The sequence below is a fragment of the Crassostrea angulata genome, chromosome 9 (genome assembly GCF_025612915.1).
Source record: "Crassostrea angulata isolate pt1a10 chromosome 9, ASM2561291v2, whole genome shotgun sequence".
Lineage (NCBI taxonomy): Eukaryota > Metazoa > Mollusca > Bivalvia > Ostreida > Ostreidae > Magallana > Magallana angulata.
This window is the reverse complement of record NC_069119.1, coordinates 1,155,019-1,299,197: the sequence shown is the minus strand read 5'-3', so window position 1 is coordinate 1,299,197 and position 144,179 is coordinate 1,155,019. Positions and strand designations below refer to the sequence as shown.

Below are 144,179 nucleotides of genomic sequence, written 5' to 3'. Positions count from 1 at the left end.
TATATATTACATACTGTGTGTAGATATAATGTACACAAACTATTAATATTACGTCATTGTATGGTGTGTATCAGATGTAAACACGCTGTGTGTGGATAATTTAATGTATCACACATAAACTGACCATGTCTACAAGATGTAAACAGACTGTTTAACTGTATCTGTGTTAGGTTTTCATCAGTTAATCATTCCAGTTCTTTAATCTTTATTTGTTTATATATCATATGTTTGTATGTCAACAAATTGTTCTTTCTTATTGATATTACATGTCAATACAACAGACCATGTTTATATATTGTATGTAAATAAAATGTTTTATGTATCACATGTATATATCAAGTAATTCTATGTACATGTATATTACATAAAAACAAACTCCTTTTTCTATAGAATGTATATAAAGTGACTCTTTTACTGTGTCTATAATCCGTTTTGTTACATTATAATGAATAAACTGTATTTGTTACATGTGGTTATCAGCAAACTCTGTGTGACATGTTTTAATTACACATAATGGGTTAACAGACAGGTACATGTAGCACTCAGTTCTTTACCAACAATTGAGCGAGGCCACAAAGGGACTGAGACCCATTACATGTACTTATATAGAGGAATGATACCAGTATATTAACCCAGTCAGAATTCATATCCAATGAGACAATTGTTTTGACTTACCCTTAAACATTTAGAATTAGAGTAGATGTTTGATTTCCTGCTTATCTTGTTTCTTCTGTTCTAACTTCATACAATCATTGTGTGGAATATTCTGTCCCTTGGTGTTTTTATCTGGGTGATTTTTCTGAACTGATTAGAAGATTGTAACAAGAGGCCAATTGGCCTAACGGTCACCTGAGTAGCATATAACCCATACACAAACTTGTCGAGGAGTTTCATACATGTATATGCATTTAATTAATTAGGTTTCATTCTGGAGTAGAAAAATTATAAATTTGTAATGACGACCACCTCCCTGCCTAAAATCTTTCAAAAAGAACTATGAAACCTATAATTTTTGCAAAAAACTTAACGATCTGATTTACAAAATCATGTATTCAGTTTTTCATTTCAGGTGTGTGGGAGTAAAGAAGATAATAACACCTATACATCCATTTTGGCCCTGCCCTAGAGTCAAAACCCATACTCCAGGGGAAATGAAAATTTAAATTTCAGTAGAAGATTTCCTGGTAAACGTAATTATAAGTCAGTTTTTAATACAGATGTGTGAGAATAGAGAAGAAAATTTTCAAACATTTTATGCATTAACACTATTTTGCCATATTGCCCCCCCCCCCCACTTCATGTCCTGACCCCCTGACCCAGAGGCCATGCATTACAGAATTTAGGTAGAGGAGTTAGTGGACATCATAACCTTTTATTCAGTTTTTTGCCCACATGTGTCGGAGTAGAGGAACATTTGTTAGGATTTAAAACATGTTTACAATAAGGCCATATTGGCCCCACCCTAGAGCCTGCACCCCTAACAAAGGGGTCAAGAATTTTACAATTTTGGTAGAGGGCTTCATGGACATTATAATCTGCATTTAGTTTTTAACAAATATATATGGAAGTAGAGAAGAAGATTTTCTAAGATTTAATACATTTTACTATATGGCCATATTGGCCTAACCCTAGAGCCTGAACCCATGACCCAGGGGTCAAGAATTTCGCAATTTTAGTAGAGGGCTTCATGGACATCATAATCATGCATTTAGTTTTTAACAAATGTATATGGGAGTAGAGAAGAAGATTTTCTAAGATTTAATACAATTTTACTTTATGGCCATATTAGCCCCACTCTAGAGCCTGAACCCATGACCCAGGGGTCATGAATTTCGCAATTTTGGTAGAGGGCCTCATGGACATCATTATCTTGCATTTAGTTTTTAACAAATATATATGGGAGCAGAGAAGAAGATTTTCTAAGATTTAATACATTTTAACTACATGGCCATATTAGCCCCACACTAGAGCCTGAACCCATGACCCAGGGGTCATGAATTTCGCAATTTTAGTAGAGGGCTTCATGGACATCATTATCATGCGTTTAGATTTTAACAAATGTATATGGGAGTAGAGAAGGAGATTTTCTAAGATTTGATACAATTTTACTTTATGGCCATATTAGCCCCACTCTAGAGCCTGAACCCATGACCCAGGGGTCATGAATTTCGCAATTTTGGTAGAGGGCCTCATGGATATTATAATCTTGCATTTAGTTTTTAACAAATATATATGGGAGCAGAGAAGAAGATTTTCTAAGATTTAATACATTTTAACTATATGGCCATATTAGCCCCACCCTAGAGCCTGAACCCCTAACCCAGGGGTCATGAATTTCACAATTTTGGTAGAGGGCCTCATGGATATTATAATCTTGCATTTAGTTTTTAACAAATATATATGGGAGCAGAGAAGAAGATTTTCTAAGATTTAATACATTTTAACTACATGGCCATATTAGCCCCACCCTAGATCCTGAACCCATGACCCAGGGGTCATGAATTTCGCAATTTTAGTAGAGGGCTTCATTGACATCATTATCATGCGTTTAGTTTTTAACAAATGTATATGGGAGTAGAGAAGAAGATTTTCTAAGATTTAATACAATTTTACTTTATGGCCATATTAGCCCCACTCTAGAGCCTGAACCCATGACCCAGGGGTCATGAATTTCGCAATTTTGGTAGAGGGCCTCATGGATATTATAATCTTGCATTTAGTTTTTAACAAATATATATGGGAGCAGAGAAGAAGATTTTCTAAGATTTAATACATTTTAACTATATGGCCATATTAGCCCCACCCTAGAGCCTGAACGCCTAACCCAGGGGTCATGAATTTCACAATTGTGGTAGAGGGCCTCATGGACATTATAATCATGCATTTAGTTTTTAACAAATATATTGAAGTAGAGAAGAAGATTTTCTAAGATTTAATACATTTTTACTATATGGCAATATTAGCCCCACCCTAGAGCCTGAACCCCTGAACCAGAGGCCATGAATTTCACAATTTTGGTAGAAGGCTTCATGGATATCATAACAATGCCTTCAGTTTTTTCCTCACATGTAGAGAAAAATATTTTTGAAAATTTGGCTTTTTTTGCATATTTGGCCCCGCCCGTGGCACCCCAGGGGTGGAAGAGACAGGAATTTCACAATTTAGATTCTTCTTACCATAGAAATGCTTCACACCATAAATGGTAACGATTGGTCTGGTAGTTTTCAAGAAGAAATTAAAAATGTAAAATTGTAAACGCACGACGACGGACGAAGACCAATTGCAATAGGTCTCCTGAGTGACTCAGGTGACCTAAAAATGTATTTATACAATGAGTATATTGACATATATATACATGATACTGCTTATGAATGCTTGATGATAATTTTTTAAATAAAACTTTAAACAAAGAAATCAATGTATTGTTTATCAGCAACTAGCCTTTTAAATTTGACATCAACCACACGATGGCGTCAGAACTGTGGCGCCTGCAGGGTCAGCAATTGTCCCAATTGTCATGCTAACGTATAATTTTATTTAAAAGAGAGGGGGATTATATTATATAAAATAAAAGTACAAAGTGTGTACATATAAGTACCGGTACCAATTTGTCTTCGTTGAAGCGGCAATAATAACGCCTATCTCTGGTCAGTGGAGCAGTGAGGTATGAGGCCCTCTTTCTCTCTCCCTCTCAGCAAGTGCAGTAATGAGTGTGGGCTGACAGCGATATCTGAGATGGATTGACTGCTATTTGATGCATGTAACAAGTAAAATACATGTGAAATATGAAAAAAGTGCTTGTTTTAAGATACACAAGCTTTTAAAAAAGGCTGGATTTTACCTAAATTTCATGTAAAGATGCTGAAATGACTGATCATGAAATGTTAATATTTAAGATGCAAAATTATTAATTCTGGATTGAGTACATTAACAAGAATATATTCTAATGAATTAATTTGAATATAGAAAAAATGATGATTAAGCAAATAATTTACTTATATTTCCATTTCTCTAAACCCCTGCAATTTTTACGCTATATTTGAATCATGCAAACATTTGAGAAAGGGCATTCCTATGGCTTTAAACCAAATACTCTGCCTCACAACAAGGCTGCATTAAAGCAAGCTTTGTGAATTATACCTTGTGCATACAAAATTGTCTCCTGAAATGACGGAACTGGTCAACAATCCACCGTCAGCATCAGAGAGGAAGAAACAGTCTAGCGACTGGGGGCACCATTATCTTCTTGGTAGTGGGCACCTTAGAGTGAAACAAAACATCAGGAAAATCAAAAGTCAATTTTTGTAAACTGACTTCATTAATAAAAAAAATAATTTATGCCCAACTTTTGCAAAATTGAGACCATTTATTAACAACTACATTTAATTCACTACGTGTAATCTGGGATTATGAAACATATATTAAAATCCATGCACCTAACTTGTATCAAAATAATTGGAATAAAGCCAGTATGTATGTAAAATTTAAAAATTACATCATTATTAAAAAAAAAATCTACTAAATGTTCATCTATAAAAAAAACATCATCTCAAACGGTAAAAGGGAGGCAGCTTCAATTTTTAAGCAACATCCTATGCAAAGTGAACAATTCTTGCATACTGTAGAGCAGACTGAGAGAAAGCTTCCCACAGAGTACTTGAATTTTGCAAAACAGCTGAAATGTCTTTCGGAGTCATCAGGAACAGAGGCTGCACTGGATCGCTGACCTGCATGGTAAGGCGGAGGCTTCCGACAAGAATGGGACTCAAGAGTGCTGTGTGTACCTTCACATTCTACCATTACAACCCCTTCAAAGAAGTAGAAACAAATGCATATAATCTTTGCATACTGTTGAGCAGACCACAGGGACCTGAATCTTTATCAATCAGTCGCTTAATAAGTCATATATCGAAAAATTCTACCCCTACTATAAATAAATACACCGTTGTGTGAATATTATTACTTATTAGGTTAGTTACTGACTCACTACGGAAATATATTGGGTTGATCAATCTCATAGATGGCGAGGCGACTACTCCAAATACTTTAAGAACTTACGGCATGCGGTTTATGTATTAAATACTATGAAATGTCGAAATGAGGAAGCGAAGCGTCGACCAATGACGGCCATATTGCCTAATATTAATTAAGATAGAGAGAGTAGTGGTAGAATTTTTCGATATATGACTTATTAAGCGACTGATTGAAAAAAAATCAGGTGTCTGTGAGCAGACTGAGAGATAGCTTCCCATAGACTATTTGAATTTTGCAAAACAGCTGAAATGTCTTTCGGAGTAATTAGGAGCAGTGACTGTGACCTGCATGGAAAGACAGAAGCTTCCAACAAGAACGGGACTCAAGAGTGCTGTGTGTACCTTCACATTCGACCATTACAACCCCTTCAAAGGAGTAGAAACAGATGCAGATCATCTTTGCATACTAAGAAAAAATTATCACCAGCATCATCCAGACGCCTGGTCTCTGTATTACGAACCCGACTTGAAATGTACAACCCCCCCCCCTCCACTCGCAAGGTTGTCGGAACAGGGAAGGCGGTCCCTCACCATTAACCCCCTTATGTTATAGAGAGAATAATTCTATATAAGGTACATATCGTAGGATATTTTCATTTCAAGTCAAATCCGGTTCTCTCGATCCCCGCCCCACCTTATTTTCTATCAAATTCGCCGCCCCATGCAATATTAAATGCCTTCCGACGCCCCTAGAATGAGAATCCTATCATATGCGGGTTCAGATAATTTCCCAGGGCGGGGGGGGGGGGTTCTTTGTTTGGAAAAGGATCCTAGGCCTGGTTTCGTCGATATTTTACTTTGTGAATTTAATAAAGTTGAATTTTTCGGGGGGGGGGGGGGGCTTCGACTCTCATCTAGGTCTGCGCATGCCTATGACTACTAAAATTTACATTTATAAAGAATAATTAAAGTGATTCTAGACGTAGTTTGTTTATTGGTAAAGTTACAAAGGAAATATTTAATTTGGGGTGATTAAAAAAAAACAATTAAATGTCCCGAACATCAATGTTACACAGAGGAGGGTTGGGGTGTTCTGCATAGGTGATTAACTCGGTTGTAACTGAGTTTCATGAAAACAACACAGAACCTCTGTGGCAACGCATTTTGAAGATAAAAAATTAAGTCCGTTGAAAACCCTTTGGAAAAAATAATAATGAATAAGATTTACCGCCTTTGTTGACAACGGGGGGGGGGGGGGGGGGGGGTTAAAGATACACAGTTCATTTACCAGTACATCACTGAAATTGATTACGGGTGGATTAATATTTTTTAAGTTCCCTCATCATTTACATTGTATCTTTCTTTTCAAAATATGAAATATAAAGCAAGCTATACGCTTATAGCGTAAACGTTAAAGAACGGGAAAAGACCTAGGAATAAGATTTGCCGTAGAAAAGGTACAATGTTTTGAAAAACAGAAAACGAACTGCTCCTTACCCCCCCCCCCCCACCAAAAAAAGTTTCTCCCGTGGAATATATGAAGACCGTAATAGAATGTAACTACATTTGTATTAGAACTATTAAGTATTACAAAAAAACTATCGATATTTTATCAATGTAAAGTAGTCCCCTTCAATATACGGAGTTTATTTTACTGAGCAAAATGAAAAAAAAAACATAAACTTAAGCAGCATCGCTAAAACAAAAAGGTTTAATTTATATATAAATATTTACATCTCCCAAGTATTATTCCCTCTATTTCTTTAGGAAACTTATAGTTAATTCATAGCTCTATAGAAACAGCCAGACTGAAATCTTCACGCCCCATTTATCGATTGGTCGAAATCTACAGCGGCTGAAACTGACAAGAAAATGACAGGACAGATATCGACACGCCCTGTTCATCGATTGGTCCAAACCTATAGCGACCTAGGAAAAATCACGGACTGCACGAAACAATAATGACGATTTCAGACTCAAAGTCTCAACAATAATTTAGTGAATTTTACTTGCTTTTCCTAATCATTTCATTATGGTTATGAAGGTAGTGATCATTGCACAAAAAATTTACATAACCAGCAAACGCGGGTTATGTATTTTTTCTGCAATGTCACTACCTTCATATCTCGAATGAATCACCAAAGAAAGCATTTTATTGTTTTATAAAATTCACTAGTATTTTCTGCTCATATTCTTATGAAAATCGATTAAAGTTATTAGGACTTTTTAGGTTTGTTACTGATTTTCTATGGACATAGATGTATAAAAAATATAATGAAAAATAAATTCTTAAAATTTTGCTTTTATGACAATAGAGTTAGCTTTCTTGTTGCATAATTGTAAAAGAAGTTGTATAAAAATACGTATGAAATATATTTTCAAACTAAAAAGATAAAGAAATCAATGGAACTACTTATGTAAATTACATGTAATATGAAAAGTATAATTTATATAAGGAATAAGGAACCATTTTTAGCATGAGTATTATGAGGTGATAATTTCGGTCGGGGCTTGATCAAATCCAATAAGGACCGAAGGGCTTTATGATAGATTTGATCACGCCCCGATCGAAATTATCACCTCATAATATTCAAAGAATGATTCCTTATTACTTATATTAATTTAATTCTAAACCATCGTAAGATTAAATATTTAAATATAAATAAGCAAACCCCGCTGGCGCCTCAATTTGGCGACATTTGTATTATGGGTTACATAGTACAAAAGCGACACGTAGTGTTATCACAGACAAAGACACTGGAAAATGTAAATATAGTCATATAAACAAAAAGAACCCAGTAATGAAAATTGGTTCTTTCATAACACTTGACAATTTTTACAAATATAAATTGCAAATTTTCAATTAATTCGATGGTTTCAATTTTTTAGACCATGTCTTCATCCTTGTTTTAATTTTTGTTCTTAAAAATAATATTTTATACGGTTTCACTTTGAAATAACTTTCTCGGCCATATCTTGAATATACATTAAGTTTTGTATCTCAAGAATTTGGTATTGCTTAAGAATTTTTAAAAGCGTTTCACAGATAAGATAGTGCCTTTGATACGGCGGGCAATGCCGACACCGGCGCCATTTGTCGCGGTACTTCAAACCGATCGTTGGGGAAAGCCTTATCAAAGGAACCCCGACAAAATCCTTATAAAAACCGTATCGAAACAAAAAAAACCATATTATTCCCCAAAGAGTTGACAACAAAAGCAGAATGTCTTCCGCCAACGTGATGCAGTTAGCCAAGAGATTCAAATTCAGTTCAAAAACCATGTTCTGTACATGTACATACATTTCTGTACATACATGTACATTTATGTTAATCATGTGTTGAAACAAAAATATATTGCATCAGATAATATATATTTACATCCACCACGTACGATTTCATCGATTTTTTACGAAAACTGAGTGTAATTCATAGCTCTGTAGAAACTGACAGAACTAAAATCTACACGCCACGTTTATCAATCGGTTAAAACCTTCAGCAACTCAAGAAAACGAAATAATCATGATGATGTCAGACCCAAACTTTCTTTCAAGACGATTTGGCTCTTTCGCTTATCACACGTACTGTTGTACATTAACAATGATTTGGTTGATTTTTCTAAATCAATACGATCAATTAATTAATTTGTTGACAGAAATATGTAAATGAAAACAATAAAATGCTTTCTCTGATGATTCATGCGGGTTATGAAGGTAGCGATCATTACAAAAAAAACAACAACACAACCAGCGGTTTGTGTATTTTTTCTGCAATGTTGCCACCATCATATCACGCATGAATCACAAACAATAATGTTTAAATAATTATCACACACGGTCATGCTTTTACTTTGTGCTAGAATTACCTCAAAATGTGAATGTTTTGGTAGATGTAGATGTCAATGACAGTAAGAATTTTAGCGCGTCGTACGGGTCGGGGTAGAGATGTCGAACAAATATTTATATATTTATTATACTTTAATTTTAATTACTGAAATCTAATTGGTTTAGACGCAGTAAATAATCCAGTCTATTATCCTTATCGTTAGGAACACACTTGGCAACGGGTAACACTATACATTTACTGCATGATGGTAAGGGAAATATGAAGATTTATTCCCCCAAGAAAACCGTATATATGTATTGTTAAATGCGCGTAAACTATACGCGCACGGTTCGCCCTAGAATTCAAGTTATTCCTATAAGAAAGCAGAATTTTGTTTTAAGACATTTAGTCTAACAAAATAAATTATGTTTTGCGTGGCTTGACAATGGTTTTCTATGGGAGTCAATTTCAACTTACCCTCCCAAACAGGCACTATTTATGTAGTGCTGTATGTTCTATCTGATTAAGTTTACTCATAAATGAAATGCAATAACGATTGTGGTGCAATAGCTGTAAGCACTTTGATTATTACATGTATACATGTAATATAATTTATTAGGTTAACTTAATTACCCCCACCACTATTTTATGAACAATTTTAGTTTGGAAAAAGACATACATATTATGTTGATTTATAATTATTGGGTTTTTTTCTGTTCAATACATTTACAAATACATGATTATACCAACAGCAATAATTCGCAAACAATATATTTTTAAATCTTTAAATCTTAAAAAAACAGTTAGCTGGTTGTTGTGTGTCATTGAAGCCATTGTCTACGTTTAAGTATTTATAACGCCGCATTGTCAAAACATCAAATGCGTATTGTTTCTATTTGAAAGTGCCGAGAGAGAGAGAGAGAGAGAGAGAGAGAGAGAGAGAGAGAGAGAGAGAGAGAGAGAGAGAGAGAGATATTTTAGATGATAATCATAATTTATTTTGATAAAACCAAAAAATTGTGAGATACAAGTAACTTTCAACGTATGGGCCAACCATCACTTATCTAAACAAACAAGTTATTTCTTTAGCCAAACATTAAATTAACGTAAATGTTATTCGATCATATATATGTGTGTTATAAAAGCAATGCTGATTGTAATAGTCTAATTCGAATTCATAGAACTCATTTAAACATTTCGCCATAGCTCCAGAAACATGCATGAGAAAATTAACCATTATTCATATCTCTGAGACTGGGCAATTATACGTAAAACAGGGGCTTAACAAATTAGATTTGTTATGTTATTTAAGGCCAGTATCTGTATGTCCGTTCTGGTACATTTGAATAAATAAATCTTTAGCTAGCAACAAAATTTGACAAAAAAGACACTGAGTTATATGTAAGTGTCTTTTTTCAACTTAAAATAAGAATTTAGTTCCAAGAAGGATTGGAAATAAAAGCAATGTCCATATAGGTATTAACCCCCCCCCCCCCCCCCAAATACACACACACTCAGAATCAAATCGTCGTCATCTTAGTTATATACACCGTTTAATAACAGGATAGTAAGTTCTTACTCTTTATCATAAATCATTTATATAATCAGACAAAATTCGAGAGGGAGGATTCCTGAAACTTACATTTATACTTGGGATTTTTTGTCAACAGCTTAAAAATGGTATATCATGGCAATAACATGTATATTTACTTGTCTTTACTAAGTCTCAGAGTTATGTGTATAATGCAGAAAATATAAAAAATTTAAAACCATTTCGCTATGATATTCTAATAAATTCAAATATCATTTTGACTCGTGTATCAATAGATCATCCCCTGGACCTTAAGTAGGTTAGATGTAATTACCAAAACAAAAAGTTATTGCAATTTTATAACATTATGATTTCATATTACATTAGGTAACAATATCATTTAAATACTATGATCGAAGAAATATAAGGCTATCATACCTTTTCTTTTCTTTTAGAGACTGTTGTAAATAGTAATTGCAATTAAATCAAAAGATAATGACTAAATGATCAATTTATTATCTTTTTTGTAGCTTTGAAGAAATAATAATTCAAGAATACATGCATACAAATTGTTCCACGTACGTCTTTCCAATGCTTTTTCTGCAATAAAGTTAATAACAATGCCATCATTTCACCTGTTCTTTTTTACCAATCATAAAAAATAATCTCTCTATCACTGTCAATTAACATGGACAATCATTTCACTTTCTCTTAATCATTGACAGTTCATACATTTATGTCTCGTCTCTCCATCACTCACAGATATGGAACACATTTAAGGTAAAGAGAATGCGGACTTTCTCTTTGAATTGCCTCCTCTAATCACAGGCTTTCTGGCAGTAGAACTCGGCAGGTTCCAGCTTAGTAGCTAGGTTGGCCAGTAGATGGGCGTATTCAAGGTAAATGGCCTCCACCAGTGACACTGTAAACACACAATTAGAAATAGACCACACTATAGGCATGCTTTCTATGAAACTAACTATCAATAAACTATTAAAAGACAATTGCTATTATCTGGTCCCACATTCCCAAGGTCTAAAGATATCAACAGGTGCCCGGTCCTTTGTCAATCAGGCATAGCAGCTGAACTACATTGTACACGATGGTCACCTGTAGCACTAAAGGGTTTAGATCTTACTCTGACCGGCAGCAAGATCTACAAAAATTGTGAACATTCTTTTCAATAGCAAACTAAGACTTGTTACAATATCTATGTGTCAATAAAAAGAGAAAATGATGATTTTTTTTAGAAAGTAAAGAATAATGCAGCCATCAATTAAGTCTGTATTAGAGTGCATGTATATGGCACATAAAATAAAAGAAATGAAAAATGATATAAAGGGGATTTTGACACTAATTGCAATACACCTATGCATTTTGAGCCTCTCTCTATGTATTAGCATAAATGTTCAAGTCAGTAATTTTTTTGAGTATTTCAACAGAAAGAGGGCTGACAGACCCAGCTGATAACTAGTAATTATTATTGCAGATTGCAGAATGTTATTTGGGTTTTTTAAACTTTCATAAAACACCAAGAAGATGTATTCATGATGTTAATTGATAAATACTACTACCGGTTCATGTGTGGTAGATCGGGATTTCGTTTATATTTATTTTTATTGGTATTCCAATCCCAATGTGATTTTATTCTATTAATTTGGTAACGCCTACTTTATACGATAGCCAATAACTTTAATGACAGTTGTCTTTGTTCTCTTTTCCGTATATAAACCCATGTAAATCCTTTTTTGACGAGGGAGACAGCTGGTTTCGCTTTCTACTTTTCTCCTCAGTCCCCGTCTCGTCTGTCTTTTTGATGTCCCTGTTCAAGTTAGGTTTTAGAGTTGGGGGATTTTAAATACTTGATATAAACTTGTTTATTCTGATTTTGTTATAATAAATTTATAAAGGGTTGCTAATCTTGGTTTTCATTAACTTTGAGTTATTTTTTGTTATATCTGGTTTATCTGTATTGAGAGTGAAGTCGTTTTCACACCTTATTTATATTATTTAGAAAAGATAAATTCTTAATGTAGAGGTCAAATTCAGTCTCAAAACAAAACTAGAACTCTCCTAATGAGACTAACACCTCCGCAAGGCTAATTTCAAATGGGACAAATAATTGATTTGAATAAAAAAGGTTTGGAACACATACAAATAAAACAAAATTCTAAAATGTAAAAAAAATATTAGTTAACAAAAAAAAATTAAAATCAAAGTTGTCAGAATTTCACTGTAAATACATATGTATAACAGTAATGCATTTACAAATTTATGTATCTGATATTTTTTTTATTTAATTGTTTTAAAGAAAAAACCAACAAAATGACAATAACCCCTCCCTTTGCAGTATATGGAAATACCGGTAGCCAAGCAATGCTCTTCTGTTGATAAAACTATGAATATCTTTCTAATAAGAATCTTGACGGATGCAGATAGTTGTTTCAAATTTTCCTCACTTTCTCCTTTGGTAGAATGGAACTCCATATCAGAAAATTGATCCCATAGGACTATTATTTTCTTTGATGAGCTTGTTAAATTTAATAAACTCCGAAAACATTACCATAATTACCATACTTTATAAAGGTATGTAAGAAAGAAAATTTAATAAAATTAAAAAATTACAAACAATTTTAAAATTGCCAAACCACTACAATCATATCAGTAATTTTGAATTTCATTTAAATTAATGCCCTATAGGGTCACTTAAATTTACTTGACTAATAAATTTAAACAACTTCTAAAAATAGTTAACTTCTTTATAAATAATGATATTATTTATTTCCTTTTAATGATAGAAACGTTTGTTTTACATGAAACCGTTTTAAAATAGCCCCAAAACCATCGTCCGTTTTACAGATTATCAATTTTCCCTACACACACGCTCCATCTAAACCATGGCTCAGATAATGGCCCCCTTGGGACAAATGAATTCAGCCACACTTGTCTTTGATGTTCTTATTAGCTCCTCAGAATCTAACATTAACAACAATTTTGCATTGTCAGTTGATAGAATACTTATAAAAAATAAATTTAGTTAAGACATAAAGACAAAAAACCTCCATCTGGATGTATTTATATAAATATATTTTAGAGTGTCTTATTACTATTAATTAATTCATAAAATTTGTGATGATTACCACCCTTACTTTTCAACATCAGTGTACAATATATAGAATAAGGAAAATGAAAACTGTCATAAAATGATCAAGTCTTGTCTGATCTTAAAAAAAATTGCAGGTGCACATCTTCAGATGATAGTCAATATATGTACAAATTTTCAGACTGTTCAGTAGTAAAAAAAAATCTATGGGGGAGGGGGCAAAATTGCGTCTACAGACAGACAGACGGATGGACAGACAGACGGACAGAGTGAAACCAATATACCCCCTTAACCTCGTTTGCAGGGGTAAAAATAAACACAATATGAAGTCCTGATAAAAACCTATAAGGCACTGACCTGATACAAATGTATGAATTTACATTTTGTTTTTTGTGATCGGTTTCGGCCGAACACTGTTGTGTCCATATGAGGCATCCGGCAAATGTTTCCACGTGCGCGCACATTCCGCTTGCAAAAATAGTTCTTATAAAAACTTGAAGCTTTGGTTTAGTATTTTAAAAATAACATTTTACTCAGTTTTATTTCAATTCATTTACCTTAAGAGATACAAACATACATTAAATACAGTTCGACCTGGAATGCACATTTTGTCTCACGCGTACTTATTCATTCAGTAATGCAGCTGACCTCGATGAACTGACATCGATTATAAGAAGATGCTCCATGAACTGACCTCGATCTATTGATGTTGCCTAATAGTAGGTAGGAAGACGGCTTGATTTATAAACAAGGTTACGTTATAATGCGACCTCATGATGATGGCATTCAATGTTTTTCAGTCGCATTAAATTATTTTAATACAACTCTTTCTTTGTATATGTGTTAATGCTCTTTGAAGAGCCCTACTCTGAAGAAGAAGAAGAAGAAGAAGAAGAAGAAGAAGAAGAAGAAGAAGAAGAAGAAGAAGAAGAAGAAGAAGAAGAAGAAGAAGAAGAAGAAGAAAAAGAAGAAGAAGATACATTAATATTTGATAATTACGTTAAAAAAATAAAACTAGACAAGGAGTTTACGAACGGCCTTCCCCAAATTTATTTCAAATTTAATTTGTTGACGCTTTATAATGATGAAATTATGGTGTACAGAATCAAAATATTCTATATTTTGTAAAAATAAAGTACTATGGGCAGCGGAAAGGGCAGGGCAGAAAATACATTATTACAAAATCAATGGTGATTTAAATTCAACAATGCACATAATATCATCAATGACCATAACTGCCAAACCAACAGTCTTCTTTGCAAAATGAATATACCTATAATCAACCAAAGGTGTCCTAATACAAATCAAACGAACAAAAAGTAAAACCAACATACATAAGTGCAAAACGAACAGACATCAACATAAAACAAACGAAAGCACAAAAAAAAAACGCCAGGTGGCGTGTTCGGGAAGCAATATGCTCGGTCTCAAGTGAAGACTTATACAGACCATCTCGTACACAGGTCATTTCGTATGCAAAAAATCAACACGTAAACAAGGCAGAGAAGAAAGTGTTAATCTTTGACAAAGTAAATCATGTTTACACAAATGGCTCAAACATGTTGTTGTATATGCAATTGTATATTCCGATGATCTAATGACTGCTTTAAAATCCCTCATTAAAACATAGATATCTATACTACTATATGTATTTAAATTTTAAGTGTTAATTGATTAATTAATTTATTAATTAATTATCAGCAAAAATAAGTCTTTAAAATCTAAAATTTCAATCGGGATGATTTGAATTTTGTAATTGCCAAGAACTGAGCTTTTGCTTCACATAGAATCATATATATGAATAGAGCGGATCTACATGAAGTGTACGAGTTTTACAGAGGATGCTGTCCATCACTAAATTTAAAAAGAACATGAAGATTTTAAAAAACTTAACACAGGAAACTAGGAATATAGCTAAGTCAGCGGAGAACTGGTTTCTTTAAGTGCATGCACGCATTTATAAACTTTTTGCGGGTAAGATGTGCGATTTAATTAGCTAAATTCATAACTTGGAACTAAAAATGTGTGGTTTTTCTTTTTAAAACAAATAGTGAAATATACATTTTAAACTAGAAATCAATCTCTGCACACTGCATTCTTTTTCTAAAATAGTATTAACAGTGGCGTAGTCCCACCTATGGAAAGTGTTCGAATTAATTGATCGCGAAATACATAAAACTGTGTATGGATTATATTGACTATATCTTTACTGTATTGACTATTTGATTCAAAATAAAGTGAATATATTACATGATCCAATATCTACATGCATTAAAACAATACTTATTACGATGTCTTCACCAAATAAGTGTAGGAGATTTTAAATCAATATAAAGTAATTAATTTATCTTAAAGTATACTTTCCGTTTTGCAAAGGAACTTCTCACAATACATTAAACATTTTTAAGCCTTGTGTACGGATAAAATTTTGAAAAGGACTTGAATCTCAGTTTTGTATACGATTTGACTTTTTGTATACATGAACTATGTATGATATGGTCCGGGGACGACTTGGCTGGACACCGTGCATATTGTTTCTCCAACACGCCACCTGGCGTTCGTTTTTGTGCGTTCTCTTGTTTTATGTTGATGTCTGTTCGTTTTGCATTTATGTATGTTGGTTTTACTATTTGTTTGTTTGATTTGTATAAATACATCTTTAGTTGATTTTATGTATTTGTTGGTTTGGCATTTATGGTCATTGATGATATTATTTTGCATTGTTAAATTTAAATCACCATTTAATTTTTGCCCTTTCCGCTGCCCATACAGTACTTTTTAATTATTTTACATCAAACTGATCAAGTTGATTGCTTCTAGCTATCTATATATCATTCCTTTAAAAGAAATACTTGTTTACACTGATACGACTTACTCAAGCACTTAAAATGGTGTTACACATAAACATACCACACATATTGCATCTACTATAACATTCTTACCTGAGTCGACCTCTGCTATGTCTATAATCAGATCTTCTGATGCTGAGGCCAACATTTTACCATCATGGCTGAAGCTCAGAGTTATGACTGGCCTCTTTAATCTGAAATCGGCACACCAAATGTTCATGTCTCTGTTTTTTTCAGTAACTGCAATAAAACAGAAATATCATTCGACCAAAAATCAGAGATCCCTAATAAGTAGAGTTTATATGATAAAAAGATTGCAATTCTTATTTATTCTTCTTAAGAAACAGAGACCAAATTTCATTGCTTATATATGATTTCTTGGGCATGTTGAACAATGTCATATAAAATGCATAAACTACATACTAAACTTGACATCAGTGAATCTTTATTAAGCTTTAGAATTCAAACAGCTATAAATTTTCTAAATCTTATCATACATAAAAATATATACAGAGACATTTTGCTGGTAGTAGATCTGAAATAACATCATTTTTAAATGTACATGCAACAAAATGTACAGTACTTGTGAAGGGAATATTAAATGTAATATATTGTGCACAACTCTTACTACTTTGAGAAGGACCTAATACAGGCTAGCTCTGCTACGTCCCAAATATTGATCAAGGCGTCTGCACTACCGGTGGCATAGTACTTTCCCTTGGGGTCAAACTCGATACAGATACAGTTAGCAGGGAAAGCATTCAGGGTGTGCTGGAGTTTTAAATCTGTGTAGCTGTCAATGACAAGGTGTTCTATTTGCATACAGTTCAATGCATTTAAAATTACCAAATTGCTGCACAAGATATTGAGTAAAATAAATATGCACAATTAATATGAAAAACTTTGCGTTACATTGACCTTTAATAGCAATCAATTACCTAACCATTTGTTCACTAATGCTTCCTTACACTGCAATGTAACGTGCTCCATCTAATGATCTGTCTAAAAACTACCTCAGTATGTTTATGCTGCCTTGTCCAATCGTCAAGAAGAACAGGTCCCCGTCATTGTTCCAAGAGATCTCATTGACCTCAATCGGCCTTTGACCTGTGACTTCTGACATCAATAAATGTAATTAGGTCATCCTTGTTGCCCACAGCTATAGTGCTGCCATCAGGTGACCAGCAGATGTTTATGTTTTCCCCTTAAATATTGATTTACAGTTAATGTATAACAATAGTATCAAAAATCAATGGAATTTCACATACATTAATGTATTAACCATGTTAACGGCTGTTTTACATTAAAGTAAGTATTGACAATGTCTACAGCTCAATGATTCCTGGGTCATGGAATCAACCGTTGTTTTACCTTAAGTATTGACAGTGGCCACAGAACGATTGGTCTGGGCGTCCCAGATTCGTATTGTCTTGTCTCCACTAGCTGTCACCAACTGATCTTGATTCATTGGATGCCAACACAGCTGGTCAACACTGTCGCTATGTCCAAGTAATGTGCAATCTTTGACATAAAGAGTTTGTAGACAGACCCAAAAATAATTGTCAGACTAATCAATGTTTGAAAAAATATTAAGGTGGTATGGGTCATCTGTCGATATCATTGTGGATTAAAGTACATTATAATTAGAGTACTTTCACCGGTTTAGAATTTTCAAATTTTACAATATTAAGCCAAAAAAGAAGCTTTTGAAAATATTTGGGGAGGTTAAAAAATGTAACATCCCCAGCGGAATTCGAACTCATGACTTAAAGATTGGCAGTAAACCCTCTAACCCACTGAGGTGCGCTGTTAGGTTAAAATATTGAGAAAGAAATTACTTATATAATTACACTTTATTTTATTGTTTATTTCGATAAGCAATATGTCAAAACATGGAGGTGTCCTATACAACCTTGATTTTATTAATAAATATTTTAGACGCAGAAACAGATCTTTCAGTAATTTTTGGTTGTTTTCCAACATTAAATTTGAGCAAGATATCTACATAATTGACATCATGCTAAAACGACATAGCTTCAGAAATTACGTTTTCAAGGATGAAGATAAAAAGAAAGTATATTTGAAAATAAACTTGTACACGCATACTGTTATAAAATTAAATCATTTTTTTTTAATTTCTACCCAACGATATATTTCCCCTTAATTACCCTTTGTAGGTTCTCATTTTACTTTCACCATGTGATATCGATTTTCTGTTTTATATCGTAAGCAATAATTTATAGGGCGAGGTCTACATGCCAGGGAGAAAAAGTATCAACCTCATTTCCCAAAAATACGGTACATTGTACACAACTATCAATACCTGGATAGGGCACAGGGACATCGTATCCTCCCTACATTCTATGACATATCAATAAATAATTATTAATATATATGTCATAGAGTGTAGAGCGGATATAATGCCCCTGTGATTCAATTGTATAATTTAATTTCACAAAAAATCTGGGCTTTTTTTTATAATTAAACAATCATGATTTTATAAAATAAATGTTTAATAAGGGAAATGCAATTTTGTATAATGTATTAAAAAATGTTACCCATCTTTAAAATTGTTTTTGTTTTCACAAGCCATAACATCCAAGAAAATTTTAGAACTTGCGTCGATATAGTAAATATCAGTCAATAACTCTTTTCAATTGCTGTGAGAAAAATACATGTAATTATAATATTTTACACATTATTCACGATAGTTAAATGTTTGTCGAAAATTGTCCAAAAGTGAACATAATGAAATTAAAAACATTCCAATTTTTTGGAACTGATTTAAAGTAACGGTATATATCCTCCTTCAAATTAATATTTTCTGTGTGAATTTTTAACCAAAAGGTGTTCTATCCTTTACTATGATTTCAGTTTGATGGATAGAAAACATGAAGGATTCCAACAATACATTTTCTATTGCCTTTATTGAACTTTGACCCCATCCCACAGGCCCAAGTATTGGTCTGGGGATCAATGCAGGGATGTAAATGAGAGTGTTATTTTATTGTGTTCACTTAATTCGATTCATACAGTATTGCCTCGTACATGTACTATGTTTAAAAACTGATCATTTTTAATTCAACTTGTAATAATTTTTTATATTTTGCCAGAACTGAATTATGAAGGGTCACTGACCCCAGATTTAAAAGTGACAGAATTAGTTCATTATGAATATCAATCTGAGCTCAATCTCAATTAACCATAGGCACTACATATGTTTATATACATACATGTATGTCAAGCCAGCAATTTTTCACCGAAGATGGGTGGGTGCGTGGATGTGTTTCAAGTAATCTTGTTTGCCAATAGGAAGAAGAGATGGTGTTTCAAAGGCTATTTCCTGCAACTTTACCATGTAAATTTGGTATTTCAAGAACAAAGGGAGTGGGGGACGGGGCCGGGTTCTTGGACGTCCCTGACTTTCCTCCCTTTTTCTAGATCCTCTCGTAACATACATGTACCAAATTTTGTTTCATTGGACAAGAATTTTCAAAAGATGTTACAATTGTATGACAATGTAGTAAAGAACGCACAACTGATGGCAAACAATTAACCTGCCACACAGCTATGCATGAACAAGAATATAGCAACATATGTCTACTGAGTACTGAGTCACTCAGATGACCTCTAAATATTTTTACAATGACATCTGTGTTATATGCACAAATCAGATAGACCTATGTTTACTTATTTTACTTTTTTTAAATTTTGTATTGGAAAACTTTACTCAAATAATTGTGCAGTGATACTAAGGACAAATCTAGTAGTTTAGAAATAATCATAAGATTGCATGGATGTAATCTGTACTGAATTTTTTCTCTACATTTGTATGCTTCTGATGGGATTGGAACCCACTCTTCGTACCTAAAGGAATGTGTGCACCATTACACCACATCAGCTTTAACAGAGAAATTTTGATTGAATAAGAGGAAGTCTAGTCATAAAAAACAATATCTAATTCTATTTCTTTAAAACAAAAATTAGAATAGCCTACCTTTTTAAGCTGAATTGAATATGCTCAGCACACAGGCACCTGACGGTATAATTATTACGTATAGGTTTTATTTTTTTTATTATGAGAAAAATTAATAACGCCAGGTGCCTGTGGTTAGGCAGTGATAAAGAATGTTAGATCCGTTTAAACCTCAAAACTATGGGTGACCTCAATTCTGGTCCAACACATACACCTGTACATGTACATGTATACAAGTGTCATTGAATTCGATCACGTAATCTTGCACAGGTAGCAAACAACCAGGAAGAATAAACACAACCAGGATGAATTAACACCAGAATAAACACCTGACGCCCGCCATGTTAGATCGTGAAGATTTTTAGTTTTGTGTAAGGTTAGGTAAAGGAATAATCCACTTTCTTACTGTGTTTTCTTAATACAGGTAATCAAAAATGGTCAAGAAAAATTTAAAATATATATCATGCACATTGTCAAATAATGTCAATTTAATGCATGAAATGGAATCTCTGGATCCTACATATATAGAAATATTAATTAAATCAAGATGGTATATAAATGTATACATCATTAATAAAGACTGAATTTTACTTTCCAGGTCTACTTCCCCATATAGAATTATAATCATAATTGTTTCCTGACCATGGACCCCCTATACAGCCTCCAGGATCTTGTATGCTGCAGTATTTGTGAAACCTCTGAGACTTCCATGTACTGTAAAATTTGTCATGTACATCTGTGTAAAAACTGTGTAGAGAAACATTTCTCTGATTCCTCTAAAGTTCATAACGTAGTGTCACTTCAACAATATCTAACCTCTTTGAACATTCCTAAATGTAGAAAACACCCTACCAAACAATGTGAACTCCATTGTGAACAATGTGACATTCCTATTTGTGCAGAGTGTATATCATCTGGAAAACATTCAGGACATAAACAAGTCGACATTTTCCAAAGGTTTGAAAACAAAACAGAAACTTTACAAAGAGATTTGCAAGAATTAGAAAAATCAATTTATCCTAAATACAAAGAGATTGCATCCAACATCCCAGTGCAGAAATCTGATCTGAGTAAAAACTCCCAGAAATTGACAACAGCAATTGACAAACAAGTAGTTGTCTGGCACAGAGAAATAGACACCATTATCACAAACCTGAAATCTAACGTGGAGGAAATGGAATCCAAACACCTGGTCGTCCTGAAAAAACAGGAAGATGAAATCACACACACCATTTCTGAAATCACACAGACCATTGCTGATCTGAAGAAGTTACTGAACTCCAAAGATGTTAGCCGTGTCTCTGAGTACACATCCAGGAATGCTAAATTCAGAAGATTGCCTCCTAAACTCAAAGTGTCCTTACCAAACTTTAGGCCTCAGGAAATCCACACAGATCAGCTGATTAAACAGTTTGGTTCTCTGTCAGCATTATCTTTTACAACAGAGGAACAAGACTGCAGCATGCCGCCCCAGGGAGCCGAGTTCTCTCCCCCAGACCGGTCACTGATAGATGTACCCCAGGTCATCACAGCTATAGACACAGGGTATGATTATCTATACGGTGTGACGTGTCTAAATGATACAGAGATCTGGATGTGTGGTAGTAACAACATGATGAATCTCTACAACCTCCGGGGGGAACGAATGAAGTCCATCCAAACCAAGTCAGGGAACGATCCACCGGACATAGCAGTGACAAGGAGTGGGGATCTAGTTTATACTGATTACAAAGATAGAACTGTGAACATAGTGAAAAATACACAGATACAGACAGTGATCAGACTACAGGGGTGGAGACCTTGCGGTGTCTGTAGTACCTCCTCTGGTGACCTCCTGGTTGTCATGGACAGTGATGAAAAAGATGATAGTGAAGATGATGATAAACAAACAAAAGTTGTGTGTTACTCTGGCTCCACAGAGAAACACAGTATTCAGTACGATGACAAAGGACAACCTCTCTATTCATCTGGTTACATTAAATACATCAGTGAGAATAGGAACCTAGATATCTGTGTGTCAGACGATAGAGCCGGTGCAGTAGTGGTGGTCAATCAGGCCGGGAAACTCCGGTTTACCTACACTGGTCCTCCCTCTACTACTGAGGAATCATTCTATCCATACGGCATCACAACAGACAGCCAGGGTCAGATCCTGACAGCAGACTGTGACAGCCACCGTATCCACATCCTGGATCAGGACGGACAGTTCCTCCGCTACATTGACAACTGTCATTTACAGCGTCCATGGGGTTTATGTGTGGACACCAGAGACAACCTCCTTGTGGCTGAGTATGACACAGGTAAAGTGAAGAAAATCCAATATAACATGTAAATCAATTAACTGTATAAACTATATGTAAACAAAGCGTATAAGTATATATTACATACTGTGTGTAGATATAATGTAAACAAACTATACACATTACATGTCATCATATGGTGTGTATCAGATATAAACACGCTGTGTGTGGATAATTTAAAGTATCACACATACACTGACCGTGTCTACAAGATGTAAACAGAATGTCTAACTGTATTTGTGTTAAGTTTTCATGTCGTGAGTTAATCATTCCATTTCTTCAATCTTTATTTGTTTATATATCATATGTTTGTATGTAAACAAATTGTTCTTTAATATTGCATATCAAATCTCAAGGAAACAGACCATGTTTATATATTGTATGTAAACAATCTGTGTTTATGTATCACATCATGTCTATCAAGTGATTCTATGTACATGTACCGGTATATTACATATAAACAAACTCCTTTTTCTATTTATAGATGTATGTATAAAGTGACTGTTTTGACTCTGTCTATAATCTGTGTTTGTTACATTAGAATAAATGGACTGTATTTGTTACATATGGTTATCAGCAAACTCTGTGTGACATGTATTAATTACACATAATGTGTTAACAGCCAGGAAGCACTCAATTCTTTACCAGCAATGGAGCGAGGCCACAAAGGGACTGAGGCCCATTACTTATATATAGAAGTGATGCCAGTATATTAACCCAATCAGAATTCATATCCAACGAGACAGCTGTTTTGAGTTACCTATAAACCTTTTAGAATTAGAGTAAATGTTTGATTTCCTGCTAATCTTGTATATTTTGTTCTAACTTAATAGAATCCTTGTGTGGAATATTATGTCCCTTGGTGTTTTTATCTAGGAGTTTTTGCAGAACTGATTTAAAGTTGCTGAAAATGTATTTAGACAATGTGTATATTGACATAGATAAACATGATACTGCTTATGAATGCTGTATGAATATTTTATTTTAAATAAAACTTAAAACAAAGAAATCAATGTACTGTTCATCAGCAAATAGCCTTTTAAATTTGACATCAACCACACGATGGCGTCAGAACAGTGGTGCCTGCAGGGTCAGCAATTGTCCAATTGTCATGCTTACAAGTAATTTAATTTAAAAGAGGAATAGTAATTATATTAATTCAAATAAAAATACAAAGTTTGTACATATAAGTACCGGTACCAATTTTCTTCGTTGAAGCAGCAGTTATATTGCCTGCCTGTGGTCAGTGGAGCAGTGAGGTATGAGGTCCTCTCTCTCTCTCTCTCTCTCTCTCTCTCTCTCTCTCTCTCTCTCTCTCTCTCTCTCAGCGAGTGCAGTAATGAGTGTGGGCTGACAGCGATATCTAAGATAAATCGACTGCTATTTAATGACCGTAACAAGTAAAATACATGTGAAATATGAAAAAAAGTGCTTGTTTTAAGATACATAAGCTTTTAAAAAATACTGGATTTTACCCAAATTTCAGGTAGAGATGCTGAAATGACTGATCATGAAATGTCAATTTAAGATGCAAAATTATTAATTCTGGATTGAGTACATTTATTTAGCAAGAATGTATTCTAATGAATTAATTCGAATATGAAAAGATGATGATGAATAATAATTTACTAATATGTCCATATCTCTAAACCCCTGCAGTTGATATAATTGGGATATAATTTTTACGCTCTATTTGAATCATGTAAAAATTTAAAAAAGGGCATTCCTTTGGCTTTAAACCAAATACTCTGCAGCACAACAAGGCTGCATTAAAGCAAGCTTTGTGGGCTATATCTTGTGCATACAAAATCCTGTCTCCTGAAATGACAAAACTAGTCAACAATCCACCGTCAGCATCAGAGAAAAAGAAACAGTCTATCGACTGGGGACACCATTTTCTTCTTGGTAGGGGGCACCTTAAAGTGAAACAAAACATCAGGAAGACCAAAAGTCAATTTTTGTAAACTGACATTAATAAAAAAATAAATTTATGCTAAATTACTTTTGCAAAATTAAGAGCATTTATTAATAACTACATTGAATTCACTATGTGTAATCTGGGATTATGAAACATAGATTTTCAATTTTTTAGACCATAACTTCATCCTTGTTTTAAATTTTGTTCTTAAAAATAATAGTTTTAATGGTTTCACTTTGAAATAACTTTCTCGGCCATATCTTGGATATACATTAAGTTCTGTATCTCAAGAATGTGGCATTGCTTATAGTTTCACAGATAAGATAGCGCCTTTGATACGGCGCGCAATGCCGACACCGGCGCATTTGTCGCGGTACTTCAAACTGCTCGTTGGGGGAAGCCTTATCAAAGGAACCCCGACAAAATCCTTAAAAAAAACGTATTGACACAAAAAAGCCCATATTATTCCCCAAGGAGTTGACAACAACAGCAGAATGTCTTCCGCCAACGTGATGCAGTTAGCCAAGAGATTGGACCACTCCGAGATTTACTTTAAGAAAGCCTGCCTCCAGACTGTGATGCTCGACGAGAAACTTTCCTCCGCCAGCAGACGATACCGAATGACACACGCTTACGTTCGACGTTCTTTCCGGTACTCTCTACGTCTGCGCCTGGCGGCAATCGAGGGTCTACGCAACGTTTACTACGAATACGCCATGATCAAAGCTCAGGAGATGCAACAAGTCAGGCGTGACTCCGAAGAAGAGGAGGAAGAAGGACATGTCATGGTCCAATGATTTCACAGCTACCGTCCTATCAACATTTGCTATAAATAAGAAACGGCTCTTTTCAGAGCCACTAAAATTATTCGAAAAGAATGTATCTATTACACACTCTGAAGAAGGTAAAAGTGTACGCATTCACTAAAGATATGTGTAACAGCCACCTGACGTTATAAAACTTTTCTCCTAATAAATACCCCATATCTATAGCCTTTCCCAAGTTATTGCTTCCATCAATTTTGGATGATATTTAATAAAAATACACATACCTGTGAAAGAAGTACAGTTGAAATCAATGAAATGGAAAATATCCAAAATATCTTCATTGACAAATTATCCCTTTTCACTCATAAAATTTTACAGAAACGAAAACAATTTTTTTACGGAGATTTATAATTGGAAATGTTTACATCTTTTCTCCATTCGGAAGTACTCGGGACAGCTCGCACAATTTTTCAACGTTATCCTCCGGGCTTATTAATGACTGATACAATGCAAAATCCCCGTAGACTTTCTATTTTGGGATGTGTATTGAAACTTGAAGCGAAAGAGGGGGCGTTTCAAAACAGATAATCTGGACATTTTTCATATAAATGGATGAACATAGTTTGAGCACAAAGGTATTTATTATTATCGAAATATCAAGCAAAAAGTAGTGGAAGCAAAAACTCGGGACAGAGTATAATAATACAGCTGTTTATTATCAGATGTAGGGTTTTTTTATTAGGAGAAACGGCAGGTGCTTGCATGTTGTGTATCATAATTTAAAGAATTCGAAGATGGGTGAAGAAGGCTTGTAAAATGCCCATACGAGGCATACTAGTAGATAATGCAAAATTAAAATATCATCAAATCTGATACTAAAAAAAAAATAATTAAAAACAATGTATATTTAACGTAACATCGTTTTGTAACCCTTTAATATTTTAAATACTTGCAATAGGTTGCTTTAAATTGGCGTTTGCGTGTCAAAACCTCCAAATAGTGTCATTTTTATAACTTCAATGCCTTTTCTTTTATAGAGTGGGTCTACGCGTAAGCTTCATATTTTTGTCATAGAGTATATGCGGTTTAATAGAATTTCAACCAATTTTAATCAACAAAAATGTGGAGAGATGACCCACTATACTTTACTAATGTCATTTTGTAACCATACAATTGAACATTTTAGAAAATTAAATAATACAAGTCCGTAAATGTGTGGCTTACGTCTCATATAGCATTTAAACAACGCACTTTGTTTTGAATGAAATGGCTCAGTGGTTAGAGCTTTATAGAACTTGTTTTTTAGGCTGTGGGTTCGATACCACCAAAACTTAGGGTTTTATTATTTATTTTCTTATCGTTTTTTGAAATATTTCAAATTGAATATAGTTAGAAATTACCCTTTTGTAAACTTGTTTTATAACATATCACATATATTTAATTTATAAAATGTTAAATTTGAAATTGTATTTTACGATTAAACCAAATGGGCAGTTTTCTTTAAGGTTACATTTGCAGGCCCGAATGAAAAAATGAATTGTATTGATAAAAATAATATCAACGCATTTTCATTATATAACTACATGTATATAGTTATTAAGTTGCTAGAATTACAACAAAGGACCCCAAAATAAAAACTTGAAATGCAACGCATTAATGCCATTTGAAAAAAAAACCCCACAGCATTAAAATGTAAAGTTTATTAGAACCCAAACGGTGCTGAAAAAAAATATACAAATAGTTACCTTATGATAGTCTGTGTTATTGATGTTCTAATTCCAGCAGGTTTCAAATAAAAGTGGGTTTTTTTCATTGAAATGTATTTCAAATTAAGTTCAAACACCATGCACATACATACATACATACATACATACATACATACATACATACATACATACATACATACATACATACATACATACATACAGACCCTGAAACGTACTACTACACCACACGCTCGCTGCACGCTCGCTACACGCTCGCTAAACGGTTCACACGAAACGCTGAACGGTTTACACGAAACGCTGCACGCTTTGCCCGAAACGCTAAACGATTTACACGAAACGCTGAACGGTTTACACGAAACGATTCTCGCACGAAACGATTTGCTCGCTTTTCACACGCTTTGGACACGCTTTTATCATGATCGATTCGGGTCCTCTCGGATTTTTACCCTGACTCTGTTAGTAAGAATTAATTTTAAGAAAACACGACATAATAGAAATACTGATATTAGAAACATATATGTACATAAGTATTGAATTGATTAATTAAATTATTTTGGTACTTATTTTTAAAGCAAACATTATTTATTCACAGAACTAGCAAAAATATTACTTCTATAAATATATTTATTGCTCAAAAGAAATATCCATGATTCTTATTAGTCTCGTAAATAATAAAAATTCCAGAGAAAAAAGTTACCGTAACACAATATTCAATACCAAAAATAAAATCCGTATGATTACAAACTGAAATTGGTTTTTCAGTATTCGGCGGGATTTAATGATGACGATGTAAAAATACTAACTGTAAATAAACCTGTAATTATTTACATTAATTTTTTGGTTTTTCAGTATTCGGCGGGATTTGTTTTTTCGTCTCACATTAATATTTTTATTGGTTTCAGAGAATACGATGTAAAAATACTAACTGTAAATAAACCTGTAATTATTTACATTGATAATTTTGAAAGTTATGTAAAATAAAATTAGTCACATAATTTAGGAAAATGCTATAAAACAACCGACTAATTTTTTTTAAGGTCGAATCATTCGCGTAAATAAATGTTCCGTAGATAATATCACAGAAAAAAATCAATGGATTAAACAATAAAGAAAGTTGTTATTACTATTTTGGATTTCGGAAAGAACAAAAAATAAAATGATTTAGATTTTTGTCTCAATATTCGTATACATAACCTGCGCCCCGCATAACGGCGTACAATATATCTTTCATAATCTATTTGAATTAAGTACCATGCATATAGATTCCCTTAATAATTAATTGCATGTGTACATTTTAGGAAAATTTCAGTGTGTTAATTGCTTGTTGTTTTCCATTATCAGTGTTTAAATAATTAAAATCAAAACTTGTAGAAATATTTTAAATCGGGATTCAGAAGAATTTACTTCCCGCATTTAATAGAAATGAACAGTATATTTTCTTTCTATGTTTACATTTAATTTTGTTCAAATTAATGTTGAATAATCTATCATTGAAAGTGTGTGCATCATCAAATACTGATTCCGACTACCTTGAAGTCATTAAATTTCTATTGGCTATTGACAAAAAAAGGAGACGCGTGACCATCCAATGAAAACGAATACACAGAGTTTGATTGACAGGTTCAGCCAGGTGCAGGTCTTACCCGATGTCCGAGGTTATGTGTACTGGTTGTACACAGCCGAATAGTCTCAGTAACTAGTCTTCTTTCAATACGCGTACTTTTCTTTTGTTTGTTAAAAATTAAATCAATTTTGTAAAAAGATAAGTATATCATTTCTTATAGATTTTTTCACGAGAATATCTCAAAGGAGTTTTGCCAATCAGTTTAAAGTAATATTTAACACAAGCACTATTTTGAAACAATTAAATTGTCAGAGAGTTCCGAATGAAATCTGATGAACGTTTCACACGGTTCTCGCACGCTTTGCCCGAAACGATTTACACGCTTTGCCCGAAACGCTGCACGCTTTGCCCGAAACGCTAAACGGTTTACACGAAACGCTTCACGATTCACACGAAACGCTAAACGATTTACACGAAACGCTAAACGGTTTACACGAAACGTTTCTCGCACGAAAGTTGCACGCTTTTTTGGTGTAGTAGTACGTTTCAGGGTCTGTACATACATACATACATACATACATACATACATACATACATACATACATACATACATACATACATACATACATACATACATACATACATACATACATACATACATACATACATACATACATACATGTTTATTATTTACTATTATGTGTTACATACGCGTCGGAACCTTTTGCAAAGTTAAACCTAACCACAAGGCACATAGCATCGAGAATGGGTCAGCCCCGACATTTCCGAATTGAAATGAAAATAAGGAAATATTAAGAGTGATATTGACCCCCCCCCCTTTACGGATACGGAATTTTATGATTTTGCTAATATTAAGTTTTTGGTAGGTGTATAAGAATTTTTTTTGGAGTAATAGGTATAGTACGCTTAACCCCCCCCCCCCCCCCACCACCACACTCACCACTACCACCACCACCACGGATTAGGAATTTTATTAGGGAATCAGCCTTTATTTTTGGCTTGTCAAGATTTCTGATGATTAGTCAAGCCCCCCCCCCCCTTCAATTTTCTTCTGACGCCACTGTGTTACAACAAAACTATATTGCAATATATTTTTACAACCACCACGTATGATTCCCTATATTTCTTACAGAAATTGATTGTAATTCATAGCTCTGTAAAAACAGACAGGACTACACTTCCCGTTTATCGATCGATTGAAACCTTCAACGAAATAGTCATGATGATGTCCGACCCAAACTTCATTTCAAGAAGCCAGTAGATGCCAGTAGGAATTTTAGCTCGTCGTGCGGGGTTGGTAGGGGTGAACCATCTTTATCAAAAATATTTTTTTTTACATCAAGACATTCAGTATAATAAAATGAATAGTCCCTGTTTGGGAGAGTAACAGTTGAAATTGAAACGCCTAAAACCCATTGTCAACCTCCGCTTCGCGTGGCTTGACAATGGTTATTGAGGGGTGTCAATTACAACTGTTACCCTCCCAAAGAGGCACTATTTATATAGTGTTGCTTGTTCTATCTGATAAAGTTGACTCATAAATGTTATGAAATAACAATTGTCTTACAACAACTATAAGCACTAGGATTATTGTGATATACCGTAATTTATTAGGTGAACTTAATTAACCCCCCCCCCCCCACTATTGTATGAACAATATCACTTTGGAAATAGATATTACATGTATGTTAATTTATAATTATAGTTTTTTTATTCAGTTCAATACTTTTAGAAATACATGCACATGATTACAACTACCGCTATTATTTTGTAAACAATATTCCAAAATCTTTAATCATTAAATTCCTAAAACAACAGTTAGCTGCTTGTGGTGACAGTCATTGAAGCCACTGTCCAAGTTTAAGTATTTATAACGGCACATTGTCAAAACATCAGATGCGTATTATGGTTTCCATTTGAAAGTGCCGAACAAAGAGAGAGAGAGAGAAAGAGAGAGAGAGAGAGAGAGAGAGAGAGAGAGAGAGAGAGAGAGAGAGAGAGAGAGAGAGAGAGAGAGATTTTACAATCAATTTAAAGATATTAATTTTGATAAATTCTAGATGCTAATCAAAGTAACACGTACAAGTTTTTATTTTTTATTTTGATAAAACCAAGATATTGTGAGATACATGTAACTTTCAACGAATGTGCCAACTATCACTTAACTATACACAAGCAAGTTATTTCTATAGCCCAATTTTAAATGAACGGAACTGTTATTTGATCATATTTGTGTTATAAAAGCAATGCTCATTTTAATAGTTTAATTGGAATCCATAGAACTCATTAAAATCATTATCGCCATAGCTCTAGACACAGATTTACCATTATTCATTCCTCTGAGACTGAGCAAATGTACGTAAAACAAGGCCTTTCAAATTAGATTTGTTATTATTTTAAGGGCCAGTATTTGTTTCCCTGATGGTACGTTTGAATAATCTTTAGGCACTTTTACTTTTACTATACCCCCCCCCCCCACCCATTCAGAATCAAATGGTCGTCATCTTACTTTTACACCGTTTAATAAGAGAAAAATGAGTTTTAACTACTTATCATAAATCATTTATATATATAATCAGACAAAATTGAAAATTGGAGAGAGAGGATTCCTAAAACTTATACTCGGGATCATTTTTAACAGCTTAAAAATTGTATTTACTTAAAACTATTTTAGTGGAATTATTGGTGATGTAATTTGTGAATTAGGAAGAGGACATTAACCTGAAAAGACGGAGCCCACAAACAAAAACCGTTAACATTAATTTGAAAACATATAGGAGGAAGTAACGTCAGAAAAAACGGCATGCACTTAAATTTTTGGATGTTGTCGGTCCTGTAACACACCAAGCGGTGCAGACAAATTGAATATATAATGCGTGTTAGATTTTATTTAACGATCACGTTCCTTTTGTACATGTCACAATGTTCATGTAATTTTTAATATTTCAATTAATATTACAATAATAAATATTCTCAAAACACGTGATGGCGTTTAAATTTGTGCTCATGGCGCATGAATAGGCTATGTGTATTCACAAGAAATATTGAACGTTGCAGATTTTCAATTCAATCGTAAGGGAAACTATACATTCAATGTAAATATTACGTCATGTTAAAAGTCTTAGAATATTTCAAAACTCAACAGAATTGTCATACCCGCTTACATGCAGGTATCTGCTGTAATACACGACAGTCCTATAGTTTGTGTCCGCTGGCTGCCAACGCACTAAACACGTTATAAACACATAACAGACGCGGTAGAAACACCAAAGTAGTACCATAATTTATTTTAAAATAGATTCAAGTTACTTTTACATGTACATTTTGAAAAACATACGCACCCCCCCCCCCCATCTGGAAACAGAAATATTTACATATATTGAAGGATCGACACCCCCCTCCCCCTCTCGAATCAAGCGGTTTAACGCTAAATTGCAAAATTGGTGGGAAAACAAAATTTTTCACGTCATTTTTCAAAATTGTTGGCCTATAAATCAAAATGAAAATCATGAAAACATTTCACATGTATATCTGACAAAGGAAGCAAAGATCATCACACTGTAAATTGATGATGTTCATTTTATAAGGCCATTAAAGGCCCATATCAAATATAGGCCTTTAATGTTTTCAAACATTAATCTTGAAGACCGCATATGAAATTACTATACATTAAAGGGCGGATAACTCGAAGATTGACTGCACAAAAGTACAATGGTATAAGAACCCCTCAGTGTGCAGTGAACCTGTAGAAGGTCTAAGTATAATTCTTGGCCGAGGGTAGATCTGTATGGATAAATGTCACATTCAAATGAATTTGTTTCATTCTAATAATGGATTTTTTTTCTCAAAATTTCTCATAATTTTTACTTTTAAAATGTTCATTAATATTGAAAATGTACATTTTTAAAGTCTTAATTTCTTTTGTAAAAATAAATATCCGTTTTACTTGAATGTTGTTTCAAAAGAGTGTTTCTGCATGCTTTACAAAGAAACCAACAACTGTTAATGTATGAATAGAACATTTATTTTTATTTTTTTGATACCGGTAAATGAAAATGTTGAAATGATGGTTTTTTTTTTACAAAATACATAACAGTACAGTACATGTACTATATACATTTACATGAACATTCCACATGTTAAAATACATGAAACATAATGCAATACATATACATTGAAATAATGAACAATACCGATTTAATGCAGTAATAACAAACTCTATAAAAAACAACACAAGTGATTCAGAATGTAAATATTGGCACTTTTTTTAAATGTATTCTATAATATATAAGCACTTTTTGTGGAATTTCAGTTTTTCCTGTGTGTCTGCCGATGTCGGAGCATATTTCCGGATTGGGCAAAACATTTTCCACACTCTGGGCATGAGTATGGCTTCTCCCCACTGTGGGTCCGCTCATGCTTCATGCAGGTGGAGTAGTCCGCAAATGCACGGTACAGGTCCTGCACTTGTAAGGTTTCTCGCCTGTGTGAATTTGGAAGTGTGTGCGCAGAGTGGACTTCTGGGTAAAGGCCTTGCCACAGATGGAACATTTGTGAGGCCGGATGCCGGTTTGGGTAACCATGTGATAGTTCAAGTTGGTGTTTCCTCTGTAGGTCTTCCCGCACACAGGACACTGGTGTTTGGTGGGTTTAAACTTGACAGCAGACGACACAATGACAGCAGACAACACGTCCCTTGCCTCTAAAATGTCACAGGGTTTTGTACAACTATCCATGATGGACTCGTAGACACACAGATCGTCAAAGTTAGAACACTCGTTTTTCATGCTGGAATCCTCAAGAAACTTCTGTTTCAGTTGCTCCGTAGCACTGGAGTTGGGAGAAACGGAGCCACTGGAATTGATGGCGGCATTGTCACTGAGGCTGTGGTATACACTGTCAAATACCACATCCATGAAATCAGAAGCCAAGTTGTCGACGGTGATGCAGGGACATTGGAAGTTATTGAAGCTTGGTACAGGCTGTCTGAACGGTTGCTAGGTGATGACAATTATAGGTACTTTCATTCATAACGTTCCAGACTTCTGTTAATGAAGCAGATGATTTATATTATTATTATTATATCGTTTACGTACTTGTAATTCAAAAACCTTTTCGTGGATATGATATTCTCATGTATTCATATATTGGATTTGTCCTGATTTTTGACCACTTATAACATAACTCATAGATATAAAAAGTATACATTTGTTCTTCCATTAATTTTTAAATAAATTCTTTCATTGTATTTTGAAGGTAAGATGTATTGAATTAAAAGTTATTACAACTTAATAAAATCTAATATTATATAAATTTACAAATTATGCTATGATCAAGGACATTTAAGATATTTTTCAATTAGTGAATGATCCATTTGTAATTTGTACGGCAAATTGTATAAATCATAAATCAAAAATACATGCATATGAAATATATCACATGATAATACATGTACCACATCTTTTCAATGAGTTAACTGTAATAAAAGATAGTAGTAATGCCATCATTTTACCTGTTCATCTTTAACCGTTCGTTAGAAAATATTTTCTCTATTACTGTCAGTTAACAAGGACCATGATGTCACTATCTCTGCATCAATGACAGACATGGTACAATTTTTAGGTAAAGAGAATGACTTCCTCTTTGAATTGCCTCCCCTTATCGCCGGCTTTCTATCAGTAGAACTCGGCAGGTGCCCTCAGTCCTAGGTTGGCCAGTAGACGGGCGTATTCCAGGTAAACGGCCTCCACCAGTGACACTGTAAACACAAACAGATAGAAATAGACCACAGTGAAGGCATGCTTTCTATAAAACTACAGTAAGGAGAACTGTATTCATTCAACTTTCAATAAACTATCAGCAGAATATTGTTATATTTATCTATGTCTTCATCTCTCTCCCCCCCCCCCTCTCTCTCAAACTAAAAAAAGTGTCAAAGTATCAAATCTTCCAAGAGCAGATCAGGGTTCATTATAACAATAACTCAAAACAAGAGGCCCACGGGCCACATCGCTCACCTCAGCAACAATAGGCATGATAAAATCAGCTTATGGAATCATTATACAAAATATTTGGACAATATGGTATAATACATGTAGAAAAAAAAAATGTTTCCCTCTGGATATTCTTATATTTATAATCAAGTCCCTTTTCCAACAGGATTTTATAGTCATATCACAGTCAGCATTGCAGCTCTCAAAAAAACCCTTAACAATTGTTTATATACAGAATATAAACCTACATCAAACTCTGAACCCCTTGTGAGGCACAAGAATCGTCCAGGGGCCAAAGTTTAAACAATTTTAAAGAATCAGCAATATATAAAAATTCTTGCATGTAAGTTATAGCATATAAATTAATATTTCAGTTTTGTGAATAACTAAAATGTTTTCCTTTGTACAACTGAATCCCCAATGTGATGTGGCCCCACACTACTCCTAAAGATTGTGATTTTAAAAAAAATTAATATACACTATCTGAAGTTGCTTTCACTAAAGTAACAGCCTTTCTAGGCAAATGTTTTTGCTTTTTATTTTAAATCTAAAGATATTTTTCTCTATATTCCTATGTAAAAATTTGCCCCCCCCCCCCTTGTGACCCCATCCTACCCCTGGGAAACATGATTTGAATAAACTTGAAATCTCACTACCTGACGATGCTTCCAAACAAGTTTCAGCTTTCCTCCCCAAATTGGTCTTGAGAAGATGTGTTTTAAAGATTCACTCTATATATTCCTACGGTCATGATTTTCACAACTTTGAATCTACACTACCTGAGGATGCTTCTATACAAGTTTCAGCTTTCCTGGACTAATGGTTTTGAGAAGAAGAATATTTAAGATTTACTCTATGTATTCTTATGTAAAAATTTGACCCCCCATTGTGGCCCCATCCTAACCCCGAAGGTCATGATTTTTACAAACTTGACTTTACGCCAGCTGAGGATGCTTCCACATAAGTTTCAACTTTCCTTGCCAAATTGTTCTTGAGAAGAATATTTTTAAAGATTTACTCTATATACATGTATTCCTATGTAAAAAGTCGACCTCCCCAATGTGGCCCCCCCCTTTCCCTGAGGGTCATGCTTTTCACAACTGTAAATCTACACTACCTGAGGATGCTTCCACAAAAGTTTCAGATTTCCTGGCCTTATGGTTCATGAGAAGAAGATTTTTGAAAATTTCTCGAAAATTTTCAATGATTCCTAATTATCTCACTTTGCAAAAGGGTGTGATCCTTAATTTTCACAACTTTGAATCCCATTAGCCTAAGGATGCTTTGTGTCAAGTTTGGTTGAAATAGGCTCCATGGTTCTTGAGAAGATGTTGAAAATGTGAAAAGTTTACAGACAGACAGACGACAGACAAAATGTTAGCAGAATAGCTCACTTGAGCTTTTAGCTCAGGTGAGCTAAAAACTGACCGTTTTGTATTCATTAATGTTGCCTATTACAAACAAGAAATAAGACATCATGAGACCCATCTGAGTACAGTGTACACTAAATAATGTCTTTTCTATGACAGATATACCTTAGCCAGCTAGACGGCCTGGTCCCACATTCCGTAGGTCTGGAGATATCGACAGGCGTCCATTTCATTGTCAATCAGGCAGAGCAGCTGAACTACACTGTATATGATGGTCACCTGTGGCACTATGGGGTCTAGATCTTACTCTGACCGGCAGCAAGATCTACAAAAAATATGTACATTCTTTTCAATATCAAATTAAGACTTGATACAATATCTACGTATCAATAGAAAGAGAAAATTATGAGTTTTGTAGAAAGTAAAGAATAATGCATCCATCACTTATTGGACCGTATTGGAGTGTATATGGCACTTAAAGTAGTCCTAGTATCGCACTACGTCATAATACGGATTTTACCATATTGGTTCGACTTTTACACAGCATTTTTGATACCCGGTATTGATTTGGCTGTACATCGCTGTTGTAAACAATGGCAATAATAAGCAATTAGAACGGTAATATATGTATTCTATGAGAGATAGAAATGATTAATGTTGAAAAACTCTATTCTGTGAAAGTAAAATGAACAAGAGGCCCATGGGCCACATCGCTCACCTGAGGAACAATAGGTATGATAAAATCAGATTAATGGAGTCATAATACAAACTATCTGGACAATGTACGATAATACATGTAGATCCTGTATAAATAAAATCCATTTTTCCCCTGGATATTCTTATGTTTATAATCATTAGTCCCTTTTCTAACAGGATGATTATATAGTCATATCATATGTTGAGCATTGCAGTTCTCAAAAAGATCCTTAACAATTGTTTATATATGGGATATAAACGTACATCAAACTCTGAACGTACCTTCTTGAGAGGCCAAAGAATTGTCCTTGGGCCAAAGTCTTAACAATTATAAAGAATCATCTGGCTGATTAGTTTTTGAGAAGAAGATTTTTAAAGATTTACCATATATATTCCTTTGTTAATCTTTGACCCCCCATTGTGGCCCTACCCTACCCCCGGGGATCATGATTTTCACAACAATGAATCTACACTACCTGATGATGCTTCCACATAAGTTTCAGCTTACCTGGCTGATTAGTTTCTGAGAAGAAGATTTTTAAAGATTTACTCTATATATTCCTACGTAAAACTTCGACCTTCCATTGTGGCCCCACCCTACCCCCGGGGGTCATGATTTTCACAACAATGAATCTACACTACCTGATGATGCTTCCACACAAGTTTCAGCTTTCCTGGCTGATTAGTTTCTGAGAAGAAAATTTTTAAAGATTTACTTTATATACTCCTATGTTAAACTTCGACACCCCATTGTGGCCCCACCCTACCCCCAGGAATCATGATTTTCACAACTTTGTATCTACACTACCTGAGGATGCTTTCACACAAGTTTCAGCTTTCCTGGCTGATTAGTTTCTGAGAAGAAGATTTTTAAAGATTTACTCTATATATTCCTATGTAAAACTTCGACCCCCCATTGTGGCCCCACCCTACCCCCGGGGGTCATGAATTTCACAAATGAGAATCTACACTACCTGATGATGCTTCCACACAAGTTTCAGCTTTTATGGCTGATTAGTTTCTGAGAAAAAGATTTTTAAAGATTTACTCTATATATTCCTATGTATAACTTCAACCAACCAATAAGGCCCCAGCCTACCCTCGGGGGTTATGATTTTCACAACTATGAATCTACACTACCTGAGGATGCTTCCACACAAGTTTCAGCTTTCCTGGTCTAATGGTTCATGAGAAGAAGATTTTTAAAGATTTACTCTGTATATTCCTATGTAAAACTTTGACCCCCCCATTGTGGCCCCACCCTACCCCCGGGGGTCATGAATTTCACAAATTAGAATCTACACTACCTGAGAATGCTTCCACACAAGTTTCAGCTTTCCTGGTTTTATGGTTCATGAGAAGAAGATTTTTGAAAATGTCTCGAAAATTTTCATAAATTCCTAATTATCTCCCTTTGCAAAAGGGCGTGGTCCTTAATTTTCACAACTTTAAATCCCCTTAGGCTAAGGATGCTTTGTGCCAAGTTGGTTGAAATTGGCCCAGTGGTTCTTGAGAAGATGTTGAAAATGTGAAAAGTTTACAGACAGACGGAAAGACGGACGGACGGACGGACGGACAGACAGACAGACAGACAGACAGACGACAGACAAAATGTGATCAGAATAGCTCACTTGAGAAAAAGAAAAATTCGGGGGGGGGGGGGGTCTATAAGTATACCTGAGATTCTGGTTAATCAGAAACTTCGTTTTTAGCTCACCTGTGCTAAAAACGAAGTTTCTGATTAACCAGAATCTCAGGTATACTTATATCTTCTTTGTTTTGACCCCCCCCCCCCGAATTTTTCTTTTTCTTTTACTAAAACCGGTTTAAATTTAGAGACAGAAGCTATTTCGAATTTAATCAATCGTCAATTAATTAATGTTCAAATGATATCTAACATTGTTGACAGATCTAGGCAGAAAACTGTAGCAAAATGTGACTTTTACGGATTTTTTCGTCAGGATCTACTTGGTTTAGAGCTTATAGCGTGAAAAGTAATCCGTCAACATATAATTTATTTTACCATATCTTTTTTTCTAAGATGTCAATCTAGAGAATAAACACCATAAATTTAAGTTTGAGTCCATAAAATAGTAAAAAAAATACCAAACGTGATACTAGCATTGCATTTTTTGTATTCTATTTTGATACATCAGGTCTATAAAGCGTATTTACTTACAAAAATTTGGGCAAAATTATTGATGAGATATGGCTTAAATAAATATTTATACTCTATTTTATATGTTCAGTTCTAATTTTCCCAAAATTTTTAATTATTTTTATGAAAAACGGACGTCTGGCAAATTTCATAATTGTCAATAATTTTCGCAAGAGAGGTGATAACATACAAACTAGCATGTAAACATACATATTTTCTTTTGTATATGTATTGCTAGAATGTATATTTATCATTTAAAGCTAAGCCTTTAACGATTGAGCCCATTAAGTGCCGAGTATAGGACTACCTTAAAATATGAGAGACTCTAATTGCAATACATCTATGCATTTTGAGCCTCTCTCTATGTATAAGCATACATGTACAAGTCAGTAATTTGTATAAATATTTCAACAGAAGGAGTGCTTATAGATCCAACTAATGAGTAGTAATTAATATTGCAGATTGAAGAATGTTATTTGTTTTTTTCTAAACTGTCATAAAACATCAAGTACATGTATTCATGACATTAATTGATAAATACTGTTCCATGCATGGATTTACAATGTTTTGTTTTTTTACACTGATATGACTTGCTCAAGGATGTAAAATGTCATTGCATGTACATTGTGCATGCATGATAGTAGTATGCACTACCTTGTTATAAGCCAATATATATAGATATCTATTACAAATATAACTCAAGCTTTTAAAATTCTAATTAAATGAATAAAATTAATATAATTTCATTGGTGTGTTCATTTGTAAAGATACATGTATCAAAATCAGATATCATAATAAGATGGAAAAAATGTTTCATTATTTAAAACATTTACAGTACAAAAGCAGAATATATGCTATAGTTTTCATCCATCTATTAATGGTGTCTTATACAATAATATAACTGCCAGTAGCCATAAACCAGGTGCTTTGTTCATCACATGAAAATCACCATAAGTTCTGTTATGTAACTTTCTCTTCACTTTGGTTATTTTATGTCTCCTTTCCACCTTTATACACTTCTGAGCATGACATTTCTCACTTCAACTCTCATTGAGTGAAGTACCAAGTTAAAACATTCAAATGTTATCGCTGGGGAATCCAAACACTTTCATTATCCCTGCATCCCGATTTCTGTCGTTCGTTTCACGATCGTCGCAGGCGTAAACCAGTAGGGGGCGACTTGGATGCCAGGCGACTGTTAAAGTAGGGCCTCGCATGTTATTTCTGTGACTTTTTTACCTGTTAAAAATATAAGGAGTACCTGGTATATATTATACACTTTCAAACATAAAAGACAAACTTATGAACCAGTAATGAGCAATTTATTCCCAGATATCTAAAAATTACTTTAAAAGTAAAGAGATTACTGAGAATGAAAAATCTTTAGTTAAAAAAATCTAAAAGGTATACATTTTGTGTCGCATGTATATGCCAGTACTGCGGATTCATTAGAATTCATAATGGTTGAATATTTCATGGTATGCGCGAGTTACCCTTCCCAACGAAATAACATCCTCAGTGAAAACAAATTATGAAAGTGGAAGTTGTCAAACGTAACACTGAAAATCGACACATCCACAAAATTACATCCCCACGAATGAGCAAAAAAACCACAATCCATGAAAATTGGCCTCTGTGAATTTAAATGATTCCACGTAGTTGATCCAAAACTCTAATCCATACCAGAAGTCAGAAATACTTGGACTTAAGGGGGAAAAGGGTGTTGCAGTGTAAAATTGTTTGTCTATGAATTTTAATTGTTTTTTTAAACACATTTACATAAAGACGTCCACTACAACATATATCATTTTCATGACTATTTTTTACCTTGCAAAAGGAAGATATTTTAATAGGAATTATCCCCCTTTACTGGCATTATAATTTTTTTTAACAATTTGAAGTTTCTGCAATAATTTTTTTCATTTGATGGAGTTTATTTACAAATCATATTCATTAATTTTGAGAACGAAAACAAATTTCAAAATTGTTTACAACATTGGCTTTTTTTCATAGCAATATCATAATTTTATCAATATATTGCTAAAATCAGCCCTTCAATTTTGAAGTTTTTGATTCTATATTTGAACGAAATGTGATGACACCTAAAAAGTTGTCACTGAATTTTTTTTTAAAGATTCATAGATCAGCCTTAACATTTGCTTTATAACTTATAAAATTTTCAAGTTAACTTTCTTGGCATTAAAAAGAGATACTACAATAAGAATCACCCCCATCCCTTATTCTTGAATTATGACCTTTTGTACCAAATTCTGTTTGAAATCACCAAAAAAGTAATGCATTATTTAGATTTATTAATTATCATGAACAGAACATTATCAGAATAGATATCTGATTATATTAACCGCTAATTATTTTGTCCATTAACATTTCTAAAATTAAAAATTTTAATTTTCCATCAGCTCATGTTTTGACAAAGACTACTTTAGAGCCGTTTAGTACGGGAAAAAGATCTATCAAATCTTGTATGACCCCATAATGAATAAATGACATCATATCAATATACAATCTTATCAACTACGACATCATAATAGAGTTAGCATATCAAAGCATCATTGATATGATAGTCACGTGATACGTGTCCTGTTCCCCCTTAAAAAATCAAAAGGTCTCTTGGCCAAGTTGTTTGTGACCTTGTACTCGACTTTGCAAACACAAAAGCAAGTCCTTCATTATGGTTGATAAAAATATTGATATTTGATATGGTGTTCTCTCTCCACCTGACCAGTGTGTGTACTAACACCTGTTCTGTGTACCCTGCTCATTCCACCCAGGGTAAACACCTCACTACCCTGACTAGAACAAAGTGGGCACCCCCTACCTGTGATACCAGTCAACTAAGTGTATGTGTCGGGTTTCTAACCTTTTACCATTCATCATGCACCAGGTTTTGCCTTTACTAATATATTATCAATTCTGAATGAGGCTAATGCAACTGGATTACATATTCCATGCTTGGTACCCAACATAAACATAACATACATATAACATCTACAATGACATTCGTACCTGAGTCGACCTCTGCTATGTCTATAATCAGATCTTCTGATGCTGAGGCCAACATTTTACCGTCATGGCTGAAGCTCAGAGTTCTGACTGGCCACTCTAACCTGAAATCAACACATTAAAAGTCCATGTCTCTGTTTTTCAGTGAATGCAATAAAACAGAAAAATCATTTAACCAAAAAACAGAATTTCCTATTTATTAGAGTTTATAATATGATATAAAGATGGTTGACTTCTAATAAAATCTTCTAAAGAAACAGAGACCAAAATCTAATTGCTTATATCTTGGATTTCTTGGGCATATTAAACAATCTATACTACTATATTAAAATAATACACTCGAAATTTTGGTCTTTAATACCGAGAAATCGGAGGAGTGCTGTCTTTTGTTTTATATATTTTAAACATCATTGGTACTTGAAGATTACCAATTTGTTTTTATTTTTTCTCAATCAAGCTTCGCTAATTATTAATCAACGAAAATTCCGTTTAAAAATCCGGAAATCATCTGTATTTTTTGGATTTGACAATCTTGCGCATGCGCATTACATTCATGCTAATCACTGAAGGCTCTTTAGTTTATGTTTTCACAATATCCAATATCACATTTGCATGTATAAACTCAGAAACTTAATAACATATACCTGACAATTTCTAGAACATTTGTCTTACATTCTGCTCATTAAAGGAAATACGGGAGATAACTCTATCTCAGTGCATTCCATATGAAAAAATCCCGAGAGTTCCAAATGTCAGCATGGTGTGTAAATTCGAAGCGAGTAAAAACCGTAGGTGAAAAAGTGTTGAATTCTTTATTTATATGAATTAAAATTTTAGATAAAAGGAATTTGCAGTCTCAAAATAGTTTGTTATGAATAATTTAACTGTTATTTTCAATGCAGCTGCATTAATTTCCTCAAAAATTGTTTCGGAGGGATTCTGAAATTTGTTGTTACATTACGGGTAACAGTTATATGGGAGGCATTTTAACTGTGGCAAAGGCCTCGAGACACAGTTAGATTATTCTAACTAAACAGAGTGTAGTGAAATTAATAGCATTACTGTAGGCTTAAAGCTTGGTTATGTAAATGTCAACGAATGCGGAAACATATTAAACTTAATATCAGTAAACTTTATTAAGCTTTAGAATTGAAAAGGCTTTAAATTTTCAAAATATTTACAGTACACAAATATACAGAAACATTTTGGAGTTAGTAGATATCAAATAGCACCATTTTACAAGAAAAATAAAATTATCTAATAAGCTTAAGAGACCATGAGTGTACATCTGTAGTTTCTATGCAATGAAATGTACAGTACTTGAGTAGTGAATCTTAAATGTAATATATTGTGTACAACTATCAATACCTGGAGAGGGTCCTAATACAGGCTAGCTCTGCTACGTCCCAAATACTGACCAAGGCGTCCGCACTACCGGTGGCAAAGTACTTTCCTTTGAGGTCAAATTCGATACAGATACAGTTGGCAGGGTGAGCATTCAGGGTGTGCTGGAGTTTTAAATCTGGGTAGCTGTTGATAACAATGTGTTTTATTTGCATAAAATTCAATTTGTTCAAAATTACCAAAATGCTGTACTAGGTATTCAGTTAATAAAATATGCACAGTTATGAAAAACTTTGCATTTCATTGAGCTGTCGTATCCATTATTACCTAACCATTTGTTCATTAATGCTTCATTACACGGCAATGTGTAATACTTCATCTATCTATAAACTACATGTACCTCAGTATGTTTATGCTGCCTTGCCCACTCTTCAAGAAGAACAGGTCCCCGTCATTGTTCCACGAGATCTCATTGACCTCAAACTTAAACTGTTCCTCGGCCTTTGACCTGTGACTTCTGACATCAATAAATGTAAATAGATTGTCCTTGTTGCCCACAGCTATAGTGCTGCCAGCTGGTGACCAGCAGATGTTTATGTTTTCACCTTAAATATTGATTAATAGTTAATGTACAATAGAATCAAAAATGGAATTTCACATACATTTATTGAAGTGTCCAAAAATTCCGGTACATTTGTATTAACCATGTATACAGCTGTTTAATCTCAAAATAAGTATTGACAATGTCTATAGATCAATTATTCCTGGGTCATGGAATCAACCGTTGTTTTACCTTTAGTATTGACCGTGGACACATAACAATTGGTCCGGGCGTCCCAGATTCGTATTGTCTTGTCTCCACTAGCTGCTGTCACCAACTGATCCGTATTCTTTGGATGCCAACACAGCTGGTCAACACTGTCACTATGTCCACGAAATGTGCAATCTTTTATCTAAAGAGTTTGTAGACAGATTAAGGTGGTATGGGACACCTGTCGATATCAATGTGCAAGGTATCAATTCCTCCTTACCGATATACTCATATACTTACTTGCCTACTGTACATGCATGAACAATTAGCTTAAAGATGAATCGATATGACAGTAAAATATGGCTCTTGATAGCATATATTTAAATAATCTCTATAGTAAAAAAACAAATCAAATGTCAATGAGACAGGTATCACAGTCTATACTGAAATAGCTAGTACACGCATAACAGATGTTTAATCAACCTCTAAATTTATAATAGGTAAAACTATTGGAGAGCATTATGGGACGTAGACAAAACATTTTGTTTGATGAACTGTAGGTTTAGCTCGTTCTTATTCCTGAGCACACTGGTTCTTAGAGCTCCCTTCGCTCGCTATAAATCTAAGTAATAAGGAATTCCTTATTCATTATGTATATGAAATAATACCGTACCGGTTGATCTAAATGACGAAATCGCATCAGACATAATTATTAATTCATAAATATATGGGAACGGAAATTATCAAACAATATCACACATACAAAAATGGTAGTTGAATGGATGCAGAGGCGGTAATGTAAAGTTTAAAGCAGAAAAATTATGTGATAAAATTATCCCCACCTTCAGATCTGTGGTACTTCAATAACACCCCTAAATTTTCATAAAAGTACCGTTAAATATCAAGTGAAAGAAGTGCTATAATTGTTATCACAACACAATTAATACCTCTTGTTCTGAACCTATATAATAAGGCCATGGCTTCAAAGGCTTCAAAAAAAAAAAAACAAAGAAAACGAAAAAAAGTTATACTGTCGGTGTAACGAAGAATATTGATCTGGGTTGAAAATTGACCCGGGTGTCATTTTTCAACGTTAAATATTGACCCGGGGGGGGGGGGGGGTAATTCTTCAACGTTGAAAACTGAGACCAAAATCATGAAATTTATACCCTAGGTCATTTTTCAACGGTATGAGAAAGATTTTTCTAACTTCGGATGACCTCGACACGTTGAAAATTGATCCTGTCGAGAATTGACCCCAACCTCAGAGTTTTGATCTGAACAAGAACTTACTCTACACGGTTTAAATGTACAATTATGCACTTATTTGAAACTTTCAGTTTTTAAAAGTTTATACTGTCCGATATATATAAGGACGTCGCTAATTTCTTTTAGGTTGATATGTCCGATTTATCATTTAATTTTGAGACTGAAAATATGATATCCATTTATTATTACAATACTATGTCAATAAAGCTAAGAAGATGACCGTTTGCTTCTGAATGGAACAGGCGAGTTGCGCTAGAATACTTTTTGACATAGAATTGGTTTTCATTTCCTCGTGTGACAGAATTTAAAGTTTAAACTTGTCATAATCTCTGATAAATATATATAATTAATGTATTGCCCCTTATCGTTACTGTTCAGGCAATTCAACAGAGCTCTATTCGACAGGCACCTGACGTTGTATATTTTACTAATAATTTATATTTATAACCTCTATACTGTTTTATTGGGTAAAGGGTATATATATATATAATTTAAAAATAATAAATATCCAGAATAAAATCACAAATTGATCCTATTAACCGCAAACGTTTTCGCCATTCCTGGCTCTTCAGGCAGTTATGTACAAATGACTAATATGTAACGTAGTAACGTCAATAAGTAAAAGTTCATTGTGACGTCATAATAATGTTAAAGTAGCGGAAAGTTAGAGTCACAGAGCAAAAAGGCGCAAAAAATAATAATCGCAAATATTACAAATGATTCAATTATATCACATGCATATAATAAATTTTTCACTGAGTGCGATTAAGTTTTGGTTTAAATAATTTAATAAAGTGGTCTTCCTTGTGACCCACAATCCAAGGAACAGAAATATTCTAACAGACGCAAAACGACTTTACCCTATATTAGAACAGTCAGAAAATATGAAGAAATTATTACAATCCCAGGACCGACGACAAGCACCCAATCTTAAACACATATTGACCAAGGCCCGATTTACAATGCAGGAGGAAATTCCATCCGTGAAAAAATGCGGCGACCCGAGATGTGGTACATGTGCCTACATAGAAGAAGGACATACAATTCTACTTAAATCTGGGATGGAAATTGGACTGTAAATCGGAAAATGTTATTTATTGTGCTATTTGCCCAACATGCAAAGAATTCTATATTGGACAGACTGGGAAACTAAACGCGCGTGTTCGTGTCCACAAGCAACAGATTAAATACCCGAGTGTTCGTAATACTCCATGCTGTGAACATTTTGCTGAATGCGGCCAGGGAAAATTTACCCTATTCCCATTTTATAAACTTCCAAATGAAAATGAAATACTGCGCTTAGCCAAGGAAGACCACTTTATTAAATTATTTAAACCAAAACTTAATCGCACTCAGTGAAAAATTTATTATATGCATGTGATATAATTGAATCAGTTGTAATATTTGCGATTATTATTTTTTAGCGCCTTTTTGCTCTGTGACTCTAACTTTCCGCTACTTTAACGTTATTATGACGTCACAATGAACTTTTACTTATTGACGTTACTACGTTACATATTAGTCATTTGTACATAACTGCCTGAAGAGCCAGGAATGGCGAAAACGTTTGCGGTTAATAGGATCAATTTGTGATTTTATTCTGGATATTTATTATTTTTAAATTATTCAAAACTGTGCCGATTTATTTTTTGTTGTATTGGGAAATTATATATATATATATATATATATATATATATATATATATATATATATATATATATATATATATATATATATATATATATATATATATATATATATATATATAAAGACAAAAGAATATAATGTCATATACCTATGCTTAATTTTAAAAAAGTCAGAATATTTCCCTGACAAAATAATAAATGAATGGTTGTTATAGTTCTATCCTTTTTAATATAAACTGTATTATACATATATACAGAGCAATTACATATTTATACATGTTTTAATTTTTTTTACGCCTTAACAATAATTTTTCATAAACTTGTCAGATTAACTTTATTGAAGCACCATATAATTCTCTGCCTATGCAGAGTCATAGTGTTTCTTAAAAATGCAAACTATATCTATTATTTTGAGTTTTCAATTCCATTATTTACCTGTAAATTAGAAACATATTTTCTCAAAATTAAAAACATATACCCTCTACAGCAAAAATGTTATCAATTTAAAAATGTGGGTTTGCATGTAAATATATAATCGGAGGATGGTTGATCTAATTATACATGGAAAGGCACGCAAAAAATTGAATATATTAAGATTACACACAATTGATAGAAAAAAAAGTATTAAAAGTATAAAAGTATTCTACAAGATTATAAATGGTTTAGCACCACAATATACGTTAGATTGAATTCAATCATATTTTCTTAGGTCGAATGAGCGTTTTTACTATCTACATTTCAGGTCTACTCCCCTCCACAGTATTTTAATTATAATTGTTCCCTGACCATGGACCCCCTATACAGCCTCCAGGATCTTGTACGCTGCATCCTTTGTGAAACTTCTGAGACTTCCATGTACTGTAAAATTTGTCACATACATCTGTGTAAAGACTGTGTAGTGAAACATTTATCTGATTCCTCTAAAGTTCATATAGTGGTGCCACATAAACAATATCGAACAACTTTGAGCAATCCTAAATGTAGAAAACACCCCAAAAAACAATGTGAACTCCACTGTGAACAATGTGACATTCCTATATGTGCAAAGTGTATATCATCTGGAAAACATTCAGGCCATAAACAAGTCGACATTTTCCAAAGTTTTGAAAACAAAACAGAAATTTTAGAAAAAGATTTGCAAGAATTAGAAAAATCTATTTATCCTAAATACAAAAAGAGCGCATCTAACATCCCAGTGCAGAAAACTGATCTGAGTAAAAACTCCCAGATATTGACAATAGCAATTGACAAACAAGGAGAAGTCTGGCACAGAGAAATAGACACCATTATCACAAACCTGAAATCTAACGTGGAGGAAATGGAATTCAAACACCTGGTCGTCCTGAATAAACAGGAAGATGAAATCACACACGCTATTTCTGAAATCACACAGACCATAGCTGAGCTGAAGAAGTTACTGAACTCCAAAGATGTCAGCCTTGTCTCTGAGTACAAATCCAGGAACTCTGAATTCAGAAGATTGCCTCCTAAACTCAAAGTGTCCTTACCAAACTTTAGGCCCCCGAAAATCCACACAGATCAGCTGATTGAACAGTTTGGTTCTCTGTCAGCATTATCTTTTACAACAGAGGAACAAGACTACAGCATGCCGCCCCAGGGAGCCGAGTCCTCTCTTCAAGACCGGTCAATGATGGATGTACCCCAGGTCATCACAGCTATAGACACAGGGTATAAATATCTACACGGTGTGACGTGTCTGAATGATACAGCGATCTGGACGCGTGGTTATGATGACAAAATAAAACTCTGCAACCTGCAGGGAGAACGAGTGGAGTCCATCCAAACCAAGTCAGGGAACTATCCATCAGACATAGCAGTGACAAGAAGTGGGGATCTAGTTTATACTGATTACAAAGATAGAACTGTGAACATAGTAAAGAATACACAGATACAGACAGTGATCAGACTACGGGGGTGGAAATCTCGCGGTGTGTGTAGTACCTCGTCTGCTGACCTCCTGGTTGTCATGGACAGTGATGATGATAAACAAACAAAAGTTGTGTGTTACTCTGGCTCCACAGAGAAACAAAGTATTCAGTACGATGACAAAGGACAACCTCTCTATTCATCTGGTGAATACATCATTGAGAACAGGAACCTAGATATCTGTGTGTCAGACAGTGACGCCCATGCAGTAGTGGTGGTCAATCAGGACGGGAAACTCCGGTTTACCTACACTGGTCCTCCCTCTACTACCAAAGGATCATTTATTCCATTCGGCATCACGACAGACAGCCAGGGTCGGATCCTGACAGCAGACTATAACAACGACTGTATCCACATCCTGGATCAGGACGGACAGTTCCTCCGCTACATTGACAACTGTCATTTACAGCGTCCATGGGGTTTATGTGTGGACACCAGAGACAACCTCTTTGTGGCTGAGGCAAGAACAGGTACAGTGAAGAAAATCCAATATTACGTGTAAATCAATTAACTGTATATATTATATGTAAACCAAGCATATAAGTAAAAATTACATACTGTGTGTAAATAGTATGTAAACAAACCATACACATTCCATGTCATCATACGGTGTGTATCATATATAAAAACGAAGTGCGTGGATATTTTAATGTATCACACATGAACTAAACGTGTCTACAATATGTAAACAGACTGTTTAACTGTATCTGTGTTAGGTTTTCATGAGTTAATCATTCCATTTCTTCAATCTTTGTTTGTTTATATATAATACGTTTGTATGTACCGTAAACAAATTGTTCTTTCATATTGATATTACATCTCAAGGAAACAGACCATGTTTTTATATTGTATGTAAACAAACTGTGTTTATGTATCACATGTATATCATCAAGTGACTCTATGTACATGTATATTACATATAGACAAACTCCTTTTTCTATTTATAGATGTATATATAAAGTGACTGTTTTTACTGTGTCTATAATCTGTGTTTGTTACATTAGAATGAATGGACTGTATTTGTTACATGTGGTTATCAGCAAATACTGTGTGACAGGTATTAATTACACATAATGGGTTAACAGACAGGTAGCACTCAATTCTTTACCAGCAATGGAGCGAGGCCACAAAGGGACTGAGGCCCATTACTTTTATATATAGGAGTGATACCAGTATATTAACACAATCAGAATTCATATCCAATGAGACAATTGTTGTGACTTACCTTCAAACCTTTAGAATTAGAGTTGATGTTTGATTTCCTGCTAATCTTGTATCTTCTGTTCTAACTTAATAGAATCCTTTTAGGTGGAATATTTTGTCCCTTGGTGTTTTTATCTCAAAGATTTTGCAGAACTGCTTACAAGATTTCTAAAAATGTATTTAGACAATGAGTATATTGACATGTATAAACATGATACTGTTTATGAATGCTTTATGATTATTTTTTATTTCAATAAAACTTTACACAAAAAAATGCATTGTTCATCAGCAACTAGCCTTTTAAATTTGACATCAACCACATGATGGCGTCAGTACAGTGGCGTCTGCAGGGTCAGCAATTGTCATGCTACAAGTAATTTAATTTAAAAGAGGGAGAGGAATTATATTATATCAAATAAAAGTACAAAGTTTGTACATTGAAGCAGCAGTTATACTCCCTGTCTGTGGTCAGTGGAGCAGTGAGGTATGAGGCCCTCTTTCTCTCTCTCAGCGAGTGCAGTAATGAGTGTGGGCTGACAGCAATATCTGAGATGATTTGACTGCTATTTAATGACTGTAACAAGTAAAATACATGTGAAATATGAAACAAATGCTTGATTTAAGATAGATAAGCTTTAAAATAAAGCTGGATTTTACCCAAATTTCAGGTAGAGATGCTGAAATGACTGATCATGAAATGTCAATTTAAGATGCAAAATTATTAATTCTTGATTGAGTACATTGAGCAAAAATATATTCTAATGAATTAATTTCAATATGGAAAGATGATGATTAAACAAATTTTTTTATATACTTTCATTTCTGTAAATCCCTGCAGTTGATATATTAATTGGGATATAATTTTTACTCTCTATTTGAATCATGCAAAAATGTAGGAAAGGGCATTCCTATGGCTTTAAATCAAATACTCTGCTGCACAACAAGGCTTCATCAAAGCAAGCTTTATGAATTATACCTTGTGCATACAAAATCTTGTCTCCTGAAATTACGAAACTCAGGTAAACAATCCACCGTCAGCATCAGCAAGGAAGAAACAGTCTAGCCACGGGGGGGGGGGGGCACCATTATCTTCTTGGTAGGAGAACCTTAAATTGAAACAAAACATCAGGAAGACCAAAAGTCAATTTTTGTAAACAGACATTAATAAAAAATGAATAAATTTATGCTCAATTACTTTTGCAAAATTAAGAGCATTTATTAATAACTACTTTTAATTCACTATGTGTAATCTGGGATTATGAAACATATTAAAATCCATGCACTTAACTTGTATCAAATGAATTGGAATAATTTGTAAGCCAGTATGTATGTAAAATTTTAAAATTACATCATTATTAAAAAATCTACTAAACGTTAATCTAGTCAAAGGGAGGCAACTTCATCATTTAAACAACATGGATATTGTCATTCCTGTGCTAAGTGAACAGTTTTTACATACTGTACTGCAGTAGAGCAGACTGAGTGAGAGAAAGCTTCCCACAGACTATTTCAATAAATTGGGCAAAGCAGCTGAAATATATTTCGGAGTCATCAGGAGCAGAGGCTACACTGGATCGCTGACCTGCATGGAAAGGCAGAGGCTTCCAACAAGAACGGGACTCAAGAGTGCTGTATGTACCTTCACATTCGACCATTACAACCCCTTCAAGGAAGTAGAAACAATTGCAGATCATAATTGCATACTAAGAAAAAATTACCACCAGCATCATCCGGATGACTGGTCTCTGATTTACGAACCCGACTTGAAATGTACCCTCCCTTTTCCACTCGCAAGGTTGTCGGAAGAGGGAAGGCGGGGGGTGGGGGGGGGGCGAGGGCTTCGACTCTCATCTAGATCCGCGCATGCCAATGACTACTTAAATTTACATTTATATTTATAATGATTTTAGACGTAGTATGTTTTTGGTAATTTGTAGGTTTCAATGGAAATATTTAATTTTGGGTGATTAAAAAAAAACAAAAGTCCCGAACATCAATGTTTTACCGATTAGGGTTTGGGTGTTCTGCCCAGGTGATTAACTCGGTTATAACTGGGTTTGATGGGGGGGGGCGTTTAAAGATATACAGTTCAATTACCAGTACATCATTGAAATTGATTACGGGTGGATTATGATATATGTATAATATTATGAAAAATCAATTCTGAAAATTTTGCTTTTATGACAATAGAATAAACTTTCTTGTTGCATAACTGTAAAAGAAGTTGTTTTAAAATAGGTATGAAATATATTTTCAAACCAAAAACATATAGAAATCAATGGAGCTACTTATGTAAATTACATGTAGTATGAACATTTTAATTTATAGTCATATAAACAAAAAGAATCCAATTATAAAAGTTGGTTCTTTCATAACACTTGACAATTTTTACAAATATAAATTGCAAATTTTCAATTATTTCGATGGTTTCAATTATTAGACCATATCTTCATACTTGTTTTAATTTTTGTTCTAAAAAACTATTTTATATGGTTTCACTTTGAAATAACTTTCTCGACCATATCTTGATTATACATTAAGTTCTGTATCTCAAGAATATGGCATTACTTAATTTTTTTAAAAGGGTTTCACAGACAAGACAGCGCCTTTGATACAGCGCGCAATGCCGACACCGGCGCCATTTGTCGCGGTACTTCAGACCGCTCGTTGGGGGAAGCCTTATCAAAGGAACCCCGACAAAATCCTTATAAAAACCGTATCGACACATAAAAACCATATTATTCCCGAAAGAGTTGACAACAATAGCAGAATGTCTTCCGCCAACGTGATGCAGTCAGCCAAGAGATTGGACCACTCCGAGATTTACTTTAAGAAAGCCTGCCTCCAGATTGTGATGCTCAACGAGAAACTTTACACCGCCAGCAGACGATACCGAATGGCGCACGCTTCCGGTCAACGTTCTTTGCGGTACTCTCTATATGTATAACACAGGCACCTGACGTTATAAAAGTTTTCTCTTAATAAAAAATAAATACATCTATGTATCAAGTTAATTGCAATGAAATTCCAAGTAAGGACCTCAAATTAAAACTTGAAATACAACGAATTAATGTCATTTACTAGTAAAAAAAAACTACAGCATTAAAACGCAGTTAAAACCCAAACTGTGTTGAAAAAAATATACAAATAGTTACCTTATAATAGCCTGTGTTATCAATGTTCTAACTAACCAACAGGTTTTAAATTAAATGTTCGTTTTTTCATTGAAAAATATTTCAAATTCAGTTCAAAAACCATTTTCTGTACATGTACATGCATTTCTGTACATACATGTATATTTATGTTAATCATGTGTTAAAACAAAAATATATTGCATCAGATATTTACATCCACCACGTACGATTTCATCGATTTTTTACGAAAATTGAGTGTATAATTCATAGCTCTGTAGAAACCGACAGAACTGAAATCTACACGCCACGTTTATCAATCGGTTGAAACCTTCAGCAACTCAAGAACACGAAATAATCATGATGATGTCAGACCCAAACTTTCTTTCAAGACGATTGACTCTTTCGCTTATCACACGTACTGTTGTACATTAACAATGATTTGGTTGATTTTTCTAAATCAATACGATCAATTAATTAATTTGTTGACAGAAAAATGTAAATGAAAACAATAAAATGCTTTCTTTGATGATTCATGCGGGTTATGAAGGTAGCGATCATTACAAAAAAACAACAACACAACCAGTGGTTTGTGTATTTTTTCTGCAATGTTGCCACTATCAAATCACGCATGAATCACAAACAATATTGTTTAAATAATTATCACACACGGTCATGCTTTTACTTTGTGCTAGAATTACCTCAAAATGTGAATGTTTTGATAGATGTAGATGTCAATGACAGTAGGAATTTTAGCGCGTCGTACGGGGTGGGGTGGAGGTGTCGATAAATTATTTATATATTTATTATACTTTAATTTTAATTACTGAAATCTAATTGTTTTAGACGCAATAAATAATCCGGTCTATCATCCTTATCGTTAGCACCACACTTGGCAACGGGTAACACTATACATTTATTGCATGATGATAAGGGAAATATGAAGAGTTATTCCCCCAAGAAAATCGTATACATGTACTGTTAAATGCGCGTAAATAATGCGCGCACGGTTCGCCGTAGAATTCAAGTCATTCCTATAAGACATTTAGTCTAACAAAATAAATTATGTTTTGCGTGGCTTGAAATGGTTTTCTATAGGAGTCAATTTCATCTGATGATATAGTGCTGTATATTCTATCTGATTAAGTTTACTCATATATGTAATGCAATAACGATTGTGGTGCAATAGCTGTAAGGACTATGATTATTACATGTATACATGTAATATAATTTATTAGGTGAACTTAAATAACCCCCACCAATATTTTATGAACAATTTTACTTTGGAAAAAGACATACATAAATATGTTGATTTATAATTATTGTGTTTTCTTTTGTTTGATACATTTAGAAAAACATGATTATATCAACCGCAATATTTCGCAAACAATATCCTACAATCTTTAATCTTTAAATCTTAAAACAATAGTTAGCTGGTTGTAGTGACAGTCATTAAAGCCATTGTCTATGTTTAAGTATTTATAACGCCGCATTGTCAAAACATCAAATGCGTACTGTTTCTATTTGAAAGTGCCGAGCACAGAGAGAGAGAAAGAGAGAGAGAGAGATTTATTATACAATCAATTAAAAGTTATTAGTTTTGATAAATTTTAGATGATAATCAAAATAACACGTATAGATGTAAATTTATTATTTTGATAAAACCAAGAAATTGTGAGATACAAGTAACTTTCAACGTATTGGCCAACTATCACTTATCTAAACAAGCAAGTTATTTCTATAGCCCAATTTTAAATGAACGGAAATGTTATTCGATCATATGTGTGTTATAAAAGCAATGCTCATTTTGATAGTCTAATTCGAATTCGTGGAACTCATTAAAACATTTCGCCATAGCTCTAGAAACATGCATGAGAAAATTTACCATTATTCATATCTCTGAGACTGGGAAAATATACGTAAAACAGGGGCTTTTCAAATGAGATTTGTTTTGTTATTTAAGGCCAGTTTCTGTATGTCCGTTCTGGTACATTTGAATAAATAAATCTTTAGCTAGCAACAAAATTTTACAAAAAATACACTGAGTTATCTGTAAGTGTCTTTTGTCAACTTAAAATAAGAATGAGTTCCAAGAAGGAATGGAAATAATTGTTATGTCCATATAGGTATTAACCCCCCCCCCTCCCAATCAGAATCAAATGGTCGTCATCTTATTTGTATACAACGTTTGATAACAGGATGATGAGTTGTAACTTTTTATCATAAATCATTTATATAATTAGACAAAATTGATTAGAGAGGGAGGATTCCTGAAACATATACTCGGGATCTTTTTTCAACAGCTTGAAAATAGTATTTAATTGAAACTATTGTTGAGATAATTTGTGAACTAGGAAAAAGACATTAACCTGAAAAGACAGGCCCACAAAAAAGACCGTTAAATTAATTTGAAAACATATAGGAGTAGGAGCAAGTGAAATTTTAACAAGACCTTGGAATTTCAGTATGGCATAGCTATCTATTCCCTGCGTCATAACAAGTTAAAAGTGATGCAGTTTCAAGCAAAATATACATAGGAATATATATAGGAAGCAAAAAAAAGAAGAAGCGAAAACGATACTTTAATTACATGGTCACATAAAAGTGTGGAGGGGGGGGCAACTCCACGTTAATTCAATTTCCTGTATGTAAATTTAATAAAATTCTTTGCTGCGCAAAAAACAACACAAGAGTTTCAGCATGTATAAATCTTGGCACTTTCTTGAATGTATTCTATAATGTATACGCACTTTTTGTGGAATTTCAGATTTATCTGGAGTGTATGCTTGATAGCAGATGACACAATTGCAGCAGACGACACAGTCTTGGCCTCTTAAATGTCAAAGGGTTTTGAACAACACACAGACCATCGACGTACCGGTAAGAACACTCGTTTTCATGGAGGCATCCTCAAGAAACTTCTGTTGCAGTTGCTCCTAAAACTGGAGTTGGGAGAAACGGAGCCACTGGAATTGATAGAGGCATTGTCACTGAAGCCGTGGTATCCACTGTCAAACTCCTTATCCATGAAATCAGAAGCCAGGTAGTCAAGAGTAATTTAATCAGAAAGATTTAGTAATTTAGGCTTAATACAGTCAGTTTGAAATGTTGCTTTTGGCCTTCTTTGAACTTCTAAGCTACATCATGGCAATTACATGTATATTTACTTGTCTTTACTAAGTCTCAGAGTTATGTATATAAAGCACACAATATTCAAAATTCAAAACCATTTTGCAATAATATTCTAATAAATTCAAATATCATTTTGACTCGTGTATCAATAGATTATCCTCTGGACCTTACGTAGGTTAGATGTAATTACCAAACAAAAAGTTATTACAATTTTATAACATTATGATTTCATATTACATTAAGTAACAATATTATTTAAATATTATGATCGAAGAAATTTAAGGCAATCATACCTTTTCTTTTCTTTTAGAGACTGTTGTAAATAGTAATTGCAATTAAATCAAAAGATAATGACAAAATGATCAATTTATTATCTTTTTTGTAGCTTTGAAGAAATAATAATTCAAGAATACATGCATACAAATTGTTCCACGTACGTCTTTTCAATGTTTTCACTGCAATAAAAGTTAATAACAATGCCATCATTTCACCTGTTCTTTTTTAACCAATCATAAAAAATATTCTCTCCATCACTGTCAATTAACATGTACAATCATTTCATTTTCTCTTAATCATTGACAGTTCATACAATTATGTCTCGTTTCTCCATCACTCACAGATATGGAACACATTTAAGGTAAAGAGAATGCGGACTTCCTCTTTGAATTGCCTCTTATCACTGGCTCTCTGACAGTAGAACTCAGCAGGTTCTAGCTTAGTCCTAGGTTGGTCAATAGATGGGCGTATTCCAGGTAAATGGCCTCCACCAGTGACACTGTAAACACACAAATAGAAATAGACCCCAATGTAGGCATGCTTTCTATGAAACTAACTATCAATAAACTATTAAAAGACAATTGCTATTGTCGGTAAGCCCCTCTCTCTCTCTCTCTCTCTCACTCTCTCTCTCTCTCTCTCTCTCTCTCTCTCTCTTTCCATGACTGATATACCTTAGCAAACCTGACGGCCTGGTCTCACGTGCACATTACCTAGGTCTGGAGATATAAACAGGCGTCCGGTCCATTGTCAATCAGGCAGAGCAGCTGAACTACATTGTACCTGTATGGTCACCTGTGGCAAAAAGGGTCTAGATCTTACTCTGACCGACAGCAAGATCTACAAAAAATGTGTACATTCTTTTCAATATCAAACTTAGACTTGTTACAATATCTATGTATCAATAAAAAGGGAAAATGATGATTTTTTAAAAAAGTAAAAAATGAATCCATCAATTAAGACTGCATTAGAGTGTATATGGCACCTAAAATATGAGAAATGAAAAATGATATAAAGGGAATTTTGACTGTAATTGCAATATACCTATGCATTTTGAGCCTTTCTCTATGCGTTAGCATGCAGGTTCAAGTCAGGAATTTGTATGAATATTTCAACAGAATGAGGACTGATAGACCCAGCTGATAACTAGTAATTATTATTGCAGAATGTTATTTGGGTTTTTTAAACTTTCATAAAACACCAAGTACATGTATTCATGATGTTAATTGATAAATACTACTACCGGTACATGTATGGTAGATCGGGACTTTGTTTATTTTTATTATTATAAGCATTCCGTCCCCGATGCGATTTTATTCTATTACTTTGGTTACGCCAACTTTATACGATAACCAATAACTTTAATGACAGTTGTCTTTGTTCTATTTTCCGCAAAAAAAAACCTATGTAAGTCCTTATTTGACGAGAGAGACAGCTGGTTTCGCTAGCTACTTTTTTCCTGAGTCCCCGTCTCGTCTGTCTATTTGAAGTCCCTGTTATAGTTAGGTTTTAGAGTTGAGGGATTATAAATATATATATGATATAAACCTGTTTATTCTGATTTTATAATGATAAATTTATAAAGGGATGTAATCTTGGTTTTCATTTACGTTGAGTTTTGGTTTATTATATCTGGTCTATCTGTATTAAGGGTACACCTTATTTATAATTTAGTAAAGTTAAATTCATAATGTAGAGGTCAAATTCAGTCTCAAAACAAAAATAAACACAATGCAAACTACTGATAAAAACCTATACCGCACTGCCCTGCTACACATGTATGAATTTACAAATTGTTTTTACATTGATATGACCTACTCAAGCACGTAAAATGGCGTTACACATAAACATACCACACATATTACATCTACTATAATATTCGTACCTGAGTCGATCTCTGCTATGTTTATAATCAGATCTTCTGGTGCTGATGCCAACATTTTGCCGTCATGGCTAAAGCTCAGAGTTCTGACTGGCCACTCTAACCTGAAATCAACACATTAAAAGTCCATGTCTCTGTTTTTTCAGTGAATGCAATAAAACAGAAATATCATACAAAAAATCAGAGATCCCTAATAAGTAGAGTTTATATGATAAAAAGATGGTTGCAATTCTTTTAAATTCTTCTTACGAAACAGAGACCAAATTTCATTGCTTATATATGATTTCTTGGGCATGTTGAACAATGTCATATAAAATGCATAAACTACATATTAAACTTGACATCAGTGAATCTCTATTAAGCTTTGGAATTCAAAAACCTATATAAATTTTCTAAATCTTATCATACATAAATGTATATACAGAGACATTTTGCTGGTACATGTAGTAGATCTGAAATAACACCATTTTTAAAACAAGAAAAAAATTATCTGGTAAGTTTTTGAGCCATTATGAGTGTACATGTGTAGTTTCTATGCAACAAAATGAACAGTACTTGTGTAGTGAATCATACATGTGAATACATAGTCCACAACTTTTACTACCTGGAAAGGGTCCTAATACATGCTAGCTCTTTTACGTCCCAAATACTGACCAAGGCGTCTGCACTACCGGTGGCAAAGTACTTTCCCTTGGGGTCAAACTCGATACAGATGCAGCTAGCAGTGTGAACATTCAGGGTGTGCTGGAGTTTCAAATCTGGGTAGCTGTCAATGACAATGTGTTCTATTTGCATACAGTTAAATGCATTTAAAATTACCAAATTGCTGCACAAGATATTGAGTAAAATAAATATGCACAATTAATAGCGAGCGCAACTCGCCGGCGCGCAGCGCCGGCTAGCGAAGCGAGCTCTAAGAACCAGTGTGCGCGGGAAATGGAACGAGCTAAACCTACAGTTCATCAAACAAAATTTTTTGTCTACGTCCCATAATGCTCTCTAATGTTTTTACCCGTGGTGCTATGCCAAAAATGGCCGATTTTTAACTCGCAATTTACGGTGTCTTAAGGTTTGAAAACACGTTTAGAATACCGCATATGCTTTGGCGAGACTCAAGAGATTTGTTACTTGGTTCCATAACTTCGTATTGAGTCAATATATGTAGGCCTAAACAAAGACGAACAAAGTTATGAATGACGTTACAGTGCTCTCGCGCTATATTTCCCGCGATAAATTTAGAGGTGGATCAAACATCTGTAATGCGTGTCTTAGCTATATCAGTATAGACTGCGATACCTGTCTTATTGACATATGATTTGTTCTTTTTTTTAATATAGAGATTATTTAAATATATACTAGCAAGAGCCATACTTTAATGTCATATCGATTCATTTTTATTCTAATTGCGCATGCATGTATGATGTACAGTAGGCAGGTAAGTATATGAGTAGGGAGGAAAATTCAATAGGATATTTTGAACTAAATAAAAAGGAATAAAGAGAAAAAATAAACAGTTAAAAAATTTATGTAAATATTGCATATAGTCAAACCATTGAATTTAAAAGTGGGAAATTACACACCTACAAACAGGGACCAGGCTCTCTCTCTCTCTCTCTCTCTCTCTCTCTCTCTCTCTCTCTCTCTCTCTCTCTCTCTCTCTGGAGAGGGGTAGGGGGTTGCGCTGTATGTATCATGACCATTAAAATTAGTACTTTTGCCCCGTTTTACTTAGGCCTATAAAAAAAATTGTGTGTTTAGGGTAACACTGATGAAAAAATAAGGTTAGGTAGATAGGGATTTGTTTTTTATTATATTTTTTATGCATGAATCCTAAAAGTGTTTGTTTGTGTCATATTTAAAAATGGGTTTTTAATAGAAATAATATAAAAATCACAATCTGATAAAAACAGACATCTAAAAATGGTAGGATCGGGGCATTTTTGTAGGTTAGGTAGGGCTACCCTAAACACGCAACTTTTTTTTTAGGCCTTATTGTAGAGAAATAATCTCTCAAAAATTCTTTGACGTTCGTTGATGCAAGGTACATGTATGTGTAATTCTTGCTGCGCTCGCCAGAACGGTAGCACCGTAAAACATATTATGAAAAATTTTGCGTTACATTGAGCTGTAATAGCAATCAATTACCTAACCATTTGTTCACTAATGCTTCGTTATACTGCAATGTATCGTGCTCTATCTAATGATCTGTCTAAAAACCACCTCAGTATGTTTATGCTGCCTTGCCCACTCGTCAAGAAGAACAGGTCCCCGTCGTTGTTCCAAGAGATCTCATTGACCTCAATCTTAAACTTTTCCTTGGCCTTTGACCTGTGACTTCTGACATCAATAAAAGTAATTAGGTCATCCTTAATGCCCACAGCTATAGTGCTGCCATCTGGTGACCAGCAGATGTTTATGTTTTCACCTTAAATTTTGATTTATAGTTAATGTATAACAACAGTATCAAAAATGGAATTTCACAGATATTTATACCGAGCGCAGCGAGAAGCGGGCGAAGCCCGCCTCGCGAAGCGAGGATTAATGGTAACACGTATATATAAGAAAATCAGTGAAAAATGAAAGTTGAATCAGGGGTACTAAGGCCAAAACAATTTTCTTCCAGCCCTGGGCGCCGCCATATTGGCAGCCATTTTGTTTTTAAAAAGTTAGTTTGATCATTGATTGACTGGTACTTATCGTAGTTTATTGCCCCTAAACTCGATTAAATAAGTTCCAGTGTTTCAATAGAAGGTAATTTGAATTAAATGAAATTAAAAAGGAAACCAGATACATGTATGTTTCAATAGTGCTTCAATCAAGAAACACGACTTGTTCTATGTATGTCTTATCAATTATCAGATGGAAAATAAAAACATAAACGTCAAGGAACTGATCTTTTAGATTCTGAATAAAGTATTCAATTTTATTACATTGACATTCATATGAATTAAATTGATAAACAATGAAAGAAGAAATAAAAAAAATTCGGAATCACGTAACTCTCTTCGGCTATTTCCGAAGACAAAACTTGAACGTTTTACGTCTGAAATATGACGTCATAATGAGGACTGAGCACGCGACGTTTAGTTTAACTTTGACGAATGATTTGAGTAGGCAACCATACTGGCGGATCCTACTTTGTGCGTTTTATATAGATTTTATTATACAAATCAAACTACACTGTTTTAAATCTGCGCTCGGTCCAACGGTCACACCGTTTACATATTAGAAATGTCCAAAAGTCCCTGTACATTTGTATTAACCATGTTAAAAGCTGTTTTATCTCAAAGTAAGTATTGACAGTTTTTGCAGCTCAATTATTCCTGGATCACAGAATCAACCGTTGTTTTACCTTTAGTATTGTGCAATCTTTGACCTAAAGAGTTTGTAGACAAAAATAATTATCAGACTAATCAATGTTTGGAAAAATATTAAGGTGGTATGGGACACCTGTTGATATTAATGTGGATTTAAGTACAATATAATTCTAAATAAAATACTATCACCAGCTTAGAATTTTAAAATTTTACAATATTTAACCAAAAATAACTTTTAAAAATATTTGGAAATGTAGAAAATGTAAAATACTCATGACTCATGACTTAGAAATTTGTAGTAAACCCTCTAACCCACTGAGCTACGATGTTAGGTGACTATGTTGGGAAAGAAATTGCTTATTATATAATTATATATAATTACACTTCATTTTATTGTTTATTTCGATAAACAATACGTCACAACATGGAAGTGTCCCATACAACCTTAATTTAAATAGTTTAGACGCATAAACAGATCTTTCAGTTGTTTTTCAACATTAATTTTGAGCATGATATGTACATAATTGACATCATGCTAAATCAACCCAACACCATGCTAAAACGACATAGCTTCAGAAATTACATTTTCATGGATGAAGATAGAAAGGCAGTATATTTCTAAAATGGTTATATTTGAGTTTTTGTGACCTTACTATCTCAAAATTGACAACAAATATACAGTTGGTTTTTGGGTTATACTTTGCAACAAGCATGTCAAAGAAAAAAAAAACCAATCATTTAAAAAGAATAGGCCTACAGGTGTCACTGCAGTATTAAATTTTACTAAATATTCTTACCAAAATTGCCTAACTTTAGATACAGATTAATAATTTAAAAGAACTTCTGGGAAAAATCTTCTTGACATCTTTTTAAAGAACATTTCATTTACAATTTTCTAGCAAAATACTCACGTTCACCAAGCAAGGCGTGAAACTTTGTTTACCTCGAAGTTACACATGTGCTTGATAATCAAGCCCGGGACTTTTCACCCACCTCCGGAAACAACATGCATCAAAAATTCAAACTGGGATAGTTAAACCTCTTACACATTGTTTTTCATCTCATTAAAAAATCTGCTCCTGTCGCATGCGGAAATGCCCCAAATTCAAAGGAGAAATCCGGAATTATTTTGCCTCAGCCATGTTTTGAATTTTAGTTTAAGGTTGCACTACAGTCGTCTACAGATTAAATTTTACTACAGTATATAATTGCACAACTTAAAAATTAATTAAGATTAAAAATTCAAAACTTCTGGGAAAAAAATCATCTTGGCATCTTTTTAAAGCACATATAATACAAAATACACAGTGCATCCAGCAAGGCGTGAGATTGTTTACCTCAAAGTTACACATGTGCTAAAAAATCAAGCCCCTCCGGAAACAACACGCATCAAAAATTCAAATGACCTCGCATTATTACAAAACTGGGATAGTTAGACATCTTACACATTGTTTTTAATCTCATAAAAAATGAGCTCCTGTCAATTTGGGAATTGTTTTTTCCTCAGCCATGTTTTGAGTGAAATACTGTTATGACACCTATTAGGCCAAAAAAAAAAATGTTTGTTTCCGGTTTCCCGACCGACCCTTTTTTTTTATTCGCAGACCTTAACACTTTTATTCCAAATCCAGATTACCAACCGTAATTGGTTTAAACAATAAAGTCTTTACAAATCAGAGTTCAAAAAACACTTGTAACAATACAATAGTAAACACCACTTATCAAAGCGTTTTAAAGATTTCTAAGTGCAGATTGACACCATAGATGAAAGTTATCCTTGGTTATTTAAGCTAAATTATCAATGCAATAAAAAGTTTCATATGGCAGTGATGTGTTATAAATTAATATAAAGATGTACAAGAAAAAAACAGAGGCAATGTTTTTTTTTATTTCTGGGTGTGGAGACTGCAGACATCGTAAGTCTTTGAATAGGCCCAACAATCATTCACATTATGAATATGATTTTAAAATGCTGCAGTTCAATTGCAAATGAAATTTTTAAAATAAGTCTTAATCCATTAATCATGCATTCATTTTTGTTTATATATTCAAAAGATTTAATTCTAAGGCTCTCGTTTGATCAACCAGAATTTCCTCTGATTCTGAATTCAATACTTACAGTTACAATATTAATGTTTACTGTTATGTCAGTTGACCAGGAAAATATAACTTATATATAGTATATTTGTGGTAATGAGTCTATACTCTGTTAATTTATAGTGGCTGTCATATTTATATTTTCTATTTACATGAAAATGAAATCTTCGTATACATTTTAAATTAACCTTAGATTTAAGTAAGCTTTAATTCTGCAACAGTTGTCACTATCCACAATTGCTCCATCTGTAAAAAAAAATTTCTTATTTTATAGAAAATTCATGCTAGGAAAGGGGAAAACTGAAAAGCTCATTTTAAAAAAAAGCCGACCTTCCTATCCTATTTTGAAATTTGATGAAATAGGAAACACACATATTTTATTTTGGCCTTATGCTATAAATTTCTGTTTTACAGTGCAACATTCCAGCAGCCTACCATAGTCCAATCCACACTTTGCAAAAGTTGTTCCCCTTTGCGAGGTCAACCCAAAGGTCAAAAGGGAAAAACAACTTTTCCCTTCTTTATGCAACCAAATAATTAGGCGTCCTGTGAAGAAGTCTCTTGGAATTTAATTTATTCCTTCAATGTGTGGGTTGTCCTAACTTGGGGCAATCAAAATTCACAGAGGAAACCGATTTCTAAAGTCAAATGACGAAGTTATAACCCTCTAAACTACATAGGCTACTGTGAGAAATATATGGGTTTTTCCCCAAAGATGGCGGCCAAGGGACATAACTTTTGTAAAGTGTGGATTGGTCTATTCGGTCTCTGTCATTGTCTAGCTGGAAAACGCTGACAGTTTTGTCAAAGGAATCCGAGGCCAGGCGCCGTCCGTCACAGCTCCGCGCCACGGAGTGAACTTTGGAGTCGTGCGCTGTGCGCTCTCGTATTCTCTTGTTTTGCTGAAAATGTGTTCGCATGTTTTCAATGTAAATCGCCATCTTGAAATTGTGTAGAATAAAAACCTACCGAGTGGATTGAAAAGTTCCGGAAACTAGAGGCCTACGTGCCATATCGCTGACTTAACAATTTCTTATGAAAGTCTTGCTGAAGTCTCACTGTGCCTTAATTTCTTTATAATTACTGTGTTTCAGAATCTAAATTCTGTTCTCTACCATACCTAAAGTAATGTCATCAAGTTTGGAATTATTGAAAATTAATTTTAGCATTTCTGGGTTATTCTCTTTTGAGAAGTGGACAGGCTATGCTGTTTTTTGTTGCAAAGTTGACATTATAACCTTTTTTGGCTTCTCTAGATTCCTATTAAGTCTCGCCCCGCCCACCACCACCACTATCAATTTGTTTCATACGCGACTGAGGTATATTATATGATTTAATATGTTTACACCACTGACTTCTATGCTCTATGCAAGAGTTATCAGATGGACTTTTCTTATTTTTATTGTATTGAAAGTTTCTACTCAAATAATTGTACGGTGATAATTAGGACGCATCTGCTAGATTAGAAACATTCATAACCATGCAATCTTTACTGTATTTTTTTTATACTTTTAAACCATCACACATATACCATGCATTTGTATCAGTCTCTACATTTGTATGCTGCTGATGGGATTTGAACCCTCTCTTCATTCCCTAAGGAATGTGTGCACCATTACACAACACCAGCTTTTATAGAGAAATGTTTATTTAAGAAAAAGATCTCTAGTCATAAGAAACAAATTTTATTTCTTTAAAACTAAAAATAGCCAACATTTTAAAGCTGAATCAAATATGTTTAGCACACAGGCACCAGACGTTAAATATTATTCTCATAATAAAAATATAAACCATGTACCTAATAATTATAAAATAGTCAGATCTATTTAAACCTCCCAACAATGGGTGACCTGGTTTCTGGACCAACACATACACAAGCACAAATTACTACCTGGCATTAAATTCATTCACGTAATCTTGCGTGAAGTAGCAACCGACCAGGAAGAATAAACACCATAAGCCCACCATGTTAGATCATGAAGACCAGAAGTATACGAATGGGGTAACATTAGGTAAGTTTTATAATCCACAATTTAATTGTGTTTTCTTAATAGTCGAAAATCGTTTGGACAAATATTTTCTTATGTTTAAATTCATTCATTTTTGTAATCAGTCATAAAAAATATAAAAGAAATTATACGTGTACATGTATGACTCTACACAAATGTAAATTTTATCCATGAAATAGAATATATCTGAATCTTACTTTTAAGTACACATTAATCAAACCAAGATAATACATGTATGCATCATATATTTATACTGAATTTACTTTTCAGGTTTAGTTCCCCTATAGTTAGAAGGATTCCCTAACCATGGACCCCTGGAACAGTACCCAGGATGTTGTACGCTGCACCCTGTGTCAGGACTCTGTGGCCCCCATGTACTGTGAAGTTTGTCATACACATCTGTGTAAAGACTGTGTAGAGAAACATTTCTCTGGTTCCTCTATTGTTCATAAAGTGGTGCCACTTAAACAATATCTAACCACTTTAAGCAATCCTAAATGTAGAAAACACCCCACCAAACAATGTGAACTCCATTGTGAACAATGTGACATTCCTATTTGTGCAAAGTGTATTTCCTCTGGAAAACATTCAGGGCATAAACAAATTGACATTTTCAAAAGTTTTGAAATTAAAACAGAAATTTTACAAAGAGATTTGCAAGAATTAGAAAAATCCATTTATCCTAAATACAAAGCGATTGCATCTAACATCCCAGTGCAGAAAGCTAATCTGAGTAAAAACTCCCGGAAATTGACAACAACAATTGACAAACAAGGAGAAGTCTGGCACAGAGAAATAGACACCATTATCACAAACATGAATTCTAACGTGGAGGAAATGGAATCCAAACACCTGCCCATCCTAAATAAACAGGAAAATGAAATCGCATGCACCATTTCTGAAATCACACAGACCATTGCTGAGTTGAAGAAGTTACTGAACTCCAAAGATGTCTGCCTTGTCTCTGAGTACAAATCCAGGATTGCTGAATTTAGAAGAATGCCTCCTAAACTAAAAGTGTCCTTACCAAACTTTAGGCCTCAGGAAATCCACACAGATCAGCTGATTAAACAGTTTGGTTCTCTGTCAGCATTATCTTTTACAACAGAGGAACAAGACTACAGCATGCCGCCCCAGGGAGCCGAGTCCTCTCCCCCAAACCGGTCTCTGATGGATGTACCCCAGGTCATCACAGCTATAGACACAGGGTATGGATCTCTATACGGTGTGACGTGTCTGAATGATACAGAAGTATGGACGTGTGGTTGTTTTAACAACAAGATGAACCTCTACAACCTCCAGGGGGAACTACTGAAGTCCATCCAAACATGGTCAGGGAACATGCCACGGGACATAGCAGTGACAAGGAGTGGGGGTCTAGTTTTTACTGATTACAGAGTCAGAACTGTGAACATAGTAAAGAATACAAAGATACAGACAGTGATCACACTATGGAGGTGGACACCTCTTGGTGTCTGTAGTACCTCGTCTGGTGACCTCCTGATTGTCATGGACAATGATGATAAAGATGATAGTGATAGTGATGATGATGTACAAACAAAAGTTGTGCGTTACTCTGGCTCCACAGAGAAACAAAGTATTCAGTATGATGACAAAGGACAACCTCTCTATTCACCATGTGGAGATAAATACATCAGTGAGAACAGGAACCTAGATATCTGTGTGTCAGACAGTGGAGCCCGTGCAGTAGTGGTGGTCAATAAGGCCGGGAAAGTCCGGTTTACCTACACTGGTCCTCCCTCTACTACCAAGGGATCATTTAATCCACGTGGCATCACAACAGACAGCCAGGGTCGGATCCTGACAGCAGACAATTACAACCACTGTATCCACATCCTGGATCAGGACGGACAGTTCCTCCGCTACATTGACAACTCTGATTTACAGCTTCCATGGGGTCTATGTGTGGACACCAGAGACAACCTCTTTGTGGCTGAGAGAGACACAGGTAAAGTGAAGAAAATACAATATTTATACATGTAAATCAATGAACCGTTTAAATTTTATGTAAACAAAGCGTTTAAGTAGATATGCCATACTGTGTGTAGATATAATGTAAACAAACTATACACATTACATGTCATCATATGATGTGTATCAGATGTAAACACGCTGTGTGTGGATAATTTAATGTTTCACACATAAACAGACCGTGTCTACAAGATGTAAACATTCTGTCTAACTGTATCTGTGTTAGGTTGTCATGAGTTAATCATTCCATTTCTTCAATCTTTATTTGTTTATATATCATATGTTTGTATGTAAACAAATTGTTCTTTAATATTGCATATCAAATCTCAAGAAAACAGGCCATATTTATATATTACATGTAAACAGACTGTGTTTATGTATCACATGTATATATCAAGTGATTCTATGTACATGTATATTATATATAGACAAACTCCTTATGCTATTAGATGTATATATAAAGTGCATGTTTTGACTGTGTCTATAATCTGTGTTTGTTACATTAGAATGAATGGACTGTATTTGTTACATGTGGTTATCAGCAAACTCTGTGTGACATGTTTTAATTACACATGATGGGTTAACAGACAGGTAGCACTTAATTCTTTACCAGCAATGGAGCGAGGCCACAAAGGGACTGAGGCCCATTATATGTACTTATATAGAGGAGTGATACCAGTATATTAACACAATCAGAATTCATATCCAATTAGACAATTGTTGTGACTTACCTTTAAACCTTTAGAATTAGAGTAGATGTTTTATTTTCGTGCTAATCTTGTATCTTCTGTTCAAACTTAATAGAAACCTATTGTGGAATAGTCTGTCCCTTGGTGTTTTTATCTGAACAATTTTGCAGAACTGCTTACAAGATTCTTAAAATGTATTTAGACAATGAGTATATTGACATAGATATACATGAAACTGCTTATGAATGATTGATGATAATTTGTTTTTAAATAAAACTTCAAACAAAGAAATCAATGTATTGTTCACTAGCAACTAGCCTTTTAAATTTGACATCAACCACACGATGGCGTCATAACAGTGGTGCCTGCAGGGTCAGCAATTGTCCAATTGTCATGCTAACAAGTAATTTAATTTAAAAGAGGGAGATGAATTATATTATATCAAATAGAAGAACAAAGTTTGTACATATAAGTACCGGTACCAATTTGTCTTCGTTGAAGCAGCAGTTATACTGCCTGTCTGTGGTCAGTGGAGCAGTGGGGTATGAGGCCCTCTTTCTCTCTCTTAGCGAGTGCAGTAATGAGTGTGGGCTGACAGCAATATCTGAGATGAATTGACTGCTATTTGATGACTGTAACAAGTAAAATACATGTGAAATATGAAAAAAGTGCTTGTTTTAAGATATGTAAGCTTTTAAAAAAGGCTGGATTTTACCCAAATTTCAGGTAGAGATGCTAAAATGACTGATCATGAAATGTCAATATTTAAGATGCAAAATTGTTAATTCTGGATTGAGAACATTAATTAGCAAGAATATATTCTAATGAATTAAATGGAATATGGAAGGATGATGATAAACAAATTATTTACTAATATTTCCATTTCTCTAAACCCCTGCTGTTGATATAATTGGGAGATAATTTTTACGCTCTATTTGAATCATGCAAACATTTGAGAAAGGGCATTCCTATGGCTTTAAACCAAATACTCTGCCGCACAACAAGGCTGCATTGATGCAAGCTTTGTGAATTATACCTTGTGCATACAAAATCTGATCTCCTGAAATGACGGAACTGGTCAACAATCCACCGTCAGCATCAGAGAGGAAGAAACAGTCTAGCGACTGGGGGCACCGTTATCTTCTTGGTTGTGGGCACCTTAGAGTGAAACAAAACATTTTGTAAACTGACATTATTAAAAAAAAAATTATGCTCAATTACTTTTGCAAAATTAAGACCATTTATTAATAACTACATTTAATTCACTATGTGTAATCTGGGATTATGAAACATAGATTAAAATCCATGCATTTAACTTGTATCAAAATAATTGGAATGATGTATAAGCCAGTATGTATGTAAAATTTAAAAATTGCATCATTATTAAAAGACCTACTAGATGTTGGCAACTAGTCAAAGGGAGGCAACCACATCATTTAAACAACATGGATATTGTCATTCCTGTGCTAAGTGAACAGTTTTTACATACTGTACTGCAGTAGAGCAGACTGAGAGAAAGCTTCCCACAGACTACTTCAATAAATTTTGCAAAACAGCTGAAATGGCTTTCAGAGTCATCAGGAGCAGAGACCTGCATGGGAAGGCAGAGGCTTCCAACAAGAACGGGACTCAAGAGTGCTGTGTGTACAGTACCTTCACATTCGACCATTACAACCCCTTCAAGGAAGTAGAAACAAATGCATATCATCATTGCATACTAAGAGCATCATCCAGACGACTGGTCTCTGTATTACGAACCCGACTTGAAATGTACCCCCCCCCCCCCCTCCACTCGCAAAGAAAGCGGTCCCTCACCCTTAACCCCCTTAGGCAATTCTACCGTGACTAGGCTACGTTCAGGAGAATATTACAATGTATGAGCATATTAATTATAGTACAAAGCGCTGTTCTATTTAAGTATTTATCTACTACAATTAATACTAATATTTTAGTATTTATCTACTACAATATAAAATGTTAATTATATTATAATTTCATATAAGGTACATATCGTAGGATATCATCATTTTAAGTCAAATCCAGTTCACTCCCCGCCCCACCTTATTTTCTATCAAATTCGCCGCCCCATGCAATATGAAATGCTTTCCGACGCCCCTGGAATGAGAATCAATTTCAATTCAATTTCAATTTCAATTTCTTTATTAACCAATTAAGGGCCCTCAAGGGGCAACATGAAGACTGTTGACATACAACATCCAATGAACATAAAACATTCAATAAACATATACAAGAGGGAAAGAGCTGGATGATTAAAAGAACTATGACAGACATGAACAATTAAATAGTATATATGTATATATATATATGTATAATTATGGATGTTTCCATACATTCAATATAGTGTCTTCTATATATTTATGTTAAACACCATACATAAATATGTCAAGATACAAATGCACATACAAATTTGAAATAGTTTATCATATGATTGAACAATAAAAAAACAATATTTGAATAGGAAATACAAATTAAGGCAATGCCTTTTGTAAAAATTTACCAACAGAGTTTAAGGTAACTCCGTATCTATAAAATTATGGGTTCAAAGTTAATAACTTTACTTTTTTTTAACTTATTGGACTTTAATTTCATCAAAAATTAAATAAAATATGTATGTATCCATCCTATTTAAGATGTAAGGTAATAAAAACCAAAGACTGAAATTATCATCTGAAAATCACACTTTTTTTTGTTTAAAAAATAAATATAAGTGGATGGATACTTGTTTGTCTATTTAAATTTTATTGCTTAATATGCCAGAAAACTAAAATTAATTTAAAAAAAAGAAAAAATTGTTTACATTAGAAAAATTATAGCATTTAGATATATCACTTAGAGAAAAGTAGAAAAGAGTTATTCCCTTTGTCATTATTGAATTATGTCGAATATAAGGATGAAAAACGCTTATTAAATATCTCCAAGTAAACAATGATTTGAGTTTTTGATGTGCACCTATGATAACATAGAAATTACAAATTTTCTTGCAAGAATTTTAAAGCATTCATGGTTTATGTAAAATGTATGACGTCACAGGAGGGTGGATTTACTTTAATATATTTAATTCTTCACAGTTTAGAATCCAAAATAATTTTTGTTTATCTTCTAAACTAGTAAAATGTTTTTCTTTAGATGAAATTAAATCAAATAGTTCCTCTCTTTCTTTTGTAAATTTGCTGCATTGGATAAGAAAATGTTCTTCATCTTCAACTTTATTAAGTGTACAATTTTTGCATATTCTTTCTGTTCTAGGTATGTTATTATATCTGCCCGATTCAATAAAAAGTCTATGCGCTGATATCCGCAGTCTACAGATTGGCTTTCTGTATTCAGGTCTTAAAATAGTTAAATACTTTTCCAGTCTGAAGTTAGTTTTCAAAAATAAATAAGTAACAAGTTTGCCATCTTTAAGTGTTTCATTTGAGTACTGCCAATCCATCAAATATTTTTTAGTCTGAGATTGTTTTAAAGAAGTAACAAAGTCTTTTTTAGAATATGTCATTATGTTTTGAATATTAAGAATGTTTAGTAGCTTTTCAATAGAGGAATACCAAGTTGTATTCTGGGCGAAATGAAGTTCTTTACTACATACAAATGCATCTTTTAATAGAGGAAACTCTGTTGTTAAATTTTCTAATCTGTAGCAATATTTTAGTAATCTATTGACAATATCATAATGTAGAGGAAATCTTCCTAGTTCAGAAAGTGAAGCATGGTTCATACTTTTCTTATTCAACCCCAATATGGTTTTACAAAATTTGAGATGTAAAGTTTCAGCTATTAAGTTGTTATAACATTGTTGTATCAGTATATCATTAGACTGTTTTATTTTTATGTTATTGACGTTAAAGATTCCCCATATTTCAGAGCCATAAAGTAAAATTGGCTTTATAGTGTGGTCAAATACATTTAAGCTAGTCGATATCCCGGGGTTTAGACTCAGAAAGTCTTTTCGTAGTTTGAAATAAGCTTTCAGTCCCTTTTTGTGTAATTCCACCTTAGCCAGTGAGAAAGTCCCTGAAGCTGCGAAATGAATGCCTAAGTATTTGTAATTTGGTACACATTCAATATTGAAATTTTTGTAACTAAATTTATGGTTTATTGTTCTCCCAGCTTTATTAAATATAATAATTTTTGTTTTATTGGAATTAACTTGCATACCCCAGTCATCACAATATTTCTCTAAAGCATTTAATTTTTGCTGAAGTCCTTCTGGTGATGATGAAAAGATTACTATGTCATCAGCATACATTAAACAGTCTATGTTTTTTGAGTATAATGATATAGAGTCAATACAGCCCTGTAAATATGATGGCAGGTCATTTATAAACATTTTAAATAATGTGGGGCTCAAATTGTCTCCTTGACGCACCCCTAATTTGATAGGAAATGAGGAGGTAAGAAAATTATCATATTTAACACATGCTTCACTTTTCATATACATATTATTAATGATACAATAAAATTTTGTTCCCACATTATGTTGTAGTAGTTTTAGTTTCAATCCATTGTGAACAACACTATCAAAAGCTTTATGAAAATCTATAAAGCAGGCATATAATCTACCTTCTTTTGTATTACAATATTTATCAATTAAACATTTAACAATAAAACAATGATCAGAGGTTCTGGCATGTTTTGTGAATCCAACCTGACAAGGGTGTATTAGATTATTTTCACTTAGGAAGTTATCTAATCTGGTGTTCAAAATAGTATTGAAAAGTTTGCCAAGATTACTTGTTATAGTTACTCCACGATAATTGTTTGGGTCACAGGGATCATTTGATTTGAATATAGGAGTGATATATCCCTTAGCCCATTGCTCTGGGTAATAACTAAAGGAAAAGCATAAATTAAATAGTTTCAACAAACAAGGTATGAGAAATGTGTGTCCACTTTTCAACATTTCATTCGATATAAGATCTAACCCTTTTGCTTTTCCACATTTCAAAGAAGAAATTGCAGCAGATATTTCTTTGTTTGTTATTATGTTGTCTAGTTTATTAAATATGTTATGTTTACGTTCTTTTTCTGCAAGTAGAAAATTTAATTCTCTAAATCTGTCTTCAAAGTTTTTGTCCACTGATGAATGTAAAGATTTAGGTTCTACTGGATAATTAGTTGAATCAGCTTTTTCTGCCCTTAGATCATTTACAAGTTTCCAATATTGTTTTGGGTCATCTATCCGCAAAGAATCTAGCTTGTTAATAATGTCGCTTCTAAATTTTCTATATTTCATCTTCCTTAATTTGTTATATTCCCTGTATAATTTATAGTAGTGCCCTCTGATAATGGGGTCCTTGGGGGATTTACAATATAGTTTACCTTGAGCAACAACTCTTGCTCGCATTTTACCCAAGTCTGCGTCAAACCATTTTTTGTTTTTAACTTTATTTTTATTCTTAAAGTTTGGTTTTTTGAGCGACAGTTCAGCTGATGATAAAATAATATTTTCAAAGTCAGAAATTAATTCAGATATTTTCTCATGTGTACATTCTGCTCTGGACAGGAAATTATTGATTTTTGATTGAATATTTGGTGAATTAAGAGCGTCTTGAAATCTTATAAACGACCCTTCTGTCCAAGTGTAATTAATGGGGACTTTATGCAACCCTTCCTCTGATCTGGTGGGTAAAGAATGTTGAAATTTGGCTAAAATTTCCCATGATATTTTGCAATGACAGTCAGATAGGGTAGGAATAAATTCAGAAACTTTAAAATATAGAAGCTGTTTTGTAATTTTTTTAGCTGCTAATAAATAATCAACAGTACTCTGACCTAAGGGATTGAAACAGGTATAATGCCCAAAAATGTCTCCTAAACATCTTCCATTCATAATGCGTAATTGATTTGTATACAAAATTCAAGCAACTCTTTCCCTCTTGTGTCTAATACAGTATCATGACTTCGTCTTACTCTGGTAGTATTATCAACAGAATATGAATCAAACAAAGGAAGGTACTTTGGGGTGTCATCCGTAATAACATCTAATTTATCTGCAGTACGAGCATTGAAATCACCACAAATCAAGACATCACCTTTTTCTTTGTAATACAAAAGATCTTTTTCAATTAATTCCAATATGTCATATGGTAAATGTCTGGTATAAGTAGAGTTCGCAGGGGGCATATATAATGAGAATCCTATCGATCATGTGCGGGTTCAGATAATTTCCCAGGGCGGGGAGGGGGGGGTACTTTGTTTGGAGAAGGATCATAGGTTTCGTCGATATTTTACTTTGTGAATTAAATAAGGTTGAATTTTTCGGGGGGGGGTGGGGGGGGGGGGGGAGGGGGCTTCGACTCTCATCTAGATCCGCGCATTCCCATGACTACTAAAAGTTACATTTATATTGATTTTAGACGTAGTATGTTTTGGGTAATTTGTAGGGTACAACGAAAATATTTAATTTGGGGTGATTAAAAAAAAACAAAAGTCCCGAACATCAATGTTACACAGAGGAGGTTTGGGTGTTCTGCCCAGATGATTAACTCGGTTGTACCTGAGTTTGATGGGGGGGGGGGGGGGGGTAAAGATAAACAGTTCAATTACCAGTACGTCATTGAAATTGATTACGGGTGGATTGATATTTTTTAAGGTCCCCCATCATTTATCTTTCTTTCCAAAATATGAAATATAAAGCAAGCTATACGCGTATATAGCGTAAACGTTACAGAACGGGAACAGACCTAGAATGATAAGATTTGCCGTAGACAAGGTACAATGTTTTGAAAAAAAACACCGAACTGCGCCCCTTACCCCCCCCCCCCCCCCCCCCAAAAAAAAAAGTTTCTCCCGTGGAATATATGAAGACCGTAATTGAATGTAACTACATTTGTATTAGAACTACTAAGCATTTTAAAAAAACTATCGATATTTTATCAATGTAAAGTAGTCCCTTTCAACATTCAGTGTTTATTTTACTGAGTAAACATGTGGAAAATGAAAAAAAAAATACATAAACTTAACTTAAGCAGCATCGCTAAAAAAAAACCCACAGGTTTATACATGATAAAACACATTAGTATTTTTTTTCTATTTCTTAGGAAAATCGATTAAGTTTATTAGGGACTTTTTATGTCTGTTACTGATTTTCTATGGAAATATAACAAATAAAATGAAAAATTTATTCTTAAAATTTTGCTTTTATAACAACAGAATTAGAACTTTCTTGTTGCATAATTGTAAAACAAGTTGTTTTAATAACAAGTATGAAATATATTTTCAAACTTAAAACTTATATGGAAATCAATGGAACTACTTATGTAAATTACATGTAATATTAAAAGTATAATTCATAGTCTTATACAGAATCCAATTTAAGAAAATTGGTTCTATATAACACTTGACAATTTTTACAGATCTAGCTTGCAAAATTTAAATTATTTCGATGGTTTCAATTTTTAGGCCATATCTTCAGTCCTTGTTTTAATTTTTGTTCTTAAAAATAATACTTTATATGGTTTCACTTCGAAATAACTTTTTCGGTCATACCCTGAATGAATATACATTAAGAACTTGCTTAACCATTTTTTACCCTAAAAATCAGAATTTATCTCAAGATTGTGGCGGTGAATTGTGGCATTGTTAAAAACCAGATAGCGGCTTTGATTCGGAACGCAATGCCGACATCGGCGCCATTTGTCGCGGTATTTCAGACCGCTCATAAGAGGAAGCCTTATCAAAGGAACCCCGACAAAATCCTTATAAAAACCGTATCGACACGAAAAACCATATTATTCCACAGATAGTTGACAACAAAAGCAGAATGTCTTCCGCCAACGTGATGCAGTTAGCCAAGAAATTAGACCACTCTGAAATTTACTTCAAGAAAGCCTGCCTCCAGATTGTGATGCTCAACGAGAAACTTTCCTCCGCCAGCAGACGATACCGAATGGCGCATGCTTCCGGTCGTCGTTCCTTTCGGTAATCTCTACGTCTGCGCCTGGCGGCAATCGAGGGTCTACGCAACGTTTACTACGAATACGCCATGATCAAAGCTCAGGAGATGCAACAAGTCAGGCGTGACTCAGAAGAAGAGGAAGAGGATGGAGATGTCATGGTCCAATGATTTCACAGCTACCGTCCTATCAACCAGTATCATGAATTATGAGAAACGGCTCTTTTCAGAGCCACTAAAATTATTCGAAAAGAATGACTCTATTACACACTCTGATCAAGATAAAAGTGTACATAACACACGCACATTCACTAAAGATATGTGTAACACGGGCACCTGAGAAAATTTTATAACGTCAGATGCCTGCATATTGTGTATCATAATTTAAATTTGAGGTTACATTTTGCAGGCCCGAATGAAAAAAATGAATTGTATTGAAAATAATAATATCAACGCATTTTGATTATTTGACTACATGTATAAAATTCCAAGTTTAAGAAAGGACCCCAAATTAAAAAATTGAAATGCAACACATTAATGTCATTAAAAAAAAAAACTAGCTTTGCTGAAAAAAATTACAAATAGTTAACTTATGATAGTCTGTGTTATCAATGTTTTAATTTACCAGGTTTAAAATAAAAATGTGGGTTTTTTTTTTAATCAAAAGTAGTTCAAACACCATGCACGTATGTACATATATATTAACTACTATAATATATGTTACATAGGCGTTGGAACCGGGGGGGGGGGCTACGGGGCTTAGCGCCCTCTCTCTTTTTTTTGGGGGGGGGGCAAAGTGTAAGACCTAACCATCCAGGCACATATCATCGGGGATCGGTCAGACCCGTCATTTCCGAATTGAAATGAAAATAAGGAAATATTAAAAGTAATATTGAAAACTGCAGTTATAGGTACACTGACCCCCCCCCCCCCCCCCATGGATAAGGAATTTTATTATTTTGGCAATAATAAGCTTTTGGTAAGCAAGATTTATTTTAGAGTTATAGGTAAAAAAAACTCTTTACGCACGGGGTGGGTAGGGGTGAACCATCTTCATTTATTTATTATACTTTCATTTTAAATACTGAAATCTGATTGGTTAAGACGCAGTTGTTATTCGGTTCTATTACCATCAGCGTTAGCAATTTACTTTGCAACGGGTTTAACATAATGAATTGTTACATGCGCGTAAATTAAGCGCGTAAGGTACGCTGTAAAATTCAAGTCATTCCTATAAAAATGTAGTATATCTTAAACGCTTGACAATGGTTTTTGAGGGGGTGTCAATTTCAACTGTTACCCCCCCCCCCCCCCCAAACAAGCACTATTTATATAGTGTTGTATGTTCTATCTGATTAAGTTTACTCGTTAATGTAATGCGATAACGATTGTGGTGCAATAGCTGTAAGCACTATGATTATTTTATTATTATTATGTGAACCTAATTAAACCCCCCCCCCCTATTTTATGAACAATTCTACTTTCAAAATAGATATGATGTTGATTTACAAATATTTGGTTTTTTCCTGTTCAATACTTTGAGAAATAAATGATTATACCAACCGCTATTATTTTGCAAACAATATTCCCAAATCTTTCATCCTTAAATTCTTAAAACAACAGTTAGCTGGTTGTGGTGACAGTCATAGAAGCCATTAATTGTCCAAGTTTAGTATTAATAACGGCGCATTGTCAAAACATCTAATGCGTATTATGGTCTCCATTTGAAAGTGCCGAACAGAGAGAGAGAGAGAGAGAGAGAGAGAGAGAGAGAGAGAGAGAGAGAGAGAGAGAGAGAGAGAGAGAGAGATATTTTACAATCAATTAAAGTTATTTATGTTGATAAAATTTAGATGATAATCAAAGTAATACGTACAGGTTTAAATTTGTTATTGCGATAAAACCAAGATATTGTGACATACATGTAACTTTCAACGTATGGGCCAAATATCACTTATCTACACAAGAAAGTTATTTCTATAGTCGAACTTTAAACGAACGAAAATGTTATTCAATCATATGTGTGTTTTAAATGCAATGTTCATTTTAAAAGTCTAATTCGAATTCACAGAACTCATTAAAAACATTATCGCCATAGCTCTAGAAACACGAGAGAATTTATAATTATTTATTCCTCTGAGACTGAGCAAAAGTACGTAAAACAGGGGCTGTTCAAATTAGATTTGTAATTTTTTTTGAGGACCAGTACAGTGTATATGTATTCCGTTTTGGTACATTTGAATAATCTTTAGCTACATGTAGGAACAAAATCTGACAGAAAGGACACTGAATTCTCTGTGAATGTTTCTTGTTAACTTATTTATTCAGAATTTAGACCCAAGAATAAATGGAAGTAAATGCTTGTCTATATAAATACTACCCCCCCCCCATTCAGGATCAAATGGTCGTCATCTTAGTTTTATTTACACCGTTTGATAACAGGATACTGAGTTCTTACATGTACTCTTTATCATAAATCATTATTGTTATCAAGCAAAACTTAAAATTGAAGAGAGAGAATTCCTGAAACTTATACTCGGGATCACTTTTCAACAGCTTGAAAAAAGTTGTATTTATTAGAAACGATTTTAGTAAAACTACTTGAGAGATAATTCGTGAATTAGGAAGAAGACATTAACCTGAAAATACGGGCCCACAAAAAGACCGTTAACATTAATTTAGAAACATATAAGAGGTCAGGAAGTAGGATAATTTAAACAAGACCTTGGAATTTCAGTATAGAGCGTAGCTATTTATTCCTTGCGTCATAACAAGTTAAAAATGAAGAGGTTTCAAGCGAAGTACACCTTTAACTTCAATTTCACTGTTTATTTCAAGACATTACTCTATAAAGGTTGGATCACAAAAAGACTGTTAACATTAATTTGAAATTATTTATGAGCTGGTAACATCAGAAAAAAATGGCATGCACTTCAATTTTTTTATTTCAAATGTTGTCGGTCCTAAAACACACCAAGCGGTGCAGACAAAATGAACACCGCAGATCTCCATTTCAATCGTAAGGGAAATTATACTCTCAATGTAAATATCACGTCATGTAAAGTCTTAGAATATTTGCAAACACAACAGAATTGTCATACCTGCTTACATGCAGGTTTCTGCTGTTATAGACAGTTCTATTAGTATAGTTGTGTCCGATGGCTGTCAACGCACTAAAAGCGTTATAAACACATAACAGACGCGGTAGAAACACCAATGGAGTACCATAACTTATTTTAAAATAAATTCAATTTACTTTTTTGACATTTTGAAAAACGAACGCCTCCAACCCCCCCCCCCCCCACCCCCACCGATCTGAAACAGAAAGCATTTACATATATTGAAAAATCGACGCCACCCCCCCCCCCCCCCAAATACGGATCCTCCCACGGTAATATATACACAGTCATGTATTAAGTTTCTTTTTGTCAAAGAACTATATAATTATAATACTATTTTTCAAGCAATCGCTCGATGTCTTCAGTAAAACAAGACTGCTTGAAAAAAAGCCGTTTAACGCTAAAATGCAAAAATGGTGGGAAAAGAAAAATCTTTTATGTCATTTTTCAAAATACGGATCTTATGAATCAAAATGAAAATTATGAACATACTTCACATGTATATCTGACAAAGGAAGCAAAGATTATCACACTGTAAATTGATGATGTTCATTTTTAATTATAGGGCCATTAAAGGCCCATATATCACATATAGTCCTATAATTTTTTTAAACATTAACCTCGAAGACCGCATAATAAATTACTATACATTAAAGGGCGGATAACTCGAAGATTGACTGCACAAAAGTACAATGGTATAACAACCCCTCAGTGTGCAGTGAACCTGTAGAAGGTCTAGGTATAATTCTTGGCCGAGGGTAGATATGTATGGAAAAATGTCACATTCAAATGAATTTTTGTTTTATTCTAATAATGGATTTTTTTTTCAAAATTTCTCATAATTTTTACTTCTAAAATGTTCATTGATATTGAAAATGTAAATTTTTTAGGTCTGAATTTCTTTTGTAAAAATAAATATCCGTTTTACTTTAATGTTGTTTCAAAAAAGTGTTTCTGCATGCTTTACAAAATAATCCAACAACTGTTAATGTATGAATAGATAATTTATTTTTATTTTTTTAATAAATGAAAATCTTGAAATGACGTTTTTTTTCCTTCAAAATACATAACAGTAGAGTACATGTACCGGTACTATATACATTTACTTGAACATTCCACATGTTAAAATACATAAAACATAATGCAATACAATGAAATAATGAAAAATACTGATTTAATGCAGTAATAAAAAACTCTATAAAAACAACACAAGGGATTCAGAATGTAAATATTGGCACTTTTTTTTAAATGTATTCTATAATGTATATTAAGCACTTTTTGTGGAATTTCAGTTTTTCCTGTGTGTCTGCCGATGTAGGAGCATATTTCCGGATTCGGCAAAACATTTTCCACACTCTGGGCATGCGTAAGGCTTCTCCCCGCTGTGGGTCCGCTCGTGCTTCATGCAGGTGGAGTAGTCCGCAAATGCACGGTACAGGTCCTGCACTTGTACGGTTTCTCGCCAGTGTGAATTTAGAAGTGTGTGCGCAGAGTGGACTTCTGGGTAAAGGCCTTGCCGCAGATGGAACATTTGTGAGGCCGGATGCCGGTGTGGGTAGCCATGTGATAGTTCAAGTTGGTGTTTCCTCTGTAGGTCTTCCCGCTCACAAGACACTGGTGTTTGGAGTGCTTAAACTTGACGGCAGATGACACAATGACAGCAGACAACACGTTCTTGGCCTCTTAAATGTCACAGGGTTTTGAACAACTATCCATAATGGACTCGTACACACACAGATCGTCAAAGTTAGAACACTCGTTTTTCATGCTGGAATCCTCAAGAAACTTCTGTTTCAGTTGCTCCGTAGCACTGGAGTTGGGAGAAACGGAGCCACTGGAATTGATGGCGGCATTGTCACTGAGGCTGTGGTATCCAATTTCAAATACCACATCCATGAAATCAGAAGCCAAGTTGTCGACGGTGATGCAGGGAACTTGGAAGTTATTGAAGCTTGGTACAGGCAGTCTGAACGGTTGCTATGTGATGACAATTATAGGTACTTTCATTCATAACGTTCCAGACTTCTGTTAATGAAGCAGATGATTTATATTAATATTTTTATATCGTTTACGTACTTGTAATTCAAAAACCTTTTTGTGGATATGATATTCTCATGTATTCATATATCGGATTTGTCTTGATTTTTGACCACTTATAACATAACTCATAAGTTATAAAAAGTCTACATGTGTTCTTCAATTAATTTTTAAATAAATTCTTTCATTGTATTTTGAAGGTAAGATGTATTGAATTAAAAGTTATTACAACTTAATAAAATCTAACATTATATAAATTTACAAATTATGCTATGATCAGGAAATTTTAAGATATTTTTCAATTAGTGAATGATCCATTTGTAATTTGTACGGCAAATTGTATAAATCATAAATCAAAAATACATGCATATGAAATATATCACATGATAATACATGTACCACATCTTTTCAATGAGTTAACTGTAATGAAAGATAGTAGTAATGCCATCATTTTACCTGTTCATCTTTAACCGTTCGTTAGAAAATATTTTCTCTATTACTGTCAGTTAACAAGGACCATCATGTCACTATCTCTGCATCAATGACAGACATGGTACAATTTTTAGGTAAAGAGAATGACTTCCTCTTTGAATTGCCTCCCCTTATCGCCGGCTTTCTGACAGTAGAACTCGGCAGGTGCGCTCAGACCTAGGTTGACCAGTAGACAGGCGTATTCCAGGTAAACGGCCTCCACCAGTGACACTGTAAACATACACAGATAGAAATAGACCACAGTGTAGGCATGCTTACTATAAAACTACAGTATGTAGAACTGTAATCATTCAACTATCAATAAACTATCAACAGAATATTGTTATAATTATCTATAAGTCTTCATCTCTCTCTCTTTTCTCTCTCTCTCTCTCTCCAACTAAAAAGAAGTGTCAAAGTATCAAGTCTTTTAAGAGCAGATCGGGGTTCATTATAACAATAACTCAAAACAAGAGGCCGACGGGCCACATCGCTCACTTCAGCAACAATGGGCATGATAAAATCAGCTTATGGGGTCATTATACAAAATATTTGCACAATATGGTATAATACATGTAGATCCTATACAAAAAAATGTTTCCCCCTGGATATTCTTATATTTATAATCAAGTCCCTTTTCCAACAGAATTTTATAGTCATATCACAGTCAGCATTGCAGCTCTCAAAAAAACCCTTAACAATTGTTTATATACAGAATATAAACCTACATCAAACTCTGAACCCCTTGTGAGGCACAAGAATCGTCCAGGGGCCAAAGTTTAAACAATTTTAAAGAATCAGCAATATACAAAAATTCTTGCACGTACGTTATAGCATATAAATTAATATTTCAGTTTTGTGAATAACTAAAATGTTTTCCTTTGTACAACTGAATCCCCAATGTGGCCCCACACTACTCCTAAAGATTGTGATTTTAAAAAAAATGAATTTACACTATCTGAAGTTGCTTTCACTAAAGTAACAGCTTTTCTAGGCAAATGTTTTTTTTTTTTTTTTAATTTAAAGATATTTTTCTCTACATTCCTATGTAAAAATTTGCCCCCCCCCCCCTTGTGACCCCATCCTACCCACAGGAAACATGATTTGAATAAACTTGAAATCTCACTACCTGACGATGCTTCCAAACAAGTTTCAGCTTTCCTCCCCAAATTGGTCTTGAGAAGATGTGTTTTAAAGATTCACTCTATATATTCCTACGGTCATGATTTTCACAACTTTGAATCTACACTACCTGAGGATGCTTCTATACAAGTTTCAGCTTTCCTGGCCTAATGATTTTGAGAAGAAGAATTTTTAAGATTTACTCTATGTATTCTTATGTAAAAATTTGACCCCCCATTGTGGCCCCATCCTAACCCCGAGGGTCATGATTTTTACAAACTTGACTTTACGCCAGCTGAGGATGCTTCCACATAAGTTTCAACTTTCCTTGCCAAATTGTTCTTGAGAAGAATATTTTTAAAGATTTACTCTATATACATGTATTCCTATGTAAAAAGTCGACCTCCCCAATGTGCCCCCCCCCCTTTCCCTGAGGGTCATGCTTTTCACAACTGTAAATCTACACTACCTGAGGATGCTTCCACAAAAGTTTCAGATTTCCTGGCCTTATGGTTCATGAGAAGAAGATTTTTGAAAATTTCTCGAAAATTTTCAATAATTCCTAATTATCTCACTTTGCAAAAGGGCGTGATCCTTAATTTTCACAACTTTGAATCCCATTAGCCTAAGGATGCTTTGTGTCAAGTTTGGTTGAAATAGGCTCCATGGTTCTTGAGAAGATGTTGAAAATGTGAAAAGTTTACAGACAGACAGACGACAGACAAAATGTTAGCAGAATAGCTCACTTGAGCTTTCAGCTCAGGTGAGCTAAAAACTGACTGTTTTGTATTCATTAATGTTGCCTATTACAAACAAGAAATAAGACATAATGAGACCCATCTGAGTACAGTGTACACTAAATAATGTCTTTTCTATGACAGATATACCTTAGCCAGCTAGACGGCCTGGTCCCACATTCCGTAGGTCTGGAGATATCGACAGGCGTCCATTCCATTGTCAATCAGGCAGAGCAGCTGAACTACACTGTACACGATGGTCACCTGTGGCACTATGGGGTCTAGATCTTACTCTGACCGGCAGCAAGATCTACAAAAAATATGTACATTCTTTTCAATATCAAATTAAGACTTGATACAATATCTACGTATCAATAGAGAGAGAAAATTATGAGTTTTGTAGAAAGTAAAGAATAATGCATCCATCACTTAAGACCGTATTGGAGTGTATATGGCACTTAAAATATGAGACACTCTAATTGCAATACACCTATGCATTTTGAGCCTCTCTCTATGTATAAGCATACATGTACAAGTCAGTAATTTGTATAAATATTTTAACAGAAGGAGTGCTTATAGATCCAACTGATGAGTAGTAATTAATATTGCAGATTGAAGAATGTTATTTGTTTTTTTCTAAACTGTCATAAAACATCAAGTACATGTATTCATGACATTAATTGATAAATACTGTTCCATGCATGGATTCACAATGTTTTGTTTTTTTACACTGATATGACTTGCTCAAGGATGTAAAATGGCATTGCATGTACATAGTGCATGCATGATAGTAGTATGCACTACCTTGTTATAAGCCAATATATAAAGATATCTATTACAAACATAACCCAAGCTTTTAAAATTCTAATTAAATGAATAAAATTAATATAATTTCATTGGTGTGTTCATTTGTAAAGATACATGTATCAAAATCAGATATCATAATAAGATGGAAAAAATGTTTCATTATTTAAAACATTTACAGTACAAAAGCAGAATATATGCTTTACCTTTCATCCATCTATTAATGGTGTCTAATACAATAATATAACTGCCAGTAGCCATAAACCAGGTGCTTTGTTCATCACATGAAAATCACCATAAGTTCTGTTATGTAACTTTCTCTTCACTTTGGTTATTTTCTGTCCCCTTTCCACCTTTATACACTTCTGAGCATGACATTTCTCACTTCAACTCTCACTGAGTGAAGTACCAAGTTAAAACATAGGCAAATGTTTTTTTTTTTTTTTTAATTTAAAGATATTTTTCTCTACATTCCTATGTAAAAATTTGCCCCCCCCCCCTTGTGACCCCATCCTACCCACAGGAAACATGATTTGAATAAACTTGAAATCTCACTACCTGACGATGCTTCCAAACAAGTTTCAGCTTTCCTCCCCAAATTGGTCTTGAGAAGATGTGTTTTAAAGATTCACTCTATATATTCCTACGGTCATGATTTTCACAACTTTGAATCTACACTACCTGAGGATGCTTCTATACAAGTTTCAGCTTTCCTGGCCTAATGATTTTGAGAAGAAGAATTTTTAAGATTTACTCTATGTATTCTTATGTAAAAATTTGACCCCCCATTGTGGCCCCATCCTAACCCCGAGGGTCATGATTTTTACAAACTTGACTTTACGCCAGCTGAGGATGCTTCCACATAAGTTTCAACTTTCCTTGCCAAATTGTTCTTGAGAAGAATATTTTTAAAGATTTACTCTATATACATGTATTCCTATGTAAAAAGTCGACCTCCCCAATGTGCCCCCCCCTTTCCCTGAGGGTCATGCTTTTCACAACTGTAAATCTACACTACCTGAGGATGCTTCCACAAAAGTTTCAGATTTCCTGGCCTTATGGTTCATGAGAAGAAGATTTTTGAAAATTTCTCGAAAATTTTCAATAATTCCTAATTATCTCACTTTGCAAAAGGGCGTGATCCTTAATTTTCACAACTTTGAATCCCATTAGCCTAAGGATGCTTTGTGTCAAGTTTGGTTGAAATAGGCTCCATGGTTCTTGAGAAGATGTTGAAAATGTGAAAAGTTTACAGACAGACAGACGACAGACAAAATGTTAGCAGAATAGCTCACTTGAGCTTTCAGCTCAGGTGAGCTAAAAACTGACTGTTTTGTATTCATTAATGTTGCCTATTACAAACAAGAAATAAGACATAATGAGACCCATCTGAGTACAGTGTACACTAAATAATGTCTTTTCTATGACAGATATACCTTAGCCAGCTAGACGGCCTGGTCCCACATTCCGTAGGTCTGGAGATATCGACAGGCGTCCATTCCATTGTCAATCAGGCAGAGCAGCTGAACTACACTGTACACGATGGTCACCTGTGGCACTATGGGGTCTAGATCTTACTCTGACCGGCAGCAAGATCTACAAAAAATATGTACATTCTTTTCAATATCAAATTAAGACTTGATACAATATCTACGTATCAATAGAGAGAGAAAATTATGAGTTTTGTAGAAAGTAAAGAATAATGCATCCATCACTTAAGACCGTATTGGAGTGTATATGGCACTTAAAATATGAGACACTCTAATTGCAATACACCTATGCATTTTGAGCCTCTCTCTATGTATAAGCATACATGTACAAGTCAGTAATTTGTATAAATATTTTAACAGAAGGAGTGCTTATAGATCCAACTGATGAGTAGTAATTAATATTGCAGATTGAAGAATGTTATTTGTTTTTTTCTAAACTGTCATAAAACATCAAGTACATGTATTCATGACATTAATTGATAAATACTGTTCCATGCATGGATTCACAATGTTTTGTTTTTTTACACTGATATGACTTGCTCAAGGATGTAAAATGGCATTGCATGTACATAGTGCATGCATGATAGTAGTATGCACTACCTTGTTATAAGCCAATATATAAAGATATCTATTACAAACATAACCCAAGCTTTTAAAATTCTAATTAAATGAATAAAATTAATATAATTTCATTGGTGTGTTCATTTGTAAAGATACATGTATCAAAATCAGATATCATAATAAGATGGAAAAAATGTTTCATTATTTAAAACATTTACAGTACAAAAGCAGAATATATGCTTTACCTTTCATCCATCTATTAATGGTGTCTAATACAATAATATAACTGCCAGTAGCCATAAACCAGGTGCTTTGTTCATCACATGAAAATCACCATAAGTTCTGTTATGTAACTTTCTCTTCACTTTGGTTATTTTCTGTCCCCTTTCCACCTTTATACACTTCTGAGCATGACATTTCTCACTTCAACTCTCACTGAGTGAAGTACCAAGTTAAAACATTCAAATGTTATCGCTGGGTAATCCAAACACTTTCACGGTCCCTGCATCCCGATTTCTGTCGTAGGTGTCACGATCGTCGTAGGCGTAAACCAGTAGGGGGCGACTTGGATGCCAGGCGACTGTTAAAGTAGGGCCTCGCATGTTATTTCTGTGACTTTTTTACCTGTTAAAAATATAAGGAGTACCTGGTATATACTATACACTTTCAAACATAAAAGACAAACTTATGAACCAGTAATGAGCAATTTATTCCCAGATATTTAAAAATTACTTTAAAAGTAAAGAGATTACTGAGAATGAAAAATCTTCAGTTACAAAAATCTAAAACGTATGCATTTTGTGTCGCAAGTATATGCCAGTACTGGGATTCATTAGAATTCATAATGGTTAAATATTTCATGGTATGCGCGAGTTACCCTTCCCAACGAAATAACATCCTCAATGAAAATAAATTATGAAAGGGGAAATTGTCAAACGTAACACTGAAAATCGACACATCCACAAAATTACATCCACACGAATGAGCAAAAAAACCACAATCCATGAAAATTGGCCTCTGTGAATTTAAATGAATCCACGTAGTTGATCCAAAACTCTAATCCATACCAGAATTCAGAAATACTTGGACTTAAGGGGGAAAAGGGTGTTGCAGTGTAAAATGATTTGTCAATGAATTTTAATTGTTTTTTTTAAACACATTTACATAACGACGTCCACTACAACATATATCATTTTCACGACTATTTCTTACCTTACAAAAGGAAGATATTTTAATAGGAATTATCCCCCTTTACTGGCATTATGATTTTTGTTAACAATTTGAAGTTTCTGCAATAATTTTTTCATTTGATGGAGTTTATTTACAAATCATATTCATTCATTTTGAGAACGAAAACAAATTTCAAAATTGTTTACAACATTGGCTTTTTTTTTTCATAGCAATATCATAATTTTATCAATATATTGCTAAAATCAGCTCTTCAATTTTGAAGTTTTTGATTCTAAATTTGAACGAAATGTGATGACACCTAAAAAGTTGTCACTGAATTTTTTTTTTTAAAGACTCATAGATCAGCCTTAACATTTGCTTTATAACTTATAAAATTTTCATGTTAACTTTCTTGGCATTAAAAAGAGATACTACAATAAGAATCACCCCCATCCCTTATTCTGGAATTATGACCTTTTGTGACAAATTCAAAAAGTAATGCATTATTTAGATTTATTGATTATCATGAACAGAACATTATCAGAATAGATATCTGATTATATTAACCGCTAATTATTTTGTCCATTAACATTTCTAAAATTAAAAATTTTAATTTTCCATCAGCTCATATTTTGACAAAGACTAATTTAGAGCCGTTTAGTACGGGAAAAAGATCTATCAAATCTTGTATGACACCGTAATGAATAAATGACATCATATCAATATACAATCTTATCAACTACGACATCATAATAGAGTTAGCATATATATCAAAGCATCATTGCTATGATAGTCACGTGATACGTGTCCTGTTCCCCCTTAAAAAATCAAAAGGTCTCTTGGCCAAGTTGTTTGTGACCTTGTACTAGACTTTGCAAACACAAAAGCAGTCCTTCATTATGGTTGATAAAAATATTGATATTAAAAATAACTTAAAATAATTCTAAATTTCAGTAAATCCTATTACATATTTTCAGCTCGACTGTATACATGTACAAAATGTGACAGTTCTTGGTTTCAGAAAGCAGTTGTTAGCATCAACCCAACACCACCCGGTCTCCATAGCTATATACAGATGAAGGGCTGTGTTACTGCTACCTATCTGTGTTGTCTGTCTCACCTGTCCAGGTGTTCTCTCTCCACCTGACCAGTGTGTGTACTAACACCTGTTCTGTGTACCCTGCTCACTCCACCCAGGGTAAACACCTCACTACCCTGACTAGAACAAAGTGGGCACCCCCTACCTGTGATACCAGTCAACTAAGTGTATGTGTCGGGTTTCTAACCTTTTACCATTCATCATGCACCAGGTTTTGCCTTTACTAATATATTATCAATTCTGAATGAGGCTAATGCAACTGGATTACATATTCCATGCTTGGTACCCAACATAAACATAACATACATATAACATCTACAATGACAATCGTACCTGAGTCGACCTCTGCTATGTCTATAATCAGATCTTCTGATGCTGAGGCCAGCATTTTGCCGTCATGGCTGAAGCTTAGAGTTCTGACTGGCCACTCTAACCTGAAATCAACACATTAAATGTCCATGACTCTGTTTTTCAGTGAATGCAATAAAACAGAAAAATACTTGAAACAAAAAATCAGAATTCCCTATTTAGTAAAGTTATAATATGATATAAAGATGGTTTAATTCTAATAAAATCTTCTAAAGAAACAGAGACCAAAACCTCATTGCTTATATCTTGGATTTCTTGGGCATATTATATAAATAGTGCCTGTTTGGGAGGGTAACAGTTGAAATTGACACCCCGAGAAAACCATTGTCAACCGACGCGAAGCGGAGGTTGACAATGGTTTTCGAGGGGTGTCAATTTTAACTGTTATCCTCCCAAACAGGCACTATTTATTTTGTTATACTGAATGTCTTTTTTTTAATTTTTAAGAAAATGTTACTGCTTTTATATAGGAATAACGTGAATTCTACAGCGAACCGTACGCGCATAATTTTCGCGCATGTAACATTTTTTAATGTTACCCGTTGCCAAGTGCGTTGCTAACGCTGAGGGTAATAGTAAATATTATTAACTGCGTCTTAACCAATCAGATTTCAGTATTTAACACGAAAGTATAACAATAAACAATATCATATAAAATGCATGAGCTACATAAACTTGATATCAGTAAACTTTATTAAGCTTTAGAATTTAAAAGGCTTTAAATTTTCAAAATATTATCAGTACACAAATACACAGAAACCTTTTGCAGTTAGTAGATCTCAAATAACACCATTTTACAAGAAAAATAAAATTATCTAATAAGTTTTTGAGACCATTATGAGTGTACATGTGTAGTTTCTATGCAACGAAAGGTACAGTACTTGTGTAGTGAATCATACATGTGAATACATTGTGCACAACTCTTACTGCCTGGAGAGGGTCCTAATACAGGCTAGCTCTGCTACATCCCAAATACTGACCAAGGCGTCCGCACTACCGGTGGCAAAGTACTTTCCCTTGGGGTCAAACTCGATACAGATACAGTTAGCAGGGTGAGCATTCAGGGTGTGCTGGAGTTTTAAATCTGGGTAGCTGTTGATAACAATGTGTTTTATTTGCATACAATTCAATTTTTTCAAAATTATCAAAATGCTGTAGAAGGTATTGGGTAAAATAAATATGCACAATTATGAAAAACTTTGCATTACATTGAGCTGTCATAGCCATCAATTGCCTAACCATTTGTTCATTAATGCTTCATTATACTGCAATGTTTCATACTTCATCTATCTATAAACTACATGTACCTCAGTATGGTTATGCTGCCCTGCCCACTCGTCAAGAAGAACAGGTCCCCGTCATTGTTCCAGGAGATCTCATTGACCTCAAACTTAAACTGTTCCTCGGCCTTTGACCTGTGACTTCTGACATCAATAAATGTAATTAGGTCGTCCTTGTTCCCCACAGCTATATATAGTGCTGCCATCTGGTGACCAGCAGATGTTTATGTTTTCACCTTAAATATTGATTTACAGCTAATGTATAACAATAGTCATCTTTGCTAGCCAAGGGTTTTCGGTCCACTTTGCTCCCCATAAACCCTTGGCGGATTTCATTACGAAAAATCAATGGAATTTCAGTTTTTTCACATACATTTATTGAAGTGTCCAAAAGTCCCTGTACATTTGTATTAACCACGTTAACAGCTGTTTTATCTCAAAGTAAGTATTGTCAATGTCTATAGATCAATTATTCCTGGGTCATGGAATCAACAGTTGTTTTACCTTTAGTATTGACAGTGGCCACAGAACGATTGGTCCGGGCGTCCCAGATTCGTATTGTCTTGTCTCCACTAGCTGTCACCAACTGATCCGGATTCTTTGGATGCCAACACAGCTGGTCAACACTGTCACTATGTCCACGAAATGTGCAATCTTTGACCTAAAGAGTTTGAAGACAGATCCAAAAAAAATTGTCAGACTAATCAATGTTTTGAAAAAAATATTAAGGTGGTATGGCTCATCTGTCGATATGAATGTGGATTAAAGTACATTATAATTAGAGTACTTTCACCGGTTTAGAGTTTTCAAATTTTACAATATTAAACCAAAAAATAGCTTTTGAAAATATTTGGAGAGGTAAAAAATGTAAATCCCCAGCAGAATTTGAACTCATGACCAACAGATTTGTAGTAAACCCTCTTACCCACTGAGCTACCCTGTAAGCTAGTTACAATATTGAGAAAGAAATTACTTATGTAATTACACTTTATTTTATTGTTTATTTCGATAACATATAAGTGTCCCATACAACCTTAATTTTATTAATAAATAGTTTAGACACAAAAACTTTAAGTTGTTTTCCAACATTAAATTTGAGCACGATATCTACATAATTGACATCACGCTACAACAACATAGATTCAGAAATTACGTTTTCAAGGATGAAGATAAAAAGGCAGTGTATTTGTAAAACAGTTATATTCGAGTTTTTGTGACCTTACTATCTCAAAATTGACAAAAATTATTCTGTTGATTTTTGGGTTATACTGTTCAGCAGACTGTAACATGTCGGAAAAAAGCAAAACATCCTCATTTAAAAAGAATAGACCCGTAGGTGTTACTACAGTATTAAATTTTACTATATATTCTTACCAAAACTGCACAACTTTAGATACAGATTAAACATTCAAAACGAACTTCTGGAAAAAAATCCTCTCGACATCTTTTTAAACAACACTTCATTTACAATTTTCTAGCAAAATACACACGTGCATCCAGCAAAGCGTGAGACTTTGTTTACTTCAAAGTTACACATGTACTTGAAAATCAAGCCCGGGCCTTTTCATCCCCACCTTCCCACCCCTCCCCCCCCCCCCGGGAAACAACACGCAGCAAAAAACTGGGATAGACATCTTACACACTGTTTTTCATATTAAAAAAAAAATCAACTCCTTTCGCGTGCGGAAACGCCCCAAATTTAAAGGGGAATTCGGGAATTAGTTTGTCTCAGCCATGTTTTGACACCTATAAATGTCTGTTTTACAGTGCAACACTCCAGCAGCCTACCATTCGGTCTCTGTCATTGTCTAGCTGGAAAACGCTAACAGTTTTGTCAAAGGAAACCGAGGCCAGGCGCCGCCCGTCACAGCTCCACGCCACGGAGTGAACTTTGGAGTCCTGCGCCGTGTGCTCTCGTATTCTCTTGTTTTGCTGAAAATGTTTTCGCATGTTTTCAATGTAAGTCGCCATCTTTGGATTTCGTAAAATAAAAACCTACCGAGTGGGTTGAAAAGTTCCGGAAACCAGAGGCCCACGTGCCACATCGCTGACTTAACAATTAACAAAGTCTTGCTGAAGTCTTACCGTTGTTTTAATTTCTTTATAATTACTGTGTTTCAGAATCTAAATTTCTGCTCTCTACCATAGTAAAGTCATCAATTCTGGCATTATTGAAAATTAATTTTAGTATTATACATGTACTAGAACAGATAATTAGACAAAATTGCAACTGTATTTTAATTTCAAAAATAATCTGTTTTCTGTAATCAAATTATCATGATTTTATAAATGCTTTTTTTAATATGGGTAATGCAAATTTGCATAATGTTGATCATTTTTTTCCATTATTGTTGCAAGTTAGACATAACTTCTGGTTTCTAGATTTCCGATAAGTCTAGCCCCCCCCCCCCCCAAAAAAAAAAAAGAAAGAAAATAATTGTACGTCGATAATTAGGACGCATCGTACTGCTACATGTAGATTAAAAAAATTCATGACCATGCAACCTTTAATTACTGTATTTTTTTCTACATTAATTATTCAACCATTAAACATGAATTTAACATGAATTTATATAAGTCTCTACATTTGTATGCTGATGATGGGATTTGAACCCACTCTTCATTCCCAAAGGAATGTGTGCACCATTACACCACACCTGAGCTTTTATAGAGAAATGTCGATTTCAGAAAAAGATCTCTAGTCATAAGAAACAAAATCTATTTCTTTAAAACTAAAAATAGCCTACATTTTAAAGCTGAATTGAATATGTTCAGCACACAGGCACCAGACGTTATATATTTTTCTCATAATAAAAATATGAACACATTACCTAATAGTGATAAAAATGTCAGATCTATTTAAACCTCCCAACAACCTGGACCTGGATTCTGGACCAACACATACACAAGCACAAGTTACTACCTGGCATTAAATTCATTCACGTGATCTTGCACAGGTAGCACCCGACCAGGAAGAATAAACACCTGGCGCCCGCCATGTTGGATCGTGAAGACCTGAAGTTTACCAATGGGGTAACGTTAGGTAATTTTTATAATCCACTTTCTTATTGTGTTTTCTTAATAGTCGAAAATCATTTGGACAAATATTTTCTTATGTTTGAATTTATTCTTTTTTTGTAATCAGTCATAAAAAATAAAAAAAAATATACTTGCATGTACATGAATGACTCTACACAAATGTAAATTTTATCCATGAAATAGAATATATCTGAATCTTACATATAAGTACATGTTAATCAAACAAAGATAATAAATGTATACATCCTAAATACATACTGCATTTACTTTCCAGGTTTATAGTTCCCTTATAGTTACAAGGGTTCCCTCATCATGGACCCCAGGAACAGCGCCCAGGATGCTGTACGCTGCACCCTGTGTCAGGACTCTGTGGCCCCCATGTACTGTGAAGTTTGTCATATACATCTGTGTAAAGACTGTGTAGAGACACATTTATCTGATTCTTCTAAAGTTCATAAAGTGGTATCACTTAAACAATATCTAACCACTTTGAACAATCCTAAATGTAGGAAACACCCCACCAAACAATGTGAACTCCATTGTGAACAATGTGACATTCCTATTTGTGCAAAGTGTATTTCTTCTGGAAAACATTTAGGACATAAACAAGTTGACATTTTCCAAAGCTTTGAAATTAAAACAGAAATTTTAAAAAAAGATTTGCAAGAATTAGAAAAATTCATTTATCCTAAATACAAAGAGATTGCATCCAACATCCCAGTGCAGAAAGCTGATCTGAGTAAAAACTCCCGGAAATTGACAACAGCAATTGACAAACAAGGAGAAGTCTGGCACAGAGAAATAGACACCATTATCACAAACCTGAAATCTAACGTGGAGGAAATGGAATCCAAACACCTGCCCATCCTAAATAAACAGGAAGATAAAATCACACACACCATTTCTGAAATCACACAGACCATTGCTGAACTGAAGAAATTACTGAACTCCAAAGATGTCTGCCTTGTCTCTGAATACAAATCCAGGAACGCTGAATTTAGAAGATTGCTTCCTAAACTCAAAGTGTCCTTACCAAACTTTAGGCCTCAGGAAATCCACACAGATCAGCTGATTGAACAGTTTGGTTCTCTGTCAGCATTATCTTTTACAACAGAGGAACAAGTCTACAGCATGCCGCCCCAGGGAGCCGAGTCCTCTCCCCCAGACCGGTCACTGATGGATGTACCCCGGGTCATCACAGCTATAGACACAGAGTATGATTGTCTATATGGTGTGACGTGTCTGAATGATACAGAGTTCTGGACGCATGGTAATGACAACATGATGAAACTCTACAACCTCCAAGGAGAACGAGTGAAGTCCATCCAAACCAAGTCAGGGAACTATCCACAGGACATAGCAGTGACAAGGAGTGGGGATCTAGTTTATACTGATTACAAAGATAGAACTGTGAACATAGTGAAGAATACACAGATACAGACAGTGATCAGACTACGGGGGTGGAAACCTTGGGGTGTCTGTAGTACCTCCTTTGGTGACCTCCTGGTTGTCATGGACAGTGATGATAGAAAACAAACAAAAGTTGTGCGTTACTCTGGCTCCACAGAGAAACAAAGTATTCAGTACGATGACAAAGGACAACCTCTCTATTCATCTGGTGACATTAAATACATCAGTGAGAACAGGAACCTAGATATCTGTGTGTCAGACCGTGGAGCCGGTGCAGTAGTGGTGGTCAATCAGGCCGGGAAACTCCGGTTTACCTACACTGGTCCTCCCTCTACTACCAAGGGATCATTTATTCCACTCGTCATCACAACAGACAGCCAGGGTCGGATCCTGACAGCAGACTGTAACAACCGCCGTATCCAGATCCTGGATCAGGACGGACAGTTCCTCCCCTACATTGACAACTGTCATTTACAGGCTCTACGGGGTTTATGTGTGGACACCAGAGACAACCTCTTTGTGGCTGACTATGGCACAGGTAAAGTGAACAAAATCCAATATTACATGTAAATCAATTAACTGTATCAATTATATGTAAACAAAGCGTATAAGTATATATTACATACTGTGTGTAGATATAATGTAAACAAACTATACACATTACATGTCATTATACGGTGTGTATCAGATGTAAACACGCTGTGTGTGGATAATTTAATGTTTCACACATACACTGACCGTGTCTACAAGATGTAAACAGACTGTCTAACTGTATCTGTGTTAGGTTGTCGTGAGTTAATCATTCCATTTCTTCAATCTTTATTTGTTTATGTATCATATGTTTGTATGTAAACAAATTGTTCTTTAATATCGATATTACATCTCAAAACAACTGACATTGTTTATATACTGTATGTAAACAAACTGTGTTTATGTATCACATGTAAATATCAAGTGATTCTATGTACATTTATATTACATATAGACAAACTCCTTTTTCTATCTATAGATGTATATATAAAGTGACTTTTTCACTGTGTCTATAATCTGTGTTTGTTACATTAGAATGAATGGACTGTATTTGTTACATGTGGTTATCAGCAAACTCTGTGTGACATGTTTTAATTACACATAATGGGTTAACAGACAGGTAGCACTCAATTCTTTACCAGCAATGGAGCGAGGCCACAAAGGGACTGAGGCCCATTACTTATATAGAGGAGTGATACCAGTATATTAACCCAATCAGAATTCACATCCAATGAGACAATTGTTGTGACTTACCTTTAAACCTTTAGAATTAGTGTAGATGTTTGATATCCTGCTAATCTTGTATCTTTTGTTCTAACTTAATAGAATCTTTTTGTGTGGGATATTTTGTCCCTTGGTGTTTCTATCTGAAATATTTTGCAGAACTGATTTAAAGATTCTAAAAATGTATTTAGACAATGAGTATATTGACATAGATATACATGATACTGCTTATGAATGCTTTATGATAATTAATGTTTTTAAATAAAACTTTAAACAAAGAAATCAATGTATTGTTTTCAGCAACTAGCCTTTTAAATTTGACATCAACCACATGATGGCGTCAAAACTGTGGCGCCTGCAGAGTCAGCAATTATCCAATTGTCATGCTAACAAGTAATTTAATTTAAAAGAGGGAGAGGAATTATATTATATATCAAATAAAAGTACAGAGTTTGTACATATAAGTACTGGTACCAATTTGTCTTCGTTGAAGGAGCAGTTATACTGCCTATCTGTGGTCAGTGGAGCAGTGAGGTATGAGGCTCTCTCTCTATCAGCAGGTGCAGTAATGAGTGTGGGCTGACAGCAATATCTGAGATGAATTGACTGCTATTTGATGACTGTAACAAGTAAAATACATGTGAAATATGAAAAAAGTGCTTGTTTTAAGATACGTAAGCTTTTAAAAAAGGCTGGATTTTACCCAAATTTCAGGTAGAGATGCTAAAATGACTGATCACGAAATGTCAATATTTAAGATGCAAAATTGTTAATTCTGGATTGAGTACATTAATTAGCAAGAATATATTCTAATGAATTAAATGGAATATGGAAGGATGATGATAAACAAATTATTTACTAATATTTCCATTTCTCTAAACCCCTGCTGTTGATATAATTGGGAGATAATTTTTACGCTCTATTTGAATCATGCAAACATTTGAGAAAGGGCATTCCTATGGCTTTAAACCAAATACTCTGCCGCACAACAAGGCTGCATTGATGCAAGCTTTGTGAATTATACCTTGTGCATACAAAATCTTATCTCCTGAAATGACGGAACTGGTCAACAATCCACCGTCAGCATCAGAGAGGAAGAAATAGTCTAGCGACTGGGGGCACCATTATCTTCTTGGTAGTGGGCACCTTAGAGTGAAACAAAACATTTTGTAAACTGACATTATTAAAAAAAAATTATGCTCAAGTACTTTTGCAAAATTAAGACCATTTATTAATAACTACATTTAATTCACTATGTGTAATCTGGGATTATAAAACATAGATTAAAATCCATGCATTTTAAAACTTGTATCAAAATAATTGGAATGATGTATGTAAAGTATGTATGTAAAATTTAAAAATTACATCATTATTAAAAGATCTACCCGGTACTAGATGTTGGCATCTAGTCAAAGGGAGGCAACTTCATCATTTAAACAACATGGATATTGTCATTCCTGTGCTAAGTGAACAGTTTTTACATACTGTACTGCAGTAGAGCAGACTGAGAGAAAACTTCCCACAAACTACTTCAATCAATTTTGCAAAACAGCTGAAATGTCTTTCGGAGTCATCAGGAGCAGAGACCTGCATGGAAAGCTCTTTGCATACTAAGAAAAAATTACCTCCAGCATCCAGACGGTCACATACCACTATTTTTACCCCGTGCTCATTGACCATCCAGACGGTCACATACCACTATTTTTACCCCGTGCTCATTGACCGTCCAGACGGTCACATACCACTATTTTTACCCCGTGCTCATTGACCATCCAGACGGTCACATACCACTATTTTTACCCCGTGCTCATTGACCATCCAGACGGTCACATACCACTATTTTTACCCCGTGCTCATTGACCATCCAGACGGTCACATACCACTATTTTTACCCCGTGCTCATTGACCATCCAGACGGTCACATACCACTATTTTTACCCCGTGCTCATTGACCATCCAGACGGTCACATACCACTATTTTTACCCCGTGCTCATTGACCATCCAGACGGTCACATACCACTATTTTTACCCCGTGCTCATTGACCAGGCAAGTAGTTCCATTCTAAAAATGTATGTATTATTTCAAAAATTCCTAGGGGTACTAAATGGTCGAATTTGGTTCCTTTTAAGGCATGGATGGAAAGAAGAAGGTTTGAAATAAAATACAGGCAGGAAAAAATTTAGAAAAATTATCTTTACAGGCGCAATAGAAAGGTTTTAAAGAGGCCAATGTTTACACAAATTCCAAAGTGAAAGTGAATTTTTCATGGTAGGGGTTATTTTAGGGGCCATATCTCAGTCCCCTCTCGATTGATTTTCCTGTAGTTTGGATATGTTGTTGGACTAGTGTCATTCTATAGGTATGCTGTATTTGAACTCATTTGAGCTGGTGGAATTTTTTATATGATTTATTTTTGTATAAAGGAATAAGAGGGAAAAATAATTGTGGTCTGTGTCCAGACGACTGGTGTCTGTATTACGAACCCGACTTGAAATGTACCCCCCCCCCCTCCCGAATGCGGTCCCTCACCCTTAACCCCCTTAGGCAATTCTACCGTGACTAGGCTACGTTCAGGCGAATATTACAATGTATGAGCATATTAATCATAGTACAAAGCGCTGTTATATTTTAAGTATTTATCTACTACAATTAATACTAATATTTTAGTATTTATCTACTACAATATAATATGTTAATTATATTATAATTTTATATAAGGTACATATCGTAGGATATCACCATTTTAAGTCAAATCCGGTTCATTCCCCGCCCCACCTTATTTTTTATCAAATTCGCCGCCCCATGCAATATGAAATGCTTTCCGACGCCCCTGGAATGAGAATCCTATCGATCATGTGCGGGTTCAGATAATTTCCCAGGGTAGGGGGGGGGGGGGTAATTTGTTTGGAGAAGGATCATAGGCCTAGTTTCGTCGATATTTTACTTTGTGAATTAAATAAGGTTGAATTTTTCCGGGGGGGGGGGGGGGGGGGGGCTTCGACTTTCATCTAGATCCGCGCATTCCCATGACTACTAAAAGTTACATTTATATTGATTTTAGACGTAGTATGTTTTTGCTAATTTGTAGGGTACAACGGAAATATTTAATTTGGGGTGATTAAAAAAAACCAAAAGTCCCGAACATCAATGTTACACAGAGGAGGTTTGGGTGTTCTGCCCAGATGATTAACTCGGTTGTAACTAAGTTTGATGGGGGGGGGGGGGGGGGGTGTAAAAGATATACAGTTCAATTACCGGTCCCCCATCATTTATCTTTCTTTCCAAAATATGAAATATAAAGCAAGCTATACGCGTATATAGCGTAAACGTTACAGAACGGGAACAGACCTAGAATAAGATTTGCCGTAGACAAGGTGTGCAATGTTTTGAAAAAAAACCACACCGAACTGCGCCCCTTACCCCCCCCCCCCCCCAAAAAAAAGTTTCTCCCGTGGAATATATGAAGACTGTAATTGAATGTAACTACATTTGTATTAGAGCTACTAAGCATTTTAAAAAAACTATCGATATTTTATCAATGTAAAGTAGTCCCTTTCAACATTCAGTGTTTGTTTTACTGAGTAAACATGTGGAAAATGAAAAAAAAATATACATAAACTTAACTTAAGCAGCATCGCTAAAAAAATACCCACAGGTTTATACATAAAATACATTAGTATTTTTTTCTATTTCTTAGGAAAATCGATTAAGTTTATTTGGGACTTTTTATGCATTTTACTGATTTTCTATGGAAATATAACAAATAAAATGAAAAATTTATTCTTAAAATTTTGCTTTTATAACAACAGAATTAGAACTTTCTTGTTGCATAATTGTAAAACAAGTTGTTTTAACAACAAGTATGAAATATATTTTCAAACTTAAAAACTAATATATAGAAATCAATGGAACTACTTATGTAAATTACATGTAATATTAAAAGTATAATTCATAGTCTTATACAGAATCCAATTAAAGAAAATTGGTTCTATATAACACTTGACAATTTTTACAGATCTAGCTTGCAAAATTTAAATTATTGCGATGGTTTCAATTTTTAGGCCATATCTTCAGTTTTAATTTTTGTTCTTAAAAATAATACTTTGTATGGTTTCACTTTGAAATAACTTTTTCGGTCATACCCTGAATGAATATACATTAAGAACTTGCTTTACCGTTTTTTACCCTAAAAATCAGAATTTATCTCAAGATTGTGGCGGTGCATTGTGGCATTGTTAATTTGTTAATAATTAAATTGTTAAAAACCAGATAGCGCCTTTGATTCGGAATGCAATGCCGACATCGGCGCCATTCAGACCGCTCATAAGAGGAAGCCTTATCAAAGGAACCCCGACAAAATCAATATAAAAACCGTATCGACACGAAAAACCATATTATTCCACAGATAGTTGACAACAAAAGCAGAATGTCTTCCGCCAACGTGATGCAGTTAGCCAAGAAATTAGACCACTCTGAAATTTACTTCAAGAAAGCCTGCCTCCAGATTGTGATGCTCAACGAGAAACTTTCCTCCGCCAGCAGACGATACCGAATGGCGCACGCTTCCGGTCGTCGTTCCTTTCTGTACTCTCTACGTCTGCGCCTGGCGGCAATCGAGGGTCTACGTAACGTTTACTACGAATACGCCATGATCAAAGCTCAGGAGATGCACCAAGTCAGGCGTGACTCAGAAGAAGAGGAAGAGGATGGAGATATCATGGTCCAATGATTTCACAGCTACCGTCCTATCAACCAGTATCATGAATTATGAGAAACGGCTCTTTTCAGAGCCACTAAAATTATTCGAAAAGAATGACTCTATTACACACTCTGATCAAGATAAAAGTGTACATAACACACGCACATTCACTAAAGATATGTGTAACACGGGCACCTGAGAAAATTTTATAACGTCAGATGCCTGCATATTGTGTATCATAATTTAAATTTGAGGTTACATTTTGCAGGCCCGAATGAAAAAAATGAATTGTATTGAAAATAATTATATCAACGCATTTTGATTATTTGACTACATGTATATATTAGGTTGCTAAAATTCCAAGAAAGGACCCCAAATTAAAAAATTGAAATGCAACACATAAATGTCATTTTAAAAAAAAACTAGCTGTGCTGAAAAAAATTACAAATAGTTACCTTATGATAGTCTGTGTTATCAATGTTTTAATTTACCAGGTTAAAAATGCATGTGGGGTTTTTTTTTATTCAAAAGTAGTTCAAACACCATGCACGTACATGTTTATTAACTACTATTATGTGTTACATAAGCGTCGGAACCGGGGGGGGGTAGGGGGCTTAGCGCCCCCCTTTTTTTTGGGGGGGGGGGGGAGGTGGGGGCAAAGTTTAAGACTTAACTATCCAGGCACATATCATCGGGGATCGGACAGACCCGGCATTTCCGAATTGAAAAATGAAAATAAGGAAATATTAAAAGTAATATTGAAAACTGCAGTTAAAGGTACTGCTGAAAAAGTTAAGGGTTTTTTTTATTCAAAAGTAGTTCAAACACCATGCACGTACATGTTTATTAACCACTATTATGTGTTACATAAGCGTCGGAACCGGGGGGGGGGGGGGGGTAGGGGGCTTAGCGCCCCCTTTTTTTTGGGGGGGGGGGGGAGGTGGGGGCAAAGTTTAAGACTTAACTATCCAGGCACATATCATCGGGAATCGGACAGACCCGGCATTTCCGAATTGAAAAATGAAAATAAGGAAATATTAAAAGTAATATTGAAAACTGCAGTTAAAGGTACACTAACCCCCCTCCCCCCCCCCCCCCCCCCATGGATAAGGAATTTTATTATTTTGGCAATAATAAGTTTTTGGCAAGCAAGATTTATTTTAGAGTTATAGGTAAAAAAAAAAAACTCTTTACGTGCGGGGTGGGTAGGGGTGAACCATCTTCATTTATTTATTATACTTTCATTTTAAATACTGAAATCTGATTGGTTGAGACGCAGTTATTAATCGGTTCTATTATCATCAGCGTTAGCAACTTACTTGACAACGGGTTTAACATAATGAATTGTTACATGCGCGTAAATTAAGCGCGTAAGGTACGCTGTAAAATTCAAGTCATTCCTATAAAAATCTAGTTTATCTTAAACGCTTGACAATGGTTTTGAGGGGTGTCAATTTCAACCGTTACCCTCCCAAATAGGCACTATTTATATAGTGTTGTATGTTCTATCTGATTAAGTTTACTCATTAATAAAATGCAATAACGATTGTGGTGCAATAGCTGTAAGCACGTACGTACTATGATTATTATATTATTTATTATGTGAACCTAATTAACCCCCTCCCCCCTATATTATGAACAATTTTACTTTCAAAATAGATATGATGTTGATTTACAATTATTGGGGTTTTTTCCTGTTCAATGATTTTAGAAATAAATGATTATACCAACCGCTATTATTTTGCAAACAATATCCCCAAATCTTTGATCCTTAAATTCTTAAAACAACAGTTAGCTGGTTGTGTTGACAGTCATAGAAGCCATTAATTGTCCAAGTTTAAGTATTTATAACGGCACATTGTCAAAACATCAAATGCGTATTATGGTCTCCATTTGAAAGTGCCGAACAGAGAGAGAGAGAGAGAGAGAGAGAGAGAGAGAGAGAGAGAGAGATTTTACAATCATGTCGATAAATTTTAGATGATAATCAAAGTAATACGTACACGTACAGGTTTAAAATTTGTTATTGCGATAAAACCAAGATATTGTGATATACATGTAACTTTCAACGTATGGGCCAAATATCACTTATCTACACAAGCAAGTTATTTCTATAGTCGAACTTTAAACGAACGAAAATGTTATTCAATCATATGTGTGTTTTAAATGCAATGTTCATTTTAATAGTCTAATTCGAATTCACAGAACTCATTAAAAACATTATCGCCATAGCTCTAGAAACATGAGAGAATTTACCATTATTCATTCCTCTGAGACTAAGCAAATGTACGTAAAACAGGGGCTGTTCAAATTAGATTTGTTATTTTTTTTATGGACCAGTAAAGTGTATATGTATTCCGTTCTGGTACATTTGAATAATTTATCTTTAGCTACATGTAGGAATAAAATCTGACAGAAAGGACACTGAATTCTATGTGAATGTCTCTTGTTAACTTATTTATTCAGAATTTAGATCCAAGAATAAATGGAAGTTAATGATTGTCTATATAAATACTACCCCTCCCCCCCCCCCCCACATTCAGCAGTTCAGAATCTAATGGTCGTCATCTTAGTTTTATTTACATCGTTTGATAACAGGATACCGAGTTCTTACATGTACTCTTTATCATAAATCATTAATGTTATCAAGCAAAACTTAAAATTGAAGAGAGAGAATTCCTGAAACGTATACTCGGGATCACTTTTCAACAGCTTGAAAAAAATTGTATTTATTTGAAACGATTTTAGTAAAACTACCTAGAGATAATTCGTGAATTAGGAAGAAGACATTAACCTGAAAAGACAGGCCCACAAAAAGACCGTTAACATTAATTTAAAAACATACAAGAGGTCAGGAAGTAGAATAATTTAAACAATACCTTGGAATATCAGTATAGAGCGAAGCTATTTATTCCTTACGTCATAACAAGTTAAAAATGACGAGGTTTCAAGCGAAGTACACCTTTAACTTCAATTTCACTGTTTATTTCAAGACATTACTCTATAAAGGTTGGATCACAAAAAGACCGTTAACATTAATTTGAAATTATTTACGAGCTGGTAACATCAGAAAAAAATGGCACGCACTTCAATTTTTTTTTATTTCAAATGTTGTCGGTCCTAAAACACACCAAGCGGTGCAGACAAAATGAACACCGCAGATCTCCATTTCAATCGTAAGGGAAATTATACACTCAATGTAAATATCACGTCATATAAAGTCATAGAATATTTGCAAACACAACAGAATTGTCATACCCGCTTACATGCAGATTTCTGCTGTTATAGACAGTCCTATTAGTATAGTTGTGTCCGATGACTGTCAACGCACTAAAGTTTCTTTTTGTCAAAGAACTATATAATTATGATAATACTATTTTTCAAGCAATCGCTCGATGTCTTCAGTAAAACAAAACTGCTCGAAAAAAGCCGTTTAACGCTAAAATGCAAATATGGTGAGAAAAGAAAAATCTTTTATGTCATTTTTCAAAATACGGATCTTATGAATCAAAATGAAAATTATGAAAATACTTCACATGTATATCTGACAAATGAAGCAAGATTACCACACTGTAAATTGATGATGTTCATTTTATAGGGCCATTAAAGGCCCATAGCACATATAGTCCTTTATTTATTTCTAACATTAACTTAGAAGACCACATATCTTTTTACTATACATTAGAGGGCGAATAAATCGAAGATTGACTGCACAAAAGTACAATGGTATAAGAACCCCTCAGTGTGCAGTGAACCCGTAGAAGGTCTAGGTATAATTCTTGGCAGAGGAGAGATCTGTATGAAATGACGTCACATTCAAATGAATTTTTGTTTTATTCTAATAATGGATTTTTTTTTTCTCAAAATTTCTCATAATTTTTACTACTAAATTGTTCATTGATACTGAAAATGTACATTTTTTATGTCTTAATTTCTTTTGTAAAAATAAATATCCGTTTTACTTAAATGTTGTTTCAAAAAAGTGTTTCTGCATGCTTTAGAAAATAAACCAACAGCTGTTAATGTATGAATAGAACATTTATTTTTTCAATAAATGAAAATCTTGAAATGATGTTTTTTTTTTACAAAATACATAACAGTCAAACACAATTACAAGTGCAAGTACTATATACATTTACATGAACATTCCATTGTTAAAATACATAAAACATAATGCAATACATATACATTGAAATAATGAACAATACTGATTTCATGCAGTAATAACAAACTTTATAAAAAACAACACAAGGAATTCAGAATGTAAATATTGGCACTTTCTTGAATGTATTCTATAATGTATAAGCACTTTTTGTGGAATTTCAGTTTTTTCCTGTGTGTCTGTCGATGTCGGAGCATATTTCCGGATTGGGCGAAACACTTTCTACACTCTGGGCATGCGTATGGCTTCTCCCCACTGTGGGTCCGCTCGTGCTTCATGCAGGTGGAGTAGTCCGCAAATGCACGGGTGCAGGTCCTGCACTTGTACGGTTTCTCACCTGTGTGAATCCGGAAGTGTGTGCGCAGAGTGGACTTCTGGATAAAGGCCTTGCCGCAGATGGAACATTTGTGAGGCCGGATGCCGGTGTTGGTAGCCATGTGATAGTTCAAGTTGGTGTTTCCTCTGTAGGTCTTCCCGCACACAGGACACTGGTGTTTGGTGGGTTTAATCTTGAAAGCAGATGACACAATTTCAGCAGACGACACGGTCTTGGCCTCTAAAATGTCACTCACAGGGTTTTGAACAACTATCCATGATGGACTCGTACACACACCAGATCATCAAAGTTAGAACATTCGTTTTTCATTCGGGATTCCTCAAAAAATTCCTGTTGCAATTGTTCAACGGCACTGGAGTTAGGAGAAACGGAGCCACTGGAATTGATGATGGCATTGTCGCTGAAGCTATGGCATCCACTGTCAAATTCCTCATCCATGAAATCAGAAGCCAGGTAGTCAACAGTGATGTTTTCAGAGAGTTTGGGTAATTCTGGCTAAATACAGTCAGTTTGAATGGTTGCTAGTGGCCTTCTTGAACTTCTAAGCTACATCATGGCAATTAAAGATATATTAGTTTTTACAATTAGTTTCAGAGTTAAACAAGTGTATGATGCAGAAAAATATGTAAAACTTAAAACCATTTTGCTCTGATATTCTCATAAATTCAAACATCATTTTGACTCTTGTATCAATAGAACATCCCCTGCACCTTAGGTGGTAAGATGTAATTAAGAAAAAAATCCCATATAAATATAAAACCATTAAATTTGGTTTATCATGAATATTCAAATAAAGATATTTAGTAGGTTAGATGTAATTAATAAAGGAGAAATTTCTTACAATTTTATAACATTTCATATTACATTAAGTAACAATATTATTAGCAAATACTATGATGGAAGGAATTTAAGGTAATCATACCTTTTCCTTTCTTTTAGAGACTGTTGTAAATAGTAATTGCAATTAAATGAAAAGATAATGACTAAATGATCAATTTATTATCTTTTTTGTAGCTTTGAAGAAATAATAAATCAAGAATACATGCATACAAATTGTTCCACGTCTTTTCATCGTGTTCACTGCAATAAAAGTTAAAAACAATGCCATCATTTTACCTGTTCTTTTTTTACCGTTCATTGAAAATATTCTCTGTATCCCTGTCAATTAACATGGACAATCATTTCACTTTCTCTTAATCATTGACAGTTAATACATTTATGTCTCGTCTTTCCATCATTCACAGACATTGTACACATTTTAGTTAAAGAGAATGCGAACTTCCTCTTTGAATTGCCTCCTCTTATCACCGGCTTTCTGGCAGTAGAAATCGACAGGTGCCCTCAGTCCTAGGTTGACCAGTAGATAGGTGTATTCCAGGTAAACGGCCTCCACCAGTGACACTGTAAACACACACAGATAGAAATAGACCACAGTGTAGGCATGCTTTCTATGAAACTAACTGCATGTGTATCTATAAACTATTAAAAGACAATTGCTATTATCTGTAAGTCTCTCTCTCTCTCTCTCTCTCTCTCTCTCTCTCTCTCTCTCTCTCTCTCTCTCTCTCTCTCTTGTTACAATATCTATGTATCAATAAAAAGAGAAAATGATGAATTTTTTTTACAAAGTAAAGAATAATGCAGCCATCAATTACGACTGTATTAGAGTGTATCTGGCTTTTAAAATATGAGAAATAAAAAATGATATAAAGGGGATTTTGACTCTAATTGCAATACACCTAAGCATTTTGAGCCTTTCTCTATGCATAAGCATGGATGTTCAAGTCAGGAATTTGTATGAATATTTCAACAGCAGAATGACTGATAGACCCAGCTGATAACTAGTAATTTTTATTGCAGATTGCAGAATATTATTTGGTGTTTTTTAAAACTTTTATAAAACACCAAGTACATGTATTTATGATGTTAATTGATAAATGGTACAAGTATGGATTTACATTTTTTTTTACACTGATATGACTTACTCAAGCACGTAAAATGGCGTTACACATAAACATACCACACATATTACATCTATTATAACATTCGTACCTGAGTCGACCTCTGCTATATCAGATCTTCTGATGCTGAGGCCAGCATTTTGCCGTCATGGCTGAAGCTCAGAGTTCTGACTGCCCCCTTAATCTGAAATCAGCACATCAAATGTCCATGACTCTGTTTTTTCAGTAATTGCAATAAAACAGAAATATCATTCGACCAAAAGTAAAAGATCCTTAATAAGTAGAGTTTATATGATAAAAAGATGGTTGCAATTCTTATTAATTCTTCTTAAGAAACAGAGACCAAATTTCATTCCTTATACCGGTGTTGTATAGCAGTTTTTCCCCCATAGTAGCTTCTCCCCCCGGAAAACCTACTATATAGTAGCTTTTCCCCCTGGGGGGAAAAGCTACTATATAGTAACTTTTCCCCCATAGTAGGGTTTCTCCCTCACGTTTTTGGTTCAGATTTTATAAAAAATATTGATGGAAATCCAGTAAGGATTAAAATTAATGTTTCTACACTCCCAGGTTGCATACATGTACAACTGCATTCATCTATAAAGGCTAAGTTTCGTTTTGCCGATTTATTATTTTTATAGACTATGCTGAAAATTGAACATGTGTATAATGGAATTACACATAAAACTTAATTTAGGTAATTAATTGGAAAAAAAATACTTGGTTTTACAAGTTATACACTTATATGCATAATTCTGTGTTCTGAAATTGTACTAAGCGAGAATGTTTTAAGAATTTTTTGATAAATCTATCAGACTGTCTGTCTGTTTTTGAAAATTTCATCCAGGCTAAACCTCTGTTTTAAAGAGATTTTGTTTCCAATGTTTCAGAGCCCAATTTTCAAAATCCAATTATAATGATTATAGTGCATACTCTTAAGGGTCCAATGTCTCATAAACTAGAGGAGACCATATCACCATATTTTCATAGTGGCAGTGGTTTACCACTTGTAGATGACTCTGATAATTTCAGCCCTCAGGGTAGGGGCCATTGATGTTTCAGGGCCCGATGTTAAAAACCCCATTATAATGATTGAATAGTGTTCTATAAGTGGGGATCTGAATCTCATATTCTAGAGATGACCACTTAACCATATTTTCACAGTGATAGTGTTATACCACTAGTAAATGACACTGAAAATGTTAGCCCCCATGCAGGGTAGGGGCCTTTATTTTTTTCGAGCCCGATGTTTGAAATCCAATTATAAAGAAATTTTTTTTTAGGGCCCCATATCTCAAAAACTAAAGATGACCACATAAACATATTTTTACGGTCATTTAAAAGTGAAAACATAATTTAAAAATACACAGTCGCTCATATATTTCCTTATCAAAATGATTGAAAATTACGATTCTGCTTTTCTTTTTTAAGAACTATATATAATATGATTTAAAGGACTAAGTGCAGTTTTATGCAATTTTTGCCCCCCCCCCCCCCCCAAATCAAAGTTTTAGAAAGAGCTTTAAAATAAGGTGAAAGATAGTTAAAATCATATTGAAAATAAAGGTGTAAAAGGTTATCACCACAATGACGTCTTAATGTAGAAATGACGTCATTAATATTGCATTATTTTGATAAATTGATGTTTTGTAGCAAATTATGGGTGTTTTCCGATGGTTTTTCGACTGGGAAACATCGAGCGCAGGCTTGCTCAAGTACCTTTTTTTAGTATAATATGTATAACTATCTGAAGAAAAACATATGTTAAAATCGCACTTGAGCAGACCTGCGCTCTATACTTCCGAATGCAAAATATAGAGCAAAAATGAGAATATCTTCATTTGTTTGCAAATTTGCGGGAATTAGGTCATTTAAGTGACGTCATAGATAAACAGCGAGTGCGCAATGATGACTAAAATCAAGATTAAAGTTATAGGCATCCTCTTTACAATGATTTGTGAAGAATTCATTTTCATACGATACTATTTAAAAATTGGTTGAAATCGGGGGCAGATATTTGACCATACCGCACATAGTCCTTTGGCCCCCATTATTCGCAATTTTTTAAAGTGTTTCGGGTACAGTAAAATGTTATGTTATTTTTTAGAAGAGCTGATTTAAAATATATTTTTTACCTATTCATTTGATTTATTTGCACTCACTTGCAGTATATTACGTCAGAAGTAACGCTATTACTACAGTTCAATCAAAATCGGTCAAAAATTGACATTTTTCTTATCCGTTTTCGTATGGGAAATATAGAGCGCATGCTTGAACAAATATATTTTTGTTACTTATTAGTCTTGGCTATATATATCTCTGATTAAAATATTTTGTTTGTTCAAGCATGCGCTCTATGTTTTCTGAAAGAAAAACTGCTTGAAAACAAGCTGTTTTATGCTAAAATTTCAAAAATGGCGGGAAAAGGTTGTCTTTACTATGTCATATTTCTTAAATGTGAGCACTTGAATCAAAATGAACATTATGTATAAACATCACATATATATCTGTACAAAGAAAAAAAAGAATTGAAGTAAAACGACGATGTTCATTTTAGGGGGCCATCTAAGGCGCCCATATCATATATATATAGTCCAAAGTTTACGAACAATTTTTTTAAAAAAGGTACGCAGGTAAATTCATTATTAAAACATTTAATCAATTCATAAGATGATTAATGATTTAATAAATAACTAGATAAATAAATCAATAAATCTTTTATTCATAAAAGGAGCAACCGAAAATCAAAAATATATAACCAACCAAAGCGCATACATATATACGACTTTTTTAACTTGTTAGTTGATTAGAAGACCAAGCTTATATTTTTTTAAAAAAATAGGTCAGCTCATCACAATAGATGTGTCGGTTTTTTGGGGGTTTGGTTTTTTTTTTAATTACCCTTGTTTCATTGTTCGAAGAAATAATATGGTACACAAGTAAATCTTTATTGCAAAAATATGAAACAAATAGTAATATACGATTTTTAGGTAAGTGAATCGTATATCTTGATTTATATGGCATCGTTTTCAAAATTGTATATTTATAAATCACGTTGCAAACTTAAAAGTAGAAAATTAGCAAATACTGAGTGTGAATATATACATAAGGTTAGTTCAGGCTCCATTTCACATTTTCCAAAGTAACCAGCAAAGATACCGACATTGTTCTGGTTGTGAAGAAATTTCCTTTTTTTAAACAAAATGTTAACATCATAAAATCTCGCGTTTCGTAAAAAATGTGCTAAAAAATATGAATATGCATAACTTTAAAACAAAATTGTAAACAATAAATTTTCACATGCTTATAATATTTAATTAATTAAAATACCCCTTACCCATGATTTAGAACCCCATCAATCAAAATAAAAATAAAACATTTCAGTTCTCATCATATCATTGCACCCTGTCTCCCGTTTGATATTTAGAAGAAGAAATATATAATTGTTTTTAAGATCGTCAATTCGAACGGTATTAATTTAAAATTGATAGCCTTTTGCACGAAGGGAGAAATACATTTCCACTTTTTATTCCCTTCCTCTACAAAATTAAGTCAAAATTGTACAGTTAGTTCCCTCGGAGAAGCTTATACAGAGATGGTAATACATTGGAAAATTAAAGTTCCAAACCAGCGTATTTTTACTCAAATGTGTTCTCACGTGTTCTTAACGTCGAAGTCGAAACTGTAGATAAGCATCGATTAGATGAAAAAGATTCGAGGTATTCCGAAATCCGTGTAAAAGGTGTTCCAAAAAGGTGTAAAAACAGGTGAAATAAACGATGATGACACATGAATGTTATGGAGGCGCGTGCCTTAGTTCATATTTGGGGTTAAAAAACCATGAAATACTATTTTATTCTATGTATTAATAAATGCCATAATTATCCTTTTTTATGAGAAATTGATATCATATCAAATATTGTAAATTATTGCCACGAATGGTCCACCATAGCATGGCCGGAATGTAAAAAAGGGGGAAAATCCACTATATAGTAGGTTTTCCGTGGGGGTAATCTGGCTATAAAAAGGGGGAAAGCCCACTCGGGGGGAAAAACTGCTATATAGCCATTTTTCCGGGGGGAAGAACTGCTATATAGCAATTTTTCCGGGGGGAAAGATGGCTAGGGGAAAAAGGCACTATATAACACCGGTATATGATTTCTTGGGCATGTTTTAACAATGTCATATAAAATGCATAAACTACATATTAAACTTGACATCAGTGAATCTTTATTAAGCTTTAGAATTAAAAAAGCTATAAATTTTCTAAATCTTATCATACATAAATATATATACAGAGACATTTTGCTGGTAGTAGATCTGAAATAACACCATTTTTAAAACAAGAAAAAAAGTTATCTGGAAAGTTTTTGAGACCATTATGAGTGTACATGTGTAGTTTCTATGCAACAAAATGTACAGTTTTTGTGTAGTGAATCATACATGTAATATACATGTATTGTGCACAACTCTTAATACGTGGAGAAGGTCCTAATACAGGCTAGCTCTGCTACGTCCAAAATACTGACCAAGGCGTCCGCACTACGTACCGGTGGCAAAGTACTTTCCCTTGGGGTCAAACTCGATACAGATACAGTTAGCAGGGTGAGCATTCAGGGTGTGCTGGAGTTTTAAATCTGGGTAGCTGTCAATGACAAGGTGTTCTATTTGCATACAGTTCAATGCATTTAAAATTACCAAATTGCTGCACAAGATATTGAGTAAAATAAATATGCACAATTAATATGAAAAACTTTGTATTACATTGAGCTGTAATAGCCATCAATTACCTAACCATTTGTTCACTAATGCTTCGTTATACTGCAATGTATCGTGCTCTATCTAATGATCTGTCTAAAACCTACCTCAGTATGTTTATGCTGCTTTGCCAACTCGTCAAGAAGAACAGGTCCCCCGCGGAGGTGTTAAAGAAGCATATGGCTAATATGCCGTCTTATTTTGACTGTTGTGTTCAAAATTGTGAAATTAAATAATTATTTTAAATAAGATCAAAAACTTAGTATTATCCTTTAAAATAGATGTCAGTGCAATAAAATCGGGTAGTACATCACTGCCACATTGGTGCATTATCACGTGACAACTATAAATAGCTTACGTATATTCCTTAACATAAAATGAGATAGAACAACACTACCCCGCGGTGTCCAAAATAAAATAAACATACCAAGTGAAGGCAAAACATCTCAGTTTAATCAAAACCGCTGCTAGAATCCTATGTTTTTCCTTATTAAAAAGTTATTCATCCGGTTCTCGTAAAACCTTCCCAACTTTTATAAAGTTTGTACGGAAAACGGCAAATTGCATTAAAACAACACACACCATGGGATTCTAGCAGCACTTTTCAAATTAAGCATTGATCAAACTAGCGATACGTATACAATTTCAAGTTCAATATACACGGGGTAGTGTTGTTCTAGTCGGATTTTTATATCGTAAACAACGACAGAGGAAAGCCTGGCCGAGAAATAAAAGCAAATTTACATACCTTTTAGCGAATGATTGATAAAACTAACATCTCCCCCAGTATCCTTATGTTCAATTCTCAATAAATCACACCACAATACTTTATTAGAGTTCTTAGATTAGTTATATTTTGAATATGTTTACAATGCTTTCCGATCAAATTCACACGACATTCAACTTTTAGTCATGACGTCATCAATGTGTAAATCTACGTAATACAAACTAATTTCTGGCAAAAATTGTCTTCAGTATCTTTTATTTGTTTTTGGTCTACGTTTCGTTGCTTATATATTTGAATATGTACATAATAACTTAGATTTGTGATTTCACGGAATTACATGTAACTCAGATTCCATATGCTTCCTTAACACCCCCGCGGGCCGTCATTGTTCCAAGAGATCTCATTGACCTCAAATTTAAACTGTTCCTTGGCCTTTGACCTGTGACTTCTGACATCAATAAAAGTAATAAGGTCATCCTTGTTGCCCACAGCTATAGTGCTGCCATCTGGTGACCAGCAGATGTTTATGTTTTCACCTTTAATTTTGATTTAGAGTTAATGTATAACAACAGTATCAAAAATGGAATTTCACTCATATTTATAGATTTGTCCAAAAGTCCCTGTACATTTATATTAACCATGTTAAAAGCTGTTTTATCTCAAAGTAAGGATTGACAGTTTCTGCAGCTCAATTATTCCTGGATCACAGAATCAACCGTTGTTTTACCTTTAGTATTGACAGTGGCCACGGAACAATTGATCCTGGCGTCCCAGATTCGTATTGTCTTGTCTCAACTAGCTGTCACCAACTGATCTAAATTCTTTGGATGCCAACACAGCTGGTCAACACTGTCGCTATGTCCACGAAATGTGCAATCTTTAACCTAAAGAGTTTGTAGACAGATCCAAAAATAATTGTCAGACTAATCAATGTTTAAAAAAATAAAAAGGTGGTATGGGACATCTGTCAATATCAATGTGGATAAAAATATATTATAATTCTAAAAAGAATACTTTCACCAGCTTAGAATTTTAAAATAGCTTTTGAAAATACATTGTATTCGGAGAGGTAAAAAATGTAACACACCCAGCGGGATATGAAATCATGACTTACAGATTTGTAGTAAACCATCTAAACCACTGAGCTACGCTGTTAGGTGACAATATTCGGAAAGGAATTACTTATATAATTACACTTCATTTTATTGTTTATTTCAATAAACAATACGTCATAATATGGAGGTGTCCCATACAACCTTAATTTAAATAGTTTAGAAGCATGAACAGATCTTTAAGTTGTTTTCCAACATTAACTTTGAGCATGATATATCCTCGTATATAATTGACATCATGCTAAAACAACCCGATACAGCTTCAGAAATTACGTTTTCAACGATAAAGATAAAAAGGCAGTATATTTGTAAAACGGATATACATGTATTTGAGTTTTTGTGACCTTACTATCTCAAAATGACAAAAATTATTAAGTTGATTTTTATGTTATACTATGCAACAAGCATGTCAAAATAAAACAAAACATCCTCATTAAAAAAGAATATAGGCCTATTGGTATCACTACAAGATTAAATTTTACTAATATATTCTTACCAAAAATGCACAACTTTAGATACAGATTCAAATTTCAAAACGAATTTCTGGGAAAAATCCCCTTGACATCTTTTTAAACAACACTTCATTTACAATTTTCTAGCAAAACACACACGAGCATCCCGCAAGGCGTGAGACTTTGTTTACCTCGGAAGTTACACATGTGCTTAAAAATCAAGCTCAGGCCATTTCACCCCCCTCCGGAAACAACATGCATCAAAATTAAATTAAATAACCTCGATTTATTACAAAACTGTGATAGTTAGACCTCTTCCACATTGCTTTTCATCTCATTAAAAAATCAGCTCCTGTGAAGAGCGGAAACGCCCCAAATTCAAAGGGGAATTCCGGAATTACTTTGCCTCAGCCATGTTTTGACGTGAACTTTCAGTGAAATACTGAATTATGACACCTAAGAATTTATCTTTTACAGTGCAACACTCCAGCTCCAGCCTACCATTCGGTCTCTGTCATTGTCTAGCTGGAAAACGCTGACAGGTTTGTCAAAGGACCCCGAGGCCAGGCGCCGTCCATCACAGCTCCACGCCACGGAGTGAACTTTGGAGTCGTGCGCCGTATGCTCTCGTATTCTCTTGTTTTGCTGAAAATGATTTCGCATGTTTTCAATGTAAGTCGCCATCTTTTGATTTTGTAGAATAAAAACCTACCGAGTGGATTGAAAAGTTCCAGAAACCAGAGGCCCACGTGATATATCGCTGACTTAACAATTTCTAATGAAAGTCTTGCTGAAGTCTTTCCGTTGTTTTAATTTCTTTATAATTACTGTGTTTCAGATTCTAAAGTCATCAATTCTGGCACTATTCAAAATACTTTTAGTATTACATGTACTAGAACAGATAATTAGACAAAATTGCAACTGTATTTAATTTCAAAAATAATCTGTTTTCTATCATTAAATTATCATGATTTTATAAATGCTTTATTTAATATGGGTAATGCAAATTTGCATAATGTTGATAATTTTTTTCCATTTTTGTTGCAAGTTAGACATAACTTCTGGTTTGTAGATTTCTGATAAGTCTAGCCCCCCCCCCCCCCCTCCCCCTATCAATTTGCTTCCATCGTGATTGAAGTATGTTTACACTGACTTCTGTGCTGTATGCAAGAATCAGATAGACTTATGTTATTTTGTTGTATTGGAAGTCTCCACTCCAATAATTGTTTGGTGATAATAAGAATGCATCTGTTTATAGCATGCCAAATTCACAAACATGAGCTAACTATAATTAACAACTCTTAACTCTATGTTTAGCTCATGTTAAGAGTTGTTAATTATAGTTTCACAAATCGTGAAACTACATTTATAAGACAAATTAAAAAAAAAAATGAGCTAAACAGATTTATCACAGTCGAAAAACTTAGTTTATTGACTGTTTACTGTAGTTTACGGATCGAAAACTATAGTTAACGACGTTAATCTTTGTTTCACATCTGTTAACTACAGTTAACACTGAAAACAATTATTTACGATAACATTGTTAAACATAGTTTATCTGATAAATATAGTTTCACCATTGTGAAACTACGATGAACAACTCTAAACCATAGTTCATGAATGCAAAATGTATTATTTAGACATTAGGGCACCAAATTCACAAAAATGTGATAAACATAGTTTTACGTTTGTAAAGCATGGTATAAATGACAGTTAACTATAGTTTAGAACCGAAAACTATAATTAACGATTGTGAAACATAGTTAATCTGATAAATAAAGTTTCTCCATCGTGAAACTATATTTATCAACTCTATACTATAGTTTACGAATGTAAACTATAGTTTACAGATGTAAATCTATATTTATCAGCAAAATCTATTGTTAACGTGTATTTCCAGACAGAAAAACATAAATTTGCATTCGTAAACTATAGTTTACGGATGTGAAATATAGATTAACGTCGGTAACTATAGTTTACGATCCGTAAACTATAGTTAACAGTCGATAAACCTAGTTTATTGACTGTGAAATTATGTTTAGCTCATTTTTGTGAATTTGGCGTGCCATACTACTAGATTAAAAACTTTCATAACCATGCAATCTTTACTGTATTTTTTTTCCTACTTTTAAATCACACATATGACATGCATTTGTATCAGTCTCTACATTGAATGCTGATGATGGGATTTGAACCCTCTCTTCATTCCCAAAGGAATGTGTGCACCATTACACCACATCAGCTTTTATAGAGAACTGTCGATTTAGGAAGAGGATCTCTGGTCATAAAAAACAAAATCTACTTCTTTAAAACTAAAAATAGCCTACATTTTAAAGCTGAATTGAATATGTTCAGCTCACGGGTACCAGACGTTAAATATTTTTCTCATAATAAAAATATAAACCCTTTACCTAATAGTGATAGAATTGTCATATCTGCTTTAAACTCCCAACAAAGGGTGACCCCGATTTCAAACCAACACATACACAGACACAAATTACTACAATTCATTCACGTGATCTTCCACAAGAAGCAACCGACCAGGAAGAAGAAACACCTGACACCCGCCATGTTGGATCGTGAAGACCTGAAGTTTACCAATTGGGTAACGTTAGGTAAGTTTTATAATCCGCTTTCTTATTGTGTTTTCTTAATCGTCAAAAATATCATTTAGACAAATATTTTCTTATGTTTGAATTCATTCTTTTTTTGTAATCAGTCATTAAAAAAAAATTATACTTGTACATGTATGACTCTACACAAATGTAAATTTTATCCATGAAATGGAACATATCTGAACCTTACATATACATGTAAGTTCATGTTACTCAAAGCAAGATAATACATGTATACATCATAAATACAAACTGAATTTATTTAATTTCCAGGTTTAGTTCCCATATAGTTACAAGGGATCCCTAACCATGGACCCCAGAAACAGCGCCCAGGATCTTGTGCGCTGCACCCTGTGTCAGGACTCTGTGGCCCCCATGTACTGTGAAGTTTGTCATATATATTTATGTAAAGACTGTGTAGAGAAACATTTATCTGATTCTTCTAAAGTTCATAAAGTTGTGTCGCTAAAACAATATCTAACCTCTTTGAGCAATCCTAAATGTAGAAAACACCCCGCCAAACAATGTGAACTCCATTGTGAACAGTGTGACATTCCTATTTGTGCAAAGTGTATTTCCTCTGGAAAACATTCAGGACATAAAAACATTGACATTTTCCAAAGTTTTGAAATTAAAACAAAAAGTTTAGCAAAAGATTTCCAAGAATTAGAAAAATTCATTTATCCTAAATACAAAGAGATGACATCTAACATCCCAGTGCAGAAAGCTGATCTGAGTAAAAACTCCCGGAAATTAAAAACAGCAATTGACAAACAAGGAAAAGTCTGGCACAAAGAAATAGACACCATTTTTCACAAACCTGAAATCTAACGTGGTGGAAATGGAATCTAAACACCTGGTCGTCCTGAATAAACAGGAAGATGGAATCACACACACCATTTCTGAAATCACACAGACCATTGCTGAACTAAAGAAATTACTGAACTCCAAAGATGTCAGCCTTCTCTCTGAGTACAAATCCAGAAACGCTGAATTCAGAAGATTGCCTCCTAAACTCAAAGTGTCCTTACCAAACTTTAGGCCTCAGGAAATCCACACAGATCAGCTGATTAAACAGTTTGGTTCTCTGTCAGCATTATCTTTTACAACAGAGGAACAAGTCTACCACATGCCGCCCCAGGGAGCCGAGTCCTCTTCCCCAGACCGGTCACTGATTGATGAACCTTGGGTCATCACAGCTATAGACACAGGGTATGAATTTCTATACGGTGTGACGTGTCTTAATGATACAGAAGTATGGACGCGTGGTTATGGTGACATCATGATGAAACTCTACAACCTGCAAGGAGATCTTGTGGAGTCCATCCAAACCAAATCAGGGAACAGTCCACAGGACATAGCAGTGACAAGGAGTGGGGATCTAGTTTATACTGATTATTGTGAGAGAACTGTGAACATAGTGAAGAATACACAGGTAGAGACAAAGATCAGACCACAGGGTAGGAAACCTCTCGGTGTCTGTAGTACCTCCTCTGGTGACCTCCTGGTTGTCATGGACAGTGTTGAAATAGATGATAGTGATAGTGATGATGATAAACAAACAAAAGTTGTGCGTTACTCTGGCTCCACAGAGAAACAAAGTATTCAGTACAATGACAAAGGACAACCTCTTTATTCATCTGGTGGGTACATTAAACACATCAGTGAAAACAGGAATCTAGATATCTGTGTGTCAGACCGTGGAGCCCGTGCAGTAGTGGTGGTCAATCAGGACGGGAAATTCCGGTTTACCTACACTGGTCCTCCCTCTACTACCAAGGGATCATTTAGTCCACGCGGCATCACAACAGACAGCCAGGGTCGGATCCTGACAGCAGACTTTAACAACGACTGTATCCACATCCTGGATCAGGACGGACAGTTCCTCCGCTACATTGACAACTGTGATTTACAGCTTCCGTGTGGTTTATGTGTGGACACCAGAGACAACCTCTTTGTGGCTGAGTATGACACAGGTAAAGTGAAGAAAATCCAATATTACATGTAAATCAATTAACTGTATCAATTAGATGTAAACAAAGCGTATAAGTATATATTACATACTGTGTGTAGATATAATGTAAACAAACTATTAACATTACATGTCATCATATGGTGTGTATCAGATGTAAAAACGCTGAGTGTAGATAATTTAATGTATCACACATACACTGACCGTGTCTACAAGATGTAAACAGACTGTCTAACTGTATCTGTGTTAGGTTTTCATGAGTTTAATCATTCCATTTTTTCAATATTTGTTTGTTTATATATCATAATTATGTTTGTATGTACCGTAAACAAATTGTTCTTTAATATTGATATTACATCTCAAGAAAACCGACCATGTTTATATATTATATGTAAAAAAAAACTGTGTGTGTTCTTGTATCACATGTGTATCAGCAAGTGATTCTATGTGCATGTATATTACATATAAACAAACTCCTTTTTCTATTAGATACATATATAAAGTGACTGTTTTGACTGTGTCTATAATCTGTGTTTGTTACATTAGAATGAATGGACTGTTTTTGTTACATGTGGTTATCAGCAAACTCTGTGTGACATGTTTTAATTACACATAATGGGTTAACAGACAGGTAGCACTCAATTCTTTACCAGCAATGGAGCGAGGCCACAAAGGGACTGAGACCCATTACTTATATAGAGGAGAGATACCTGTATATTATCCCAATCAGAATTCATATCCAATGAGACAATTGATGTGACTTACATTTAAACCTTTAGAATTAGAGTAGAGGTTCCTGCTAATCTTGTATCTTCTGTTCTAACTTAATAGAATCCTTGTGTGGAATATGTTGTCCCTTTGTGTTTTTATCTAGGAGTTTTTGCAGAGCTGATTTAAAGATTCTGAAAATGTATTTAGACAATGAGTATATTGACATAGATTTATATAATACTGCTTATGAATGATTGATGATAATTTGTTTTTAAATAAAACTTTAAACAAAGAAATCAATGTATGGTTCATCACCAACTAGCCTTTTAAATTTGACATCAACCACACGATGGCGTCAGAACAGTGCATGGCGCCTGCACAGTCAGCAATTATCCAATTGTCATGCTATCTTATAGTTTTACTTAAAAGAGAAGGGGAATTATATTATATAAAAAAAGGTACAAAGTTTGTACATATAAGTACTGGTACCAATTTGTCTTCGTTGAAGCGGTAAAAATAACGCCTATTTGTGGTCAGTGGAGCAGTGAGGTATGAGGCTCTCTCTCTCTCTCTCTCTCTCTCTCTCTCTCTCTCTCTCTCTCTCTCAGCAAGTGCAGTTATGAGTGTGGGCTGACAGCGATATCTGAGATGATTTGACTGCTATTTGATGACTGTAACAAGTAAAATACATGTGATATATGCAAATATGAAATATGAAAAAATTGTTTGTTTTAAAATACTTAAGCTTTCCAAAAAAAGGCTGGATTCTACCCAGATTTCAAGTAAAGGCGCTGAAATGACTGATCATGAAATGTCAATTTAAGATGCAAAATTATTAATTCTCGATAGAGTACATTAGCAAGAATATATATTCTATATTAATTTGAATATGGAAAAATGTTGATTAAACAAATAATTTATTATTCCATTTCTCTTAACACCCGCAGTTGATATAATTGTGAGATAATTTGCTCTATTTGAATCATGCAAATATTTGAGAAAGGGCATTCCTATGGCTTTAAACTAAATACTCTGCTGCACAATAAGGGTGCATTAAAGCTAGCTTTTTGAATTATACCTTGTGCATACAAAATCTTGTCTCCTGAAATGACGAAAATGGTCAACAATCCACCGTCAGCATCAGAGAGGAAGAAATAGTCTAAAGACTGGGGGCACCATTATCTTCATGGTAAGGGAACCTTATTAAAGTGAAACAAAACATCAGGAAGACCAAAAGTCAATTTTTGTAAATTAACATTTAAAAAAAAATTAATTTATGCTCAACTTTTGCAAAATTGAGACCATTCATTAATAACTACAATTAATTCACTACATTCAATTTTGGATTGTGAAACATATATTAAAATCCATGCACCTAACTTGTGTCAAGATAATTGGAATTAAGCTAGTTTATGTATGTAAAATTTAAAAATTACATCATTATTAAAAAATCTACTTAATGTTCATCTAGTCAAAGGGAGGCAACTTCATCATTTAAACAGCATCTTAGGCTATGTGAACAATTCTTACATACTGTAGAGCAGACTGAGAGAAAGCTTCCCACAGATTACTTGAATTTTGCAAAAGAGCTGAAGTGTCTTTAGATTGGAGACATCAGGAGCAGAGGCTGCACTGGATCGCTGACCTGCATGGAAAGAACGGGACTCAAGAGTACTGTGTGTACCTTCACATTCGACCATTACAACCCCTTCAAGGAAGTAGAAACAAATGCAGATCATCTTTGCATACTAAGAAAACATTACCACCAGCATCATCCAGAACACTGGTCTCTATATTACGAACCCGACTTGAAATGCACAATGTGAATTTAATAAGGTTGAATTTTTCAGGGGGGGGGGTGGGCTCCGACTCTCATCTAGATCCGCGCATGTCCATGACTACTAAAAGGTATATTTATAAAGAACAATTAAAGTGATTTCAGACGTAGTTTGTTTTTTGGTAATTTGTAAGGTACAATTGAAATATTTTATTTGGGGAGATTAAAAAAAAAAAAAGTCCCGAACAACAATGTTACACAGAGGAGAGTTGGGGTGTTCTGCCCAGGTGATTAACTCGGTTACAACTGGGTTTGATGAAAACAAAACAGAACCTCTGGGGCAAAGCATTTTGAAAAAAAAATTAAAGTGCGTTAAAAACTCAAAAATTAAATCCGTTGAAAACCCTCTTAAAAAATACTAATGAATGTGATTTACCGCCTTTGTTGACAACGGGGGGGGGGGGGGGGGGGGGGGGTGGTTAAAGATGTACAGTTCAATTACCAGTGCATCATTGAAATTAATTACAGGAGGATTTTTGAGTGTCCCCCATCAATTATCTTTCTTTCCAAAATATTAAATACAAAGTAAGCTATACGCGTGTAACGTAAACGTTACATAATGGAAAAAGGCCTAGAAATAAGATTTGCCGTAGACAAGGTACAATGATATTGAAAAAGAAAAAAAACCAAACTGCCCCCTCCCCCCCCCCCCCAAAAAAAAAGTTTCTCCCGTGGAATATATGAAGACCGTAATTGAATGTAACTACATTTGTATAAGAACTACTAAGTATAACAAAAAAAAAACTATCGATATTTTATCAATGTAAAGTACGCCCCTTCAATATACGGTGTTTATTTTACTCAGTTAACCTGTGGAAAATAAAAAAAAAATTATTTAAGCAGTATCGCTAAAAAAAATAGGTTTGATTTATATATATTTTTTTACATCTCCCAAGTATTCTTCCCTCTATTTCTTAAGGAAACTTATGGTCAATTCATAGTTCTAAAGAAACAGCCAGACTGAAATCTACACGCCCCATGTATCGATTGGTCGAAATCTACAGCGGCTGAAACTGACAAGAAAATTACAGGACAGATATCGACACGCCCTGTTTATCGATTGGTCCAAACCTATAGCGACCTAGGAAAAATCACGGACTGCACGAAATAATCATGACGATGTCAGACTCAAAGTCTCACAGGAGACGATTTGGCTGTTTCTTTTAGCTAACCTACTTACGTACATCAACAGTAATTTAATGAATTTTACTTGCTTTTCCTAATCAATTTATCAATTAGTTTAAAGAAAGATGTTAATATAAACAATAAAAGGTTTTCTTTGATGATTCATTCATTCGGGATATGAAGGTAGTGATAATTGCATAAAAAATTTACATAATCCGCTAACGCGAGTTTTGTAATTTTTCTGCAATGTCCCTACCTTCATATCCCGAATGAATCACCAAAAAAAGCATTTTATTGATTAATAAAATTCACTAGTATTTTCTGCTCTATTTCTTATGAAAATCGATTATTAGGACTCTTTAGGTTTGTTACTGATTTTCTATGGAAATATAAAAAAAAATGAAAAATAAAGTCTTAAAGTTTTGCTTTTATGACAAATGAATTAACTTTCTTGTTGCATAATTGTAAAAGAAGTTGTTTTAAAAATACGTATGAAATATATTTTCAAACTAAAAACATATAGAAACCAATGGAACTTCTTATGTAAATTACATGTAATATGAAAAGTATAATTTATAATCTTATAAACAAAAAGAATCCAATTATGAAAATTGGTTCTTTCATAACACTTGACAATTTTTACAAATATAAATTGCAAATTTTCAATTAATTCGATGGTTTCAATTTTAGACCATATCTTCCACCTTGTTTTAATTTTTGTTCTTAAAAATAATATTTTATATGGTTTTACTTTGAAATAACTTTCTCGACCATACCTTGAATATACATTAAGTTCTGTATCTGAAGAATTTGGCAATGCTTAAATTTTTCTAAAAGCGTTTCACAGATAAGATAGCGCCTTTGATACGGCGCGCAATGCCGACACCGGCGCCATTTGTCGCGGTAGTTCAAACCGTTCGTTGGGGGAAGCCTTATCAAAGGAACCCCAACAAAAAATACTTATAAAAAGCGTATCGACACAAAAAACCATTTTATTCCCCAAAGAGTTGACAACAATAGCAGAATGTCTTCCGCCAACGTGATGCAGTTAGCCAAGAGATTGGATCACTCCGAGATTTACTTTAAGAAAGCCTGCCTCCAGATTGTGATGCTCAACGAGAAACTTTCCTCCATCTTTTTTCCATTCGGAAATACTCGGGACACCTCAAGCAATTTTTCAACGTTATCATCCGGGCTTATTAATGGCTGATGCAATGCAAAATCCCCGTATACTTTCTATTTTGGGATGTGTATTGAAACCTGAAGCGATAGATGGGGCGTTTCAAAACAGATAATCAGGACATTTTTCATGTTAATGGATGAACATAGTTTGAGCACAAAGGTATTTATTATTATCGAAATATCAAGCGAAAAGTGGTGAAAGCAAAAACTCGGGACAGAGTATAATAATACACTTGTTTATTATTATATATATGGGTTTGTTTTATAAGGAGAACATTTTATAACGGCAGGTGCTTGCATGTTGTGTATCATAATTTAAAGAAGCTTTCGGTGAATAAGGTTTGTAAAATGTCATTGAAGCCATTGTCCAAGTTTAAGCATTTATAACGGCACATTGTCAAAACATCAAATGAAATTTGATGCCATTTGATAGTGCCGAACAGAGAGAAAGAGAGAGAGAGAGAGAGAGAGAGAGAGAGAGAGAGAGAGAGAGAGAGAATTTAACAATCAACTTAAAGTTACTAATTTTGATACACTCTAGATGCTAATTAAAGTAACACGTAAAGGTGTTTATATGTTAGTTTGATAAAACCAAGATATTGTGATATACATGTAACTTTCAACGTATCAACTATCACTTATCTAAACAAGCAAGTTATTTCTATAGCCAATTTTAATTTCAATTTTAAATGAACGGAAATGTTATTCGATCATATGTGTGTTATAACAGCAATGCTCATTTAATAGTCTAATTCGAATCCATAGAACAGGATAAAAACATTATCGCCATAGCTCTAGAAACTGAGATTGGGCAAATGTACGTAAAACAAGGGCCCTTCAAATTCAATTTGCTATTCTTTTAAGGGCCAGTATTTTATTTCCATTTTGGTACATTTGAATAAATAAATCTTTAGCTAGCAACAAAATCTGACAAAAAAAAAACACTGAATATTATCTGATAGTGTCTATTTTCAACTTGAAAAAAGAATTTAGACCCAAGAGGGAATAGAATAAATGCTATGTCCATATAGGTACTACCCCCCCCCCCCCTACTCAGAATCAAATGGTCGTCATCTTGGTTATATACACCGTTTAATAACAGGATAGTAAGTTCTAACTCTTTATCATACATCATTTATATAATCAGACAAAATTGGAGAGGGAGGATTCCTGAAACTTACATTTATATTGGGATCTTTTTTCAAGAGCTTAAAAATTGTATTTACTTGAAACTATTTAGTGAAACTACCTTTCAGAGAATTTGTGAATTAGGAAGAGGACATTAAGCTGAAAAGACGGGGCCCACAAAAAGACAGTTAACATTAATTTGAAAGCAGATTGGAGCTAGTAGAACAATTTTAACAAGACCTTGGAATTTCGGTAGGGCGAAGTTATCTATTCCTTACATCATAACAAGTTAAAAAATGACGTGGTTTCAAACGAATCTATGCATCGATTGTGTAGAAAGGCCAGAACAATCTTGTTAAAATCTAAGAACCATGGCTGATTGTCCAGCAATGAAATAGACAGGCCTATGTCACATTGCTGTTTGACAGAATTACCCAAAGTCCAAGCTCTCGTTAAAATGGTTCCAACATCAGAAAAAACGGCACGCACTTAAATTTTTGGATGTTGTCGGTCCTCGAACAAACCAAGCGGTGCAGAAAAATTGAATGCCGCATTAGATTTTATTTCACGAATTTTTTCCATTTGTACATGTCAAATTGGATATTATGTAAGTTTGAATATTTCATTTAATTTTACAATAATAAATATACTCAATACACTTGATGACGTTTAAATTTATGCTCCTGGCGCATGAAAAGGATATGTGTATTCACAAGAAATTATTACACGTTGCAGATTTCAAATTCAATCGAATGGGGAAAAATACACTCAATGTAAATATTACGTCATGTAAAGAGTCTTCGATTCGAATATTTGCAAACACATCAGAATTGTCATACCCGCTTACATGCAGGTATCTCCTGTAATACTTGACAGTCCTATAGTTTGTGTCCGCTGGCTGACAACGCACTAAAACGTTATAAACACATATATAGCAGACGCGGTAGAAACAACAAGGGAGTACCATTACTTATTTTAAAATAAATTCTAGTTTCTTTTCCATGTACATTTTGAAAAACGTATGCGCCGACCCCACCCCTCCCCCTTCATTCTGGAAACAGAAAGCATTTACATGTATTGAACCCCCCCCCCCCCATAAAATAAAATAAAAAAAAATACCGATCCTGCCATGGTTACATATACACAGTCATGTATTATGTTTCTTTTTGTCAAAGAACTATATAATTATGACAATACTATTGTTCAAGCAATCGTTCAATGTCTTCAGTAAGACAAAACTGTTTGAAAACAAGCCGCTTAACGCTAAAATGCAAAAATGGTGGGAAAAGGAAAATCTTTTATGTCATTTTTGAAAATTGTGGGCTTATGATTTAAATGAAAAAAATTATGAAAATATTTCACATGTATATTTGACAAAGGAAGCAAGATTAACCCACTGTAAATTGATGTTCATTTTATAGGGCCATTAAAGGCCCATATCACATATAGTCCTATAATTTTTTAAACATTAACCTTGAAGACCGCATATTAAATTACTATACATTAAAGGGCGGATAACTCGAAGATTGACTGCACAAAAGTACAATGGTATAACAACCCCACAGTGGGCAGTGAACCTGTAGTGGGTCTGTGGATAATTCTTGGCAGAGGAGAGATCTGTATGGAAAATGTCACATTCAAATGAATTTTTGTTTCATTCTAATAATGGACTTTTTAAAACAATTTCTCTTAATTTTTAATTTTGATATATTCATTGATATTGAAAATATAATTTTTTAGGTCTTTTAAAAATCTTTTGGGAAAATAAAATATCCGTTTTAATTGAATGTTGTTTCAAAAAAAGTGTTTCTGTTTTACAAAATAAACCAACAACTATTAATGTATGAATAGAATATTTATTTTTTTAATAAATGAAAATCTTGAAATGATGTTTTTTTTTTTTTACAAAATACACAACATTCAAACACAATTACAAGTACTGCATACATTTACATAAACATTCCACATGTTAAAATACATGAAACATAATGCAATACATTTACGGTACATTAAAATAATGAACAATACTGATTTCATGCAGTAATAACAATCTCTTTCAAAAACAACACAAGGAATTCAGAATGTAAATATTGACACTCTCTTGAATTTATTCTATAATGTATAAGCACTTTTTGTGGAATTTCAGTTTTTCCTGTGTGTCTCCGATGTCGGAGCATATTTCCGGATTGGGCGAAACACTTTCCACACTCTGGGCATGCGTAAGGCTTCTCCACGCTGTGGGTCCGCTCGTGCTTCATGCAGGTGGAGTAGTCCGCAAATGCACGAGTGCTGGTCTTGCACTTGTACGGTTTATCGCCTGTGTGAATCCGGAAGTGTGTGCGCAGAGTGGACTTCTGGGTAAAGGCCTTGCCGCAGATGGAACATTTGTGAGGCCGGATGCCGGTGTGGGTAGCCATGTGATAGTTCAAGTTGGTGTTTCCTCTGTAGGTCTTCCCGCACACAGGACACTGGTGCTTGGAGTACTTAAACTTGACGGCAGATGACACAATGAAAGCAGACGACACGGTCTTGGCCTCTAAAACGTCACAGGTTTTTGAACAACTATCCATGATGGACTCGTACACACACCAGATCATCAAAATTAGAACACTCGTTTTTCATGCTGGAATCCTCAAGAAACTTCTGTTGCAGTTGGTCCATGGCACTGGAGTTGGGAGAAATGGAGCCACTGGAATTGATGGAGGCATTGTCACTGAAGCTGTGATATCCACTGTCAAACTCCTCATCCATGAAATCAGAAGCCAGGTAGTCAACAGTGATGTTATCAGAGAGTTTGGGTAATTTTGGCTAAATACAGTCAGTTTGAATGGTTGCTAGTGGCCTTCTTGAACTAAGCTACATCATGGCAATTACAGGTGTATTTAATTGTTTTTACAATTAGTCTCAGAGTTATGTGTATAATGCAGAGAAATGCTTATTTAAAACTGTTTTGCTATAATATTCTCATAGATTCAAATATCATTTCGACTCGTGTATCAATAGAACATCCCCTGGACCTAAGGTGGTAAGATGTAATTAAGAAAAAAAAACTTAAATATAAACCATTAAATTTGGTTTAACATGAATATTCAAATAATTTAAACATATATATTTAGTAGGTTAGATATAATTAATAAAGCAAAAAGTTATTACAATTTTATAACATGATTTGATATTACATTAAATAACAATATCATTAAAATACTATGATGGAAGGAATTTAAGGTAATCATACCATTTCCTTTCTTTTAGAGACTGTTGTAAATAGTAATTGCAATTAAATGAAAAGATAATGACTAAATGATCAATTCATTGTCGTTTTTGAAGCTTTGAAGAAATAATAAATCAAGAATACATGCATACAAATTGTTTCGCGTCTTTTCATTGTGTTCACTGCAATAAAAGTTCAAAACAATGCCATCTTTTTACCTGTTCCTTTTTACCGTTCATTGAAAATATTCTCTGTATCCCTGTCAATTAACATGGACAATCATTTCACTTTCTCTTAATCATTGACAGTTCATACATTTATGTCTTGTCTTTCCATCATTCACAGACATTGTACACATTTTAGTTAAAGAGAATGCGAACTTCCTCTTTGAATTGCCTCCCCTTATCACCGGCTTTCTGGCAGTAGAACTCGGCAGGTGCCCTCAGTCCTAGGTTGACCAGTAGAAAGGCTTATTCCAGGTAAACGGCTTCCACCAGTGACACTGTAAACACACATATAGAAATAGATCACAATGTAGATATGCTTAATATGAAACTAACTATCAATAAACTATTAAAAGACAATTGCTATTATCTGTAAGCCCCTCTCTCTCTCTCTCTCTCTCTCTCTCTCTCTCTCTCTCTCTCTCTCTCTCTCTCTTGTTACAATATCTATGTATCAATAAAAAGAGAAAATGATGAATTTTTTTAGAAAGTAAAGAATAATGCAGCCATCAATTAAAACTGTATTAGAGTGTATATGGCTTTTAAAATATGAGAAATAAAAAAAATGATATAAAGGGGATTTTGAGTCTAATTGCAATACACCTAAGCATTTTGAGCCTCTCTCTATGCATTAGCATGCATGTTCAAGTCAGGAATTTGCATGAATATTTCAACATCAGGAGGACTGATAGACCCAGCTGATAACTAGTGATTATTATTGCAATTTGCAGAATGTTATTTGGTTTGGGTTTTTTTTTAACTTTTATAAAACACCAAGTACATGTATTCATGATGTTAATTGATGAATACTATTACTGGTACATGTATGGATTTACATTTTTTTTTACACTGATATGACTTACTCAAGCACGTTAAATGGCGTTACACATAAACATACCACACATATAACATCTACTATAACAATTTTACCTGAGTCGACCTCTGCTATGTCTATAATTAGATCTTCTGATGCTGAGGCCAACATTGTACCGTCATGGCTGAAGCTCAGAGTTCTGACTGGCCACCCTAACCTGAAATCAACACATTAAATGTCCATGTCTCTGTTTTATCAGTAATTGCAATAAAACAGAAATACCATTCGACCAAAAATAAGAGATCCCTAATAAGTAGAGTTCATATGATAAAAAGATGGTTGCAATTCTTATAAATTATTCTTAAGAAACATAGACCAAATATCATGGCTTATATATGACTTCTTGGGCATGTTGAACAATGTCATATAAAATGCATAAACTACATATTAAACTTGACATCAGTGAATCTTTATTAAGCTTTAGAATTCAAAAACCTATAAATTTTCTAGATCTTATCATACATAAATGTATATACAGATACATTTTGCTGGTAGTAGATCTGAAATTACACCATTTTTAAAACAAGAAAAAAAATTATCTGGTAAGTTTTTGAGACCATTATGAGTGTACATGTGTAGTTTCTATGCAACAAAATGTGCAGCACTTGTGAAGTGAATCTTAAATGTAATATATTGTGCACAACTCTTACTACGTGGAGAGGGTTTTAATACAGGCTAGCTCTGCTTCGTCCCAAATACTGACCAAGACGTCTGCACTACCGGTGGCAAAGTACTTTCCCTTGGGGTCAAACTCGATATAGATGCAGCTAGCAGGGTGAGCATTCAGGGTGTGCTGGAGTTTTAAATCTGGGTAGCTGTCAATGACAAGGTGTTCTATTTGCATACAGTTCAATGCATTTAATATTACCAAATTGCTGCACAAGATATTGAGTAAAATAAATATGCACAATTAATATGAAAAACTTTGCGTTACATTGAGCTGTAATAGCAATCAATTACCTAACCATTTGTTCACTAATACTTCCTTATACTGCAATGCTCCATCTAATGATCTGTCTAAAAACTACCTCAGTATGTTTATGCTTCTTTGCCCACTCGTCAAGAAGAACAGGTCTCCGTCATTGTTCCAAGAGATCTCATGAACCTCAAACTTAAACTGTTCCTCGGCCTTTGACCTGTGACTTCTGACATCAATAAAAGTAATTACTCATCCTTATTGCCCACAGCTATAGTGCTGCCATCTGGTGACCAGCAGATGTTTATGTTTTCACCTTAAATTTTGATTTATAGTTAATGTATAGTAACATCATCAAAAATGGAATTTCACACATATTTATAGAAATGTCCAAAAGTCCCTGTACATTTGTATTAACCATGTTAACAGCTGTTTTATCTCAAAGTAAGGATTGACAGTTTCTGCAGCTCAATTATTCCTGGATCACAAAATCAACCGTTGTTTTACCTTAAGTACTGACAGTGGCCACAGAACGATTGGTCCGGGCGTCCCAGATTCGTATTGTCTTGTCTCCACTAGCTGTCACCAACTGATCCGGATTCTTTGGATGCCAGCACAGCTGATCAACACTGTCGCTATGTCCACGAAATGTGCAATCTTTGACCTAAAGAGTTTGTAGACAGATCCAAAAATAATTGTCAGACTAATCAATGTTTGAAAAAATATTAAGTGGTATGGGACACCTGTTGATATCAATGTGGATGAAAATATACTATAATTCTAAAAAGAATACTTTCACCAGCTTTGAATTTCAAAATTTTACAATATTTAACCGAAAAATAGCTTTTGAAAATATTTCGAGAGGTTAAAAATCTAAAACACCAGGAGGGATTTAAACCCATGACTTACATATTCGTAGTAAACCTTCTAACCCACTGAGCTACGCTGTTAGGTGACAATAATGGAAATAAATAACTATTGTTATTTATTAATTATTTTATTTTATTTATTTATTTATTTATTTATATTTATTTTATTCATTTTACTGTTTATTTCGATAAACAATACGTAACAACATGAAGGTGTCCCATACAACCTTAATTTAAATAGTTTAGATGCATAAACAGATCTTTAAGGTGTTCTACATTAATTTTGAGCATGCTATTTACATAATTGACATCTTGCTAAAACAACTTGACACCATGCTAAAACGACATAGCTTCAGAAATTACGTTTTCAAGGATGAAGATAAAAAGGCAGTTTATTTGTAGAACGGTCATATTCAAGTTGTTGTGACCTTAATATCTCAAAATTGACAAAAATTATTCAGTTGGTTTTTGGGTTATACTGTGCAACAAGCATGCCAAAAAAATCCTCTTTTAAAAAGATGAGGCCTATAGGTGTCACTTCAGTAATGATTGTTTACTATATATTCTTACAAAAATTGCACAGATTAACAATTCAAAACGAACTTCTGGGTAAAATCCTCTTGAAATCTTTTAAACAACACTTCATTTACAATTTTTAAGCAAAATATACACATGCATCCAGCTAGGCGTGAGACTTTGTTTACCTCGAAGTTACACATAAAAAATTATGCTTGAAAATCAAGCCCAGGCCTTTTCACCCCCCTCCGGAAAGAACACGCATCAACAATTCAAATGACCTCGCATTTATACAAAACTGGGATATTTAGAACTCTTACACATTGTTTTTCATCTCATTAAAAACCAGCTCCTGTCGCGTGCGGAAACGCCCCAAATTCAAAGGGGAATTCGGGAATTATTTTGCCTCAGCCATGTTTTGAACCTTCAGTGAAATATTGTTATTGCCTGACGAAACAGTGCAGACAATGGGAGCGAGCAATATCACAAAATAGATTAACCGATGCATTTTAAATGTGTCGACAATAACATTTACAACTGATGAAAATGTTATATGGGATGTAATAACACAGTGAGCAAGAGTTTTCATGTAAAAGGTATGCACACCATACACGTGTGTAATCCTGATTTAAAAATAGATTACCCAATTTGAACGGTGGACCGGGGGAAGGGGGGGGGGCGCAACAAGTTGTTGCATATTGTCCATTACGGTACAATGTAGGTATAGTAATTGGTGTTGGATTATCATCATTGCTAAAGAATCATCAGTTTGGATTAGAACAAATGCATATTCATATAGCTGGAATGTTTACTGGAGGAACTAAATCACCGAAGAGGGGTGTAACCCAATTTCGACCGAGTGGGCGATTTCATTCATCTTGAAACGGGTACATAACTCACGTGTCTAACTAATGTACATTACTTATTAAACAATTACTAGTCAGGTGTTTGTGTTAATTCTAAAACATTCGATCCAAAGTATAATATATGTTGTTGTTACAAAACAAATGTCAAACAACTCATTTATTAGGTTTTAGCTGTTTATATTTCGATATAATTGTTTATTAGAAAGATATACTGATTTAAACTGGGAACACTTTACAATAGGGACCGCGGGATTTTGCGAGATTTCGATCAGCTGCCAATCTCTGTTATTTATGTCTATTTGGACTGGCTTAAGAAATTTTCTAGTCAAGTCTTCCATCATACTAGGTGGAAACTAGATTGGGGATCAACAGAATTCAATTTATTAGGTATTTATTTTTCAGTTAATCTCAATATAATTCTTGACTTAAATTATGATATACAATTATCAAAGACACTGGCATTGATTTAGCAAATGAATAGACGAATTCTTACTCCTATTTGAGAGTACCCGTAATTAAAACACTTATATTGCCAAAGCTCAATCATTTTTTTTATTTCTCTACCACATCCCAATAAATAATTATTGTCATCTCTGACCCAAGAACTTTTAGAATTGCTATGGAAAGCCATGCACGTCTGATAAAATTAAACAGAAGGTTGTTATCCAAAAATATTTTAATGTTGGACTTAATATGGTCAATATTGATATTCCTATAGTATCTTTAAAACGTTTCTGGATACAAAAGCTCCTTAGAGGAGAGCAATTGTAGAACTTATTATTTCAATAATGAACAACAAGGCTTATGTGCCTAGCAGTTTGTTTATCTTTCGTTGTAATTCAATCATGTTATCGATCAATAAATAAGTGGCCCAAAATTATGGAATTTAGGCGTTGACAGCCTAATCTAAGTTTTAAGGCCAGGTAGGTGCAATGCAGATCTTGAAATCCTTTAGACAACTTAACACACCTTCTCCTGCCTGGACTCTGAGCAAATATATAAAACACCCTCAGAGTCAAACCAGTCTATCCGGTCAGTCATGTCACATGATAAATTAGCCAATCGCTCACCAAACTTTTGGCGGGAAAATATTTATTCAATAAAATTACAAAAATACTTGATAAATACCCTTAACAAACTCTCGTAATTAATAATCTAAGTAAAACTTTTATCAACACACACTATTTTCTATATTAGAAGTAAATACAATTAAACACATAACTTTTAAAGTTTAAACATATATTTTGCTATGTTACATCCTCTCCCAACCGTGAATGATGTTCCATCATTCTACAATTGACCTTACCACTTTCTGTATTAATGAGGGAGGAGTAACTTTAAAAACATCCGACGAAATCAATTGTGTAATCAGTCGCACTCTTTCACTTTCCTCACTTACCTCTCTCTGACTCATTGCATATTAATCATGCCAAACTGGCCTCTTCTTTTCTCTTGTTGATCTTCTCTCTGGTTCAATATTTCTCTCTATTTCTCTTACTACCGATACTTTGTCTTGTTTCTCAGGTTGATGTATTATGTCTGTATTTGGCTGTGGTGCCAATACTTTGATAATATACATGTCTACCTCACTATCGCTAGCATCTCTATCTCAGAAACTCACAATTTCATCTTCCTGGTCTTCTTCTTCCTGCGTTCTTTCTTCTTCTGTGTCAGGCCTGACTTCCGTTCCTTTCAATTGTTCTATTGTTCCCGTAGGAATTATTCAATTCCTGTGGACCGTTTTCTGATGACCATCTTTATCTAAAATAACAAAGACGGGTGTATCTTGATTAGGTTGCGATTTGATAACATAGACATTCTCTTCAAATTTGTCCGCAATTTTATGTTTTCCGTCGTATGCTAAAATACGCAGTTAAACATGATCTCCAACATGTAATTTGTTAGCGTTTGCCTTTTTGTCAAATTGAACTTTATGTTTTGTTCTAGACTTTTCAGCTGCTTTTTGTACTATGTCAAATGTTTTCTCCATTCTGTTCTTTAAATCCAATATATACTCATTATAGTTCTTCTTATTTTCTTCACTATTCTCTAATCCAAAGGCTGCTTCTGCTGGTAATCTCGGTTTCCTGCCAAACATCAATTCAAAAGGTGAATATCCAGTGCTCTCATGTCTAGTGCAGTTGTATGCATGAACTAGAGATGGTATGTACTTTTTCCAGTTTTGTTTCTCGTTGTTTTCTAATGTACCTAGCATGTTAAGTAATGTTCTGCTGAATCTTTTAGTCATTCCATTTGACATAGGATGGTACGGTGAAGTTCTTGACTTTTCCATTTTGGTTATTTCACATAATTCTTTAATGATATTGCTCTCAAATTGTGCACCTTGATCACTGTGTAATCTAGCTGGAAAACCTTGATGTATAATAAAGCTGTTGTAAAGGGATTCAGCCGTTGTTTTTGCTGTTTGATTCTTTGTTGGAACTGTCATTGCAAACCTAGTGTAATGTTCAGTGATGACTAGAATGTTGTTGATCCCTCCTTTGCAAGGCTCTAAAGTCAAATAATCCAAGCAAACCAGTTTTAATGCATAGGATGATGTTATGTTGATAAGTGGAGCTTTCTGACAAGTTGATTTTCTTCTTAAACATCTGTTACAGTTCTTAATGCAGTTTTCAGTGTCAAAATTCATTCCTGTCCAGAAAAATCTGTCTCTCAATAGTCCAATAGTTCTGTCTTGGATGACCCATGTTGTTATGAAGTCCTATAAGTGCTGACTGTATAATCTGTCTTGGTGGCACTAACTGGTTAATCAAATTCTCCTGTATTGTGAATGATCTATAAAATATGCCTCTAATCAGTTTTAAACTGTCAAAATTTCTCAGCATCATGCTGTGGTCTTTGGATTTTGGTACTTTGTTCTTAGGTGGCAACTTCTTTTGCCTAATAGCTTCAATCCAAAACCTCAGTAACGGATCTTCCCGCTGTAATTTTCAGATTTCTCTCTGTTCTATTTGAACTAGGGGTTGTCCTCGGAAATCTGTAATTTCAACAATATTTAAAGGCTCAGTTGTTTCAGCCATATTACTAATATGGGTACTTACCTATATATTTCCATAGACTGCCTGTATTTCCTTTGAGCTGATTTTTTTCCTAGCAAGTGGGTAACTTGACAAGGCATCTGCATCCACGTTTTTTCCTAGATTGTAAGAAATCTCAAAATTAAATGTTGATAAAGCTGAAACCCATCTCTGTCCCGTGGCGTCTAGCTTAGCTGTTGTTAATATATACGTTAATGGGTTGTTGTCAGTCTTTTCTTTGAATTTGTTTCCATATAAATAGTCATAGAATTTTTCTGTGACTGCCCATTTCAGACACAAGAATTCAAGCTTCATGGCCGGATAATTTTCCTCTGATTTCCCTAATCTCCTGCTAGCATAGCTGATTACTCAGAGCTTTCCTCCTTGCTCCTGACAAAGAACTGCTCCTAAGCCCTCTGTGCTGGCATCTATGTGGAGTTCAAATTCTTTGCTATAATCTGCATATGCCAAAATTGGTGCATGTGCCATGTGGTACTTCAGTTTGTTGAATGCCACATCATGCTCTGGTATCCATTCCCAACCCTTAATTTATGTTTTTACTCTCTTCTTCCTTTGATTCTGTGGTGGCATAATATCTTGTAGTGGTTTCACAATCTTACTAAAATCCTTGATGAATCGCCTGTAAAATCCTGCAAATCCTACAAACTCGCGCACTTCATCTGGATGTCTAGGTACTGGCCAATCTAACACCTTCTGCACTTTATCAGGGTCTGTAGAAATTTCATCGACTGATACTACAAATCCTACATTTTTGACCTGTTTCTGGAATAGTTTACATTTCTTTGCATTTAACTTCAGGTTGCATTCCCTTAATCTGTTGAAAATAAGGTACAAACGCTCTAGATGTTCTTCATAAGAATCCGCAAAGATGTTCACATCGTCCAAATAGATCACACGGATTTTCATGTTAAAGTCTCAAAGAAATTCCTCCATGATACGTTGCTGGACTGTTAGATAGACCAAATGGTAGACGATTAAATTCATAAAATCCAATCGGTCCAACAATAAAAGCTGTTTTGTGTTTATGAGCCTCCTCAATTTCAACTTGATAGTAGCCTGATTTCATATCAAGTACTGAAAAAAAATTTGTATCCAGAAAGTGTGTTTAAAATATCCTCTATTCTGGGTAATGCATATGAATCTTTGATAGTCCACTTGTTTAACATCCTAAAATCCACACACATCCTATGGATTCATATTTTATGCAATAAACGGCGACACTGTTGTCAGCAAAATGCTGGATTTTGGTGATGATTTTATTCAGAAGTTTTTAGAAAAGACACTAACAACTTCTGGGTTGAAAAAAATCATGGTTGTATGTACTGGCATCATATATTGGTAGCGGTTAGTAAGAAAAGTTTGTTTATAAAATACTGGTACGAAAAGGGTGTAAAATTTTTTAATGATTTCTTAGATGATAATGAAACTTTTCTACCAAAAGATATGGTTGAAAACAAATTTTACATTACCGTAATCATGTATGCACAATGCTATATAATAGCATTATAAGTGTCATTGCAAAGTTTGTAAGACTTTCTAGTTTAAGTAAAGAACTGTATTGTTATACTATTTGTTCAATTAAACCATTTTATTATGCGCTATTGTTCCTTAATATAAAAAAGTTACCAATATTATCTATAAAAATATTAACACTAAAGACAAAACTCAATGCAGCTTCTATTGTCAAATGGAACGCTGAATGTCACCAAATGCACATGGTTATTTCGGAAAAAAACCTAAGAAAGATGTGTTCAAACTATATATTAATTTGACCAAAGATGCTGCTGCTCAACGGTTCCAGTATAGGATTTTACACAGAATTTTCCCAGTTAAAAATTATCTGAAGAAGATAAAAGCTATTGATAATGATGATTGCACATTCTGTGGGAATTCTTCTGACACTATTGAACATTTTCATTAGTTGTTCCCAATCATTAGCTATGTGGAATCAGTATAGTACTCACAGGTATAAAACTACTTCAGAAAGAAATTGTTTATATATCAAATGTTATTTTTGAAAATTGTCCTATTCTAGACACAAACATGGTTGTGAACTTCCTTATTTTATATGGAAAACTATACATTTTGTACTGTTCTAAATAAAACAAACCCCCATATTTATCTGGTTTTTATGTTATTTAAAAGTGAAATATGAAATTTAAAAATGTGTATCTTATAAAAATTCTGAAATGAAAATATTTGACAAAAATTTGTCTTTGTTGGGAAATATTTTGCAAGAGTAGACTTGTATACTTTCTTTTTTGTGTACGCTGGTTGTATCAATTATATTCCTCAAGCTATTTATTGTATATTCCTGTTGAGATTGTATGAACGTGTGTATGAATGTTTATGTAAAAAACAAAGAAAAGAAAAGAAAATATAGATAGAAACACAAAACCATTAATAATAGTTAGCTGTAAAATTAAGGAAGAAATAAGCTAAATTTTTTAAGCACATTATTTTTTCCTTGAATTATCTGCATTGTATTTATAATAAACATTATAATAATTTTGTAGAATCAATATCAAAGATACTTTAATAATCATGTGTTATTCAGTGTGTACCTACTTTAATTTCTAAAACAAGATGACAGTGTTGTATTCATAGTATACACGGAAGGAGTACCAGGTGTTATTGGACAGTGAATTCTCTGTTTACATTGAAGGGGTGCATATGAGGTACTAATTATGAGGAGGTTAATGAAGAGATCCTGTCAACACATGGGTTTCCCTCGCTGTGTCACTTGTTCTTGCGACTTCAAGAGGACATGCAACAGCAATGGATAACAGTACAATATCATATGAATCCACTACTGCTCGTGGACATGACCGTGCACTAACCCTTCCCCAACTATCAATTGGCTTCCAGCGCGACTGAGGTATGTTTACACTGACTTCTGTATTTTAAGCACGATTAAGATAGACTTACATGCATGCTATTTTGTTGCATTGGAAGTTTCTACTCAAATAATTGTACGGTGATAATTAGGATAAATCTACTAGATTAGAAACAAACATAACCATGCAATCTTTACTGTATTTTTTTTCTACATCAAGAACTCCACACATATAACATGCATTTGTATACCGGTAAGTCTCTACATTTGTATGCTAATGCTGGGATTTGAACCCACTCTTCATTCTCTAAGGAATGTGGGCACCATTACACCACACCAGCTTTTATAGAAATGTCGATTAAATAGGAGAATCTCAAGTCATAAGAAACAATATCTATTTCTTTAAAACAAAATAATAATTTATATTTTAAAGCTGAATTGAATATATTCAGCAAGCAGTTATAAAGAATGTCAGATCTATTTAAACCTCCTAACAATGGGTGACCCTTAATCTGAACCAACACATATACAATCACACATTATCGTAGTACCTGGCATTAAATTCAATTAAACGATCTTGCACTGGTAGCGACTGACCAGGAAGAAAAAATATCTAATCTGAAGCCTGCTGTGCTGGATTTGACGATTTCTAGTTTACCAATGGGATAACGTTAGGTAAATTTTATAATCCACTTTCATACTGCGTTTTCAAAAAAAATAATCAAAAACAGTCAAGAAAAATTAAAAATATGGCGACCATGAATGCAGAAATAATGTAAATTTAATGCATGAAATGGGATCTCTGAATCCTACATAATTATACAGAAATATTAATTAAAACAAGATGGTATATGTAAATGTATACATCTTTAATACAGACTGAATTTTACTTTCCAGGTCTACTTCCTCCTATAGTATTTTAATTGCAGCTAGGGGTTCCCTGACCATGGACCCCCTATACAGCCTCCAGGATCTTGTACGCTGCATCCTCTGTGAAACGTGTGAAACAACAATGTACTGTAAAATTTGTCATATACATCTGTGTAAAGACTGTGTAGAGAAACACTTATCTGATTCCTCTAAGGGTCATAAAGTGGTGCCACTTAAACAATATATAGCCACTTTCAGCAATCCTAAATGTAGAAAACACCCCAAAAAACAATGTGAACTCCACTGTGAACAATGTGACATTTCTATTTGTGCAAAGTGTATATCATCTGGAAAACATTCAGGACATAACCAAATAGACATTTTCCAAAGGTTTGAAAACAAAACAGAAATTTTACAAAAAGATTTGCAAGAATTACAAAAATCCATTTATCCTAATTACAAAGAGATTGCATCACACATCACAGTGCAGAAAGCTGATCTGAGTAAAAATTCACGGAAATTGACAACAGCAATTGACAAACAAGGAGTAGTCTGGCACAAAGAAATAGACACCATTATCACAAACCTGAAATCTAACGTGGAGGAAATGGAATCCAAACACCTGGTCGTCCTGAATAAACAGGAAGATGAAATCACACACACCATTTCTGAAATCACACAGACCATTGCTGAACTGAAGAAGTTACTGAACTCCAAAGATGTCTGCCTTGTCTCTGAGTACAAATCCAGGAACGCTGAATTCAGAAGATTGCCTCCTAAACTCAAAGTGTCCTTACCAAAGTTTAGGCCTCAGGAAATCCACACAGATCAGCTGATTGAACAGTTTGGTTCTCTGTCAGCATTATCTTTTACAACCGAGGAACAAGACTACAGCATGCCGCCCCAGGGAGCCGAGTCCTCTCCCCCAGACCGGTCACTGATGGATGTACCCCGGGTCATCACAGCTATAGACACAGGGTATGAATATCTATTCAGTGTGACGTGTCAGAATGATACAGAGATCTGGACGCGTGGTAGGGACAGCATGATGAACCTCTACAACCTCCAAGGGGAACGAGTGAAGTCCATCCAAACCAAGTCAGGGAACATTATAATAGACATAGCAGTGAAAAGGAGTGGGGATCTAGTTTATACTGATTACCATGATAGAACTGTGAACTTAGTGGAGAATGCACAGATACAGACAGTGATCAGACTACGGGGGTGGATACCTTACAGTGTCTGTAGTACCTCCTCTGGTGACCTCCTGGTTGTCATGGACAGTGATGATAGAAAACAAACAAAAGTTGTGCGTTACTCTGGCTCCACAAAGAAACAAAGTATTCAGTACGACGACAAAGGACAACCTCTCTATTCATCTGGTGGATTATTTAACACTAAATACATCAGTGAGAACAGGAACCTAGATATCTGTGTGTCAGACAATGGAGCTCATGCAGTAGTGGTGGTCAATCAGGCCGGGAAACTCCGGTTTACCTACACTAGTCCTCCCTCTACTACCAAGGGATCATTTAATCCACGTGGCATCACAACAGACAGCCAGGGTCGGATCCTGACAGCAGACCAATACAACCACCGTATCCACATCCTGGATCAGGACGGACAGTTCCTCCGCTACATTGACAACTGTCATTTACAGACTCCATTTGGTTTATGTGTGGACACCAGAGACAACCTCTTTGTGGCTGAGGAAACATGTGAAGTGAAGAAAATCCAATATTACATGTAAATCAATTAACTGTATAAATTATCCGTAAACAAAGCGTATAAGTATATATTACATACTGTGTGTAGATATAATGTAAACAAACTATACACATTACATGTCATCATACGGTGTGTATCAGATGTAAACACGCTGTGTGTGGATAATTTAATGTATCACACATACACTGGCCGTGTCTACAAGATGTAAACATTCTGTCTAACTGTTTCTGTGTTAGGTTTTCATGAGTTAATCATTCCATTTCTTCAATCTTTATTTGTTTATATATCATATGTTTGTTTGTAAACAAATTGTTCTTTCATATTGCATATCAAATCTCAAGGAAACAGACCATGTTTATACATGTATATTGTATGTAAACAAACTGTGTTTATGTATCACATGTATATATCAAGTGATTCTATGTACATGTATATTACATATAGACAAACTCTTTTTTCTAGTAGATGTATATACAGTGACTGTTTTGACTGTGTCTATAATCTGTGTTTGTTACATTAGAATGAATGGACTGTATTTGTTACATGTGGTTATCAGCAAACTCTGTGTGACATGTTTTAATTACACATAATTGGTTAACAGACAGGTAGCACTCAATTCTTTACCAGCAATGGAGCGAGGCCACAAAGGGACTGAGGCCCATTACTTATATAGAGGAGTGATACCTGTATATTAACCCAGTCAGAATTCACATCCAATGAGACAATTGTTTTGACTTACCTTTAAACCTTTAGAAGTAGAGTTGATGTTTGATTTCCTGCTAATCTTGTATCTTCTGTTCTAACTTAATAGAATCCTTGTGTGGAATATGTTGTCCCTTGGTGTTTTTATCTAGGAGTTTTTGCAGAACTGATTTAAAGATTCTGAAAATGTATTTAGACAATGAGTATATTGACATAGATATACATGATACTGCTTATGAATGATTGATGATAATTTGTTTTTAAATAAAACTTTAAACAAAGAAATCAATGTATTGTTTTCAGCAACTAGCCTTTTAAATTTGACATCAACCACATGATGGCGTCAGAACTGTGGCGCCTGCAGGGTCAGCAATTGTCCAATTGTCATGCTAACTTATAGTTTTATTTAAAAGAGAAGGGGAATTATATTATATAAAATAAAAGCACAAAGTTTGTACATTTAAGTACTGGTACCAATTTGTCTTCGTTGAAGCGGCAATAATAACGCCTAATTGTGGTCAGTGGAGCAGTGAGGTATGAGGCTCTCTCTCTTAGCGAGTGCAGTTATGAGTGTAGGCTGACAGCGATATCTGAGATGATTTGACTGCTATTTGATGACTGTAACAAGTAAAATACATGTGAAATATGAAATATGAAAAAACTGTTTTTTAACACCTTTCAGCTTTCAAAAGAAAAAAAAAAGCTAAACTAAAAGACATGTTATAATTGTTATCAAAACACAATCAATACCTCTTGTTCTGAACCTATATAATAACGCCATGGCTTCAAGGCCCTCATAAAAAAAGACGACGAAAACGAAAAAAATCATTACACTATAGCGGCGCATACATAAATGCAAACATCGTTTCAATGTTTTTCATAACTTATTTCAATTCTTATATTGGTTATAATTAATTTCAGAGTAATAATAACACGAGAAAAATATCTTAATACAGTGAGATGTTTCGCTCCGAGGGAGGTGCGAAACATCGAGGTGCGAATCATCCCAGCGCGAAACAGAATAGGTGCGAATCATCCCGGATTCCCCCCCCCTCCCTTCCACTCGCAAGGTTGTCGGAACAGGGAAGACGGTCCTTCATCCTTAACTCCCTTAGGCTATAGAACGAATAATTCTACCGTTACTAGGCTACACTCAGGAGAATATTACAATGTATGAACATATGAATTATAGTAAAAAGTGCTGAAACTATTAAAATATTCAAGTATCTACTACAATTTCCCAGGGCGGGGGATGTGGGGGAGGGGGTGGATTTTGTATGGAGAAGGATCCTAGACCTGGTTTAGTCAGTCGATATTTTACTTTGTGAATTTAATAAGGTTGAATTTTTCAACGGGGGGGGGGGGGGGGGGGCTTTGACTCTAATCTAGATCCGCGCATGCCCATGACTACTAAAAGTTACATTAATAAAGAACAATTAAAGTGATTTTAGACGTGGTTTGTTTTTTGGTAATTTGTAAGGTATAATGGAAATATTTAATTTGGGGTGATTAAAAAAACCCCACTAAAGTCCCGAACATCAATGTTACACAGACGAGGGTTGGGGTGTTCTGCACAGGTGATTAACTCGGTTGTAACTGGGTTTGATGAAAACAAAACAGAACCTCTGTGGCAACGCATTTTGAAAAAATTTTTTTAGGTCCGTTGAAAAACCTTTTTTAAAATACTAATGAATATGATTTACCGCCCGACAACGCGGGGAGGGGTGGTGTTAAAGAAATACAGTTCAATTACCAGTACATCATTGAAATTGATTACGGGAAGATTAATATTTTTTAAAGGCCCCCCCCCCCCATCATTTATCTTTCTTTCCGAAATATGAAATATAAAGCAAGCTACACGCGTATAGCTTAAACGTTACAGAACGGGAAAAGTCTTAGAAATAAGATTTGCCGTAGACAAGGTACAATGATATTGAAAAAAAAAAATGCCCCCCCCCCCCCTGAAAAAAATAGTTTCTCCCGTGGAATATATGAAGACCATAATTGAATGTAACTACATTTGTATGAGATCTACTAAGTATAACCAAAAAAACTATCGATATTTTATCAATGTAAAGTACTACCCTTCAACATTCGGTGTTTATTTTACTGAGTTAACATGTGAAAAATGAAAAAAAAAATACATACACTTAAGCAGTATCGCTAAAAAAAACAGGTTTAATTTAAATATAAATATTTACATCTCCCAAGTATTATTCCCTTTATTTCTTAAGGAAACTTATAGTTAATTCATAGCTCTATAGAAACAGCCAGACTGAAATCTACACGCCCCATATCGATTAACTCTCTTGTTGCATAATTGTAAAAACATATAGAAATCAATGGAACTACTTATGTAAATTAAATGTAATA

General features: G+C 34.2%; 7 protein-coding genes and 7 pseudogenes across 7 annotated transcripts; 5 read left to right on the top strand and 9 right to left on the bottom strand.

Annotated features, from left to right (window-relative positions):
* LOC128163202 (THO complex subunit 3-like) overlaps nt 1–18,623 on the bottom strand; it is a 51,737-nt pseudogene extending 33,114 nt beyond the window's left edge.
* Nucleotides 18,624–20,964: 2,341 nt separating this feature from the next.
* LOC128162586 (uncharacterized) lies at nt 20,965–22,960 on the top strand. Its single transcript, XM_052825832.1, has one exon. The coding sequence runs from the start codon at nt 20,965–20,967 to the stop codon at nt 22,585–22,587; it is 1,623 nt and encodes a 540-aa protein (XP_052681792.1). The 3' UTR covers nt 22,588–22,960.
* A 9,640-nt stretch (nt 22,961–32,600) lies between these two features.
* On the bottom strand, nt 32,601–33,679 carry LOC128162599 (zinc finger protein 596-like). Its single transcript, XM_052825839.1, has one exon. The coding sequence runs from the start codon at nt 33,466–33,468 to the stop codon at nt 32,974–32,976; it is 495 nt and encodes a 164-aa protein (XP_052681799.1). The 5' UTR covers nt 33,469–33,679; the 3' UTR covers nt 32,601–32,973.
* Nucleotides 33,680–34,091: 412 nt separating this feature from the next.
* LOC128163201 (THO complex subunit 3-like) lies at nt 34,092–44,203 on the bottom strand. Its single transcript, XM_052826730.1, has 6 exons — nt 44,189–44,203; nt 43,931–44,090; nt 43,538–43,742; nt 43,162–43,323; nt 41,797–41,897; nt 34,092–34,310 (listed from the first exon to the last, which is right to left on the bottom strand). The coding sequence occupies exons 1-6, from the start codon at nt 44,201–44,203 to the stop codon at nt 34,228–34,230; spliced, it is 726 nt and encodes a 241-aa protein (XP_052682690.1). The 3' UTR covers nt 34,092–34,227.
* A 3,387-nt stretch (nt 44,204–47,590) lies between these two features.
* LOC128162568 (uncharacterized) lies at nt 47,591–52,900 on the top strand. The gene is made up of 3 exons (XM_052825817.1): nt 47,591–49,220; nt 51,481–51,584; nt 52,538–52,900. Exons 1-3 carry the CDS (start codon nt 47,591–47,593, stop codon nt 52,898–52,900), a joined length of 2,097 nt encoding a protein of 698 aa, XP_052681777.1.
* A 3,690-nt stretch (nt 52,901–56,590) lies between these two features.
* LOC128162595 (THO complex subunit 3-like) lies at nt 56,591–64,729 on the bottom strand. Its single transcript, XM_052825837.1, has 4 exons — nt 64,474–64,729; nt 58,979–59,159; nt 58,378–58,478; nt 56,591–56,991 (listed from the first exon to the last, which is right to left on the bottom strand). Exons 1-4 carry the CDS (start codon nt 64,727–64,729, stop codon nt 56,927–56,929), a joined length of 603 nt encoding a protein of 200 aa, XP_052681797.1. The 3' UTR covers nt 56,591–56,926.
* Nucleotides 64,730–65,467: 738 nt separating this feature from the next.
* Nucleotides 65,468–68,756, top strand: LOC128162573 (uncharacterized). The gene is made up of 2 exons (XM_052825820.1): nt 65,468–65,800; nt 66,068–68,756. The coding sequence occupies exon 2, from the start codon at nt 66,104–66,106 to the stop codon at nt 67,799–67,801; it is 1,698 nt and encodes a 565-aa protein (XP_052681780.1). The 5' UTR covers nt 65,468–65,800; nt 66,068–66,103; the 3' UTR covers nt 67,802–68,756.
* Nucleotides 68,757–80,797: 12,041 nt separating this feature from the next.
* Nucleotides 80,798–81,534, bottom strand: LOC128162603 (zinc finger protein 354A-like; annotated as a pseudogene).
* LOC128162591 (THO complex subunit 3-like) lies at nt 81,414–92,623 on the bottom strand (annotated as a pseudogene).
* Nucleotides 92,624–93,970: 1,347 nt separating this feature from the next.
* LOC128162580 (E3 ubiquitin-protein ligase TRIM71-like) lies at nt 93,971–96,631 on the top strand. Its single transcript, XM_052825826.1, has one exon. The coding sequence runs from the start codon at nt 94,004–94,006 to the stop codon at nt 95,669–95,671; it is 1,668 nt and encodes a 555-aa protein (XP_052681786.1). The 5' UTR covers nt 93,971–94,003; the 3' UTR covers nt 95,672–96,631.
* Nucleotides 96,632–105,492: 8,861 nt separating this feature from the next.
* LOC128162598 (zinc finger protein 253-like) lies at nt 105,493–105,993 on the bottom strand (annotated as a pseudogene).
* A 759-nt stretch (nt 105,994–106,752) lies between these two features.
* On the bottom strand, nt 106,753–115,249 carry LOC128163197 (THO complex subunit 3-like; annotated as a pseudogene).
* Nucleotides 115,250–117,489: 2,240 nt separating this feature from the next.
* Nucleotides 117,490–141,449, top strand: LOC128162569 (uncharacterized; annotated as a pseudogene).
* LOC128162600 (zinc finger protein 354A-like) lies at nt 127,390–127,982 on the bottom strand (annotated as a pseudogene).
* Nucleotides 141,450–144,179: the final 2,730 nt, after the last annotated feature.

Bases quoted from the DNA above. Each gene is read 5' to 3' on its own strand.
- LOC128162580 (XM_052825826.1), top strand. From the start codon at position 94,004: ATGGACCCCAGGAACAGCGCCCAGGATGCTGTACGCTGCACCCTGTGT.
- LOC128162595 (XM_052825837.1), bottom strand. From the start codon at position 64,729: ATGGCGATTTACATTGAAAACATGCGAACACATTTTCAGCAAAACAAG. The intron at 59,160-64,473 runs GTAGCCTATGTA...GTATGCAAATAG, and splicing joins AAACCCATATATTTCTCACA to AACACATTGTCATTGACAGC. The intron at 58,479-58,978 runs GTAGTAAAAGTT...TGTTGATTTCAG, and splicing joins TGTATTAGGACCCTTTCCAG to GTTAGAGTGGCCAGTCAGAA.
- LOC128163201 (XM_052826730.1), bottom strand. The intron at 43,743-43,930 runs GTAAAACAACGG...TCAATATTTAAG, and splicing joins GTCCACGGTCAATACTAAAG to GTGAAAACATAAACATCTGC. The intron at 43,324-43,537 runs GTACATGTAGTT...TGTTATCAACAG, and splicing joins GGCAGCATAAACATACTGAG to CTACCCAGATTTAAAACTCC.
- LOC128162573 (XM_052825820.1), top strand. From the start codon at position 66,104: ATGGACCCCTGGAACAGTACCCAGGATGTTGTACGCTGCACCCTGTGT.
- LOC128162568 (XM_052825817.1), top strand. From the start codon at position 47,591: ATGGACCCCCTATACAGCCTCCAGGATCTTGTACGCTGCATCCTTTGT. The intron at 49,221-51,480 runs GTACAGTGAAGA...AATTGGGCAAAG, and splicing joins TGTGGCTGAGGCAAGAACAG to CAGCTGAAATATATTTCGGA. The intron at 51,585-52,537 runs GTATGTACCTTC...TTTTTTTAAAAG, and splicing joins GAACGGGACTCAAGAGTGCT to GGTTTCACAGACAAGACAGC.
- LOC128162586 (XM_052825832.1), top strand. From the start codon at position 20,965: ATGTACTGTAAAATTTGTCATGTACATCTGTGTAAAAACTGTGTAGAG.
- LOC128162599 (XM_052825839.1), bottom strand. From the start codon at position 33,468: ATGGATGTGGTATTTGACAGTGTATACCACAGCCTCAGTGACAATGCC.